At 38.8% G+C, this 144,179-nt stretch overlaps 2 protein-coding genes across 2 annotated transcripts; one reads left to right on the top strand and one right to left on the bottom strand.

The window, feature by feature from the left end:
- Nucleotides 1–6,033: 6,033 nt before the first annotated feature.
- Nucleotides 6,034–35,068, top strand: ENO4 (enolase 4). The gene is made up of 14 exons (XM_065894858.1): nt 6,034–6,198; nt 9,623–9,751; nt 10,453–10,643; nt 12,635–12,780; nt 14,468–14,637; nt 14,733–14,864; nt 16,216–16,269; nt 19,353–19,409; nt 21,834–22,001; nt 29,302–29,427; nt 30,773–30,968; nt 32,483–32,550; nt 33,063–33,180; nt 34,938–35,068. The coding sequence occupies exons 1-14, from the start codon at nt 6,034–6,036 to the stop codon at nt 35,066–35,068; spliced, it is 1,851 nt and encodes a 616-aa protein (XP_065750930.1).
- Nucleotides 35,069–39,306: 4,238 nt separating this feature from the next.
- On the bottom strand, nt 39,307–124,801 carry SHTN1 (shootin 1). Its single transcript, XM_065894242.1, has 16 exons — nt 124,754–124,801; nt 114,923–114,983; nt 107,516–107,610; nt 100,791–100,959; nt 98,663–98,760; nt 96,615–96,696; nt 92,991–93,085; nt 82,712–82,858; nt 80,210–80,363; nt 78,313–78,412; nt 73,804–73,886; nt 67,053–67,162; nt 63,870–63,923; nt 58,591–58,711; nt 54,075–54,267; nt 39,307–39,529 (listed from the first exon to the last, which is right to left on the bottom strand). Exons 3-16 carry the CDS (start codon nt 107,600–107,602, stop codon nt 39,307–39,309), a joined length of 1,716 nt encoding a protein of 571 aa, XP_065750314.1. The 5' UTR covers nt 107,603–107,610; nt 114,923–114,983; nt 124,754–124,801.
- Between the last annotated feature and the right edge of the window lie 19,378 nt (nt 124,802–144,179).

Genomic DNA, 144,179 nt, shown 5'->3' with positions numbered 1-144,179 from the left:
GGATTCCCCTTATCATTTAATTCAATTCCATCTGAATTCCTGTACAAAGCTAAATGAAGGTTTTCAGACAAATACCGCCAAACTGCTAGAAAATGCTACATTTTCCTTCTCCTTAATTTACTTGGTAATAACGACATCATTAATAATGACTGTGCCTATGTGTTGGGCACAGCGGGAAGAAGTTCACATGGATTTTTAAATTTAATTCATAGTGGGCTTCCCTGGTGGCGCAGTGGTTGAGAGTCCGCCTGCCGATGCAGGGGACGCAGGTTCGTACCCCGGTTCGGAAAGATCCCACATGCCGTGGAGCGGCTGGGCCCGTGAGCCGTGGCCGCTGAGCCTGTGCGTCCGGAGCCTGTGCTCCGCAACGGGAGAGGCCACAACAGTGAGAGGCCCGCGTGCCGCAAAAAAAAAAAAAAAAAAAAAAAAAAATTAATTCATAGCAATCCTATGGAATTGAAAATACTAGTCAATGGGGAAATGGGCTCAGAGAGGTTAAGTAACTTGTACAAGGTCACACAGCTGGAAACTGGAAGAGCCAGGACTTGAACCCATGGGGTGTGATTCCAAGACCCAGTACTTCTAGGCTTTCTTGGCAGGTAGCATCCATTATCAAACCATTCCTGGGTGAAGCCGTAGTCATTCTCTTTATGACATGATCCATGAAGAAATCTTTTAGGGCAGTGGTTCTCAACCTTGGCTGCTCATTAATATCACATATTCAAAAAATACCCATGCTTGGGTCCCACCCCCCGAGATTCCATTTGAATAGGCCTGGGGTAGGGTCCAGGCATCAGCATTTTTCAATAATACTACAGCAGTGAATAAAATAGGTAAACCTTCTCTTTGTGGTGCTTAAATTCTAATGTGCTTAGATTCTAGTAGAACCCAGTAGAATCCCCAGGTGATTCTAATGTACAGCCCTGACTGAGAATCAAAGATCAAGAGATTAACACAATTTACCAGGCTCCTCTCTCTAAGCTCTCAACGTGAGCAACTCAACTGGCTTCTTAGAGAGGATGGGCAAGAGTCTAGCAAAAGCTGACGTGAGGCAGCAGAATCTGACTGAGTTCTAAACTTGGGAGGCAAAGGAGCACAGTGGGAAATGCGTGGGCATTGGAGTCAGCCAGACCTGGGTTCAAATTCCATCTCTACTATTTATTAACGGTGCAACCTTGGGCCAGTCACTTACCTTTTGTGACTGTTCTGCAGATTCAGTGGGATGATACAAGGAAAGACCCAGGCATATAAAAGGGCTCCATCAAGGGTAGTTACTGCTGTGGGTTTTTGTTGTTGTTAGTACCACAGTGGAAATGACTATTGACGGGGGGCATTAGTAATGAAAAACTCAAATTAGGAAAAACATTTTTAATTAGTCAAATCATTCCTACTTTTATTACCTAGCATTTAATTTACAGCTATTTATGTTGCAATTAGCTTGGCAATCATATTTCTCATTCATGACAACTGCGTGAGGAAGGGTAACTATTACTCCCATTTTTTAGATGAGGAAAAGGCAACATTTCCATCTATTCTGTCTCCAGTTTCTATGATTCTATGATTAAAGGCACCTGCAATCACGTTCATTAGTTCCCTATGAAAAATGATACTCAACACAGATGGCAAATGCAGAAAAGAATTAACAAGCACTTGATAGCAACCCCAAAATAACATCTAAATAATCACTTCTGAACATTAAAGTCATGGCGAACAAGTTCCAATTTATATAAAGGTGTTGGAAAGGATTAAGGAAAAATGAACAAATACGTTTTTATTTATCCTCGTTCATTTAGGAAATGTCTGACATAGCTTAGAAGTTCTTTTTGAAATGCAGACTGAAAAATGGTTAATTTCCTCTACGAAGGATCTTCAATTAGCAGATAGGAATAGACTAACATGTCCTGATATTTTATCTTGAATCAGAGCTACAAAGTAGGAGAGATCTGAGATGGAGAGCCAGTTCAGGGCTTCTCAGTCAAGGTCCCTGAGAAGCCCATAGACGCGGGCAAGTGGCCTACAATTCCGAACATACACCAAACACACCCAGGACACTGAAGAATGGCTTGCCTTAAATGTATTTTTGTCACATGTACAGAATTCCCATGAATGAAATACAAATGCCTCTAGAGGGACCACTGAATTCAGTCACTATATATAACAGCTATTACATGGGCTGCGGTGGAGGAGGGCGGTGTCTCAACCTTTTGTTGTTGTCTAAAAGGAGTCTTCATATTGAAAAAGGCTGGGAAAACTTTTTCCTAACACTGATCTAGTCCAACCCTCTCATTTTATCCACGAGGTCCCAGAAGATCTTGGGGACAGCTGGGACTCCAATCTAAGTTTTCTAATTCCCAGACAAATGGTCCTTGTCCCACACCATACATCCCTTCCCCCGCGGCAACCCCATTCTCTTTCTAAAGGAGGAGAGTATAGCCCTACCCTCTCTCCCTGGATATGTTCCAGAATTTTCTATATCTCCTGAGCCTTTCCTTCCCTTCATTTCCCTCCCCTCATCAGCTCCCAGTTTACACCTTTAGGGTGAGTAGCATTCAGTCCCTTTCAAGCTCTGACACTCTGTAAGTACCCGTGGACAGTTAGTCTCAATATGAAATGGAAATATAGTCACCAATGTACTGAAACAAGGAGTGTGTTAAGTATATAAAATATGCATACGCATAAATGTATTTTACATCCCAAGCCCTAGTACTTCTAATATCTATGGAAAAGAAGAAAATTGGAATATTCATGAATAATAATTTTACTTACTCTGGATCTGTCAACACCAGTAGGCCATTAAACCCCTAGCACATCAACTTTTCAAAATGCTTTCCCGTCTATTATTATTTCAGTTTATTGTCCCAATGGTTCACTAGGATGTAAGTGCTACCGAAGTGCCAATAGAACTTAAGTGCCACAAAGAGAAGAGATGTTATCCATTTTATTCACTGCTTTTCCCCCAGGGCCTAGAACAGTGCCTGACACATGGTAAGCATTCAATAAATATTGGTTGATTGAGTGAATGACAGAAGTAAACAGGGAGGGTAGGTTTATTTATTTATTTAGCCTTCATTAAGTTTTATTTTTATTTGAGAAGATGGAATGATCCATAAGGGCAGAACTGAGTTCCTAAAAATCTCTTTTCAGTCTTCAATTCTCCTATAACATTTGACTTAGTATTCTTCCCTCAAATATTATTTCCCTCAAATATTTTTAATGTAATTCTTCAAAGTTATATAAGTAATACACTCATTTCAGGAAAATCAGATACCACTAATATATAAAAAGAAGAAAATAAAAGATTCCATCACCTAAGGATGACACAATTAACATGCAAATGTATATCCTTTTAGACTTTATTCCATGCATGTGTACACACACAGACACACACATCTGAGAAAGTCCCCAAACTCTCTGCCCTAGATTCCGGGCTGTGGATTTTTTTCTTTTTTCTCTAAGTCCTTTTTGTTTGTCTCCCTGTGTCCTAAATAAATTTGTTCCCCAATATTTAGGTCCTGAATTTAAGAGGACTGGTTTCCCTTTTCCCTCCAGAGGATTCATCTAGTCTTATTCAACTTTAAATTCTTTGTGGATGTCTTATATCTGTGTCTTCAGTCCTCCCGTTCCTCTGGGATACCTCAAGCCTCACACATCTACAACCAAATGTACCATATTTCCTCCATCAAAACCAGATCACTCTCTCACTTACTGCATTTCTGTTAACTGAGACAGAATTCTAGGAGTTATCCTCTATAGAGTCATATTTGGTTCCCCGACCCCACATCCAATCACTCAAAGTGATTTTCATCCTTCCATCCTGTCTCGTCCTTCTCTTCCCATTGCTACCATCACTGTTTAGGCTCTTACATCTATATTATCTTCTACCTGAGTCTCCTGCTTTTTGCATAACCAAACACTCACCAAGCCTACCTACTGCTGCCAGTTAGCCTCCTCCAACACTCAGGAGGCTTCCATCTTGCCTATCCTATATTCAGAAGTTCGGGGGTGCTCCCCACTCTTACAGAATGGTATTCCAGTTCCTTCACAATCTCACCTCAGACTACTTTTCCATCCTTATTTCTCATTGTTCCTGAAAATAAAGGCTTTGCTCAAACCAGCCCGGGGTACTCATTATTCACAAAACATCCGACTGTGAGTTAAGTGTTTATTATGTGTAAAGTCCATCCATTCATTCAACAAACATTTACGGAATATCTATTCTGTCAGGTAATGTACTGATGCTGGGGACGCGACGGTGAACAAGACAGATCAAGTCCCTGTCCTTAAGGAATTTAGAGGTCAGTGGGTTACAGAGGGGAGGCTGAGACATGATGGTCCCAGCCCAGGATGTGTAATTTTCCATTAAAGCATCAAATGAATCAAGACATCCTTAAACGCTGAATTTTGTGGCTGCAGCTGCAAATGGGAAAGGAGTTCAGAAGGAAGGAAAGGCTGGCCACAGTGTGAGCTGGAGTGTGGAGCGTGGCTTCTTTGAAGATATGGGAGTCAACAGGCATTAAAGGATGGAAAGGATGGACGTGTGAGAGAAGGGGGTGCCTTCCATCTAAAGGGATATGAGGAAAGTCACGTGGTGGGATGGAAACAGCACCAACAGCGCTGACTTATTCTGAATAAACGTTCATTCCACACCTATTCAGCAGAGTACAAGCTCTGTCCCTGCAGCGAGGGAGAGGATGACTCAGACTCGGCTCCTATCATGGAGGGATTTCCATCTAGCAAGGATAAGGTAGATCCATGATGATCCATCACACCCCAGAAAGTTCCATTGTTCCGTTAGAGAACTGGAAAAAACACCGAGGGAGTTCAGAAGCAGGTGCACGTCTGGGTTCTTAGAGCACTACTTACAGAATCGCATTATTTGTATGCATCTGCCTGCCTCTATCGAAAATAACTATCTTGTTTCAAAGTGTTTTCTCACTCACTTTCTCATTTTACTCTGACTTGTGAAGTAGGCAGAGTAGTTAAGATTGTTTTCCGGATGAGCAAAAGTGCAACATGAACGTTTTAAATGGTCTGCCTTAGGTCACCAACACCACCAGGCAAGAGTGGAACAAGAACCACCCTGTCCATCTCAGCCCTTTCCTGCAGCAGAAGTATCTAGAACAGAGGGTGCGCATTAAGAAGTTGTATAATTGCACGAGACACCTAGCAAGTGTAATAAAGCCAAACAGGCAGTTTGGATTTAAAAGGGCAGGACGCAGGCGGCCTCTGAAGGTTCTGAAGAGAGAACAGGACCCAATGACAGTCCTCCATTCCTGCTTCTCCTCCTCAAGTCTGTCTGTAACACCCCACCCTAGGCCTGTCCTTAAGATTCATCCCAAATTTTTTCTGCCCACACTGTTTTTTTCCCTCTACGGAAAAATTTCACCCCACTAGTCCCACTCATCTCCCAGGGGAGGGCGCGTGGCCGTTCTCTCCTGGACCTCGCAGTACGCCCAGCCAGCACACCGCTCTGCTCAGGGCTGGTAAGTATCTGCGGAATCACTGAATTCCTGGGTCCTCCACAGCTTAGTAAGGGTACCCAGAGTTCTTACAACCTTCCCCCCGAGAGTGGGCCGGCACAGGCCGCCGCCCGGAGGAGCTCCCCGACCGCGAGGGGGTGGCTGGGGAAAGCCCGATGGCCTGAGTCCCAGGGCCACCGGGAACCGGCGCCACCTGAGGTTCGAGTCCCCAGCTGGAAGCCGGGGCTAACCCTCTCACGCCTCCGCAAAAAGCGCTTCACGAGAGCGTTAACTATTCTTCCATCTGAAAACCTTCGGGGAAGGAGTGGAAAACGACGCCGGGACGGAGCCGGTCTCAAGAGTCAATGAACCCAACCCCGTGGGCCAAACCTTCAGGGAGACGGAGGGAGGGGGAGGAGGACGAAGTAGCCATTCGCTACTCCGGCTGAGGGAAGAACGTGAGGCTGGAAACATCGCGAGATCTGGAGTCGGGATCTCGCTGCGTTGCCTAGCGACTGGGAGGACGCTCGCGGGCCCCCCAGCTAACCCCCGCTGTAGGCTTAAATCTCCTACCATGGGGGAAGAAGGCGGCGGCCGCAGCTGTGGGACCACTAGGGAACTGCAGAAGCTGAAGCAGCAGGCGATGGAGTACTACCGGGAGAACGACGTTCCGCGCAGGCTGGAAGAGCTGCTCAACTCCACCTTCTACCTCCAGCCTGCCGATGTCTACGGGCACCTGGTAGGGACCTGGGACAAGAACCCTCTCCTCTCCAGCCCCTCTCCCCACGCCCCGCGCTGCGGCAACGCCGTGCGCCTGCGCCACAGAGTCGCGCACGCGCGCCGCCGCCGCGGGGTAGGGGACTGTAGTTGCGCGGAGCCGCGACCCTGAAGGGAAGAAGCAGGGCGGAAGTCTGGGTGAAGGAATCTCGAGAAAGTGGTGGACTGGAAGCTGCTAGAGGAATGAGGACTCTAGGCGACAGCTCAGGACCTGGCAGGCATCCTCGCTACCTCTGGGCGGGCCTGCCACGGTTGCCAGTTGACTTTTTAATCACAGACCTTAATACCTCGTAGCTCAGTTTACCAACCTTCAGCGGCCTCCTTTTGACCACGGGACGAACACCTTGGTATTCGCTACAGCTTAGCCTCAGCCTACCCCGGGGCCTCATACTCAGCAGGCTCCCATCGTTGCCAAGTTTCAGTCGATTTCAAATGTCCGCTCCTTGACTTGTGCGCCCTTCCCGTCCTGGATGCCCGTCCCACCTGACCAGCTCGCACCTAGACTTAAAATTTAGATCAGAGTCTTGCCCACTTTGCCCAGGACTAATCGTCCTTCAGCGTCCTTGTAGCGTCCCCTGCATGTACTGAAATCCTCCCTGGGCAGCTTGTGAGCTCCTGTGGAGAGCGGCGGCCTTTTCATATACCCCTCCTAAGCCCTGTGCCCAGCGCACCATCTGGCACACATCTTAGCCTTAAGCAGTGGGGGGTTGAAACAAAGGCAAGCGTTTTCTCATTTCCAGATCCATAAGTACTAACCAACACCCACCTTCTGGAAGGCATCATGGTTGGGACTGGTAGGAATTTGCACTATGGTGAGGCAATATGCCAACACCAAGCAGAGTATTTAAATGCTGTGAAGAAGCATGATGTGTTTACAGGGTTCAAAACCACATCTTGTAGATGCAGTTAATATAGGGGATGTTCCACGAATGTTTATTTTTCTCGGTCCTGGCCTATACATCAAACTGGGGGAGGGGTGAGGGGGGAGGTGTTTATGGATGCACCTTGTGCTATGTGCTTTATGTGATATCACTTTATCCTTAGGACCACGGTGAGGTAAACATTATGATTCCTGTTTTACAAATGAAGAACTGTGGCCCAGTGAATTTAAATGATTTTCCCAAGGGACACAGTGAATGACAGTGAGAAATCAAACCCGGTCTGTTTCCCTAGTACTTAGTAGAGTGCATGGTACATAGTGGACAGTCAAGAACTATTTGTGGGATGAATGAGTGAATGCAACCCCCAATTCCATTATCTTTCCACTGTCTCTTGCTAGAGGAATTCTTGAAAGTTAACGACTTCCTCATTTTACAAAGACACCAAGCCCTTGTCTCACCGCTACTTAGTGCAAAAGGTAAGACTGGGAACTTGGACTCTTGTCCCCAGTGGAATGCTCTTCCCAGCCTATTAGGTAGCCAGGTCTTTGGTTTGCACAGCTCTCTGGGAGTTTATACCTCAGTTAGGGACAAAAGCCACCGATACATAAGATAACTGGAGTAACAGGGTGATATAGGATTGTGTGCTAGACTGAGGAATAGATCACTGTGTGCCTGTTATAGGAATTCAGGGGTGGGGAAGATCCCTGTGGGCTGTAGCATCTGAGAGTTTTGGCTTGGGCTTTGAAGGATGTTCAGGAATTGGATTGGCATAAAGGCAACCTCCTTTTCGTCTTCCCAGTCACTGCCCTGGTTTTGGCCATCCTTATTCTCACCTAGTCTCCCCCTCTATCAAGTCCATCCCCAACAGTGCTGCCAGAGCAATGTTCCTAATCCCAAATCTGACCATCATTCTTTTGCTCAGAAACTTCCTGTGGTTCCCCCTTGCATGCTGAGTAAGATCAAACACGTTCCAGTGTGTGACTCACAGTACTCGCCCGGCTACCTCGGTAACAGGCTCAACTCCCCTGCCCCTCCCCCACCGCTCCTCCGCACAGGCGCACTGACTTCCCCCTACAGCGTGAAGTTTCCCAATTCCCTCCCCTTCACTTATCCTATTCCCTCTACCTGAAGTACCTGCCTTCAGTTTCTCCCTCTTGTCTGCCTGTTGAAATACTACACAACCTCCAGTGTCCAGCTCAAATGCCATTTCTTCTATGCTTCTCTTACATATCAGAGGAATTCAGGGATGGGAAAGATCCCTGTGGGCAACAGCAATATTACTATCGCATAAAACTTATAATTGAGAGTTTAATGACGTAGTGTATACAAATGTGCCCAAGGTTTGTGTCTGACATTTATGAATTTATACAAGATTTAATTTATGGAATCCTAAATATGCCAGGCATTGTGGTATGTGATACAGTGATAAACAAGAAAAAGTCACTCCTTCAAGGTACATCCTAAGCATTTTTTAAAAGTTAGTTCCATTCTCCTCCTTACACAATATGTGGTACATTGTAGGTGCTCATTGCTTGTTGAATTGAACTCACAAAGTATAAGCTAGATCGTATTTTTCTTCTCCCGATTCTATCTAACTTCATTTAGGTACTTACTCTGTAATATACAAACCATCATCCTTCAAATGCTTGGACAGCTTGAAAATTGGCTTTTGCTTTAGTTCTGCTGGCCACCACCTTGGTGATGGCACACTGCTGATGGGCATTAATGACCTGTTATGTAGGTTGAGGTCACTGGATTTTGAAGTGAAAGATAAGAGGCCTGGTCTGCTAAATGAAAATGAAGAGTGAATACTGTCTGGTGATAAAGGGGGTGAGGAGGGTGGGCCTTCACTCGTTCCTCTTCCTTCTCTCCCAGCTTCCGCCCCTCTGCGTAGGGACACCGTACTGAATCCTTTTACTCAGGCTCCTTGAGTGGACTTTCTCCCTCAGCTTCATTCTCTTTCTTCCGTCTCTTTCTTGGATCACTTCCAAATGACTTCTGCTCTTCCACATCAATGAAACTGCTGTTACTAAGGTTCCAACAATCCTCTCTGAACATGTAGTTCTACGCATGATCTGATGGTAAGTGAAATACAGCCTCTGCATAAGTCTTCACCATTAAAATATCCGGTGCCTTGTTGGGAGGAATGAAAATAGACCCACTTAAGGTTTTTTAGGTTTGAATGCATCACAGTATTCTAGAGACCAATTGACTTCGGTATTTGGACAGAAGGATAGGTTAGGGCCCACTAAAGAGTGACACGAGACCTTTAAATAAAGACATGTTTGCGAGTTTCTGCTGAGAGTTCAAAAAGCAAACTGCCCCACGTACCAGAGGCTAAATCCAAATCTCTGAACGTTCCCGCAGAGCTGCTAGACTAATTCCAGAACGAGGAGGGCATTCAAGGAGAGGTTTAGTAGAAACTAGAGTAAATGTGAATGACCTTTTAAAGATAAATTAGATGTGGTATTGTGATTTTTGTGTTTTTTTTTGTGTGTGTTGAAGGCAAACTGCTTTTCTAAACTTGCAAAGCCTCCCACCATATGCAAAGTCGTGGGGAAAAATGTGCTGGATGGACTGGGGCTTCCAACACTACAAGTGGAAATATTCTGCACCGTTCAAAATTTTCCCAAGGTAGGAGGCAGCTTAAATGTGTTCTTCACTATGTCCTGGCTCCACTGCATTTATGAGCATGTATTGTCTAAATTATGGAAAATTAACGTTTTGAAATTCAGTGTGTGTGAAATACACACACCATTTGTAGGTAATTATGAAAACAAAGCATGAATCATACAGTCTTCCATGATGGTTTATTAGGTTACGTGGACTACTGGTACAGACATGACTTGCTAACCTGAAGATGATCCAAGATGGAGAAAGGAAATGGGGCAAAAATAGTTTAAAAAACTCTGACATTATTAATGTCATGAGTTCTATAAATCTGCAGATAGGGTTATAGATTCATGTATTTATATATAGATTTATAGATATACAGACTGATCTACAGAAAGAAAATTTCATTTTCATAAATGAAAATAATTATGATTAAATTTGTCTCCTTTTGGCTATTTTTTAGAGAGGTAGTGATAAAAATGAAGTTCAATGTAGGGTTTTTAGAAGGGTATTTTAACAAGTTAATAATTTTAAACGTTCCTTCAAGTTGGGTTCCATCGTGTTTCAATAGCTATAAAAATATCTCAAAGAAAATTATAGATTCTCATTTTCTCTTGGAAATTGGTGATAAAATATCATGTACCTTAAAAGCTAGATACATTCAATTTCCTATTTCCTGTGAAAGGTAGGGAAAATGTAGAACACGTTTATATTGTTTTCAGAATATATGTTCTGTGGTGATCTCAACTCACTTCAAAGTCCATGAGAACGCTTTACCCGAGCTAGTTGAAGCAGAGGAATTAGAAAGGTCAGATGCCGTCAGCACTGCGGTGCGGTGGGTCAACGAAACCATCACCGAGGAGCTTCAGGGCTTAGCTCCTTCCAACCAGGCTGAGGTGGATCAGGTGCTCAGGTAAATTTCGCACTTTGAAATGTAAGTGTCCAGTATAACTATGTACCTCTTTCTCTTTCCATTTCACCTGCCAGTGAAATGGGTCTGTCATATCTATAGGGTACAATCAGGAAGTCAATTAAGAAGCATATGCTAAAGCAGCAAAATTTAGCATAAAATGTTGTTTTTCTTCTGAAAACCCTGTTATTAAAATTTTACTTTGTAAGGCTACATAAGGCCTTTGGGCCTCTTTTATGCATAGAGCTTTCCTAGGATTCAGTGAAAAGTTTCTCAGGAAAAGGGTTAAGAATCCGGACGTCCTCCTTTCCCCCTCCCCACCTCCTCACATGCCCCCCTCGTCCATGAGCCTCTCTTGTCCTTTTATATAGCCCAGTGGGGATGCTTATATTCTGACCTCCAGACACAACCAAGTCCTCCAGGTTTTGCCCATAGGTTGACTCTAAAATCTGAAAACCAAGGAACTGTTTACTAGGGCTATGTGAGCACTGTTCAATGCCTAACCAAGTGTGGGTTAGCATTACTTTTCCTTTTGTGGGGGTCCAACGCCACAACCCTCTTGGCCAAAGAAGGTCAACTGGATTCTCTTTCTCTGAGCTTCAACACTTGCTTAATTGTGCATAACTTCACATTTTAGTTTGCCTCGGAGTTGGATCATGACCTTATAAAAAACTTGTTTGAATAGTTTTTGGTTGAAACAAAGTTACAGTTTTTGAATGCTATTCCACTTAGTACTTTGTGTGTGTGTGTGTTATTTGCTTTTTTTTTTTAGGCAATCTTTGTTTTTTTAATTTTTGAATTTTATTTATTTTTTTATATAGCAGGTTCTTATTAGTTATCTGTTTTATACATATTAGTGTATACATGTCAATCCCAATCGCCCAATTCATCACACCACCCGCCCCCGCTACTTTCCCCCCTTGGTGTCCATACATTTGTTCTCTACATCTGTGTCTCTAGTTCTGCCCTGCAAACCGGTTCATCTGTACCATTTTTCCAGGGTGTTATTTGCTATTAACACATCCTTCTTTTTTCCCAAGCTCTCAGTCATACCTTCTATTCTGTTACATTCCTTTTTTTCCTGGAGTTTTCCCTCCCAAATCTCCCATCTTGACTGGTTCCTCTTTAGGCCTACTAAAGAGATGCCATAAGACATCCCTTCATTGTTCTCCTGTTTCCTGGATCCCATATCATCCTCTTTCTTAAATTACTGGATTCCAACCTTTAAAAGTAAGATGAGAAAAGGGTATTTGGGATGTAAATTTTTTGAGTTCTTACATGTGTGGAAATGTCAGTACTTTCCCTTTGTGGTTTACAGTTTAGCTGAGTATAGAGTTCTCATTTGAAATCAATTTCTCTCAGCACTTTAAAGGCACTGCCCCATTGGCATCTGATGCAAATCTGATTCCCATGTCTTTTTTTTTTTTTTGGCTTGTTATTGTTGTTTTCTCTGTGGAAGCTTTTAGCCTCTTTTTATTCCGGGGAGCTTATATTTTACGTAGATGCACCTAAGCTGGATTTCCCAACAGTTTTCTTAACTGTTCATTTTAAGCACCCACCTCAAAAAAAAAAAAAAAGAAAGAAAGAAAGAAAAGGAAGTCCTGCACATAGTGCTATATATTTCACTATCTATTCTTGCCTCATTTTTAGTCTGATGGTCATTTATTCAAAAAGAAAGTCCAGTAGCCCTTAATCAAATTATATCTTCAAATTTTACGTTAAAAAATAACAAACAGGGCTCAGATAATTTTAAAAATGAGCACCTAAAATCTTTAAACATTTATTTCCAGGCCAAAATGATTTGCAGTTCTTGAACATAGTTTTATAACAGCATCATTTTTCAGCCTTGGAAATTGAAGCTGATTTGTTCTTAAGTAGCTTAAAAAGCAGAGTTAACTACTGAAACATTTTGGGGTCAGCACTAAAACATGACCAAAATTACTAGTGATATTTCTCAAAATCTCACTGTAAAGTTGTACTGTCTTACCATTAAGGACATTCTTTGAAAGTAAAGTACAAGAAGATAAGGAGAGAAAAGAATTGGAAAAGAGCCTGGAAGACTCCACAGTGCCTACACCTTCACCTCTAACACCACCACTGCCTCCTCCACCTCCAGCCAAAAAAAAAGGACAAAAGCAAGGTCGGTGGCTTATCATCCTGCAGAACCATTAGTAACAAATGTGCAGGAAGAAAGGCTGAAACTTGGACTGCCCTTCCAAGTTCAAATCTCTCTGCTGCAGACCTAGGTTGGAGTCCCACCAGGTACCATCCATCCTCCACGCCACTTCCTTGCTTAAAGCTACTGTGTGAGGTGGGCACGGTTTTCCCCCACCCCACCCTCCATTTTTATTTGTAAGATAAAAATATTTCTTACCCAGAGGTGAACACTTAGTAAACAGAGTGCACTGAACAGTGGCAATGCCCAAGGCAGGGAAGGGGAGGGTGGCATGGAGACCTTTAACTGCTCCTCAAAATTCCCATTAGCTCCTCAGAAATCCACTCCATATTTTAAAGATTAATGATATCCTTTGATATGGATAACCAAAATTTCCTCAGTCATAGGTAATATATTAATGAAACTTATCTTTGGAAGACCTTGCTATTTTAAGACAAATAATCTTAAAGTTATCGTGGCCCTTTGTTCCATGCCTTCCAACATATGGCTAACCTCAGCTCCTCCAGTATGTTAATTCTGGAGCTGCTGCTAGAGCTGTTGTAACAGTGATTTGTGTGTCTGTCCAACTACAACATACTCCTGGAGGACATGAGTCATGCCTCATTCAATTTAGCACTGCCAGCGCCTAGCACAATGCCGGGAACAAACTAAATGCCAGGTAAGTGTGGGTTCCATTAAGTAAGAAAGAACAAGAAGCACGGACCAAAGAGATCGTGAAGCCAAGGTCTCTTATTTCATAGATTTAGATACTGAGGCCCAGAGAGGGGAGGAGAGTTGCCCAAGGCAGAAGAATCCTGTTAGACCAATCTTCTCCTGGAGGGGGGGGATGACCACTACTGAATCATAGGTAGAGACTGCCAATAGGTGTTCATTTGGTGGTTTCTTTTGTCTGATAGAACTCGGAACGTAAGAAGGGAAGAAGTAGGAGGGGACAGTAATTTGCTAAACATTTAATATGTGCTGGGTGCTCACACATCTTATTCCACTTGTTTTACCTACCTGACTCAGGTCAGTAGCTGTGGGGAAGGAGAGGACAGGAGGAAAACTAGAGATTTATTATGGACATTGTGGTACCTGATCAGACAGGGTGGCTGAGAATATGTGAGAGTGAAAGATGGGTGAGGATTCTGGGTGGATGGTTAGATCTGGAAGGAAGTCCTCATAGAAAAGGGCGTCCGTTTGGGGTGGGCAAGCAAGATACGTAGTTAGATACTCACATGAGATGTTCAACACGAAGCTGGGTATGCAAGAGCGATGGTGGAACATAGGAAAACAAAGGGTTTGGAATTCAAAGACCGTCCAAATCCTCTCTGTATTCACTTTCTGTTAGGTATTGGGCAAGTCTTTGAACCTAAGCCCCCGTTTAGGTGAGATAACAATATCTGCCCCACATGACTGCTGAAGGATTTAATACTGAATGTTCTAAAATTTCTTACGCAAAATCCATGGCTAAGGATTATTTGAGCATTAGGGTCAGACAGAAACTTCTCAGGGGTTGAAGTGGTGAATATTTTCTTGCCAGCCTCAGCTTTCAACCCTTCTTTATGCTGGGCCTTCACATCTATAAGTAAAGCATTAAAAAATATATATATAGTTTTATCATAGTCACACTTTCTAGAAAGCAATCTTTTATCAATACTTTTTTCTTCAGGGAGGAAGGATACTCTTACAGAAAAACCAATTATACCCCCAGAACCTGTTGAACCCATACTCTGTGGCAGCATGGCCATAGGAGCTGTGTCACTGGCTGTTGCCAAAACCAGTGCCGTGCTGGGCAGTAATCCTCTATACTTAAATATTGCGCTGCTGAAGCACCACCAGGTGAGTACCCATTACATTTCTCTACAAGGACCCATGAGTATCTCGAGATGGATGAACCACGTTTCTCATTTCCCCTTGCTTTCCCCCTTTGTCAGGATCAGCCGGCAAAGCTAACGATACCTCTCCTGATGGTATCTCTGGTCAGCTGTGGGAAGTCATCACCTGGCAAGCTGAATTTAATGAAAGAAGTGATTTGTATACCCCATCCTGGATTAACAGCTAAACAAGTACCTTACATTATCTCAAACTACCTTTTCTTAAAAAAAAAAAAACCTTCATCATCAATGAGTTTTTAGTGTATGTTCCTAAGGCTTATGACACCAAGGGAAAAGGAATTAAATATAAAATGAGAAAAAAAATTTAGTAAATTAGGGAAGTGGGACGAAAACAAGACCTCAAATGCAAGAGAACCAAATTTAGACCACCTTGGATCTCCAGCTCATCACAACAGTGACTCATGCTCGTGTCTCACAGAGAAGCCACGGGCGAGTGACTCTGCAGGCCTTGATAGTGCTGGAAGGATATTCTTTGGGGCCACTGAGCTTTTTTAATTTACTAGTCTATGCACTATGGCTGCGACAAGAGGAAGGTGGCACTTTCATAGCAGCCCTTCTGTTAAGTAGGAACTGCAGGGCCTAGCAGATTGCCCGGCACGTAAGAGAGGTTTAGTGCATGTTTATGGAATATGGAATGAAGGAATCCTAAGTGGCATCTCTACTACTCAGAGGTTTGTTAGTGTCTCATTGTTCTTCAGTGGCATGAATGAGTCAATACGCCTTTTTAAATCTTCATGAATTATTCTACCAATTAGGCATTGGGGAGAACTAAACATTCGTGTCCTGTAGTGGATGTTTACAGGAAAAGTACGGGAAGCTCCATCCCCTCTGGTAGTCTATTGACTGATATTTTATCGAAGCTAGTGACAATCATTTGTTTAAATCTCAAGATAATTTCTTTATGATAAAGAATCCTTTTTTAAGGAGAATAGTCATTACCCACTTCTATCAATTTTGGAAGACTAGGATTTATATCTGGCTCACCATCTGTCGGATCACGTTCAGATCCTGGCGCCAGGATCTTTCCTTCAGTTAATATCTGCTGTTTGGGTACCAGAGCATTTGGCCTGCCATTCTTCATCTGTCTCCATATGCAGATCCCACCATCATCAGAATACATTTTTCTACTTTCTAAGTGACAGTGGATTTATACTAATTCAAACACTATCATGCAGAATCCCTTGATGACCTGTGACATATATGGCAAGAAGGTTGGTCAGGAGAACATGAAAGAGAATGAAGTTAACTTGATCCAACCAACCGAACCAATCAGTTCTGAACAATGAAGAGAGGATAATGAGGAAGAAAAACCTCTCATTCATTTTCAACCAAATAAAGATTGAGGGTTGAAGATTAACATTTGATCTTCTGATTTTGTAGGCCATAAGTAATTCACTAACCAGGATGCATTATCAGGGACCCTACAGATTTTCTAAGTTAGAAATAGCCATGTGTGGTATATGTTTTTATGTTTAAAATTCTAGACTGCAGTTGTGGGAGATCATGGTTATTCTGCTTACAGGGTGTGGACATGCTTCTGGAAATTCAGAAACACATCAACCAAGCAATTGAAATGGTATGTAAAGAGAATCTATGGAATCTAATAACTGATGCTTATCTACCTTCTAGTAACCAAATTATAGTTCATTATGCAACAAAAATCAATATTGTTGTTACAAATATGAAAACATATTTTCTTTGGGTTCCCCATATGAGCCAAGTTTATACATTCCCTCATTGGCTATGGGTCCAGTTTCTAATGGAACTTAACAATCTTCTTTTGATTTCTGAGGCAGCTGGCCCTACGCTAAGATCATCCCTTTGGATTTGCAAAGAAAGAAAGGATCTGGCCCCTAGGATTAGTGAGAGGCAGTTTGGTGTAATGGTTAAGGCACAGTCACTTGTGCCTGCTTAGAATCCTGGTGTTGGGCAAACAAGCACCCTTGGCTGAGCAGCCCTTGAGGGGGAAAGTCACAGAGGCAGTATGAGGGGCAACTGTATGAGTCAGTGGGTTGTTCCCATCATATTCTAACTGGAGTAATGCACAATGATGTGGCAGGGCTGAGGGACCCAATCCTTGTCTTTTATTTTAGAATAATACTGTATTTATAGAGAAGTTGCAGAGACAGTGCAGAGAGTTCCCAACTACCCCTCACCCAGTTTCCCCCAAGGTTAACAGGATACATTACCATAGAGTATTCGTCAAAACTAAGAAATCAACGTGCTACGTTACTAATAACTAAACTCCAGACTTTATTTGAATTTCACTGGTTTTTCCACTAATGTCCTTCCTCTGTTCCAGGATCCAATCCAGGACCCAATATTTATTTAGTGTGAGGCTTTTAAGCTACATGATTAGGAAGCACTAGCTCCTTCCCCAGCAGGATGGGGGCTGAGATATAATCTCAGTACGACATAAAGGAACTTTGGCTCCAGTGCTATCTTGCCAGCACAGAATAGGTGATGGGGGAGGGTGGTGGGGGCCCAAGCCCTACAGTTGATCAGAATTGCCTTAAGCACCAGCCTGGAGCCAGTTGCCGGGGTGCTTTTCAGGAGGACAACTGTTTTATGAGTGACCAGCCTGCAGAAACTCAGACTTGAAAAAGTTAACCCTGAGCTTGTATTCTGCTTTGCCCCTTGTGCCAATTATATAACCTCTCTGCCTCAGCCTTGTCGTCTATAAAATGGGTGTGATACATTGTGAGGAGTAAACGAGCCGAATATATGCAATGTGCTCAGAGCAGGAGCAGACACAGCAGTGAACAGTACGCAGTGGTGGTGGTTATCAGAGCAGGTGGAAGAAGTCCAGCTTAGAATATTAGGGAATTCAGGATCTCTGAGCTCTCTGCAATCATCCTGACTTCCAGATTTTTAATTATACAATTTTAAATATACAATTGATTTTTAATTATACAAGCAGCTCATGAATGTTGCTGTGAAAATTCAAACACTGGTAGAGTTAGTCCTCCCTCCACCCCGTACTAACTCCCCCTCCCTCGACCCCACAGCCACTACTACCCTCAGTTCCAGTCCCATCTCTAGAGGGACTCTAGACCACTGTTAAAAATTTAGTGTGGTCTTCTAGCCTTCCTTTTGTATTTATACACGAAGACACACAGATACCACACATACAAATATATAGTGTTTTGTGTTTAAAATCATATAAAATTCTGCACAAATTACTCTACAGCTTGCTTTATTTCTTTGCCCTTTTTATTTGTGTTCATCTTTTACTGATACCTAGGAATTCTTTCTACAGTAAAGGCTTCAATCCTTTCAGCAAGTTATACATATTTTCCTCTATCATGTTGCCTATCTTTTAACTGTATTTTATGCAGTCATAGGGATTTTTTTCTTTTCAAATTTTGACATAGTAAAATGTATCAACATGTTCTATTAAGGCAGTGGTTCTTAATGGGGAATGATCTTGCCCAAGGGACGATGCCCAGAGACGTTCTGGGTTGTCCCAGTTTGGAGGGTGGGGCTCTCCTGGCATCTAGAAAGCTGAGATCAGGGATGCTGCTACACATTCCTACAATGTATGAGGCAGCCCTCCATAGCAAAGGATTATCCAGACCAAGTGTCAAGAGTGCCAAGGCTGAAAAGCTCTGCTTTAAGTCTTTTGCTCTTTGCTCAGCTCTGGGCCCAGAGGGTTCAGCAGTCCCACATACCCCTGAGGTATCAGTTTCTCCTGAGTCCCCTTGCCTGACTCTTCTAAAAGAGCAAAGGATGTCCCCTTGCTCTGCACTCGACATCACACCCGCTTCCTCCCTGGTTGTTACCTGCATCGCACGTGTCTGCCTCACTAGACCGTGGCTCCCAAGGCAGTACCTATGCATCTCGTTCACCACTGTATCTCTCCCGCCTGGCACATCAGTTTGCTTCCTATGTTATTTTTACCAGGGACAGAAACTTTAGCTGACTCCATAGTGAAAAGATGCAGGATAACTTCTGTATTTGCATATACTGGAGTGTGTGTGTGAACCATGTTGCTTCTTGACAAACATGCCCCAGCTTACACAGCCAATGAACGCCGGGCATTAAAGTGCATCCTTTAACAGGTTAAATCCTTGTTACAGCATGCCATCAATACCCCAAACTATGGAAGCTTCTCTTTGGTAAGTATCTTTGATTTTAATGTCAGATGACATTATACACACCAGATTCACCAGATTTAATAACCATGGGCTGCTTCCAAAAGTCAAACCCATCCTGCCAGAGAAAGTGTTTGTACTGTGAGAATATTTAAAACAATATGTTGGGCCTTTAAAAGCAAATGCCACAGTGTGGTTAATTCCTTAAGGACAAGAAGGGGACTTCTCCTCCTGTAAAAAGAGTTCTTGCACACAGCAGGAGTCAGGACATGATGAGTGAATAATTACTTATATAAGTAGAAATGCAGGAACATGTATATCCATACCTCATACATGTGATCGGAGGCAGAATGTAAGGATGAACTAAAGGGAACATGTGCCTGATTTTGAGAAACAGTTTGAGGTTTATGAAATTAAAGAGTGGCTGGCATCATCCCTGTGTGTGTGTGTGTGTGAGACTGGCTCAACCCCAGAGCAGTGGGCAGGCCAGAGGACCTGAAGCTCTGCTTGCTGCCACAGACGTGTCTGAAAATCCCGAATGACATGTCGTTATCTTGTCTCGCAGTCCCCTCCTCCAAAACCAGAGACAAAAAAAGGTCATAATGGAGGCAAAAGAGGTCAAGTAAGTAAATGTATTTGTTTACCATGCTTCTGTATGACAGTTCATTTCTATATTCCCTGCCCCTTTCCCTCTCCCAGTCATTTTGCTCCAGGACTGGCCTAACACAAATGGAAATCACATGGTGATACTGCTTCAAGGGGACTAAACCAGGCAACCCCCAGAGCTGGAATATCATTCTGCCCCCACCTCTCTGGCAACAGGCTGCCAGGCCATCACTGCTTGCAGTTGTCTGGCCAAGTGAAAGCTCGGAGGGCTTGGAGAGGCTCTTACGACTAATAGGATTACGTGGGAAACCCTCTAGGTGAAGAGCTGGGGAAGATGAATCTCTCTGAATACTAGCTCAAAGGCATATAGGATGTTTTGGCTTTTAATTTTAATACTACCAAAGAAAAAAAGAAAAGGCACAAAAAGATAGCAATTCCTTCATCTGGTCCCCCAAAAGCACTGAGGCACCATTTCAGATGAACCATTGCCAGAGCTCAGATTTTGCCAGGAGGGTCAGGCAAACAAGCCTGGTGAAAATGGGCTGCAGAGCCTCAGCCAGCTGCACTTGATCAGTCCATCAGGTTGGTGACTGTGGGCGCTCTGATAGATACACCTATTATATGCCTGACTTTCAGCAATATAGTTAGAACAACCAACAAGAACCCCGAAGATAATGCAAATGGATGAGGGTTGCTCACATGTGTGATATTTGCTCTGATAACCCTGCAATCACTACCTGGATGTCAGGGACTTCAGGGTCCGTTGAAGTCATCAGCAAGAAGGACTAGTAAAGGAAGGAGAGGACTTGGTGGAGATAAAAAGTTAAGTTCCTCCTTAAACTTGGGAGAGAGAAGAGAAATGTGTGAACAGATACAGCAGTAAGTAAAATCCTTGACAGGTGTGTATACTAGAATTGGACCTTGCAAGAGAGGCAGGGGCTGGTGAACAAGTAGCAAATCTCAGCTCTGTTCCCTTCATTCCAGCAGGTTGTCTGACGTATTCTGAGAAACTGAGACCAAGATCAGCCCTTCATGAGATCAGCTTTACTACTCCCCCGCCTCCCCACCATTAGAAACAGGATAGATGATAGATTCTAGAGAGGCAAGCCATACCAGAATTAGAGGCATGGACTACTAGAGGCTCAACTACCTGGATTAAAATCTGTTCCAAGTACTCAACTCTCTCTTAAATAGGGATAATAATGGTACCTGCTTCATGGGATTGATGTAAGGAGTAAATGTATTTACTTTATGTAAAGTGTTTAGAATGGTACCTGGCATTTAGTAAGCACCAAATAAGTGCTTTCATAGTTTTGAAGACTCCGTAATGAAACTCCTTAACTGACACACAAAAATTTCCCCAACTATTCCTTTGCCAAATAAAAGGTTCTTCTCACTGACATTAAAAATGTTGGATGGTTCTTATAATTAACTAGTACTATCATCAGTAAAAATAGGATATTTATACCTACTTTCATGTTTGCTCTTGAGACTGGTACACACACACACACACACACACACACACACACACCTTAGTGATACTGCTTCAACTTACGTTAAAATTGCATAGTGATGGGCTTCCCTGGTGGCGCAGTGGTTGAGAGTCCGCCTGCCGATGCAGGGGACACGGGTTCGTGCCCCGGTCTGGGAGGATCCCACGTGCCGCGGAGCGGCTGGGCCCGTGGGCCATGGCCGCTGAGCCTGCGCGTCCGGAGCCTGTCCTCCGCAGCGGGAGAGGCCACAGCAGTGAGAGGCCCGCGTAACGCATAAAAAAAAAAAAAAAAAAAAAAAAAAAAAAAATTGCATAGTGACAATTTATGATGAGGGCACGTCAAGGCTGACCTTGCAATCGAAGCCTATGGCTGCCTTTCCCCTGAGTTCATTTGGGTCCTGAAATCTTCTTCCACTGCAATGCATCCTCAGTGCTACATCGTTTTAGCTGAAGTCTTCAATCCCTTTTAAAATAAAACCTTTTCCTGAAGGAGAGTTAAATTTTTAAGTTTTAACACTTATAATCTTCTAAAGGAAAATGGAACATAGGAAAGAGCAGATTTGGAGGAAGAAGGCAGTTAGGGACAGGCAGGACAGACATTTACAGGGACAGCCTGTAGAGTCACCAACCTGGTGGTTATGGCTCAGGTGAGCCCGTGTACAATGATAGAGCCAATAAAGAGATAATAACATGGGCAACTAAAGAGAGCAAAGTGTATTCCTAGGTCAAACTTGAAAACCGTGGGAGTAAGAACATTATTCCCAGGTACTGCAGGACAATCATCTGCCCGAAAATATGCAGAGATGAGTGGGAACTAGAGGCAGGATTAATCGAGCATCAGAGGACCCCGTGTTTGGAGAGCTGTGTCTGTTACGAATTGCCAGCCACTGGAAGCCCCAAGAACCTTAATGTGCTCTATTTACGTGCATGATTTTCTTGATCCTGAAGCAGCAGATCACTGGCAAGATGTCCCATCTTGGCTGTTTAACCATTAATTATGACACCATAGAGCAGCCACTGCTCCTAATACAAGGAATCTGTGCGAACCTGGGGCTAGAAATGGGAACGAATCTCCATCTAGCCATCAACTGTGCCGCACATGAACTGATGGACTATGTAAGTTTCCACGCCAGAACATTTACTGTTTGTTGCAGTCTCATTGTTTTTAAATTAGAACTCAAAAGAAGAGCCTATCTGTATGTATTTCCAAAGAAATCCTATATTTTAAGCTAGTATCATGGGAGGGGTCCAAATATACTGGAGTTGAGAGAGGCAAGTTACCTAATGACCAGACAATAACATAACCATATAACTTTAAAAATTAACAGAAATGTCACCATAATGATATATAGAAATTCTGTAATAAAAAGGTCTAAAATGGATTGCTTACATTGAAATCATGAGAACTATTAAAAATAATTTTAAAAGGTGGTATGTTCTGCAGAGTACATTCATTTGGTTGGTGAATGCTGAATTGGTCAAGCATAAAAAGTGGGTCAGTTGTAACTATGACTTGATAAGCCCTTCTAGACATGTGGTTCTTCGAGTTTCTGCTGGTGATTCACTTTTTTTTTTTGAATTTTTGAATGTTATTTATTTTTTTATACAGCAGGTTCTTATCAGTTACCTATTTTGTATATATTAGTGTATACATGTCAATCCCAATCTCCTAATTCATCACACCACCACCACCCACCACTTTCCCCCCTTGGTGTCCATGCGTTTCTTCTCTACATCTGTGTCTCTATTTCCGCCTTGCAGACTGGTTCATCTGTACCATTTTTCTAGATTCCACATATATGTGTTAATATACAATATTTGTTTTTCTCTTTCTGACTTACTTCACTCAGTATAACAGTCTCTGGGTCCATCCACATCTCTACAAATGACCCAATTTCGTTGCTTTTTATGGCTGAGTAATATTCCATTGTATATATTTACCACATCTTCTTTATCCATTCATCTGTCAATGGGCATTTAGGTTGCTTCCGTGACCTGGCTATTGTAAATAGTGCTGAAGTGAACATTGGGGTGCATGTGTCTTTTTGAATTATGGTTTTCTCTGGGTATATGCCCAGTAGTGGGATTGCTGGATCATATGGTAATTCTATTTTTAGTTTTTTAAGGAACCTCCATACTGTTCTCTATAGTGGCTGTACCAATTTACATTCCCACCAACAGTGCAAGAGGGTTCCCTTTTCTCCACACCCTCTCCAGCATTTGTTGTTTGTACATTTTCTGATGATGCCCATTCTAACTGGTGTGAGGTGATACCTCAGTGTAGTTTTCATTTGCATTTCTCTAATAATTAGTGATGTTGAGCAGCTTTTCATGTGCTTCTTGGCCATCTGTATATCTTCTTTGGAGAAATGTCTATTTAGGTCTTCTGCCCATTTTTGGATTGGGTTGTTTGTTTTTTTAATATTGAGCTGCATGAGGTGTTTATATATTTTGGAGATTAATCCTTTGTCTGTTGATTTGTTTGCAAATAGTTTCTCCCATTCTGAGGGTTGTCTTTTCGTCATGTTTGTAGTTTACTTTGCTTTGCAAAAGCTTTGAAGTTTCATTAGGTCCCATTTGTTTATTTTTGTTTTTATTTCCATTACTCTAGGAGGTGGATCAAAGAAGATCTTGCTGGGCTTCCCTGGTGGCGCAGTGGTTGAGAGTTCGCCTGCTGATGCAGGGGACACGGGTTTGTGCCCCGGTCCGGGAAGATCCCACATGTCGCGGAGCGTCTGGGCCCGTGAGCCATGGCCACTGAGCCTGCGCATCCGGAGCCTGTGCTCTGCAATGGGAGGGGCCACAACAGTGAGAGACCCGCGTTAAAAAAAAAAAAAAAAAAGAAGATCTTGCTGTGATTTATGTCAAAGGGTGTTCTTCCTATGTTTTCCTCTGAGAGTTTTATAGTGTCCAGCCTTACATTTAGGTCTCGAATCCATTTTGAGTTTATTGTTGTGTATGGTGTTAAGGAGTGTTTTAATTTCATTCTTTTGCATGTAGCTTTCCAGTTTCCCCAGCACCATTTATTGAAGAGACTGTCTTTTCTCAATTGTATATCCTTTCCTCCTTTGTCATCGATTAGTTGACCATAGGTGCATGGGTTTATCTCTGGGCTTTCTATCCTCTTCTATTGATCTCTATTTCTGTTTTTGTGCCAGTACCATGCTGTCTTGATTACTGTAGCTTTGTTGTATAGTCTGAAGTCAGGGAGTCTGATTCCTCCAGCTCTAATTTTTTTCCCTCAAGACTGCTTCGGCTATTCAGGGTCTTTTGTGTCTCCATACAGATTTTAAGACTTTTTTGTTCTAATTCTGTAAAAAATGACATTGGTAATTTGATAGGGATTGCATTGAATCTGTAGATTGCTTTGGGTAGTATAGTCATTTTCACAATATTGATTCTTCCAATCCAAGAACATGGTATATCTCTCCATCTGTTTGTTTGTATCATCTTTAATTTCTTTCATCAGTGTCTTATAGTTTTCTGCATACAGGTCTTTTGTTTCCCTAGGAAGGTTTATTCCTAGGTATTTTATTCTTTTTGTTGCAATGGAAAATGGGAGTGTTTCCTTAATTTCTCTTTCAGATTTTTCATCAGTGTATAAGAATGCAAGAGATTTCTGTGCATTAATTTTGTATCCTGCAACTTTACCAAATTCATTGATTAGCTCTAGTAGTTTTCTGGTGGCCTCTTTACGATTCTCTATGTATAGTATCATGTCATCTGCAAACAGTGACAGTTTTACTTCTTCTTTTCCAATTTGTATTCCTTTTATTTCTTTTTCTTCTCTGATTGCCGTGGCTAGGACTTCCAAAGCTATGTTGAATAATAGGGGTGAGAGTGGACATCCTTGTCTCGTTCCTAATCTTAGAAGAAATGCTTTCAGTTTTTCACCATTGAGAATGATGTTTGCTGTGGGTTTGTCATACATGGCCTTTATTATGTTGAGGTAGGATCCCTCTATGCCCACTTTCTGGAGAGTTTTTATCATAAATGGGTATTGAATTTTGTCAAAAGCTTTTTCTGCATCTATTGAGATGATCATATGGTTTTTATTCTTCAATTTGTTAATATGGTATATCACATTGATTGATTTGCGTATATTGAAGAATCCTTGCATCCCTGGGATAAATTCCACTTGATCATGATGTATGATCCTTTTAATGTGTTGTTGGATTCTTTTTGCTAGTATTTTATTGAGGATTTTTGCATCTATATTCATCAGTGATATTGATCTGTAATTTCCTTTTGTTGTACTATCTTTGTCTGGTTTTGGTATCAGGGTGATGGTGACCTCAGAGAATGAGTTTGAGAGTGTTCCTTCCTCTGCAATTTTTGGGAAGAGTTTGAGAAGGATGGGTGTTAGTTCTTCTCTAAATGTTTGATAGAATTCACCTGTGAAGCCATCTGGTCCTGGACTTTTGTTTGTTGCAAGATTTTAAATCACAGTTTCAATTTCATTACTTGTGATTGGTCTGTTCATATTTTCTATTTCTTCCTGGTTCAGTCTTGGAAGGTTATACCTTTCTAAGAATTCATCCATTTCTTCCAGGTTGTCCATTTTATTGGCATAGAGTTGCTTGCAGTAGTCTCTTAGGATGCTTTGTATTTCTGCGGTGTCTGTTGTAACTTCTCCTTTTTCACTTCTAATTTTATTGATTTGAGTCCTCTCCCTCTTTTTTCTTGATGAGTCTGGCTAATGGTTTATCAATTTTGTGTATCTTCTTAAAGAACCAGCTTTTAGTTTTATTGATCTTTGCTATTGTTTTCTTTGTTTCTATTTCATTTATTTCTGCTCTGATCTTTATGATTTCTTTCCTTCTGTTAACTTTGGGTTTTGTTTGTTCTTCTTTCTCTATTTCCTTTAGGTGTAAGGTTAGATGGTTTATTTTAGATTTTTCTTGTTTCTTGAGGTAGGCTTGTATTGCTATAAACTTCCCTTTTAGAAGTGCTTTTGCTGCATCCCATAGGTTTTGGATCATTGTGTCTTTGTTGTCATTTGTCTCTAGGTATTTTTTGATTTCCTATTTGATTTCTTCAGTGATCTCTTGGTTATTTAGTAACGTACTGTTTAGCCTCCATGTGTTTTTGTTTTTTACATTTTTTCCCCTGTAACTGATTTCTAATCTCATAGCATTGTGGTCAGAAAAAATGCTTGATATGATTTTAGTTTTCTTAAATTTACTGAGGCTTGATTTGTGACCCAAGATGTGATCTATCCTGGAGAATGTTCTGTGTGCACTTGAGAAGAAAGTGTTATCCGCTTTTTTTGGATGGAATGTCCTAAAAATATCAATGAAATCTATCTGGTCTATTGTGTCATTTAAAGCTTGTGTTTCCTTATTAATTTTCTGTTTGGATTATCTGTCCATTGGTGTAAGTAAGGTGTTAAAGTCCCCCACAATTATTGTGTTTCTGTCGATTTCCTCTTTTATAGCTGTTAGCAGTTGCCTTATGTATTGAGGTGCTCCTATGTTGGGTGCATCTATATTTATAATTGTTATATCTTCTTCTTGGATTGATCCCTTGATCATTATGTAGTGTCCTTCCTTGTCTCTTGTAACATTCTTTAAAGTCTATTTTATCTGATATGAGTATTGCTACTCCAGTTTTCTTTTGATTTCCATTTGCATGGAATATCTTTTTCCATCCCCTCACTTTCAGTCTGTATGTGTCCCTAGGTCTGAAGTGGGTCTCCTGTAGGCAGCATATATATAGGTCTTGTTGTTTTTTTTTTTGCGGTACATGGGCCTCTCACTGTTGCGGCTTCTCCCGTTGTGGAGCACAGGCTCAGTGTCCATGGCTCACGGGCCCAGCCTCTCCATGGCATGTGGGTCCCCCCGGACCGGGGCATGAACCCGCATCCCCCGCATCAGCAGGCGGACCCTCAACCACTGCATCACCAGGGAAGCCCTGGGTTTTGTTTTTGTATCCATTCAGCAAGCCTGTGTCTTTTGGTTGGAGCATTTAATCCATTCATGTTTAAGGTAATTATCAATATGTATGTTCCTATTACCATTTTCTTAAGTGTAATGGGTTTGTTTTCGTAGGTCCTTTTCTTCTCTTGTGTTTCCCACTTAGAGAAGTTCCTTTAGTATTTAGTGTAGAGCTGGTTTGGTGGTGCTGAATTCTCTTAGCTTTTGCTTGTCTGTAAAGCTTTTGATGTCTCCATTGAATCTGAATGAGATGCTTGCCAGGTAGAGTAATCTTGGTTGTAGGTTCTTCCCTTTCATCACTTTAAATATGTCATGCCACTCCCTTCTGGCTTGTAGAGTGTCTGCTGAGAAATCAGCTGTTAACCTGATGGGAGTTCCCTTGTATGTTATTTGTCATTTTTCTTTTGCTGCTTTCAGTAATTTTTCTTTGTCTTTAATTTTTGCCAATTTGATTACTATGTGTCTCAGCATGTTTCTCCTTGGGTTTATCCTGCCTGGGACTCTCTGTGCTTCCTGGACTTGGGTGGCTATTTCCTTTCCCATGTTAGGGAAGTTTTCAACTATAATCTCTTCAAATATTTTCTCAGGTCTTTTCTCTCTCTTCTCCTTCTGGGACCCCTATAACGCGAATGGTGTTTAATGTTGTCCCAGAGGTCTCTTAGGGTGTCTTCATTTCTTTTCATTCTTTTTTCTTTATTCTGTTCCGCAGCAGTGAATTCCACCATTCTGTCTTCCAGGTCACTTATCCGTTCTTCTGCCTCAGTTATTCTGCTATTGATTCCTTCTAGTGTATTTTTCATTTCAGTTATTGTAGTGTTCATCTCTGTTTGTTCTTTATTTCTTTTAGGTCTTTGTTAAACATTTCTTTCATCCTCTCGATCTTTGCCTCCATTCTTTTTCTGAGATCCTGGATCATCTTCACTATCATTATTCTGAATTCTTTTTCTGGAAGGTTGCCTATGTCCACTTCATTTAATTGTTTTTCTGGGGTTTTATCTTGTTCTTTCTTCTGGTACATAGCCCTCTGCCTTTTCATCTTGTCTGTGTTTCTGTGAATGTGGTTTTTGTTCCACAGGCTGCAGGATTGTAGTTCTTCTTGCTTCTGCTGTCTGCCCTCTCTCACTTTTTAAATATAAAAGTATTTCTAAGTTATTGAAGTTTTTGGAGAATAATTAATAATAGTAATTAATGTCAAATTCAGGGCACATGACCAAATACGATTCCACTTTGTGATTCTTTTAACTTCAAAGGAAATCTTGAATAGTATATAAGAAACCTAAGTTTCAGCTGACGTCTAAAACTTACTTTCCTAAAGAAGCTAAGCGCATAAAGGAATATTTAATGTAATTTCGTATTCATCACATAATCATTGGTTCCTAGGCATACCAGTAAGGGAAATAATTGCATGTTTTCATCAGCAACGTATACCAAGAACTATGAAAATACTGACTGCTAGTGTTAACTAGAATGGGTATTTATTGCTTATATTCAGTAAAATGCTTTAGCTTGATATCAGATAATTCTTACAGTGTTAGTTCAAAATCATTATCATTTCCTCTCTGACAAGATAGGATTGCATACGTTTTGCAGTATAGAAGCTGAGAGTTCTTGCTGCTATATTTTATGTGAAAAGAAGTATAGAATCTTTTCAATGATGGGCTTATTAGGAGCCTGCTTAATTCCAATGGAATCCATTCTATTAGCAGCAGCAGGAAGGCATTAATAAACCAAAGAGCCATTCTGGTCCATCCTACCTCCCTCCCAGTACCTAAATATCCCAGGTGCCATCCCTGGGCACAGACTTGGACTGGACATAAGGGTGCTGTGTTTACAGAGACTACACTAGATCCTCCAGCTTCGTTTACTCCTATGCTTAATGACTTGGGGGTGTTCTAGACTTCAAATGAATGGGTTGCACTAGAACTCCACTTTCAAAACAATATTGTTACTACTAGACTTGCATGCTTGCCTTCATGTAAGTCTCTTTACATATCATATTGTTAGTATCTCAAAAGCTTAGCCCTGCTTTCAAATTTTAGAATATTTACAGTAAACAAGCTATTCATTCACTGTGAGCTGAACGACGGTAGTTCTAGTGAGTAGGCAGGTCTGCATTGCTATTCTGTTTATGAATTTATGTTATTGCCCATCTATCCAAGCAGTATCTGGCACCACGTTATAAAACTTAAGTAAGAAATTACTCCCCTCCTACTCTTTACTCGTTTTTTTGTGCGGAAGGTTTCATCTGAAGTCAGTGGGAAGAGATCTATGGGGCATCCAGAGGAATGCTGACTTGATTTTTCCCAGGTTGACATTTAAAAGATATTTAAAGTAAAATGCATAGATTTCTCAGGTGAATGTGGCCTGGAAATAATGTTTGCAGTCTTTTATATGAAATGAATGAAAATGAATTTGAATCACATCTTTAATGTTTGCAGAATTCCTCATTTATCCTTTCATATCTTCCTTATACTTATCAGAGTAAAGGAAAGTATGAAGTGATGACGGGAACCTACAAAAATGCAGCTGAGATGGTTGACCTGTATGTGGAGCTGATCAACAAGTTCCCTTCAATTATTGCCTTAATTGATCCTTTCAGGAAGGAGGTAACAGGATTCAACTTGAATTTTATAATAAAACAGAATAAAATATTTCTTTTGGATCTGTAGATTTGAAATGTGTTGTAATTTGGGCTGGGGCTGAGTTGCTTTATTTTGGCATTTTTGAGAAAAGGCACTTACTAAGCAAATGAAGAGCAGAAACGCATAGGAGTGTGCCTGTCTATGGAATGAAACAAGTATCTCCCAGCACTTCAGGGATACCTGGGTATTTACAAGCTGCCTAAATGATGGCAGGCGAGCCCAATGTGCTAGCGGGTGCTTCAACAGGTTAATCACATATAATTTCCAAGTGCTCGTGGAAACAGGACTTCAACTAGGCCAAATGTTTTTTAAACCTAAATCCAGTTACTATGCATGCATAGAAGTTACAAAGCCATATTTTTAAAAGATGTGAGATATTGTTTCTGATTTACTCACACTAATGCACCTAATGCATTTTTTCACACTAATGCAGGGTTGTTTATGTGCCATAGAACTCTCTCTTCCTAACCCACTTAAACTTCAAAACTTGCATTCTTGATTTTATGAATTTGAGAACCATTAGATATAGTAAGCAGGTACCCTCTTTGAGACAACTCACCTATTTAAATTTGAGGGACAAAGAGAGTGCTGGATCTTACTGGAGCCCCAGTCTCTCTCAGTCCCATCTTTCCTTTCACAGACTGTGCTACACCCCAGCACTTGTGGAAGATGCTGAGCCTAGTTCTTTAATCTTGCCAGACCTATCTTCTGCTTCTTGTCCCAAGGCTCTGGCCACAGCTCTTTTTAATGCGATAAGATGTACCTGCATGGTCTGTTCTAATGGGACAGGTTGAAATCTGGTACAATGGCTGGGAAGACTGTATATTACTATTTAAATAATGAGCATTTCATTTGGTGGTCTCACCAATAAAAAATAAGGGTGTTGGGAATGAGGGTCTACATCCCCGCAGGCTCATTTCCTTCAGTTGCCTTTCTACCAGAAATAACACTAAAATCTCCTAACCAGCCAGTCTTCAGCAGCATCATGGATAACACAGTGGGTAGGAAGAGCCTGTGCTTGAAGGACATCAGAATTAATGTGGAGAATAGCATTTAATGTGTATTAACATTTTATTCACTAGATCTTCAAGCTCAAATTTAATCACTCTAAGTTTCTGTTCCATGAAGCTTGTTAATTTGTGTGGCTGTGGTATGGGCAACATGAAGCCACAGATGCAAACAAACCAAGCCCCCCACCCGTTTTGTGTGTCTCAGAAAGGTGTATAACTGATTATGTGCTGTATGATTCCTGTCATTTTGTGATGATGTCCCATACATTGTAATGATCAGTTCTTAAATATTTACCCAGGACTCTGAACAGTGGGACAGCACCTACAATGCTCTTGGTTCCAAGTGTTACATAATTGCAGGCACCGCATCCAAAAGCATCTCTAAACTTCTAGAGGATGGGAACGTCGGCATCCTCAGATGCAGCGGGCTGATCGTAAAACACACAAATCAAACTACGATGTCCGACTTGGTGGAAATGACCAATCTTATTGACAGTGAGTAAAAGTATAGCTCTGAAAGGCTCATAATGAACTTAAATATGCAGTATATCAGTTAATAAAAAGCATGGAATAAATCTTGGAAGAAAAAAACACCCCAACCATTTGTGAGTGATTCGGTACTGGAAAACAAAATGCAGCTTACTACTGATTCACTTCATAATGTTCCAGTAACAGCCCTGCCCGGGGGCCCTCCCCTTCAGGGAGGGCTACTGCAAACAGGTGGCTGAGGCCACAGCCCTCTCAGCTTCACAAGACACCACAGTGATTTTTTTTCAATCACTAGCCCACAATGGCTTTTTTTCAACTCCTCAAAAGTTTCAATCTTTTTACAGCCTTGAGGTCTTTGAACATGCTGTTCCTTCGGCCTAGAATGCTTTGCCCTGTACCATTTAGTTGGCTAACTATTCCTTCAGGTCTTTTTGCCTTAAATGAAACCTCTTCAGGTCTACATGCCTTCCCTGACTTCCCCCACCCCTCACTGGTTGCTCTGAACCTTTCTTATCCTATATTTTCAATTGTAGTACTGTTCGCAATTACTTGTAGGCTATTTCATGTCTGGTATCCTCCACTAGCTGTAAATTCCCAGGAGTTCATGGGAGTTTTGTTCACTTATGCACAGGGCCTGAAACATGCATATCGTGAGTGGGTCTCAGGAACTAGGCAGCAGGCTGGTCTCAGACCTGGAGCAGGACTCAGAGCGAGCCTGGCAGCCAGGGGCCTGGGCTGGTGCCAGAGGATGGAATGAAATGCCTGTAGTCCCTTAGCATGCAGGCTGCCCTGGTCTACGGCCCAGGCAGGGTGGTGTGCACGTGGTGGATGGAATGCCCCAAGGCCTGGTCTTTCCTCCTGGGCCTACCTCTCAGCAGCCATTCTGTCATCCACTCCAGATAGCTGCTGTAACGCCTGCCTGTAAGACACAACTCTGTCACCATAGGAAGAACTTTGGCTTTGCAGTCTTGTAAGACTGTGCAAATTTTAAGGGGTTTTGAGATCTTCAAGTGATTGATTAAATACTATCAACACTGCTTTCCTAATAAGTCAATATTCAGAATGACAGATTCCTTTGAATAAAATTTTACATGAATTGTGAAATCCATTATTTAGGCATATGATGGCCTTGCACTTACTGTATATTTTGACTCAAAGATGCACACTGAACATGATTGACCTTGAATTGTGTCTTACAGCTTAGAAATGCATCAGTCTAATTTGAGCATTTTTCCTCTACAGCGGTAATAATGGTGCCTCTTACAATTTATGGTATGTTAAATTTGATGAAACATGGCATTCATTTAGTATTTATCATCTAAACTACTGCAAAGGGGTAAACAAATAAAATCAGGGTAATAAAAATGCAAACGTTTGGGTTAGAATTCTCAGGTGGTCAAAAAATTGACTCTTCGCAGTTTTAAATCTCTGGCAAATTTTAAATTTTGATCCCAGAGGCTCATATATTTGATGATTGTTTCCATATGATCTAAAACTGAAAAGAATTCCTCTGCTCATAGGTAAGAAGCACATCGCTGTCTTTGGAAGTGCAGAAGGAGAGTCGTCTGATGACAGCCTTGTCGATTTGGTAAGTGCTGAAAACCGGTCAATTGCAGAATTGCCAAAACACTGCTTTTATCCTGAATTGGTATTTCAGAGAAAGGCGGTCTGTGGCAGAGAAAGTCATGTAACCTTTTATGAAACAGACTTGCTTCCTCCCAGACAGCTAATCTTTGAACTTTTAAAAAGAAGAAAAATTGAAGTCCTGGTAAAATGATGAGCACACTTAAATGACTGGGGTGTGCACTTGCAATCTTACCTCCTATAATGAAGCAAGCAAGGCCAGAATGCTCTTAGATAAAAATCAGCGTGCTTACATGACTAGTAGAGCATCTGATGTACAGTCACACTATCTCTTTACCTTTGACACTTTCAGCTTACAAGCAGGCCACTTTACTCATGTAACAAAATGAGAAATTAATTTAATGAGAGTAAAAACAAAACAGCACACAGGGGCAGCATCCTTTCTCCCTAAAGAACTGTTTGTAGTTTAGCAAAATATGACTCCATTTAAAATAAGCTGTTCCCTCACCTCTTTAGGCCGTTGGACTTGGTGTCCGGTTTATCAAGTTGGGAGGTCTTTCTCGTGGCGAACGGGTGACTAAGTACAATCGCCTCTTTACTATAGAGGAAGAACTTGTCCAGAATGGAACACTGGGTATGTGCTGCTTTCTTGCTTAGTTTCACTTAGCCATGAATAAGAGAACAAAGATTGGGAGATGGGGGAATAGAAGTCTCTCGGCAGGAGGGCAGGGAAATCCAAAGACTATAAATAAGTGCTGACAAAACTAGGATGGCATTTGCCACGTGTATTGTTTTCTTAATGGATTATCTATTTACCTGAATGTTTAAAACCCTAGCCCTAATCTTGATGAATAGGCTGTGTGATGCTTTTCAATAGACTTAATTGATTGGAATTTCCAAGCCTACCTTTTGTTATGGTCCAAATTATACTTAAGGTTTTTCTGCACAGCCCAGGAAAGTTAAAGGTGGATGTTTTCCTGGTGGTTCTTGGCAACAACTCGTTTTACTCAAGTAGATAGCATGTTAATTTAATGTACCTTGGAAAGGCTATGGTCTCAAGAGAGATGAACCAATCATTTACGACATCAAACTTTGTAAATCTGCATGGGTAGAAGCATCTTATGTACTGGGTAATTGGAGAGCAACACCCCAAATATACATTTTTACTCTATATATTACTGACTGTGGTAGCCAAAACAAAGCATGCAAAGACATTTAAAGAGACCAATAGTTGTCTTTGAAATTCTAAAACTATTTTGTATTTTAAAATAGAATTGATATACTGCAAAAAAGTATGTTAATTAAGCAGTGCTGACATACTTGTATACCATAAATGAAACTATTAAATGAGATAGATGTATTATAGAATGTATTGTAGAACATACCAATTATTGAATATGGAAGCAAGGAAGTACTATTTTGTGACTAATAGGAATTTCTTTAAAAGCGACCAAGAGAAATAGTAATTATTGTCACGTTTAACATAGGTAATGACCTTGTTTTCTAGAAAACAAAGATATAATTGGGAGACTATTTCTAAGTCATGCAAGGGCAGTCAAAAGTTACTTTGTATTGTTTAGTGTGTAACAGTCAAAAGTTACTTTGTATTGTTTAGTGTGTAACATGAAGGCTTGTTTTTTCAAATAGGTAAAATTATACTGTTCCTACATATCAGTCTGATTTTTTGTCATCCTGACTTGTGGAAGCTTTAGGTTCCTTCAGTGACCTATCACATTTCCAGCCAGACTTCACCACAAGGGAAACAGCTGCTTCAGGGCATCAAAAAGGACTCTAGTGACTGGAGGCCCAGACCCTCCCTGGTGACAGTGCCAGCCCCTGAGCATTCCGGAATGGATTAACAGATTAATGAGGATTTCGCTGACATTGGCAGTGGTCAATAAATATGAAGGGGACCAAACAACTGGAAAACCAAATCACTGCACTGAGAGATTGAGTAGGAAATCTTGTCAAAAGCTCAGTCATTAAAACACTCTCCCTGCCCAGAAACACGTGGAACCTGACTGGAATAGTCTTGAGTCTTCAGTGGTTTACCTTGGAATAGTTAGTTGGCAATGGCCTGTCTCACGCAGAGTACCAGCCTTTCCTCTAGTTCATCTTCCTCTTATCCTTCGCTGCTCAGCCTCTGCCCAAAGTCTGCTGTAAACAAAATGTTCCAGAATGTTGTCTAAGGGTACACTGCAAACTCAACAAGTGTATTGCAGTTAATGTATAGACGACATGCCCACTTTAAGGTGGTTCTAGAATCCTTCCTAATGGTGATGTGACACCTCTGGACAGTTCTAAAGATGATCTCCTTTAAATCATGTAACAAAGAACGTCAAAACTGGCACCACTGGATTAGACAGTAAAATTTATTGTTGTTTTTAATAGGTTTCAATGAAGAACACACATTTTTCTACTTGAATGAGGAAGCCGAAAAGGCTGCCATGGCTGGTGAGCTTCCTGAGCCCCCGGAGCCCATCTTCGCCACAGAAGTTGTGGAGGAATCAGCCAAAACATGAGTGTCTTCCAGACGGGCTACACACGCCCCAGCTGACAGCCACACCACTGTGTTATTAGACTGGGAGATCTCAAGTGTGTCTTCATTTTGGTTTTGCTCTAAAACTTCACTAACTCGTGTGCTTTTTCTTCTTTTAATTTCACTATTTGGTGAAATACAGAGATAGTATTTTGCCTGGAATTATACCTGTGAACCTTGTCTTCTGGCCATCACATTTCTATGGGGATCTTGTTTGTCTACGAGCTCTCCTGTCCATTTTGGGGGGTCATGACCTAGTAAAAGAGTACAATATTTTTGCCACCAACTCCACACTCAGTTCAAATACCTCATACTTTACAAGTCAGAACATTTCTGAAAAAAATCTTTCACACTAGGAGCTCTCTCTGCCAGGAAGGTGTACATCTTCTGTTTCACGGATTTTTTAAGAGTGAATAGCTTCCTCTCACTTTCCTACCCTTAATTTCCTTTTCTCTGATTCCCATCTCTTTCTAAATTTTAGTTGTTCATCTATCATTTATATCTTTGGGGGTCTCCTCAGATCCTTTTTGGAACAAGAATGAGCGTGAGTAAACACATCAATGAATGAATATTCTTAAAGCAATTAAATGCCCAATCATTTTTACTACAGCATCTAATAGGTGATTAAAAATGATGCAACATACAGATTGGCTGAATTGTCTCTTCTGAAAGCCAGTATCGGGGTTATAGCAGAGGATGACCAGAAATAAACATATTCAAACACATACCTATAGATATAATATCATCCAACTGCTTTATATGATTTAGATTCTCTGTTCAAACTGTTACCTTTTGTTTTTCCCCCCAATTATATAAATTGCTATGTACTGACCTGTGGGAGAGTTGGCCAAGTTTAGATTTCTGATATATTCCATAAGTTTTTACTAAGCATATTGAGGACCTCTCCTTTTGAAGAGTACTAAGAGGGGAAGGTAATGGCCTTATGGCAGAGCCAAGGCCTTATTCTAAAAGCAGTGATTTAAAATAGGTTCAGTGGCAGATTCTCTCAGAGCACAGGGCAGGAGAACTGGTTGGTATCGCTCTAAGTTGGGAGAACTGTGTCACAGTTTGTTGTTGCTACTGCCTTTCCCGATGCTTAGCAATAAACAGTGGCTTAGTGTTCAGATAGCCTCTGCACATGTACACGTACACACACACACACACACACACACAGAGATGAAACATGGGAGATCATATGAGAGTATGCCCTGGAAATGTGACAAAAATTATAATGAAATGAATGAAACTAGAGAAAAAAGGTACAACCAAGTTAATAACTGAATAACTACATTAAATTAACCAAAGAGGTGATTTATTACCTCAACCAAGTCAACACTTTAATTTCAGCGCTGAGCACAGCCTATTCACCGTTTCCTTGCTTGAGGATTGGGGTCACCAATGGATGTGTAGCATTTCAAGTTTTTGAAAGTGATAAGCACTGTTTCTATTTATATATTTTTTCTCTCTCTCTCTACATATATGTTAAAGGATATATAATAGATATAAAACATATATATATGGAATCACATGTAAAGAGATGAAAGAAACTCATCACACCCTATATTAAAAAATGGCAGTGGGACTGGGAAATGTTAGTGCTCCGAAGAAACTTCAAACCAAATCCAATCCTTAAGTAAGGGCTGCCTGATGATCTTCCTAAGGTCAGCGATGATAAGAGACGGTTATCCATTCTCCACAACTTATTGCCATATAAACTGAACCTGTTCCACGATGAAAGTGATTAAACATGTACAGTGTGCGTTTATAAAAATCATCCGAACTTTGTTTTTAAGATTCTGTGATGCAGACTATACACTATACCTTACAACCTAAAAATGGTCTGAAAGATTAACAATAATCTCTACCTGTACTACTCCATTTCTAACAAACATTTACTGTTAACAAAACAGGCGAGGAAGGAGGGATTCCTGGCGAGTAGCCAGAGCCAAAACACGCATCTTGTTTTCCTCAACAGGCCAGTCAAGGCGGGTGGTTACAACCCTGCTAATTCCCTCCACAGGACTGATCAACGGCTGAAACCACTGTAGGTGAGGCGTTTATGTGAGACTATCTCAGATACAAAAGGATGCTAGAATTAATTTTAGCAAATTAAATTTTTTTTTTTTTTTTTGCGGTACGCGGGCCTCTCACCGCTGTGGCGCACAGGCTCCGGACGCGCAGGCTCAGTGGCCATGGCTCACGGGCCCAGCCGCTCCGTGGCACGTGGGATCTTCCCGGACCGGGGCACAAACCCATGTCCGCTGCATCGGCAGGCGGACTCTCAACCACTGTGCCACCAGGGAAGCCCAGCAAATTAATTTTAAATGCTTTGTGATGTTGGTGAAGAAATAAGCAGCTCAGAAAAGGCAAGAACACTTTCAAAATATTGTACCAGTGACTAAATGTTGCCTGGTCCAGCTAACACATTTAACAAATGGTTAACTCCTTACCCTGGAAAGGGTGTGTGATTAAATATGAAATGACAAGTGTACATATTTTTATATTCCTAAATATGTGTAAGACACATGCCAGCAGACTGATAACAGACACAGGAATGCAGAAAGCAGGAAGAAACAAAGAACAGAATTCCTCAAAATAAACCATTTTGTGATTAAAAATTACTAAAGTTATAAAGTCTTACACAATTTTCATATTAAAGAATGTCAAGTTTGGGGAACTAAACCAAAAATGTCAATAACCACAATTGACCTTTAATAGGAAACTGTTGGTGCTTTTTAATAAGTGTGGTGAGGAGAGTTCAAATCACAGCATAACAGAACCTGTTTAAGTGAATTAATGCAGTTTGTAGTTAGTGTATCATATAGCAGTATTATTCAATTGGGGAAATCACAGTTGAAAACCATTACATTTTAATTCCCTATGAGTAAACTGATAAGTAACTGTAAAATCATCACTGGAAAAACATGGAAACAATCAAGCATAACGAGCCTACAGAAAGATAATTATCTCCAAATTTAGGAAATACATTTACCTGCCTATTCACCTTTTCAAGCCTATGTTTAGCATACGTGCAGAAATAAAATACAACTACTGCAATTATTACTATCATTTTCTTTTGCCCTTAGGTGAGAAACACCTGACAGCTTCATGCTGAGCTATGCTAACAAAACGAAACCTTTCACTTTCTTTAATAGTAAAATTACCATTACTGAATCACTGTCATAAAAAATGCACTCAAGTACATTACCACTTATTTTAAACAAACACCAGTTTTGAAACAATCAACTTTGAAAAGCTGCATAAGTGTTTTTTTTTAATCCCTGATTACATTTGTATTACTCACTGTGGTAGACTGAAACATTGTATTTTTAGAGACTACCACCTAATTTCTTTAAAGAGAACAACAGACCTGTGTAATGCAGAACAGCAGTGAAGCAAGACAATTGTATGCCTGTCACCCATCTTCACTGTACATAAGAACTGTGATAAAATATGGTCCTTGTGCCACATGAGTCCATGAGAAAACAATTCACTCACAGCACAGAGCACGTGGTTTATCAAGATAGTACTCTATTCAATTCAGGGTTTGGACTTTCACCTCAGTTCTGCCTTCTGGCCACTAGAGCCTTCCCCCCAAAGTCCTTGGGAGGCTGTGGACACAATCAATAGTATGTGTTTTGCATCCCCCAGTGAATAATGTGTGTAATTAACACTGGGTATGGGACTACTAGTTTGACATCAGCTCCTGAGTTTTAAGCTTATCTCAGTATATCCTAGAAAGCAATTTGTATGCCACAGTGCCTAACCATTTCCATGCTACTGAAGTTTCTCCATCAAAAAAGGATCAGACCCAAAACAGAAGCTTCTTTGGGGGCTTTTAAAATCACCTTAAGCTAGTCACTTCTGTTTATCCAATTACACACAAGTGCTGCAAACTTTCATCATTACATTTGATTTGTGGTATGCACATTACCTAAAAAGATAACATGAATTTTTTGTAAACTTCTAAAAGAAGTCACACTTAATACAGTAATTAGAAAAAAATCTTATCCCTATAAAGATTTTAAAAACTACAAAGAATGTGTACTTTGCTAAATAGCTTACTTATAAGTGAACTTACAAAAGTGACATCAAAAAAGAACCTATACTCTGAATACAGTGACAAGAACAGAATGTCTATAGCCCTTGCCAATACACCAAAACTAAATCATGTGCTTGTTGAAAAGGACTTCTGAACATATCCGCCTTCTGGTTTATGGATCAGCAGTTGGAGCTGTCTGTATCTCTTATTTTTTCAACACTGTCTTCTTTGTCTTCTGGTTTAATTTCACCTTCATCATCCTTGTGTTGAGCTGGATCTTTTTCAGCAACCTGGTCTTTGGTTTGGGGTTCATATGTGGAAACAGGATCTAAAACTACAACTGGTTCAGCTTGTTTTTCACTGCCAATGTATTGTCTCCTGCATCCAGTGTTACTGGGAGGCCTAGGGGATGAACAGTTAAACAAAAAAATTAAAAGCAGAGAGAGAAATCATTTATCTTTCAGATTCCTGGATTCAGATGAGCAAAAACCCCAAAACGTTCTAAGTCTAATCAACATGCAAAAAGTGGTCTTTGAGGTGCCAGCCATTACAAAAAAAAAAAGCTATTAGATTACATATTAGGAGCACAAGGCCAGAAGACGGAAAAAGAGCAATTAACTGCATAAATGTTAAAAAGCCAAATGCACCTACCTGCTTAATTGCATGCTCTTCTCACAGAAGCACAAAGCTCACAGATACTCTGTGCACACCTCCCCACTGCCTGCCGCCCCCAGACTCCTGTCCCACCCCACTTAGCTGGAAGGAGCCAGTTAACCCCTCCCTTGTGTGCTGGGGTACATGTGATTGCAGATTAGTTCTAAGACTGCAACAAGGAGGGAAATAAACCACTCCCATCCCTGATGGGCAGCTGAGAGATATGCCAGCTGCTGCCATTACTGGCAAGAACAACTCTGGTCAGACCTGTGGAGGGATGAGGGAAGGAACAAAAGCAGATGGGAGAATCCAGAGAAGAAGTTGAAATACTAAGTTACCATACACTTTTTCTAAAAAAGGAGAATCATGTTTGAGAAATTTCTTATTGAATTTCAAATGCAGTTTCTTTTTCCACTGAGGTTCCCTTTCTTCTCTTCTAAGAAGCTACTGCTTCTCAAGCTAAATGGGCAACAATTTCCTTGTGGAAACAGATGTCCTGAAACACTCTTCTCTTTTCACGTGTCAGGAAATTAGGCTGTGGGCACCTAGTCCTCTCAGAAGTCAGGTCAGAAGCCATCATCTGAAGGTATTGGACTGCTGACCTGATGCCTGGAGGTTGAAGGGTGTGTAGTAGGCAGGGCAGAGGCTACTCAGACTTATCTGGTCTTCTTGGCAAATGCTGGGATACTAACCATGACCCAGCACGCCCCTGCCCCACTTCCACCTCTGGATGTCAGGATGTGTATTGGTGAACTGTTGGCCAGGGTCTGCCCATTGCTCTACCAGCCCCTCACCAGGACTTGATTTCTACTATTCCCTGACCCCTAGCTCAGATCTGCTGGTTAGACACTCTCTTACCACCTAATACTTCTCCCTTGCTGGAGTTACCACAGTTATAATACTGGCAACCAGTTGTTTAATGTCTCTCTCTTCAAATAAAATGTAAACATCCATGAGGTGGACTGTTCAGCTTTGTTCACAGATCTATGCCAGCACCCAGTGCAGATCCATTTGTGGAGTAAACAAATGAGCAAATACTAATGAACTACTGTGTGTGAAAGGCTCAGAATGAATGTGCAGAAACCAAGGCTTTGGTGTGAGTAGGTCTGAAGGTCTCTCTTATACAACAGAAGTAACAGAACAAATTATCAACTATTGAGACAAAGTGGCCTGCACGATCCAGCCACAGGTACCAAAACTCAAACCCAGTGACCTCAGTTTTATCACCTGGTACTATGAAATCTGTCCAAATGTCTGAAAACCACTCCATAGGGCTATCCAGTTCTACTGTGTGACTTGATCACCATTCATAAGTGACTAGCACATAACTGTCTTCTTTGGAGGTCATAAAAGCAAAGAGATGACCTGAGAGGAAAGCTATACTGTAGTGAGGACAGATTCCTTTATTTTTGCCTGGATTTGTCAACACCCTTGTCATTAGAAAACACCATGACACTGCCCATCTACCTTGGCCCATCCACTTCTCAAGATATCTGTTACTGTGCGTTGGGAATCAATATGGGATGTAGTTGGTATCTGGCTTGACTTTCTCTGACCCAGGCAACACCTGGCAGGCTGAGTCCATTAGGGTATGGTCAGAGAAGCAAAACCCCCATGAATGGCATAAAGGCTTCATTATAGGCATTAGACCTCAGGCAATGGAGAGAGAGAGTTAGCTAGGCAGTCTACGTGAGTCTGTTGCCTCTGTGTATTATGCTGGGCCTGAAACCAGCAGGTCTTGCAGCTGAAAAGGAACTTGGGTGAAAAGTGGCAAGAAGCTGAGGACAAACCAGAGCTGCATCTGTCTTTCACAGTCACCAATCCCGATGATGCAGATGAGCTGCAGGATAAACTGGAGCCCTTCCACATGGAATTTGCACATGCACCTGGCCTAAGATTTGGGGAAGCTGGAAGGGAGATGTGGGGAGCTGGAGAAACTGTGGGCCAGCTGTGCCACATGCCAACTAGGTGACAACGCGCATGAATTGTAAAAGAGCCTGCCCTACGCAGACTTTTGGGAGCATTAAAAAAAAAAAGACTATTATGTCACTCCCACTTTCTAAATCTCGTGCAAATTTCTCCTATAGACAACCCTAACCTGGAAACAAATGGGAAAGGGAATTCTCGGAAATGAAGTTCCAAGTTCTGGCCTAGCTAAAGTTGTTACAGTCAAGGCCACACAAAGTCTGCTGGTCAAGTCCCCAGTGCGGTTCCACTACCCTGGGTCTAAGCCTCATTGTATAGAAGCCAGCAGTCTGCTCTACGCATGCAAAGGAAGTATCCATCTCATTCTAGGTGAACAACTTCCATCAACCCATACTGACCTTCATCACTTTTGTAGAACTACCATGGAAGTTCTCATGCCCATGTGTGTCTGCAGATGAAGGGGTGGTAAACACATCCTAAAACGCTTTCTTCATCAGCTGGAGGCTGAAAACTTCCAGGGAGCTCTCAGGGCTCCATAACAGCAACAAATGATGTTGACTGAACTGAAAACTCAGAAACTTTGTATTGCCAGGCTGAAACTGTCCTGGAATTGTCTCAGTCCAGAGAACTGCTCTTTCCTGAAGCAGGCTTCTTAATAATAGATTAATCTATTATTAAGTCACCTGTACACTCCAATTTGAGAACACCTTTATTATCACTGAACTTGGCACAGTGGAAAATTATGTGTTGAGAATCAGAGTAACTACTTTCTTGAAGATAATGACCACTGACTTGGAATCCCAATGGCTTAAGGCTAAAAGGGACTGTGGCAATCATCTAGTCCAACAGGTCCTTTTACAGATGAGGAAAATGAGGTTTGGAGAGAGGGAAAGCCTGACCTTAAAATTATACAGCTTATCAGTGGCAGAGCCAGGACAAGAATCAGAAGCTCCTCTCTTCCTGTTCCTGATTTTTCCACACCATCACACAGCTATTTACCAAAGGCATCTTCCAAAAACACGATAATGATGCCACAGGCTAATTCTGGCATGTTTACTGATTCTTTCTGAATCCCTGTTTTCAGCTTCGTCTTTCAGAACTATAAATATAAAATCCATCCCTTCAAGCTACCCGTTTTTTTTTTTTTTTTTCTTTGTGACTTAAAGCTAGCTCTTCCTTGATTTGACATCATTAAGTCCATTCCTGGTTCCCATGGGGAGCTGCCCAGGGCTCCTTCTGGAATGAAGGGCCTTCCTCCTAGGCTTCATTTCTAACTCCATTCCCATCTCATGGGAAGAGCCAGAAAGCACCATCAGTGATGTTGCCAAGAACCCAGGCTCTTGCTCTAGGCAGCCACAGTGGCAGGTTCTACAAGGTTAAATCTGAAGCTTCTCCCCCAAGGTGAAAATCCCAGCTGCTCAAATGCAACAATCCAATGGGAATTGCCGTATACTATTGTTCCGTTCAATTTTTCTTCTTTAATTCTTCATCTAAGAGCAATGACCACAAATAAGGAATTAAAATTCAGTATTCATAAAACGTACGGCAGACCTTCTCCTGTATGCTGCAAAATCTCCAAGCAAAACTTAAATTTTATAGGTGACATAAAGACTAAAATCATGGAATGTTCAGTCTGAGAGGGATTACTGACATGAACTAGTCCAGCCTTTTCATTTGTCAGGTGAAGACACCAAACAAGAGTGAGTTACATGATTTGTCCAAGGGCACACAATTTGTTAACAGCAGATACAGGATTAAAATTGTGGACTCTTGACTTCCTGTCCAGTACTTTTTTTTCTTACCACAACATACTGCTAGTGATTTTTAACCCAATCAAATAGATATTTTCATGGGTCATTTTAAATCATTTGTTAAGTGCTATTTCAAGACAAAAAGAAAAACCCAAAAGCAAAATAAAAGCTAGGAGACAATATATCAATCTATACCACTCTGTGAAGCCTGATGCCCAAGTACAACTTGGTTGCTCTTTTACAAAGCAGTTACTTCTCCCCCACCTGCAAGAGGGCCAGAGGTAGGGCTGGGGCAGATGAGGCCACTTGCTGACTCCAACTGGTACTGGTACCAGAAGAATCAGAACAGCTGCAAACGGTATTGCCAAAGTTGAACTTTATAATAAAGGGACTCAGTGACTTATCAGACTGTGTTACAGGAGATGAAATTGCAGCATTCTAATTTTTAAAAAGCACATCATGGTTTGCATTCAATGAAATTCCTTTCAAAATCGACTTTCCACATTCCAATTATATTCAGCAACATTTGAGCTAACATTTCAGCTGCAATTCAAATTAACTAATGCCCAAAAGAGTCCTAATAGACATGGTTCTGAGCTCAACTGAATACAATCAAAGCTCATGAAATGAAGGGGGAAAATGCTTATTTCATGCAAATTCTGCATATCACTCAAGCTTAATTCTACTGATAATATAAAGGTGGGACATTTTGAACATTACAGTGAATGAAACTTTTAAGCAGTGAGAGTTATTTTATAAAATGCTACCTCTGAAAAGCTGACTGCCAAACAGTGTAAAAATGGTTTGAGGCATAAATGTCAAGTTCATTTCTATTTCACTTCTGAGGTAACTATCTTTCAAATCGCAACAGCTGGACTATTTAACACAATCTGGTGAATCAAAGTATAGTTCTTCTCTGGTCTCCCAGTGGGACGCCTGCATTAGTCTGTGGCAGCCATCCAACAGATGACGCACAGCCGGATGGTCTGAACTCTGTTTCATTTACAATAAAAATGGATAAAGCTACAATCATATTTACCACCTTCAAGGACAGAAAACGGCAAGATTTAAATTTGTCTTTATAAAGTAGTTTCCTGGGAAAACTCCAAAGAGGAAGTCAGTTTTATATCCTCCCTTGTGTAAAAATAAGAAGTCTTACTTTTTTTTTTCCTCCCAAGCCCTTTATACAGTTACTACAGCAGTGAACAGCAGTGGCATTACAACAGAGGTAGTTTTTATTGTTTCTCTCAGACATCCTATTTTTCAGGATATTTTAACACACTTATCCAAAACTTACCAAAATAAAATTTCAAACATAAGATGAAACTTTCTATATTATTGCTAATTCTAATACTTTTAAATATAATGAAGGTAGAAAAAACGAAGCTAATTTCTTTTGGCTTTGTGTACTTTTTGAAACTGCGTTTTAGTGCAAAGAATAAATTAGTTTGCCAATTTGGGTCAGTTTCTATTTGAGGGAAAAATAGATATCATTTAAATTATGAAAAATAATATTGTTAAACAACAGAATACCGCCATGGTTGAAAATCTGACATCAGCTTCTAGATGCTGATCTGCCATAAGATTAACAAGAATTCCTTTTTAACAGAGGTAACAATGGCTGGGCAAAGACCTCTGTGTCCACACTGAGCCATAGTTTCTTTGGTGGAAAAACTGCAGCACAGCCATCTCAGTGCACAGGTTATATCTCAGACCACAGTGCACGTTACGAAGCCTTGTCCCAGTTCTTTTATTCTTCTAGCGTAAGCTGGACTGTGCACATTTACAGATTCCAAAATACACTGGCCCAGGGAGGCTCAGGAAACTGGACCATTCTCGCCAGCAAAATCAATGATAAAGCATGAGCTACGACTGATTTTAGCACAGGCAAAGATTCTTAAATGTGTATGATACTTTTTTTGGCTACTTTTTAAGCTTTTTGTAATTTTGTACAACTTTCAGTCACCATGGAAAATCCACTGAGATCTCAGCTATGAAATGTGAATATTATTTAAAAGAGATATTTTAAGGAACATAAAGGCTTCCACAAGAAACACCATATATAAATAACACTGGCTCCTCAAGAAAGCTGCCGTGCACAGAATGTTTGCATTTTCATTCTTAATTTTCAGAGCAATGTTTTTTAAATTTTAAAAGATTTTTCTTTAAATTTACTATATTATATACTTTAAACTCTCTTTTAAGACAGGAAGTCATGAAGCATTCAGTGTGTTACTTTTCATAGTTATATGACAAAATATACTTTAAACGAAAAGCATTTATCAGGTTTCAGAAGTTAAGTCAATTTATCCTCAGATCTGAAATTGCATTTAAGTTTTAGCCAGACTTCTATTTGAATAAATTTTAAGTCTCCACTCCTCCACTATATAAAAATAAAAGGAAACACAAATACTGCAGAGACTACTGAAAGATGTTTTAAAAAAATGACAAAAGCACCAAAAGCAATATGGTTCTCCATGGAGAAATGATATATTTTATGCTAAGTCTCTTAAAATCATAGGTGTTTGCAACTGGAGGCAAATGTTAGAAGGCAATTAATTCTTTGAGAGAATTGACAATTACTCAGCAGCATTTTAACAATTATTTTGAGATTTACTCAACAGAATTTTAACACTAGGTGTAATATAGCCTCAACAATTAATCTGGAAGAAGCTGCTGTCTGTAAGGTAACTCAGAACACCTGTAAGACAAAACTGACAGGCGGATCTTCTGGACAGCCCACAGGGAAACTCCTTTGGAGGGGGGAGGAAAAAGAGACTGAGTAAGGAGATCTCAACTTCCCGAACATCCAGTTGTTCTGCTAATTTTGTTGTTAAAACTTAATTGTCCATGTACAGGAACACATGGAGAACCTTTGTAGTAGTGCTTTGCTGAGCAGAGCTGTTTCCTGCAGTGTCCGTACACAATTCAGCCGTACTAAGATTACAGTTGAGAGCAGAGCAAATCCTTTAATTGTATAAGAGCATCAGATTAAGCAGTAACTTCCATGCAGTTCATTTGCTAGCTAGTAGTCTCTTCTCAGAAACGAATGTTTGCTAAGTACAGGGAAGGTGCCCTCCTTTCTCGCACCATGCATGCAAATACACATATGCACACATACACAATAGGAGAGAAAAGAGGAGAGGAGGAGGGGAGGAAATGGTAGAGTTGAGAGTAACAGGAAGAAAACCTATTCTTTCCACCACAAGCACTAAAAACTTCTCTATTTTCCATTTGAACAAAATGTTGACCCAAATCCCTCTAAAGTAGTTAAGAATCTCAATTTCTATTTGGTAACATATTTCAAAAGCTCAGATTCTCCAGCTGCAATGCAAAAGAGCAATACTTTTCAATTTCATTTACAAAAATTAATCTTACAAGAATTAATCTGTGCGGGGCCACAGGTCACACGTATTTAGAGACACCACAGACCTAGAAATTAAATGTAAATTAAAATAAAAATGGCTGCACTGGAAACGGTCATTTTTCTACTGAAATTGAAGTCCTGTAATTGCTACATAGGTTTTTGTTTTTTAAATTCTTCTAGGGCACAATGTGACCCGTTTTGACCTCCCAAACAAAAAAGGCAAGCTAGCCGCCTGTCTGATGGCTGAAAAGGAAATTTTAAAGAGCTTGATAAAGCTTAGAGTTTTGGGGAGCTCTGGGGTTGAAGAAGGGCATGATGAATTAGAGAAGTATTAACTGGAAGGGTCTCTGGCAATTGTGGCTTAAAAGCATCTTTGAGAATGACCAAGAGATGAGGACACAGCTATGAAATCACTGCAAATCACACCAGTTACAATGGAAACTGGGTTCTCCCCTTTGAAGCCAGGTTCTAGAGATGTAACTAGGTGAAATGACAAATCATCCTTGAGGTTGACTCCCTTGTTTAACTGTAACTGTCAGGCGGATATTCACCCTTCTGAAAGTAATTAATAGAAAAAGTGAGCACAGATGAATAAAGCTCAATACAGACAAGTAAGGCCACTTCTAGATGAGACTGTTCAGAGACAAAAAAGCAAGACTGTGAGAACACAAGATACTCTTGGGTCTCTGCCTGATTGTGATGTAGAACTCTTGTAAGATCTGCTTGTCTCTTTCTCCATACTGCAGGCCCATTTGTCCTGCCTTTCTTTAAAATAGAGATGTTCTAAAATATGATGACAATGGGCACTACACCACAAACTCAAAGGAGCTAACCAGTAATTGACCAAAGGCGGAGCTGACTCACAGAGGTGCAGCATAAAGTGGATGCAACGGTGAAATTTATTTGGGGCTGTAGAATGTATGTTTTAAAACAACTGTATTCACAGTGATTCATCTTTATATTGTCATATTATCATTTAGTAAAACACCTTTCTAATCCAGTGATTCAAGTCAGATATTTTCAAGGTATGTGACTTCTGGGAATGAACTAATCCTCAGCATGTTTGAAATGTAAATAAATAAAAAATGTGTACATGAAACTTATGCCAAAGATTAAAGGAGCTTAGGCTGGTATTCTAATATGGTAATTTCCAAAAGTTTATTTGTGAAGCATGCCCCTTTATTGGCCATTTGACATGAAAAACACTAAAACAATTTCTTTCCAAATCTCTTTTAAGTCTTCTTGCTAATTCAGATTGGCTCTCCTTTTCAGAATTCTTTGCTTTACTGGGTAACATTTTCTTCCCTTGGCAAAAGATATATTAATTGCTTAGTTTAGCCTTAGGAAGAGGAAAGAAAAAGGAAGAGATGACACTATCTGTGAGTATGTAGGGTCAGAGGAGCAGGATGTGAATAGGGCAAATGGAGCAATTTAACTACAGAATCACTGCTTCCTGCAGAAGAAACCTTACAGTCATTTTCTTCCCTTCCATTCCTACAGCTCTTAATACACTCAACGCAGTATGCTATAGCTCAAAAGCGTGGGCTCTGAAGTTAGAATGAAGAAGGTTCAAATGAAATCTGACCCAATTATCGATTAGGAACAGAATTTTGGGCAAATTGTTTATGTCACTAAACCTCAGAACTTTTGGAAGAATTAAAACAACACATAAAAGTACTGGCTTCATAAATGTTAGTGAAACGATAGTAACAACAACAAAACATCACCAAAGCAAATTCCAAATTGGAAACTGGCTCGTTACTCACAGCCTCCATCTATAATCAACATAGACATCCTGCTTATAGCGATATAAGCACATTTCCTCTCAGATGAACGCTATTATAATATGGATATATATTAATATATACTGATAAAGAGTAACAGAAAATTTAAAAAATAAAGAGGCGAAACATATACAATGGAAGGTTGTAGGCTTTTACCCCCAAATGTTTTCCTAATTCACTTCACTTACATCACTCGAGATCATCAGATCTCTCCATTCTGTGGATAACAGAGCTAACGTGTCTCAGGTACCTCACACAGGATTAAAATGGAAGACAACTCTACCCATAGCTAGGAATTATACTTGCATTTTCTTACTTATTGCTCAACTTACGTTTGCTTCTGAAATACTGACTTCCTAGTTACCCTTTAAATCAACGCCCCAGAATGTGTAAATTTGGAACCTGTCAACCTAACTGGAGTTCAAGAAGCAAGCTTTGGCTTGACTGTATTGCATGGTACTTTTCTGTACACACGGCTGGGAGACATGTCATGGGTCTGTGTCACATTTTAAAAAATGCATCTGCAATGGTGGCAAACTGATGGCTATTTCCAAAAACTGAATGAACTAGCAAAAGCCAAAGTCATTTGGAAACATATGTTGAACATATAGTAGTGGTTAAAATGGGCCATATCATTTTTTGACCAAGATAAAAACTGACACTAATTCTCTTACACAACCCGCCAAGTGGCTCTAAAGCACTCTTTACTTCTCACCCACTTTTTCCACCCCAGAATAAATGGATAGGAAAGACTGTCCAATTTATTTCCTCTGTGGTCAGGTATCTCTAATCCAAATAGGTCTAAAAGCATTTGGAGCAACAGTGACAGGGTTGGAATGAGTATCCTGACCCCTAAGAATATAACCCTGAAGGATAACAATCATTTCAGTCTGGATTTGTAAGTTCCTAAGATGTAGTTTGAAAATTAAAATTTTTCAAAAAATTATTTTATATTTCTAGGTTTGTGTTTTACTGTAAATCTATATTGAGAGACACGTTGGGGGTAAAAACTATGTGCTTAACTCTTGTTCTTTATCTTAACTGTGAACATCTTTACCAAGCAACCACATCTGGGAGGAATTATTGGGATTCTAGAGCTGAAAGAGACTCTGGAGAGTGCCTCATCTACTTCCCTCAATTTTAGATAAGAAAAACAGTACAACAAAAAGTGAAAAAACAAAAACAAAACACAGAGGTTACATAATTTTCCCAAGGAAACCTGGCACAGTCAATAAGCCAGGTGTTCAGTACCTAAGCTTTCAACTCTAACTTTTGTCCTTGATAATCCAGTAATGCCCCAGCATTATAATTTTATATTAAGATAGAAAAGGAATTTATTGAAATATTTTTCATAAATTATTTAATTTATGTGACAACCCTACAAGGTAGGTATCATTACCCTCATCTTCCACGTGATTAAATAACTTGCCCGAGGTCATAAAGATAATAAATAGCAAACCCAAGATCCGAACCCGAGGTCTCACTGTGGAGCTGGAGTTCTGGAAATAATTCAGTGCTGCTCGCCACCCTGTGCATATGTGGAAAGACACTGATTTAGAAAACGGATCATGCTGTGTTTCCTTGTTACTCCTCGTCCAGTCTACAGGCTTTTACTGGTGAAAATACAAATCATTCTTGGCTTTTTTGACCCTGTGCAACACTCAGTTAGCCTATTTCCAGGTACTGTAGCTGTCTGAAAGTAATGGAATCGTTATCTTTTAAAAATTCTATAATTTGGAATTTTCCCTATTTTACATTGACCATCCCAGCCATTGATTAGCTTGAATCAATGAGTCTTACTCTATTTTAACACTGTCAGAATATTTTGGATCAGAAGGGAAGAGCATGAAAGCAAAAATAAGGCTTATACTCTCCATTCGCTTGGCCAGCTCTTTACCTCTCATGGCATAAAGGGAGATTATGAGCATAATTCCTGTTTGAGTAATAACTAATCGGAATTAATGAAATTCAAATTCACTGTTAGATTTAAGATATTATTACTAGATAGTATGTATTCACTAGAAATAACTGAGGACACAAATATTTCTAAAGCTATTATTGAAAGATAAATAGAAACAATTAGGCTTCTCCAAGTCCTGATTATCTTTTTCTTTCTTTTTCTTCTTTTTGCTTAAAAAAAAACCCTGCTTGCTCAGACTGGTGACAAGAATGTTAATTTTAATTAATCCTTGCAAGTAAGTATTAAAGGTGTCTCTTGCTGTCTCATAAGTTCCTAAGAAAGAAATCCATATATCTCTCTGGCTCTACAATTTACCAGATAGAAGTTACTCAGTAATTTGGAACATACACATACGTTGATTTTAGGAATTAAAAGGAAAATAAACTTTCTGGGAATAGCCTGATGCTATTTAATTTTCTGGGTAAGTGAAGATCTTATGCAGAAAACATCTTTGCTTCTTCCTTCACTTTAAAAGTTTTCTTAGTAGGTTAGCAAACTTTCCTGTTCACCTGAGGCAGTGAGCACAGCCAAATCTTTCTTTTACAACTGGGTATTCTGTTGTCTCTGATAACTTTATCTTGTATAGGTTCAAAGATGCAGAAGATATGCAAAACTGAATGTAAATGACTCCTAGGCATTTAAAAAATGTTTAAAAACCCAAATAAGCAACCAAATAAACCAAAATATCTAATATTTATGTACACATATATGTGTATATGTGTGACTGCTGAATAATGGGGGAATGCTGGTTAACTGAGTATTCTAATTAATTGATATTCTGCTGTTTTATTGATACTAAAAATGTATTTATTCATTCATTCATGTATTCAACAAGTATTTCCTGAGAGCCTACCATAAGGCAGGAGTTTTTCCAGGTGTTTGAGATACACCAGTGACAAAAAAATGTCCTACCCTCATGGAGTTTACATTCTAGGAGGGGAAGAGAGAAAATAAGCATATATATAATAAAGTATGTAATACGTTAGAAGATAACTGTTATGGGGGAAAATGGAGTAGGGTCAGGGAGAATCAGCGTTTAAGGGAGTTGAGTTACAATTTTAAATAGGGTGGTCAGGGTAGGTAGGCCTCATTGAAAAGATGACATCTGAGCAAAGAAATGATAGAGGTGAGATAGTGCAGCTACTTGGGGAAGGGCATCTGAGGCAAAGGGGATAGCAAAAGCAAAGAGCTGGGGTGGAATGATTCTAGGCCAGAGAGGCCAAAGCGGAGGGTGGAAGGGAGCGTAAGAGTGGCAGGGACTCTGTGTGTGTGTGTGTGTGTGTGTGTGTGTGTGTGTGTGTGTGTGTGTGTGTGTGTGTTCGCAATAATGTAATGTATTAGAGCCTACTGTGATTGATATCCTCCCTTGACCTTGATTCCCTGTCAAGAGCCGATAATACCACTCACCTGAAAAACACTACGGTGGTGTCGTCACAGATCAAAATAAGGGTGCCATTACCAGAGAGCAAAGGCACTTTTTAAAAGCAAAGGAAACATTTGCACTTCAAAGTGACAAATCAGGTCTATGAGGTAAGACAATGTGGTTGCCTCTACCTTATGGCTAGTATAACAGAATGAACCTGCTAGCCAAAGCCAGCCAGAAACAGCCTGAAAATAACCCTTCTCATTCCTGGTAGCTAAACCTCTTTCAGGGAATCCTGAGAAATCCCATGAGTTTTTACTTTTAAAGCTTACATATGACTACATTAAGTTCTTTTACTCAGTAAAAAGCTAGGTTTAAACATAAATGAATGAAGCACGTCTGGGAAGTGAATAATTACCATGTACATACACAAGACACTTGGATTCATTTGGATAGTCTAATTGTACTTAAGAAACACGTTTTTCAGAAAGGCACTCTTCTTTGGTAAATGACTGTCAATATGAAAATGCATGGCGTTAGTTATTTCAGCTAAAGCATGTCAAGAACTGAATAATCAAGCATTAGATTACAAAGTTTAAAAGTTAATACAGCAGCACAGAGTATTTGTATTAGTGCTTTAAGTAGATAAATTAAATCGAAACGTGTCTCTTAAACAGTCATTGAACAAGCAAGATGAGAAATAAATTGAGCTTCACATAGGCCTTTATGGCATCTAACAACTGTGTCTGTCAACAAATGGATCCTTTTCACTGTCAATTCAGCACACATTTTGCAGACCTTGGGCCTACAATTATTTCATTTCCTTTCTTGGAAATGTAATTTCCACTTACTTTTGGAGAATAAAAGGCAGACAAAAGAAGGAAGGAGTTGCAGTATTTTCTGATTAAGATTATCTGTGTAAAATGGTAAAGGAAGAAAAAATCTATACACACACACTGAAGCATTTCTCAGAAACTAAGTTGTCTCAGCCAAATTGCTTTTGTGTCTGGATACTGGTTCAAATGTAGCCAGACTGTTGGTGTCAAATTAGGTGCTAAACAAATTTAATAGGACAGACGAAGAATGAATATAGATCATCTTTCTGTTAGAACTGTTCAAATGACTCCAGTCAAAAGAAAGAAAACACATGACTGCAGGAGAAAATGTACTTTTTAAACACAATGAAATTAGACAAACCTGTAAATCAGCAAAGAAGGTCATTCATTCCAAAAGAGGGGGATAAAGTTAATAGTACCAATAAGAGAAACGCAAGACTGGAAGAAAATACCAGCTGGCAAAAACAGATCTAAACTGAATCGCAACTTCATTTGTCCAGGCTTCACCTTTTAAACTAAGACAGGTACAGCTACAGAAAAGGGTTCTTTCTCCCCTGATAGAATGGGAAATCAAAGGTTTAATTAACCATGATTACAATATTTGCTGATCTGATTTGTCTCACCTCTTCCTTTTCTTTATGTGACAAACCAGCTGACATCCTGGCAAGAGAACTAAAGCAAAACTAGACTAATTTCAAAAAGAGCCTGCCATTGTTATAAAACAAACTGATCCTCCACCAGATCTGTCTGAAACACATTCAATAGCAGGATTAATTCTTTGTCAATCAAAGTGCCACTTTCAAGCCATACATAGGTAACTCTTTACATAGCGTGTTTTCAGTCTCAGAATAGAGCAATATTAAGGCACATCTTTAATTGAGAATTAGAAAATAAGGCTGTAAAAACATACCCTTCAAAGTAAGTTTGAAGATCTAGTATCTTCTTTGGCTGCTCATGAACCATTAAGAGGGATGATCTAAGTATTTAATCTTGAAAGAATGATTAAGTGTCTTCTGATGCTGAATAAGGATCATCCAAGTCAATTCTTTGTGTAGAAGAAGAATCTGATTTTACCAAACCAGCTTAGGGATGGAATTCTCTTTATACATGTCTGCTTTGCATCAGAATAAGACCTCTAAGCTAGGAGCCTGGAATCAAAAGTTGGCTCATCAAACAGAGGAAGAAGAGTATTTATTGGCTAACCAAATCGAAATCTCTATCTAAGGAGAAACAAAGCAAAGTAACACACAAATTAGTCATCACAGATTCTTCTACACACTACTTAGTAAAGAGCATCATTACTTACTGAAATGTAACCTTGGAACTTGTGCATCCTTCCAATTTACACGACCCTTCACCTGGCTCAGGTGTTGGGGGGGACGGGCTGTTGAATTCTGCCTCCAGAGTTTTCTTGTTCAAGGCTGTTTTTGTTACACTGGATACAGAACCCAACACTGGCATGGATTTGGACTCTGAGGTGGCTAATATTCCAGTTGGACCTTAAAACCAAACACATACCTCAAGTTTAATAATTCTGTTCGATGCTTATTAATATGGTACTGAAAAACAGATGAGCTGAAAATCCCTCAGGAAGTGAAAAGGCCAAGTTTTGTTAAAATTTCAAGAGCATGCTGGAAAATGCTCCTATTAGAAATCTGCTCTGCTTTGGTGGTACTACTGCTTTTCAGGACCATGCTGAGAAATTGTGTACAGACCTTTAACAAACTCTAAAACCCCAGGCCATGGTTTCCTCAACTGACCAGAGTCCTTTAGTAATACTGGAACTGTAAAGTCTTTACTTCTCACAGAGCATGGCTTTCTGACAGCTCTACTTGAATCATTTGGCCTCTCAAGAGTTAATTCTTTCCAAAACTCAGCTCTGATTTTAAACAGAAAATGGAATGATGTCAAAAAGCTCTTTTTAAAAGGCTCATGAAGGCTTCCTGAGCCTTAAATAGCTTTTATGAACATTTTCATTTTAATGTGATTGAGAAGTAAGTGGGTTTATTTCCTATTAAAATACAGACACAGGATTATAAAAATTAAGTGGCAAAGAGTTTGGCTGTTTACCTTTTGGACTTTTCTGCTCTTTGGGTAGGATCAGAAAACTATAATAGGGCTTGTTACTACAATTATTGGCATATCAGTCTAAAACTTCTATGCATTGAAGCTAAGCTCCATCATTACTTTTTTTCTATCTTCAGTTAGGAAGATACTATCCTAGACAGTTTTTTCAAAGCAAGATTCTAGTATGTCTTTCTTGAAACTTCAGAAGGAATCCTTTTAAAACGAAGCAATTTATGAAATGTCATGAATATACAAATAAAATTAGAACTTCTAAAAAAATAAGCTACAGAACAACCCTGAAAGGTGCGGCTAAGAAAAAAGCAAAACTTGGGCTTCCCTGGTGGCACAGTGGTTGAGGGTCCGCCTGCCGATGCAGGGGACACGGGTTCGTGCCCCGGTCCGGGAAGATCCCGCATGCCGCGGAGCGGCTGGGTCCGTGAGCCATGGCCGCTGAGCCTGCGCGTCCGGAGCCTGTGCTCCGGGGCGGGAGGGGTCCCGGCAGTGAGAGGCCCACATACCGCAAAAAAAAAAAAAAAAAAAAAGAAAAAGAAAAAAGAAAAACTTGGGACTCTCTATATCCTTAAGAAATGTCAGATCATCTAAAATGGAAAGGACTGGTGGGTACAATCCAAAATGCTAGCTAATCCTTGATTATTTATATTAGGCTTTGGAATTTTATTCTTACATTTGTATATGAATGTGTCTGATGCAGTATAACAAACATATGAACTCCAAAAATGATGTTATAATTTGAAAAACCTATCTAAGAGGGGCTGGGAAATTGTGCAGCCATTCTGTTACTGCAGCTCCTCTAGACTTACTCCACGTGGGAGACACAGATCCTCCCTGGTCTGGTAGAAAGCCTCAGCTCACAAAGCATCAGTGTCTGCCTTTCTCATTTATTTCTTCGGTACCGTCTGAGCAGACAAATTTGTGACATTATAGAATATTCTGGTTCAAAAGGCCTTTCCCTCCTGCCTGTGACAAGCCTCACGCTGCATGGGGATGTGGGGGTAAAGAGAAAAGGGCAGAAAGATCAAGAAAGTTCATTCCTCAAAGTATAAATATGAAGCTGAACGTAAGATGTGCTTCAGAGCAGCTCTGCTCAGCCCTTGGGTAACTGCTGACTGCAATACTATAGATAGCTTTAAACAATCTGTCCTTGTAGAAAAGCAAGATCTGTTTCTGAATACACACCAACGCCTGCTGCTGTTCTGCAACTGAAGCCAATTCTAAAGGAGGGAGAGTGGGTGAGCTGAGCCAGAGCTGTTATTTTTCTTACATACAAAAAGAAATAAAGAAAAATGCCTAATGTTTAAGATGATGATGATGATGAACACTATTATTATTGCATCCTATTTAAGCAGTCCAATGTTTTCCAAGAGGCACTTGCTGCTCTTAGAAATGTCAGTTTTGTAGCCCACAGTCTAGGTAAATCAAGGAAATACCAGTTAGCCCCGTAAGAAAAATTCTAAAGAAAAAGGTGTTTCTGTGGCCCCTGAGGGAGATACTAACTTGGGATATGAGTTCTGCCAACCTCAGGCTGCCTCTGCCTCACTTATGATGCTTCCTTTCTCCACTTTGTAACCTCACCTTTAGCCTTTCCATAACCCTTTGTGTGCAGGAGAAAAAAATCTCAAGAGATTCAAATGCACCTGAGGAACAAACCTATCAAACTTCTCTCTGTAATTTGCTCCCACTATGCAGTTGTGCTACTTTAGCATCTTATTTGCCCCCCTGGAATTTTCATTTTCTCATTCCATGACCTTTATAAAAAGATTACATAGTAAATACCTCTGCCAGTTTGATGCTTGCAAAACATTTGAACCATGTAAAAAAAATAAGTTATTTCTTTTACTAGATGATAGAGTTTGTAAGTTTGTGTCCTCTCTACCCCCCACACATACCCTTTTTTTTGGGGGGGGGGCTTTGGCTACTAGGGAGCTCAAAAGAAAATTTCTGCTCACTTACAAGTCACTCCCTTCAGTATGTTTCCTCTCCATCCTGCCAATTACACAGTTCTTATTTCTCTATCCAAGTATTAATGATTCTATTGAATATGTATCTCTTATTCTAACTTCCCTCAAGTGATACCTTGAATATTTGTATACTGGTGGAATATAATCAGTAAAATGAAAGAGTCTCACCATGTCCATAAAATGTGTTCCTACCTTTCTCCACACTTTGAAATACTCAAATCTTCATATTGACTAAAATAAAAATGTTTCCTCGTTTCTCCCATGGAAAACTAACTCTGAAATAGTGAGTGCTGCAAGTTTGACCAAGTGAGTGAAGAAAGAATGTTTCTGGAGGAACAAAAAGGTCGGTGGCAAAATACAAAATGTAAATGACAGAGCACAAAAATGGCATTCGCAAAGTTCTAAAAATTAATGAAAACTACATGAATACTTTCAGGATGAAATGCTGGAAAAGTCACAGCACTAACTCACAAGTGAATAACAATTCATTATGGAGGCTGGTAAATTCTTGTAAAGCGAACATAAGGGGGAAAAAAGTCTCTTATGGCATCCCTTAGTTTTCCTGAGAGTTGGTTATTTGGGCGTGGGGTGGTGGTAATTCTTACAGGATACTAACAGCAGAATTTCTAGAACAAACTGAATGGCTAATTTTTTTTTTTTAAAGAAGGGCACAAAGTCTTCATCTTTTTATAAAAACGGTTTGGCTGGTATTATGCTGCTTCTGGTTCAAGGAACCAATTTACTCCATTGAGTAAATCCCTACATGAAAGCTAGAGCTTGATTATCAAAAACCCAAATCCTTAATATTCTAGCAATTTAAACTTGATAGACATGACAACAATGCAAAGTTAAACTGTTACAATAGACTAATTGGAGTTGATTGAACAGAGTCTAAAAGATTCAGTACATTAGCTGTGGTTGCTATTAATTTTAGTTTAGGGTAGTTATCCAAAAGCAGCCTCCTGGCAACAAGGGGAAAACCTCATAAAGGTTTCTGCTAATTCCCATGATCAAGCTGATGGAAAAAAATCTGAAGACATACAAAGTGAGTTCTGAAACACACTTTGAAGTCTAATACACGCGTATCATGATACCAATGCAAACTGTGATCTCAAGATGCTCAGATGGTCATTTACAGTTGATGACAGAGCTGGACTTTCTCATTCACTTGATTCACAGGCAGGGACAATAAACTAAATGGATATGAAAAATAAAGACGATTTCTTTGCATTTGTAACTGATTTGTAATTACGACTATTATTACTAACTATTGTGCTCTTTGTGCCAGGCACAGTGCTAAGCACGTTTTATATATTGACTTAATCCTTAGAATAATCCTATGAGGTGGTGCTTTTATTATCCTCATTTTATAGATGAAGAAATTGAGGCACAGAGAGGTTGAGTAATTTGCTTAAAGGGCAAGCAGTAAACTGCAAAGCTAGGATTCAAACTCATGCCTTCTGGTTCCGGAGCCTTTACTCAATGCTACATTGTTGCCAAAGTCCATCCCGGATGTCTTTACCAAAGGGCATCTTGCATTAAGCAAACAAGATCCATAAAAGCCTGATTCCCTACAAATAAATAAACATACCAATAAATAAAAATACATTAAGCACTCTTATGAGATACCCATTAAGTACCTTTGCCATCCAATACTTCTCATTCACATAAAAAAATTTAATAATTTTAAAAAGATCATTTTATGTTAAGGAGACACTGAAAGGAAGATGCTTCAGAGAGGAAGAGTAGAACCGTGGAAAATTCAAACCAGCTTACTACTGCTATCTGCTTCTGTTGTCAACTTTCTGCGACGCAAAATCCTTTCTAACTCAGTTTCACTGTTTTCAATGTGAAGGGATTTTAAGCTTCTTGAACTAGTGGATTTGTTAAGTGTCCCCTAAAGTGAAAACAAAACAAAAACAAAAACAAAAAGGTTAATGTCTTAATACAATACACAAAAGAATATAAAAGTCAAACCACCAAAACATTACCAGAATTTGAATGGAATTAGGAACTAAAATGAATTTGCTATATATGTATTTTTAATGTGCATATCTTTAACATACAGTGTTGGATCATTTAAGAAGATGCTACTGATGATGTAAGATGTTAGCTTTCGTAGCAAAAGAACAGCACAAGAATACCTCTTGATGGGCTAACTATATGAAATTCAGTGGTGGGAAGGTACTTTGCACATTGATGATTAAGATTCTGATGTGTGTTGGTCGACCACGCGGAGAAGAAAACAGATATACTGAACTCACCTTAGAAGGTTATCTTGACATGGCAGCCATGAGTTACTGACCCAAATCCTTGCGGCACTAAAAAATGTGGCCGATTCTTCAGAGAGAATGACCCTGGCCGCACACCTGGTGACAAGGCGTGCTGCCGAAGGAAGCACGCACGTAACGCTCTCCGGCGGCCTAACCCAGGAGGTGCTACGCTGAGCACACCTCGCTTCTCTGTGAAAGAGCAAAGGCTACAGTCTACAGGGAGGCAAGGAAGGGCCGGCGCCGTAATCCCACACTCCTGAACAGAGGAGGCAGTGAATGAATGGATTACTCAGCACCCGGAAGACACTGAAGGAAACAAGAGATGCCATAAAGCTGTGCTCCTGCTGAAAGGCGTACTGACTTTCAAGAGGACAGAGGAAGACCCAGGCAGTGCTCCCCTGCCCTGGCTCCTCTTGGAAGTATGTTATGGAGGGAGAGCTACGGTTTTCTATCTCCATTACCAGCCAAGTGTTTGTACAGAACACTGGGTGACACACTTCTTCGTAGATTTAAGGGGTAAAGATTTAGCACCCCACCATTACAAGTGGTCCATTTTCTTTTCTAAGAAATGCCCACTATTTCTTTGAAAGAGCTCTCCTCAGCTGTGCCGCAGGCTTAGGGGGGAATAAAAAACCCAGCTGAACCACAATCTTTTGATCAGAGAAAATCAGAACCTCAAGTCAGGTATAACTTGCCAGACTTCAGGCCAGAGTCGGAAGGCAGGCTTTGTCCACCCAGGCTAACAAGTAGGCCAGCCTTTGTCACTTCAGCTCACTATGGGCTTGCCTGAACGCTGCTCCCTGCCCCTGCCAACTCCCTGAACGATTCTAAGAATCCTACTAGCTAAAATGGTAACTCATATTTCTTCTTTAACCTATAAAACAAAAAAAGTAGCTTGTAAAATTAGGTAGTTACAAATCTCACATGATATAGGTTATTATGTTGGTTCGGTTAGAAAGGTGTTTTTCTCCCTAACTGCACAAAGTTATAGAAAAGCAGTCTGTTGCTGGGAAAACTGACTAACAAGATTAGGAGATTATATTCCTCTGCTGTCAGCTAGCTAACCAAAACTGATGTGTAAAATTCTTAAGGCTCATATTTTAATCAGGCATCTGATACTTTCCCCCTGGAAGAACCTCTTTCTACTTTGGATTTATTGCAAAAATTCATAAAATACATTAAAGGAAAATCATATTACATGTAACACTATAATAGCTTATTTTATAATTTAAAAAATTAGATGATTTCTTTATTTAACAGTTAACAATGCAGATCTGTACCCACTCATCAAAGAGTTATATAGTAAGGTAGGATTAACACTGATAAGGTAATGAAAACAGAACTAAAACCAATTCAGATAAAATTTTTTAATGTATTAGAAAAACTATTCCCAAATCATTTGTGTTTATAATTTTTAAAAAGTTCTATCATTTGTAAACAGAAAAATTTATGGCCCTTACTAAAATCACTCAAACTACCAGACTGTTTGAACATCAAGGACATTCTGTGTGATTTTCCCAATGGCTAGAGTTAACTCAAGAAAAAGATATGTGTCTGTGTATGTACATGTACATACACATATACCTTCCAAGGATATCTTTTATTGAAGAATTTACCTTTCACAAGAGTCTCTATTTTTGTTTGGATAACCGCATTACTTCCCCAAACTCCTGACTGTGGTGAGCTATCCTCTCATCGCACCTGATACTGAAGGAATTCATTTTCCAAGTTCTAATCCTTGAATTCCCAATTTTTTTCTCTATTCACTGACCAAGGCGGTTGGCTAGGTTAGTATAGGAGCAAACTGTAAATATGGAGGCAATTATGGAGGAAAGGTTTCTGCATGGATCTCAACCAACGTGATAAAGGAGCTCAGCTAATGAAGTACCAAGACTGTCTTAATTATCTACTTATATTATAATCATAAAATTAGAGAAATCACAAATCACCACGTGGTACATACAATTCCTTCACTTCACAGAAAGGAGAATCCTATAAATCAGTGATCCTCAGCGTTTTGGGCCAGGTCCCACAGTAAGTCAGTGATAGGGCTGGACCTTGAACTTAACTTTTCTAATTTCTATTTCTACTCCAAACCGCTTTCATCATTTAACAGTCTTAATCCCCATGTTAGATAAATGTTCATAATACCAACAACTCTAATTGTCAGGGAACAAAATTAACTATTCAACAATTCCTGGGTAATTTGAAAAACTGAAGATGTTCAAAAAAGACCTAAAAGTGAATTTTTAAAAAGTTGTTCTTGTCTCTTTGATTTAGAGGCAACTGAACTTGAGAAGAGACTTTCTGATTAATTTCTGTTGATTTATTCTTTGGAAATGCCCATTTCCACTTAGAGTGGCTTTTAAATGGCTGGTGTGGCTCAAGAGGTTTGCGAAACCTAAAAAAAAAGAAACCCTTGTGTGACTATGAGAAATAGCTATATATTTTTTATCCACAAAATACACAACTTAAAAAATTAAGTGTAAATAGACTTGGAAGAGTAAGTTCAGTCAACATTGAGACTTTAAAAATTGGCTCGAAAAGTGTACAACTCAAAAGACAGTGAGGTTTTCCAACTCCCCCAAACACGAGATGTGTTTTCTACCCATGTGCTAAGTTTCAGCAGTAGGCTTACAACTCTGGTCACTTTCATTGCAGTAAAAACACCCCCAGACTGAGTTCATTCCTGGTTTCTGTTTTGCAGTAGAACTGAACACAGAGCTTCTTGGTTTCTTGGCATCTCTGGGTACAGGTGCTCACTTTCCACTTCAGTACACAATCTGTAGACTTTTTATGTTCTTTTCATGTTTGTTTCTCACATGCCACAACTGTGAGGTTCGTGTCATGTACTTTGCTGGGTACTAAATTCTGATAATACTAATAGTCTGAACTCCAGCAAGAAGCACCAATAGAGCCCCATCTGATAGGGGCTTCCTTTCTCTCCTAAAAGAAGTATGGTTTCTTGGCCCCAAGTGACTGGGAGTTACAAGTGATCCATCATCCCTCAAAGGAAACGTCTGTGGTAGTAGTGGAAAGTTGCCATTTGGCAAAGAAGAGTAGGGGAGAGCATTGTGAGTTCCACTTTAAAAAAATTTAATGCAAAGAATAACATCTATTAGTGATACACATTAATGCCATGTAAGGTAGAGAAATCTAATGATAAATCCAGGACAAAAGAGGATGAGGGCAATTTGAAGAAAAGAAAGATGTTTTGACAGTTTTTATAATTTGTAAGTTATTCCACAAAAATCTGTTCACAAATTTCTCTCCTTGAAGTGGCACAAAACTATAGTGAGTATGGTTGTATAGTGAACATGATCTTTAAAAGCAACGCTGTGATTTTCAGTAAACTTGCTACCAACCAGCATTATCAGCAAGTGGGGTAACTTGGGTAATCAAGTATCATATGTATCTCATGTAGATGTCTGATTTTTCAAATAAACCTGATTTAAAAAACAAACAGGGAAGTTTACTCTTTCACTGAGGATCAGAACTATGACCCTAGAACCTCCAAATGCCCCTGGGGGCATTTTCATGAACAAAAATTAGCACTACAATGTAGAGACAACAAAAAGGACTGTCATAGGGCATTCTCCTTAACACAACACTGGATAACAAAATTTTCTCACCAAAGAATCCATTAGATAATAACCACATACTTTTTCCATGGTTTTAATACTTTATTCTGTAGGTAGACCACTACTGTTAGCCAGTGCTACATACTTCTCTTTAGTATTAATTCCACTCACCTAAAAACTATAGCAAACTAATTAAGCCATTCCGAGTTAAGTCTACTGTTTCATGCTTGATGAAAATAATTTTGTTTACCACAATTATGTGGATGTCTGCATGCAATGCATAATTAGCACAGTAACAACGAACATGGGAATATTAGCTCTACCTCCGCCCCCATGTTTGTTGACTTACTGTGCATAATAACTGGTATTGAGACTGTAACAAGATCTGAGAATAAAGCTCTTAGTATCCAAAACATTTTCTAAGTGAGGCATTTGTCTCCGACAGAAACTGTCGGACAGGGCAGTACTCATTTATTTTGTTGGCAAAAGCTCATACTTTGGAAAGAAGAAATATGACTAGAGATGGGCATTAAGCATGTTCTCTAACGGATGTGAATTACTTTTAGAAAATGAAATTCGTAACCTAAAGAAAGGAACTCCTATTATCCAAATTTATCATGACTTTTCAAAACTGTGAGAAAAGCAGACTATGACTCTGATGCTAAAATATTTGGGGAGAATCTCTGATTTATATTTAGGTGCCAAGAATTCCACTTTCATGCCCCGAAGTTAAGCACTATCCATGTGAGAGACTACTATACAATATACTATTATCTACTATATTTATCGTAGATTTACTTATAAATAAATCTACTATAATCTATGTATAGATTTACTTATAACACTATTTACTATATTTATATTGATAATATATCTACTATATAAGCATGTACTGATCCTCACATCTGGCCAGACACTTTATCTTCAAGTTGTAATACAAGTATTGGAGAACAAGAACAGGAAACAATGATTTGGGGGAAAGTGTACCCATCCTTTTAGAATAGAAACAGCAGAGTATTGACACATTATTAACACACCCAATGGAGGAGTCCACAGCACAATCAAGCAAACTATCGAAAGTAATGAGGCTTACCGTAAATGGAAATAAAATATATCAAAACCAATTATGCATAACAGTAGATTTTTAAAATATTCTTCCATTTTCCCATTAACTAAATAATAAACTGAGATCTATTCTTACCAGTATTCCTTTTAGTTCATTCACTGCACTTTCAGAGCCTTTTGAAGATTCTGGCTACAATTGTAAAAAAGAAGAAAAATGACTGAGTAATTCAGTTTTAAGATACCCAACAAAGACTTTTACATGGCAAAGTGTTGGTGGCTTATATTGACTACATTTTTTAAATCAGGTCTATGTCTTACGGTTAGGGAAAAATATTAGACATGCTAATGCTCCCAAGGAGCAGTTAAATAGAAAATTAGAGGTAAGAGCCAAGCTACCATCTTCTACACATCATTTTGTTACCTACTATCATCATATGTAGAAAAGATCTGGTAAACATTAAATTTCAAAGATTTAATTCCAAATTATTGAGAACATTTTACAATAAACTCTTCTTCACTCTCATTGCTGGACTTGAGGCAGCAAATGAGGACTAGGAAGGCAGGAGTGCAGAGCAGAAAGCAAGCAACAGGGTAGAGCACCTCTCAGCTCCGTCAGCTCCAGGCCAAGGCCAGTTTACAGAGGACTGGCGCGTCTAGTTTCATGAATTTCACAGCCGGGATCACAGGAGAATGTTAGCATCACCAGCTATCAGAGTAGTAAAAGACCTCAGAGGGCGTGCAGTCCAAGTACTTCATCTTACTTATGACGAAAGTTACACTTTGAGGAATTCTGTATTTGAGTCAGGTGTCTCGATTACAAGCCCAGTTCTCATCTGGCTACACCACGAACAAAATAATTTGAAATGAAATTCTGGGTAATACCTGCCTGCCCCATAATACCACAGTCTCTGTGGACCCCTCAATGAAAAGATGGCTGGAAAAAAACCCTCTGATCTTCCCTGTACCACTTCCTTTCACAAAGGAGATGAAGAGAAAACCTACAAGACACAGTGAAAGGAATCACTCAGGCCTCTCATTCCTAGAAAAGAGGCAAGGCTAATCTTTCATCAAGAGATGGGAGGTGATTAATGGCAACCTATAATTCTTTCCTCTCAAAAGATAATAAAAGAATAAGATCCTATTCCAATTTTTAAAAACGTACAGTTAGAAAAAGTGAGAGAGGTTTGCTGCTCATGTACAAATTAAACTAAGGTGTTCAACTTTCATAGCCTCCGTTTTCTGTGAAATACACATGCCATCAGTGGCAGTCACAAGTGCCAGTCAAAAGCTCTAAGACACTAATTTTAACCACACCAGCACCACCACCAACATCAAGGAATTTAGTGATATGCAGTTAAATTAGTACTCTCAAGGCAGGCTTGACTTCTGTAGGTAAGCTGTCCGGTGACATGTTACGACTTCTGAACAAACACCCTGCCTAAAGGCATACTCAAAAGTGCTGCTATGCCACTCAAGATGCCCTCTGACTGCACAAGCCTTTTCAAAGCCTGGACTGCATACTCTCATAACTGGTGACATTTCAGGAAAGTACTGATGGTACTGGGGGAAGAAGTCTGCACTGAGGCATGCAGTGACCATTTGTTTTAAAGGTTACTGACCAGGTCATTCACCACTATATCTACACAGTTTTAATGATTAAGAGCAAAAAAAAACCAAAACAAAACAGTTGTCCACTGATCCTTGTTCAGCTGTCCTCCAGATTTTGAACTGACATTAAATAATGTGTAACTGTTGAAAGAGTCACGGGAAGAAAGAAAAAGGACAAAGTGATATAATGAAAATGAAAGTACATACAGAACACTGATTGCTTACGATTTAAGAAGTTTTCAACATTTTTCTTTCTAAACTAATTTTGTTTCTTTTACAACACTGCATTTTTCTCTAGTAATAATTTGGTTTTGCTATTCTTTCCAAACTAGTTGTGACATGAAAGCCATAAAAATGTATTCTTTTCTAAGGTTCTACTTAGACCCTTCATTTTAAAGTGGTTTCACATTTTACTCCATTTGACCCTAACAACAACTGTGTGAGCCAGAGAGGGTATCTTATGGAGAAGAAGCCCGGGAAGCTGGGTGATAGTGCAAGGACCCGACTCCAACAACAGTGCTCTTCACTCACTCATCAGACACTGGCACTGAAAGAGCTGTGCCCAACTATCTACACGCTCAGCTTCTGGTCCAGTTCTACATTCTGCCCATTTGCTTTCAGAGCTCTAGCACAAGACTGAATTACTCTCCACAGCTGGCCGAAGCTTCCACTTCCCTAGATGTGAATCTTCTCTTGGCGTGGAATGCTCGTTCCCTCTTCCCAACCCCCTTTCCCTGGACAGCCCACACCACGGCCATTCCTGCCTTGTCCAGTTATCTTGTCTGCCTGTGACAAAGTGGCAACTTTAAAAGCCCAGGTGAATTTCTAGTGAACAGTCATGACACTCGGGGACACTGAAGTAGCTGCAGAAGGGCATCCTTGAGAGTAAGAAAGGACCATAAAGTTTGGTTTAAAGGAAGAGGAAAAAGAAAGAGAAGCAATCTGCTGCTACCTTATTAGAGTGAGGAAAGAAAAAGCATTTTTCAAGAAAAATGTCAAAAACTCTACTATTGAGTCTATTTAAATGGGACAGATATACAAGGGGAAGGAAAAGCTCTGAACTAGACACTAGGTACTTCCACAGACCCTGGAGCTCACTGTGGTCTAGCTTAGAAGACAGCTGATGATACAGATACACAAGTTTCTCCTTGAAGTGACCGGGAATAGGTCTGTGGAATTAATGGAAACAATCTTATAAACCTCACTATTTTTCAAAAGTTGTCTTAGGTCTCCTACGGTATATGATGTGATCCCCACACTCAGATTCCCCTCCCCCACGCACTAAAACAGAAGCCTCGGGAAGGCAAGGATCTTTGTGTCTTGTTTACTGCTTTATTCCCAGTGCCTAAAACAGTACCTGGCACATAGTAGATACTCAATAAATACTTGTTGAATTACACACAAGCACCAGGAATTGATGAAAATAAAGGGCGTGCTAATTGTTACTTGTTTGGTATAACAGTTCATATCAATGTCCCTCTCAAGGAGACGGCAGCACCCTGCAACCACAGGACTTACTTTCTGTAGTGACCTAGGTTTCCTATGGGTCAGAGTCCTTCTGAAAAGTGCTTATATGAAGCAAAGGCTTTTACGGCACATTAGCCTTAACCCAAGATTTGACAGTCAATTCTGATGTAGCTTTCATCAGATTTCAAAATTTTACATCAAAAAAAAGAAACATCGGGGAAAAAAGCATTTAGTCATTCCATACCTTTGCCTTGGGTCTAGCTGTCTGATTAACTGGTCTGAGATGAACTCCCTTTTTAATTCTGTCCATCATCTCTTCAACTGCTTGCCTCTTCAGGTCTGTGACTTCTTCAGCTATTCAAAGAACACACACATAAATCATCTTATGTTACAAGAAAACTACTTCCTATTTCTGGTGACTTAGAAAGACTGCACTATGTAATTAACCACAGTCATTTTTCAGACAGAGTCACAAAACACCAATAATTTACTAAGGTTAACAGCTCCCAGGTAGCAATATTTTTTAATAAAAATCTTTTAAGAGTTATAAAATTTAAGGTCTAATTTGTAGCCTGGAAATCAGTATTGGCTCATCTATGTTAAACAAAGTACATTTTGTTCCGTTTGTCAGCATAATAATAGACCTGAATTTCTCCAGGTCTTTAAAAACCTAATTTTGTACCTAACTCCAAATAACCATTCACTTTTGTCTCAAAGATGTTTTTGTAACTTATAGTACAACCTATGTCAAAGAAATCCAACCAAAGCAGGAATAACTATCAAAAAGCCCATTTGAAAATAAAAGATCAAAGAGATTTTTTTACCTGTTGGAAGAAATCCACAGTCAAAAGATGAGCAGCAAATAGATAAAATCTATTTTTAAATTGCCATCTTTTGTTTAGGAATCATATGGGAAGGAAACATTTAACCAAACCTTTTTCAAGTCTTTTAAAATTGTCAATGTTAAAAGAAAACATACATCCAGAAATGACTGCAGTTAAGTAATTAAATTTGATAAAAAATTTCAACTGTCTGTTGTTTAATCTTTACACTCTTTGGCTGCAAAAACAATAAAGCTGTTGAAATATGTATCAACTAGATGAATGCAACTGAGGTGAGCTGAGACCTGTTGGTCAGAAGAGTGAAATTTGTCTCTTGCACAACAGCTTAACCAAAAGCACCAAATCATTCTGGAACATTTATCACCATTAATGCAGCTCTAGATCTTGTGTTTACCTCCAGCTAACTCACTGTATCCAATACATTCAAGTTTAAATATCTCATAAAGACCCTCCAACGGACTCCACATTGTGGGGCAGGCATATGGTAGGCACTCAGCAAGCATCTACCTACTGACTGACTTGTTAAAGTTCGAGCTTTAAATGGCTATCAATAGTTTTACTATTTGAGCAGAAATAATTAAACCTCAAAAGAATGGCTTCTAAATGGAGGCAATCACAACTATATCCCCCAGCTAATTCACAGTCATGTCAGGCTTTGCGCTAAGGAGGCCGAAATCATGGCTTCTTTTACTGCTATATGGCAGACTTCACTCTAATCCTGGGTAGCTATTCCTCTTATACACGCTGAGGGGAGCAACTTAGAGAATCCAGAGGTTCCATTATCCTCCACTCTGCAACATCACAGTGATGGGATCACTGCTATATTCATCATATAACCTAGGTTTTCTAATACAATCCTGATTTCAAATAGTGCTGTCATTCTCAGAAGCCACTGAAATGCTGGGAATTCAAATTTCTCAATATCCAAACAGCATTTTTCAGTTCCAGAAGTCAAAAGAGTATCTTTTGTGAGGCAACATGGGAGACATGGCAAGGTCAGAACTCATCTACCAAGGAGACAAGGTCAGAACTCATCTACCAATAAACGAAAAGACAACAAAACTGTGGGTTGATCAGCTATGTGCCCTTAAGCAGTATTTTCTAAGGCAACCTCTGTTGATGGCTCAGAAACATGTTCAACAAGGGGACAGACAAGAAAATTACTATGAACAGAGATTCATTCATTCATTCATTCACCGACTCCCTTATTCAATATCTGAATACCTATTATGCACTACATGGTACTTTTGCTGACCGTTTTCAAAATCAGAGGAAATAAGACACAGATCTGTCATTCAAGCACCTGGTATGGGTATGGAATTTATTCCAGGGAATTTAAAAAAATCTTTAAAACACATTCGATTTTCAGAAAGGCTGCCATTTTGAGTAAGACTTGGGAAGAGCTGCATGGCAACAGGAACACCGCCTACAAACAGATTAGCACTCTGTAAGGAACGACTAAAACTCAATTAAATGCACAAAACAAAAACTAATTAAGGCAGACAGATGGAGAATTATGGTCAACACCATTCAAGTCTGCTGCAGCATCTAACATAACAGGAATTTAAAGTAGTTTCTTATTTTTGCTTGCCAGAATCATAGTGATAATTCAGAGAAGTGCCACTATCTGTATTGTGTACAGATTATAAACCAGGCTCATAAAATTTTCTCAGTCTTTTTCAAACGTAAAGGATTAATTGGTCTTAAGGAAAAGAAATCACTCTTATCAGATTCCCTACTCAGGCACAACACAAGGGCAATGGCTAGGTTAACTACACAAGCTTTCTCTCTCACCGACTCTGTTTTTGAACTAGCAAAATGCAATCTATACGAACTTCTGAACTATTAAGCAGTTCTAATAAATCTGCAAGAATCACCTACAGAGAGCTCATGGTATGTTTTGTAATTCTTTTCTGCAATCACGCAGTTGGTAACTGTCTCACAAAAGCATGTAATCAGGGGGACAATAGAAATATGCAGGATACTGGAGATTAAAGAAGAGGGACAAAGGAAGACAAGGGGTCTAATGTTACTGAACTGCCACAGGAAAATAAAATCAAATGTTCTTTGAGTTAGTGCTTCCAGGTCAGTCTTGGATCAGAAAGCTACATGTAATTAATTGAGGCTTAAATTTTAAGACCCACTTGAAAAATAAGTTAGTTCCTCAAAAAAAAAAAAAGGACCCACAGACAAAACCATCACCTTATTGCTCAATAAAACTTTTTGGTATTACCTAGAGGAAACTAAAATGAATTTTTAAATGTCACAGGTTTACTTTTCTCTTTCAATAACACTTTTAAAAAGGCATTAAAGAAAATCTTATGGCACCGTGATGCACAAAATTTCTAAAGAACATATCATAGTTGAATAAGTTTGGATTTGACCTACAGTCATAAAGTTAAGAAAATTTCCTTAACTACAATGATCACAAGAGCCTGCTGAATGAGGACTTCTGCCCTTCAGGGTGACTGGTACCATGCCTTTTTTTTTTTTTTCTTTTAGGTAACATTTTGAATATTTTCTATGTCATGGGCACTACTCTAAATGCTTTACATGTTGTGAGACTCATAATTCTCAAAACAACTCTATGAAATAGGAACTATTATTCCCATTCTACAGATTAGCAAACTGAGGTAAGAAAATATCAACAAATTAATGACCTAAATATATGATAAAACAGCAGGCATACCTCTCAAATCTCAGAACTTGTCCAATAAATGCATTCATATCAAAATTAGAGTTATTAACTGCAAAGTATGTAATGATTTCTTGTGTCTAGATCTTAAAACTACTTCTAAAATATTTCACAGACCTTCCCTACAATCAAGCTTTTTAAGTCATAACCCAACAATAAAAGTTTCTCCATTCATAAGCTCTGAAAAACATACCAACTGTATAGCAAAAGCCATCATACGATGCTAATATAAGAAAACACTGTGATAGCAAGACTGGTTCCCACGTTATAAATGCAAACTCCAAAGTGTCTCAGATGACCCCAATATTGATGCTCTACATTCGTTCATCATGTCTATAATCACTGTTGATCCACTCAACAACTATTTTTTAGTGTGAATGATTAACAAAACACTATAAACTACCTTGCCAGACAGAGCAAAGTATGGCTATGGTACCTATCATTTAAGGCAGTATGATTTTAGGGTGGCCCCAGTTTAAAAATCTCCTGATCAACTTCTGTGTCTGTAACTACTTAGATTCCCAAAGTAACAATTCAATAGCTCAAGGATGAGGGGGAAAATGCTGCCACATTTCATGAATTGTAAATGAAATATCATTTTCATAAGGAAAACTGCATGGTTTCTAATACTGGGAGTTAATAAGTTCTAGAACACATCTTTTTAAATTTAAGGGTGCTGTTGAGGTTGATAAGCTAATAATGTAATTTACTGAGAAGGGGAATTTATTTTATTCTGACTGCCTTCTTGACCCTCTAAGACTTAACCAGTTTTCCCAAAACAAGACTGAAACAAACAAAATTTTAATCTTAATTACAGTGTCAGGGGAGGCTTAACAGCCAGTAACCCAAGAGCAGGGCTGCCCTGCAAATCACCAAAGGCAGGACTTCGAAATCCTGCAATGCCTTGGCAAAGCAGAATTTGCCTTTTAGCTGCATTACAAGGGGCTGTAGGAGGCAGGGGCAGAAAGTCAGTTCATACAGATGATAAAGTCAAACAGCTTTCGTTTGTAATGGTGCTGCAAGGTTCTTGCTAAGAAGAAAAGACCAAGTCTAAACTTTGATTCATTCAATATGCATGAAAGCTGTGGGAGGCTGCAGAGAGAAGTAAACCCTCACAGAGCCTGCAATCTGTTCGGGGGAGAGATGTGGAAATAACCCCAACACCAGAGCAGAGGCTGGCGGGGTGGGACATTAAATCCTCACAGTAACAAAATTTGAAGTAAACTGCTACAGCAACACACATTAATGAGCCATTCATTCTGGATTATTAATACTCATAAATAAAGGAAGAGGAGGAAGAGACTGGGAACACACCAGACAATATGCTGAAACCTGAATGGGAGACATGGAATCAGAACAGTACCTTGCTAGAGGACGGGCAGGAGGGCAATTCTGGAATGAGGAAAGACAGGAACAAATGCACAGGAGGCTTAGACGTTAGGGGCCAGCCATAAGGTGAAACAGATGTAATGAGAAATGAGGCTAGAGTAAAGGCAGAGAACCATCTCTAAGCAGACAGGGTTTGAGATTCTATTCTGAGGCAGGGAGAAGCACAGAAATGGGATAAGATGTAGGACAACATAATGAGACCTGGCATCTGAGAACACGGCACTGCAGAGGTATGAAAATGGCTGGGGCGGGGCAAGGAGACCCGGAGGCAGGAAAAGGGGGCCAAGAAGTTTGCACCCATTTGGGCTTGAACCAGGCTAACCTACCATGCTCCATAAGTAAAACAGGTTGAACAAACACTGCTGAGTTTAATTTGGGTTCTATGGTCCTCAGGCATAAAGGCCCAAGATCTGGGGCCAGCATTTCAAGCTTCTGCTCTCAGTGTGGGTCCACATCAAACTGCCCACAGCTCTGTGCACTGACTCTGCACCTACCGACCTGGGGCCTCTGCTCAGCAGGAAACCTCTTCTCTCTCCATCCCCATATCTTCCTATTATCCTCCGCTTCTCCCTCTCCAAAGAATCACAGAGTCCTGTGAATTTTACCTCCCTAAACAGCTCCTGAATTTATCCATTTCTTTCTCTCTCTACTACTACCACCCGCATCTCAGTCCCATCAACATTCACCTGAATGAGTGCAACAGTCTTCCCTCATCCACTCTCATTCCTGTACAGTCTGTTCTCTGTTCTCTCACTGCAGCCAGTGTAATTTTTTACAAAGGACAAATCTCATCATGTTACACTCCTACTTAAACTTCTACTGCCCTTAGGATAAATATCAGAATCTTGACCACCGCCTCTAGAATCTGGCTCCTGTCTACCTAGTAGACTTCCTCTCTTGCACCCCATGTTCTAGTAATATCAACTTTCTTTCAGTTTCCTCATATGTCAAGCTCCTTCCCCACTCTGGACCTTTGAATTGTTGCCCCTCTATGTGATCTATTTTACCATATATACCCTGACCTTCTAAATCCACAACTACTCAGCTTAAATATCACTTGCTGACATCAGTAGTCCACCTCCATAATCTCTTAGATCAGTACTGATAATCACTCCTCCACAGTACTGATCAAAAAAATGTATTTAAATAATTATATATTACACTGGTAATTATGTGTTTACTTCCTATCTGCCCCACTCAAATGTGACTTTATGTCTTATATCTCCAGTACAAAGCACTGGAGAGAACACAGAAAGTGCTTGACAAAGTCTCAGTTCATTGCTATCAACTCTAAAAAGCCTTTCCCCAGGACTTCCCTGGTGGCGCGGTGGTTAAGAGCCCACCTGCCAGTGCAGGGTTCACGGGTTCAATCCCTCATCCGGGAAGATCCCATATGCCGAGGAGCAACTAAGCCCATGCGCCACAACTGCTGAGCCTGTGCTCTAGAGCCCAGGAGCTGCAATTACTGAGCCCACGTGCTGCAACTACTGAGCCCACGTGCTGCAACTACTGAGCCCACGTGCCACAACTACTGAAGCCCGAGCACCTAGAGCCCGTGCTTCGCAACAGAAGTCATTGCAATGAGAAGCTTGTGTACCACAACGAAGAGTAGCCCCTGCTCGCCTCAACTAGAGAAAGCCTGCGCACAGCAACGAAGACCCAACACAGCCAAAAATTCATTAATTAACTAATTAAAAAAAATAAACGTAAGGAGTGGTGATTGTATAGCACAGAAAATACAGCCTATATATATATCTTTAAGACCTTTCCCCAAATCCTCATTTGGAATTACTTCCTCTCTTTCTTTTACACCCCAAAGTACCTCACCCCTTAATGAAAACACATTTCCCAGCATCCCTCGCATTACAGTATGTGTGTGAATGTTTACCCGCTCTAGACAGTAAGCTACGTGAAGACAATGACTATTCTTTGGTTCATTCTTCTAGCTGTTAAGTTCACATTTCTCCCCAACAATCTGTTCATAGTCAAAGAGCTAACAAGTATGTCTACTGTTGAAAAATTGTACACCACCAACAAAAAGTTAACCAAAAGGGTGGGGTGAGAATTACCTGTTTCTGGTTGAGCTGCCTTTTCTTTCTTAGCACCACTACCACTGGGGTGGGATCGCTTCCGGATCATGGACATGAGGGATCTTTAGGAGAAAGAAAAAGATCAACAGGATTAGTGGATGCCTTATGATCCAAGAAATAAAATGTATAGATTCTAAGTAATCAGTTAAAATCCAACTCTTCTCTAAGTGCATGAATATATAACTAGAATTTAAGTAGCCTACTTTCCACTTTAATAAACTGTTAAATTTTTAAGAAAGAGAAAGATGTCTCATCCCTTTACTGTGTAAAAACCAAACTAGTTACTAGGAGAAGGGGGCTGCTAACATTATTACTAATTTTATGCAGAGACATCTGCAAAGTAAAATAGATAGAGAAAACCTTTCAATATCCATATTTAAAATTCAGAAACAGCTATCTATGTAATACATTTGAGGGAGAGGGAAGGACAAAAGAATTAGGGGATGCTTTCGTAAATATCTATTTGCGAAATATGGGCATAAAAACATCTGAATCTGCACAACACAGACCAGATACTTCAGGGATAACATATATTCAGACCACTGTCTCTCTGGTCCATGTTTCAAAAATCTGTGTAAAATCCAAATCATGATAAATTTGACATGAAAATTTAAAACCTCCATATATTAAAAGACATCATAAAGAATAAAAAGAAACTCTACAAATCAATGAGAAAAAGCACACATCCAACAGAAAAAAAGGACAAAACCAAGAAACCCCATAAAAAAGGATGTCCAAATTTCCAACACACAAACAAACAGGTTCTTGACTTCTTTAGTTATTAGGAAATCACAAATAAAAGCCACATTGAGGTTTTACTACACACTCATCAAATAGGCAAGAAATTTTAAGTCTGATAATATCAAGTGTTGGTAGGTTTGTGGAGTAACAGGAATTCTCAAACTGAAGATGTATAAATTGATAGCACCACTTTAGAAAACTGTTCAGCATGAAGATAGACATATCCTATGAGCCAGTGATTCAACTTCCATATATATTACAGAAATACAAGCACTTGTGCACCAGGAAGCATGTACAGGAATGTTCATGTAGAATTTCCATAACTTCCCTGAACTGGGAATGACTCAAATGTCTATCAGTATTACAATGGATAAACACATTTTGGGACATTCATAAAGTGGGTTACGTATCAATGAGTATGAATGAACTTTGGCTACATAAAATAATATGGATGAATCTTACAAAATAATATAAAGTGAAAAGAAAAAGACACAAAGGAATACACTACAATTCCAATTATATAAAGTCATAAATGGACCGTATATGTATTTACAGTAGTTTAGGGATATGTATATAGGCAAAAAAACCCTTTTCTTTAAGAAAAGGATAAAAGGATAGGACTTGAGGGTACTAGCTTTGTTCTGTTTCTTGATTTTGATGGTGATTACGTGGATACTCATTTTATATTATTTTAAACTGTACGTAAGTTTGTGTACAATTCTACATATATATTATCGCCCCCACCAAAAAAAAAAATGAATCAAGAACTCTGAAATTCTTTCAACTACATTATAAATGTCCTCAGTGTAGTAAACTGGATTTGACAAAATACAGTCCTGAGGAAGACAAACTGGGAAGAGAGGCATAATGCTGCCTCCAGAAAAAGGGGCAACTGGATACACAGTACTATTTGCTCTGAGGACAGAACAACTTGATGTTCCTTAACCACTATCATTTTTAGGTTTTTTTTTCACTTCTTACTTCTATCTTTGGTTATATTATTAATCCCCTCCCTAATTGCCTTTTCTTAAAATTCTCACACATACTGAACAATCTCCCACAAAGCATAGCATAAAGAAAGTGCTACATCTTACTTTACCCTGTGAAGTTTCCAGGACTTACCAACTGGGAAACAATCGGTCACTGAGCTTTTAACTTCATCTAGTTTGTCTTCTTTGGGCTCATAGTGGCCCAAAATGTAATTAAATTATTTTCACAAAACTTCTAATTTGCACAGAACTTTAAAACAAGTACATTTTAATCCATAAGGTGAGGGAATTAAATGATGCAAACTTTATTTTTTCCATTCTGTCAAGTGAAGACAGAATATTCAATGTCTACTTGTTAACATTCCATAGAAGGGTGGGGTTTGGGGAGGGCTCTCACTAATCAGAGGCCTCTCCTCATTCTGTAATGATCCCATCTCTGGTTCTGAGGGGAAGTTTTGAGAATGTGTATTATTGTACACAAAGATTACAAAGCAAGAAGTTATTTGTACTGCTCAGAACAGTTGTATGTATTTACATAAATGAACTAAGAATATATGTCCAACACTGCAAACCACCTAAGTAGATAAGAGCAAGTGCTAGCTTTAAATGTTCTGAAGTATAAGTTGAAGACTGATACGGTGTCCACAGGAAAATCATCTGTAATATTAAAAAGAACTGTCAAGATGTTGCTTAGACTAAAGAGAAAGTATCAATAGATAGTGTGAGTTTCACAGGACAGATGAGAAGACCAGGACAAGACATCTGGGACCAATCATCCAAACCTCTGGCTAAAACTGCCCCAGGTGGAAAATATTCACCTTGAAATTCTTCAAGTGTTCTTCACACCCACTGTGAGGGTTAATTTATGAGTCAACTTGACTGGGTCATGGGGTACTCGGATAAATGGTCCAACATTATTCTGGGTATTTCTTTGAGGGTTCTGGATGAGATTAACATTTAAACTGGTAGCCTGAGTGACTGTCCTCCCTAATGTGGGATGGGCCTCCCTCAATCAGTTGAAGGCCTGAATACAACAAAAGGTGACCCTCCCCCAAGTAAAAGAAAATTCCTCCTGCCTGACTGCCTTGAAACTAGGATATCTGCTCTGTCCTGCTTTTGACTCAAACTGAAACACTGCCTCTTCCTGGCCTGGTGACCTTCAGACTGAAACAATGCCACAGGCTCTCCTTGGTCTCCAGCTCGCTGACTCACCCTGAAGATCCTGGGACTTGTCAGCCTCCATAGTCATGTGAACCAGTTCTTGAGAATACATTCTCTTTTTATGTATATGATGTGTATGTACACATGTACACACACACACGCACGCGCACGCACACACACACACGCACACACACACATCCTATTGGTTCTGTTTCTCTGGAGAACCCTAATACACTAATATACCCTACCCTTTCCCCATGAGCCACACCTGGCCAGGACCTGTCCTTTCACTCCATTACTACAAAATGACCAAGATAATGCCTTTTTCCTCTCTTAACTCTCTCCCATCTGTCCTCTAAGTCAAATGAGCAGGAAGAGGAGGGGAAAGCAATAAAGCCACTTAAAGAAGCCACAGGCTCTAGTCTTTTTCTTCCACTTCCACTTCTATCCATGATCTACTTCAGGGTAAAACAAACAGCTCAAGAACAAAGTTGGAAAACCCTGATTAGTGGATTCAAAGTCCATTGAAACTCAATACAAATGCAAATATATGTTTTTGACAAGAAAGTACTCCTTATCAGAAAATAAAAATCTCTTTCTACTGAGAAATTATATTTTATACTACTTAAATTCATCTTAAAATAAAAATCATTCATGTTATTCAATGAAAAATTTCTTTAACGGGCCTTATAAGAGTTCATGCTTTAGATATACATAGTCTGAGTCCTACTTTCATTTCTCAATGTGACTGCAGGATGCTTTTTGAGAAAATATTCTATTTAGGTTATACTTTACTTTTAATTCTAAGGGCTCTCAAGGTTTCAGAGACTAAAAATTAAAGGCCAACAGCAAGATTATAATCATTTTTTAATAGTTATCCCTCCTCACAGACAGAAGTGACCTTTCTTATCAAGCTCAAAATTCTAGACCTTAGAAAAAAATCAAAGTGATGAATTTCCTATTACAAATGTCAAATTCAGAATATCTCTTACAGATTTAGCTACTCAGGACAGAAAGAATTTAAAATACCTGAAATTCTTTCAGTTGACTCTTGGATCGATCACGTGTAAAAATTATTTTGCCTTACCTACTTCAGTGGCTTAAAGTAGATCTGTTAGGTTTCCGTTAGTTCAGTACTTTTATTTTTTAAATAACTGAACAAAGCATAGCTTTTCAAATTCAAGTTAGTGAGAGAAAAACATGAAAACGTTCTGGAGAAGCTCAAAATTCCTTGATCTTCCAGTTAAAGGAAATCCTAATGATATGGACTGAAGTTTTAAAACTGAAGTATCAAAAAAATTTTTTTAGATGTCTAGCTCCTTGGTTTGGAACATCCACATGAAATCTAAACATCTACAACAGAAGAATACTGTAGGCCACAAGATGTCTTTATATGTTACAAGAAAGGAATGATATACTGGCCTTCAGAAAATTCTCTGAAACACCTGCTGCTATCTTTCATACTTTTTACCACCACGCCCCTCAAAATGATGCATCTAAGCCCGTATTGCTTAAAAAGGGTACCAACAGCATAAACTTCAGTTTCTCTGACAAGGACTAACATTTGATGCAAAGGAGTCTTCCTGGACATGCTTACCGGATAGGATTTGGAGGGGGAGGAGGAAGCGGTGGTGGAGGAGGAGGTGGGGGAGGTACCGAATTCTCAGACTGGTTCACCCGTTTCTGGAGTTCATCGACTGCACAGAGAGCAAGCATTCAGAAAAGAGCTGAAATAAGCAACTTAACACCTTATATACATGTAAAGGAAAAAACAACCACTCTCAAAATCAAGTTCTTTTATAAAAGCAAAGTTAGAAATTTCAGTATGAAACTGCAGAACCCTTTAAACTTTTTATCATCAGTAAGAGAGACCTTATATATGTTACCAAAAATTTACCATCTTTTTGCTATATATACAAACTATGGAAAAGAAAAAATAAATCAAGACAATGGCTGGATGGGTGGGAAGTAAGGATTGAGAGTAGGCTGAAGAAATATTTGTTAACAATAGAATTTACTACTCAAACACTAAGAAATTGTTAATACTTGACTTTTAAAGTATACAGACCAAGAATTAATTTTAAAGATGACATTTAGTAATGAATTTTAATAGCATACTTTCCTCCTCCACTTAATCTCCTTCAAAAACTGCAAATCCTAGAGTTCTGGATTTTAACCAGACTCAGACTCTCAAGTGTTTAACTCAGAAACTTTTTGCTCTTTGGAAGAGCATTCTGGAAATATAATTTATTCATTCAAGCCATTAATGAAACAAGTTCTTACTAAGCTCCAACAATGTGAAAGAGCCTATGCTCAGTGCTGCTCATGACACAGTTCCTGACTTCAAGAAACTCAATTTGAATTTATATCACAGATGTGAATGCCTCCAATCGGGCTCTAATGGGCTACAGGTACCGCACTCAAGAATAGCTCTCCCTCTGCGCAGTCACTCTACTTTCCATGACTGACTACCCTAATGATTTGTGCATTTGTTTTTACCGTCAACACTTAAATAAGCAGTGGGGGCCAGGCTCCCTGACACCAAGAATCCTCTAGTTATTTCATATGCATGTGTCTGTTTCTCTAAAGGGAGTTTGAGATCCTCATGGACAAAAGGCATGGTTTCTTTTCTTCTACATTTTTTATAGCACCCTAGGATACTGGGTATGGCTGGGTACACACACAGCAGACAATAACAAAAAAGAATGGACTACTTCTTAATTTTAGATCAATTTCAAAAAATAAATTGTAATTCACTTTCATTGTGGATTAGAAAGCATTGAATATTTTTTAAAGGAAAAAGCCTACTTGGTTTTTCTGTACAGATTTCAAAATTCTAGTATAAAATTAACCAAAAATATGTGAAGTGAATATTGAAGCTGTTATAAAGGGAACAACCTGCCCCCTTAAATTACCTACTTTCCAACAGAAACTTATTACTTATCCCTGAGTAGTAATCCAACTCACACATTCTTGTTAAGCCTTCTAGAACTGAATGAATAAATCGTTTAAGTAACTCCTGGTGTTTTAAAAGTTTTTCCATTTAATATATATATTGTTGCCCATTTTATCGTTAGGTGTGATACTGAAAGTATTATTTCATGTGCATAATTAGACATTGAAAATGAAGGTAGTATAAACCTAAAAAGTTTAATTCTTTTTAAAAATGCACCCTAAAATGAATAAAATAAGTATTTAACGAACACTCATCTCTGAAGCCCTGAGAAATGCTGAAGTTTTGGTCTCCCCACATTAATGATATCTCCGTCTCTTAATTCTGTATGTGATGCTCATAAAGGCTGTGAGTCCAAAACAGAAGTCTAAATATTTGTGAATCACATGATTACAGCGACCATTCTAATGAATTACAATAGTCAGAAATGAAGAAATTTAAAACAAATCTTGGTATTTTTCTATAGCATTTAGTAAATGTACTGGTCATGAGAGATTCACATAGTAATAATAAGACATAATAGGCTACTCAGTGCTTTTACCGGAATGCTTTAAATTTCTAGCTTTCTCCTCAGAATTCTGATATTTCAGTTCCAATTCTTTTTTATCTTCTTCTAGAAGCTCCAGTTGCTGTTTGAGGTTGTGCATCTCTTTGCGGAGAGTTTCATTTTGTAGCTGCTCTTCTAATTTTTTGACCTATAAGTTATAAACAGACTTTTATGTGGTGACAGTTTTTCCTCTGTCAAGGAAAATAAGGGGAAAAATAAATGTTTCCCTTTTACTTTGCACTTCATAGCAAAGAGATTACAATTCATCTGAAAAACTACACAAATCCTAGGATACAGATAATACTTAAGATCACTAGCAGCAATGTAATTCAGTATAAATTTATTGAAGACTTATGTCCCAGATAATTTTTAAATGTGAGTAGAAAAAGTAAAATATTCATTTAATTTAAGTAACAAATTCATTTAAAACAGATTAACGCCTTTGTGCCCATTTTCAAAAGAAAAGCTCAGGTAATATTAAAAATTTGGTGGGACAACTTGGTAACAAATATCAAAAACCTTAAAAAAATATAAGGAAGAAAAGACCCTTGATTCAGTAATACTACTTTTAGAATTTGTGAAATAGTAAGACAAGTGTTCAAATACATTAACTAGAATGTTCTTTGTAACAGGGAAAACTTGGAAATAACCTAAATGTCCACCAATATTACTGATTTAATAAATTATAGTTATGTTCGTTAAATGAAATACTATGCAACCATTTAAAAATCACATAACCTCACTATACACTGACATGGAAATATATATTACCAAATGAAAAAAATCAGGTTATAGAGCCATATGTTTGGCATGATTCCGTTTAACCTATATTCATAAAACTACACATTTATATAAAGTTTGGATATGTACCAAAATATGGGATTTTTAACTAATCTTAATTTTCTGCTTTAGCTTTTTCTGTATTTTAAAATTTTGTTTTATTTTAATCATAAAAACAACACAGCTGTGTTTTAAAGATTGCTGAATCTGCAAGGGAACTTACAGACAGGTAAGAAATGTTTTCAACCACATACCTGAAAGATTATCCAGAATAATTGTATAGTATAGTATAATACGTTTAGAAGTACTGACTGCTATAAGTTCATTTGTAACTTTTACCTAATCTTCAGTACCTTTCCCACTACCCCAACAAGGAACATACACAACAATTTAGTCCCATCCTCAATACAATTTACTGGGCTCTTGCATGCATTATTTACTACATGAGTTAACTACAGTAGTAGAACTTTTCAGAACCAGAATTTCTAACATAAGCTAAATAAAAATAAACCTTCTTTCATTCCCTTCATTTGAAAAGGTAATTCCTGGGCTTTCCTGGTGGCGCAGTGGTTGAGAGTCCGCCTGCCGATGCAGGGGACGTGGGTTCGTGCCCCGGTCCGGGAAGATCCCACATGCCACAGAGGGGCTGGGCCTGTGAGCCATGGCCACTGAGCCTGTGCATCTGGAGCCTGTGCTCCGCAACGGGAGAGGCCACAACAGTGAGAGGCCCGCGTACCGCAAAAAAAAAAAAAAGGTAATTCCTGCATATGGGGACAAAAAAAATTCTTTCCCTTCCATCCTACTCCCCAGGCCTCTTTCCCAGGGGCAAGCACAGTTACCACGTATTCATCTAGAGGTTCTCTACATATACGCCAACATTTCTTATGGAAGAAAAAAAAATTAACTCTACCTCACAACCAACTTGGTAAAAACTCCAGGAACTTCCAAGGATTAAATGTCAATATTGTTGCTGAAAGAGACTTCGACAGGTGGTAACAAATGGCAGCTAACAGCCTTTCCTTCACAAACTAGGTACACTGTAAGTAGTATAAACACTGATGTAATTTTTCTCAAGTGGTTTCTTTAATTTGAAAGGCTTTGTTCCACCTCTTCACCTCTCCTCCTCTCTGCCTCTCTTTCTCACCCACCACGGTGACTATCCTTTCTGCCTAGCACATACAGGTAGGCTGTGTCAGCTGGAATAGCACTACTCATACAAATTGAAATAACCACTTAAGTCTTTAAACATAGATCTGTGCAAGTTTACAAAATCACAAATTTTCCCTAAGCAAATAATTACTACTAACATGGACTTTTCCTCCCTCTTTGAATAAAACCTATGCCCTCCAACAAGCTCTTTGAGACCACTACACAATACACTCTCCTAGTGCGTGTAGTCTCCCAAAACACAATCAACTCAACTTGGAAATGTGGATTTCCAAACTGCATTATCCAAGCTCTTTTTGAGTTTTATCTCTTTCCCTCGCTTCTTCTGACCCTTTGGACAGTTTAAAGATCATTATAAAGCCTACAGCAGTACATAAATTTTAGTTGGATACTATAAATTAAATTCATTTGGTAGTTATTTTTTCTAAAAGGTGAAAAGACTGGAAAGACTTAGTCACTTAGGCAAAACATGGAACTATGAGCTACTGGACTGACTCTTCTCAATCTAAGTATGTGTGTGTATTAAAACTCCAGGAGAAAATCTGGTACCTTTTGTTGATGCTCAATTCTCTCTTCTTCAAGGAGCTGTATGAGTTTTGCATTTTCATCTAAAGCTTTCAAAAGCTGCTGGTCAGGAGCAGAGTTCTGTAGCAGAAGGTGGCTTTGTCTCTTTAGCTTGTTTTGTTCAATAAACATCTGCAAAAGTTAATTATAAAAATGTATATACCAATCATTCTCACACATCTCCTCAACTGAAACTGGAACAAAAGGAAAAGTATGTGGAGTTTTTATTAAAAAGTTAAAGGCAATTTCTGAATTATAGTATAATGATTTTAGAAGTAATGATTGCTATGATTTCATTCATAACTTTTATATAATCTTTAGAACCTTTACCCTTGCCTCAGCACAGTATATATACAAGAGTTTAGTCCTACACTGCAGTTTTTAATAATTTATTATTGCTTTAAAGTACATTAATACTAACAGTAGCAGCTAATATTTATCAAGAACTTATGCCAAGTACTCTACTAAATATTTTATACACATTATTTTAATCCTTATATCAATCCTGTGAGTCGAATGTATCTGCAATGAAAAGCTAAAATGCACTAAACACTATGGGATAGATACAGTGGCAATCATTTTACATACATTTTATCATCTAATCCTTAGAACACCACCGTCAAGTAGACACTATTATTACCCCATTTTTACTAATAAGGTAACTGAGGCTCCGAGGGGTTAAGCAGCTTTCTCAAAGACACAGTGAGTAGCAAAATCAGGATTTAAACCCAGATCTGTCTGATTTATAAGCTCACGCTCTTAACCATCTGGCTAATCTCCATCCTCTGCTATCTACTAGACCTAAGATTCTGTCTTAAATTAGTTTTTCCCCAGTGACGAAAGTAGTTAACAGTAAGAGGGTAAAGAGGACAAGGAACAAGGTATATTAATATTTACTGAGCATTTTATAAAACAATTTACATATATTATTAACTTAATCTTGACAACTTTACATGATTGAAGGCAACATTCTTTTCTATTCACCCATTATTTCTTTTCCTTAATACCCTACACAAGTCAGCCAGTGAGTGATTCCAAGCATGAAATGTTTTTCAAATTCTGATATCAGGCTTATCTTACAGTAGAGCAACAACATTTTCAAGTGAAATTTACATTCTTCCTCCATCTAACACCTCATTTCTCTGTAAGAATAGGTATAGATAGAGCGTGAATGAATGTGTGCGCACGCACAAGTGCCAGGCTGGAGAAAAGTGAGACGGGAGGTGTCCACAGGCTAGGGAAGAGTAATCAGTATTACATCATAGTATCTTAAGCTTGAGATCAATGGTTTAATTGAAATGACTTATTTCAGGTTACTATTATTTTAAAAAATTATTTTTAATACATTTTTCCCTCTTAAAACTTAACTGGTTGGGGTCCCTTGCTGGTATCTTAGAAAATATCTCAGAGTCAACATGAAAGGCCAGCAAAAAGCAGCTGACGTAAGTGACATTCTCTGGCTCCCCAACAAGTGAGGCCTTTTGCCAAGAGAGCTCAGAGGCCAGGAGCAAACAGAGAGGAAGCAGTCAGCGAGGTTGACCAGGACAGAGGTGGGAGCTCAGCACTAAGACAATGCAGGGCACAGGTGACCATCAATGCCAAGGGTGCTTTATTACTCTCCCTGCACTGCTTCTCTGTACTCTGGTTCTCTCTTGGGAAAAGGGATAGATCTCCTTTTCTGTGTAACACTAGGAACACTTGCTTAACTTTACATGATTATAAATTATCTCAACTCTGTTATTCTGGAGAGAAAAGAATAAAGATATGTCTTAGGGGTGCTAACAACATGAATTTCTTTTGCAAAACCCTGTAACAATCCCTAAATTACAATATAAGATGAAAAGAATGTACAGAAAAGAGATTCCTTTCAATAATAATGGTAACTTGAAAAATATTAGTCACTAGACTACCTTTTACAGACTTTAAGATACTAAAATAAAACACTAAATAATGCTTTTTCTAAGTTGTATTTAAAGAAAATTCAGTTACCAAACACTAATGAATTTGGTTTTTAGCTACAGTAAGAACTTGTTGGTTAGAGTTATTAAGTTGGTCCCTTACCAGACAAATAACATCATTGGTATCAGAATTTCAGAGAAATTCTCCTAAATCTTTTCAAAGAATGAGAAGAAAATGTTGTGTTATTAATAATTCATTTTTTCCAAAATGACATTAAAATATCATCATCTGAGTTGTCTGAAAACAACACGAATTACATAATAGTTTCACAGTATATTGGGACTACATGTTGAAAAAGGTATCCACACCATTAAACAGAGAAAAGAAAAACTACACTAAATAGCAAAAACTATATACTCAAAAAGTACAGGGAAGTCATCAAAAATTGAAATTATGTTGAGGAAATACAAAAACTTAACATAGCTAGGCAGACAACTCGTTGTTTCTTCCTTGTGGGGGATCATGTTTTTGATTTCAGGGTTTTTTTTTTTTTTTATTCATTTATTTATGGCTGCACTGGGTCTTGGTTGCTGCCCGCAGGCTTTCTCTAGCTGTGGCAAGTGGGGGCTACTCTTCGTTGTGGTGCGCAGGCATCTCATTGTGGAGGCTTCTTGTTGCAGAACACAGGCTCTAGGCATGGAGGCTTCGTTAGTTGTGGCACATGGGCTCAGTAGTTGTGACATGTGGGCTCAGTAGTTGTGGCACGTGGGCTTAGTTGCTCCACAGCATGTGGGATCTTCCGGACCAGGGCTCAAACCTCTGTCCCCTGCATTGGCAGGCGGATTCTTAACCACTGCACCACCAGGGAAGTACTGGTTTTGGTTTTTAATTGGACAAGTGTGAACAGAATTAGGAAGAAATGTTCAATTTTTAATTTACACATTTGAGAATTGTTTGTATGTTTACAAGGTATATATCTTCCTTTTGTAACTAAAAAGGTAAACTAAATTAACTTCAAAAATTGATTTCTGAGCAGAAGCAAGAAGAAATGCAATCCTGCAGCCTGTGAAACTAAAACCACATTCACAGAAACACAGACAAGATGAAAAGGCAGAGGGCTATGTACCAGATGAAGGAACAAGATAAAACCCCTGAAAAACAACTAAATGAAGTAGAGATAGGCAACCTTCCAGAAAAAGAATTCAGAATAATGATAGTGAAGATGATCCAGGACCTCAGAAAAAGAATGAAGGCAAAGATCAAGAAGATGCAAGAAATGTGTAACAAAGACCTAGAATTAAAGAACAAACAAACAGAGATGAGCAATACAATAACTGAAATGAAAACTACACTAGAAGGAATCAACAGCCGAATAACTGAGGCAGAAGAGCAGATAAGTGACCTGGAAGACAGAATGGTGGAATTCACTGCTGCGGAACAGAATAAAGAAAAAAGAATGAAGAAATGAAGACAGCCTAAGAGACCGCTGGGACAACATTAAACGCCATTCGCATTATAGGGGTCCCAGAAGGAGAAGAGAGAAAGAGAAAGGACCAGAGAAAATATTTGAAGAGATTATAGTTGAAAACTTCCCTAACATGGGAAAGGAAATAGCCACTCAAGTCCAGGAAGCTCAGCGAGTCCCATACAGGATAAACCCAAGGAGACACACGCCAAGACACATAGTAATCAAATTAGCAAAAATTAAAGACAAAGAAAAATTATTGAAAGCAGCAAGGGAAAAACGACAAATAACATACAAGGGAACTCCCATAAGGTTAACAGCTGATTTCTCAGCAGACACTCTACAAGCCAGAAGGGAGTGGCATGACATGTTTAGAGTGTAGGGAAGAACCTACAACCAAGATTACTCTACCTGGCAAGCATCTCATTCAGATTCAATGGAGAAATCAAAAGCTTTACAGACAAGCAAAAGCTAAGAGAATTCAGCACCACCAAACCAGCTCTACAACAAATGCTAAAGGAACTTCTCTAAGTGGGAAACACAAGAGAAGAAAAGGACCTACAAAAACAAACTGAAACCAATTAAGAAAATGGTGATAGGAACATACATATAAATAATTACCTTAAACTTGTATGGATTAAATTTTCCAACCAAAAGACACAGGCTTGCTGAATGTATACAAAACCAAGACCCATCTATATGCTGTCTACAAGAGACCCACTTCAGACCTAGGGACACATACAGACTGAAAGTGAGGGGATGGAAAAAGATATTCCATGCAAATGGAAATCAAAAGAAAGCTGGAGTAGCAATACTCATATCAGATAAAATAGACTTTAAAGAATGTTACAAGAGACAAGGAAGGACACTACATAATGATCAAGGGATCAATCCAAGAAGAAGATATAACAATTATAAATATAGATGCACCCAACATAGGAGCACCTCAATACATAAGGCAACTGCTAACAGCTATAAAAGAGGAAATCGACAGTGAACAAATAATAGTGGGGGGGACTTTAACACCTCACTTACACCAATGGACAGATCATCCAAAATGAAAATAAACAAGGAAACAGAAGCTTTAAATGACACAACAGACCAAATAGATTTCACTGATATTTATAGGACATTCCATCCAAAAACAACAGATTACACTTTCTTCTCAAGTGCACACAGAACACTCTCCAGGATAGATCACATCTTGGGTCACAAATCAAGCCTCAGTAAATTTAAGAAAACTTAAATCATATCAAGCATATTTTTTGACCACAACGCTTTGAGATTAGAAATGAATTACAGGGAAAAAAACGTAAAAAACACAAACACATGGAGGCTAAACAATACGTTACTAAATAACCAAGAGATCACTGAAGAAATCAAAGAGGAATTCAAAAAGTACCTAGACACAAATGACAATGAAAACACGACGATCCAAAACCTATGGGATGCAGCAAAAGCAGTTCTAAGAGGTAATTTTATAGCTATACAAGCCTACCTCAAGAAACAACAAAAATCTCTAATAAACAATCTAACCTTACACCTAAAGGAACTAGAGAAAGAAGAACAAACAAAACCTAAAGTTAGCAGAAAGAAAGAAATCAAAAAGATCAGAGCAGAAATAAATGGAATAGAAACAAAGAAAACAATACCAAAGATCAATAAAACTAAAAGCTGGTTCTTTGAAAAGATAAACAAAATTGATAACCCATTAGCCAGACTCATCAAGAAAAAGAGGAAGAGGACTCAAATCAATAAAATTAGAAATGAAAAAGGAGAAGTTACAACAGACACCGCAGAAATACAAAGCATCCTAAGAGACTACTACAAGCAACTCTATGCCAATAAAATGGACAAAGTGGAAGAAATGGACGAATTCTTAGAAAGGTATAAACTTCCAAGACTGAACCAGGAAGAAACAGAAAATATGAACAGACCAATTACAAGTAATGAAATTGAAACTGTGACTAAAAATCTTGCAACAAACAAAAGTCCAGGACCAGAGGGCTTCACAGATGAATTCTATCAAAGATTTAGAGAAGAGATAACATCCATCCTTCTCAAACTCTTACAAAAAATTGCAGAGAGGGCTTCCCTGGTGACGCAGTGGTTGAAAGTCCGCCTGCCGATGCAGGGGATACGGGATTGTGCACAGGTCCAGGAAGATCCCACGTGCTGTGGAGTGGCTGGGCCTGTGAGCCATGGCCACTGAGCCTGCGCGTCCAGAGCCTGTGCTCCGCAATGGGAGAGGCCACGACAGTGAGAGGCCCGCGTACTGCAAAAAAAAAAAAAAAAAAAAAATTGCAGAGGAAGGAACACTCCCAAACACGTTCTATGAGTCATCATCCTGATAACAAAACTAGACAGAGATACTACAAAAAAAAATTAAAGACCAATAACACTCATGAATATAGATGCAAAAATCCTCAACAAAATACTAGCAAACAGAATCCAACAACACATTAAAAGGATCATACACCATGATCAAGTGGGATTTATCCCAGGGATGCAAGGATTCTTCAATATATGCAAATCGATCAATGTGATACACCATATTAACAAACTGAAGGATAAAAACCATATGATCATCTCAATAGATGCAGAAAAAGCTTTCGACAAAATTCAACGCCCATTTATGATAAAAACTCTCCAGAAAGTGGGCATAGAGGGAACCTACCTCAACATAATAAAGGTCATATACGACAAACCCACAGCAAACATCATTCTCAATGGTGAAAAACTGAAAGCATTTCCTCTAAGATCAGGAACGAGACAAGGATGTCCATTCTCACCACTATTATTCAACATAGCTTTGGAAGTCCTAGCCATGGCAATCAGAGAAGAAAAAGAAATAAAAGGAATACAAATTGGAAAAGAAGAAGTAAAACTGTCACTGTTTGCAGATGACGTGATGCTATACATAGAGAATCCTAAACAGGCCACCAGAAAACTACAAGAGCTAATCAGTGAATTTGGTAAAGTTGCAGGATACAAAAATAATGCACAGAAATCTCTTGCATTCCTATACACTAATGATGAAAAATCTGAAAGAGAAATTAAGGAAACACTCCCATTTACCACTGCAACAAAAAGAATAAAATACCTAGGAATAAACCTACCTAGGGAGACAAAAGACCTATATGCAGAAAACTGTAAGACACTGATGAAAGAAATTAAAGATGGTACAAACAGATGGAGAGATCTACCATGTTCTTGGGTTGGAAGAATCAATATTGTGAAAACGACTATACTACCCAAAGCAATCTACAGATTCAATGCAATCCCTATCAAATTACCAGTGGCATTTTTTACAGAACTAGAACAAAAAATCTTAAAATTTGTATGGAGACACAAAAGACTCCGAATAGCCAAAGCAGTCTTGAGGGAAAAAAATGGAGCTGGAGGAATCAAGACTTCCTGACTTCAGACTATACTACAAAGCTACAGTAATCAAGACAGTATGGTACTGGCACAAAAACAGAAATATAGATCAATGGAACAAGATAGAAAGCCCAGAGATAAACCCATGCACCTATGGTCAACTAATCTATGACAAAGGAGGCAAGGACAGACAATGGAGAAAAGACAGTCTCTTCAATAAGTGGTGCTGGGAAAACTGGACAGCTACATGTAAAAGAATGAAATTAGGACACTCCCTAACACTATACACAAAAATAAACTCAAAATGGATTAAAGACCTAAATGTAAGACCAGACACTATAAAACTCTTAGAGGGAAACATAGGAAGAACACTCTTTGCCATAAATCACAGCAAGATCTTTTTTGACCCACCTCCTAGAGTAATGGAAATAAAAACAAAAATAAACAAATGGGACCTAATGAAACTTCAAACCTTTTGCACAGCAAAGGAAACCATAAAGAAGATGAAAAGACAACCCTCAGAATGGGAGAAACTATTTGCAAATGAATCAACAGACAATGGATTAATCTCCAAAATATATAAATAGCTCATGCAGCTCAATATTAAAAAAACAAACAACCCAATCCAAGAATAGGCAGAAGACCTAAATAGACATTTCTCCAAAGAAGATATACAGATGGCCAAGAAGCACATGAAAAGCTGCTCAACACCACTCATTATTAGAGAAATGCAAATCAAAACTACAGTGAGGTATCACCTCACACCAGTTAGAATGGGCATCATCAGAAAATGTACAAACAACAAATGCTGGAGAGTGTGTGGAGAAAAGGGAACCCTCCTGCACTGTTGGTGGGAATGTAAACTGATACAGCCACTATGGAGAACAGTATGTAGGTTCCTTAAAAAACTAAAAATAAAATTACCATATGATCCAGCAATCCCACTACTGGGCATATACCCTGAGAAAACCGTAATTCAAAAAGACACATGCACCCCAATGTTCATTGCAGCACTATTTACAATAGCCAGGTCATGGAAGCAACCTAAATGCCCATCAGCAGAGGAGTGGATAAAGAAGATGTGGTACATATATACAATGGAATATTACTCGGCCATAAAAAGGAACAAAATTGGGTCATTTGTTGAGACGGATGTATCTAGAGACTGTCATACAGAATGAAGTAAGTCAGAAAGAGAAAAACAAATATCGTATATTAACGCATGTATGTGGAACCTAGAGAAATGGTACAGATGAACTGGTTTGCAGGGAAGAAGCTGAGACACAGATGTACAGAACAAACGTATGGACACTAAGGGGGGAAAGCGGTGGGGGGGGAGGGGGTGGTGGTGGGATGAACTGGGAGATTGGGATTGACATGTACACACTTATGTGTATAAAACTGATGACTAATAAGAACCTGCTGTATAAAAAAATAAATAAAATTAAAAAATTTAAAAAAAGAAAAGCACTGTCAAATACTCAAAGTTTGGCAAAATGAAAATAGGAAAAAAAAATTGATTTCTACAGCTCTACACTGTACACTCCAACAGGGCAAGGATCATATTTGCTTTCTTCACCATTATATTCCCACTATCTACACACTGCCTGGCTTACCAGATGTTTGCTGAATGGACTAAAGAACAAAATGCAAAAGTGGTACTTCTCTGGTTAAGCTAAGTCGTGTAGTTATCTGTTGAAAACCTGAGAATCTGTAAACCGTGAAAAGGGAAGATATACTAGTTCTTATCTAGCTTTATCTTTTCTTCTCACTACTGTGTAGATCAAACCTAGATATTGTACAATCATTGAGCACTGTTGCAAATACTTATGCTACCAGTAATGTAAGTGCCACCACTCTTGCTTTCCCTCCTCAAACTTCTCTCTCCTCATTCTGGGTTAACATGTCAGTATTATTGTTTCCACCAATCACTACCAAGTAGATGGCAGACTGAATCATTTATTCTTTTTTTTTTTTCCTGGCCACGGCCATTCTACAAACAAGAAATGGAAAACTGAAAATGTCTCTCAAAATAAGACCCTAGCATTCAGGTCAAAATCAGCCAACATTTTCAGTTTTGCAATGGAGGCATCTTCACATTATCTCTAGTCTCCCTCCCCTCAACCATTTATTTAGTTCCTTTTTTTTTTTTTTGCTGTACGCAGGCCTCTCACTGTTGCGGCCTCTCCCGTTGCGGAGCGCAGGCTCGGCGGCCATGGCTCACGGGCCCAGCCGCTCCGCGGCACGTGGGATATTCCCGGACCGGGGCACGAACCCGTGTCCCCTGCATCGGCAGGCGGACTCTCAACCACTGCGCCACCAGGGAAGCCCAAGTTCCATTATTTATGTATGCTGCAGCTTTTTCCAAAGGGCTCTTACACACTTCAATTTTTTTTTCTTCCTTCCAGGAAATAAGAGAACAATACTTACTCACCTTTCATTAAACTCTCTGAGTAAAATGAATCGTAATATTTGAAATCAGATCCTCTCGGCCTAAATCTTTTGTATAATTCATTGCTAGCACAGCTACATTCAAGTACAGAAAAACTCCTGCACAAAACCATAATCTGATCTTCAAATGTCATTCCCATAACCCCATGCTTTGTCTTCCTTCTACACCTTGGATACGTCCACCTAAGAATGTTTTATATTTCCTTAGCTACTTTCCTTGAACCTACAGTATGCACACAGATTCAAAATATTTACACATGATGGAAATCTCATGCAGATCAGCTCCATATCATGAGCTGTTACAGTTCAGCCAACTGGTGCCTCATCATTTCCCTGGAAACCAGTCCCAGAGCCATGGAATACCCAATAACCACATGGCAACAAAGTTAAGGCCAGAACATGAGAAGCTCAAAGCTTATCTCTAACATGAGAGGCAAGTCATTACTCTGGTGAAAGGCTCAGATAATGGATGTGTAACATGACAATGTTCCACAGCAAGCAGAAGAATCAACTCACATAATGAGAGCACTGAATAGCAGCTGAAGAGAAATACTAATACCATGATATTGTTATTTCAGATGGTATACTGAGATGTAACCTAGATTCTTGAGGTCTTGAGGCTACTGGAAACATGCAAAAATCCTGTACTCAAGCTGGACCTTCCCTCACAAGTTATGGGATGGGTATCCCTAAATATAATTTCTTTCCCCGACATACCATTTTATAGTTTACAAAATTCTTTTGAAAAATTGTGCCATTTGATTTTAAAATCCACTTGGTTAGGTTAGTAACATCACCCATTTTATAGATGGTGAAAGTGAAGCCCAAAGAGGCTAAGGGACTGCTAATAACTGCTAGTAACATACAGCTACTAACTGAATGACATGGCCAAAATTTAAACCCAGATCTTCTGACACGAAGTTCAATGAATTTGATACTCTTCCATAGCTCCCTAAATCAGGTGATCCGTAATTCAAAGTGACTGCTTATTCAACCTCAAAAAATATTTTTATGTGTCATCTGCAAAGTTCTTTAAAATAAAATACGAAGTCTCTACAAGATATTTACCTCTTGTGCAAACGACTCTGCTTTCTTTCGAAGGTCCTTCTCCAGTTCCAAGTTCACTTGCATTTCCTCATACTCTTCTACTGCTAGCATGGACACTTGAGAAGACAAGGAAAAGAAAATGGCCAACACGCCACACAGATTATCAGGAATACGGATGAAAAATGGTGACGAAAGATTCCTTATTCAGGCATATAAGCACCCACATTCATTGCTGGTTGGAGTATAAATTGGTAAGACCTTTTTAGAGGGCAACTTGGCAATATGAATCTAAAATCTAAAACTATTCATACCCTTTGACTCAACAATTCCACTTTTAGGAATGTATTTATTCTTCTAAAAGAGTAAATCATGAACATATACAGAGATTTAATTGCAAGGGTGCTCTGTGCATCATTGCTGAAAACAGTGAAATAATCTAGATGGTCTAACACTGAAGGATCAGTTAAGTAAAGTATGCTGTGTACAAGAAATATTCTGTCATCAAAATTACATTGTAGAGGCATATTTACTGAATGGAAAGACATTCATGATATGTTTTTAAAATAAGTTCATTTTTGTTTTTTAAAAGCCACATACAAAACACGTTAACAAGGATTTCACTGAAGAGGAAACACGTGAAAGGCCAATTACCATCTGCATTAGTAACCAAGGAAAAGGAAAGTAAAACCATAGCTACCTTTTTATACTCACCAAAGAGGCAATTGGCAAAAATTTTAAAGTATAGCTATATCAAGCTGGGAGAGAATACAGAACAATGGAAACAAATACACTGTTAACAGGAGTATAAACTTATAGATCTACTTTAAAAATAATTTGGCATTATGTAGTGAAGTTGAAGATAAAATTTTACCTTTGGCATATATCTTAGTGAAACTCTTGGATATGTGCACCAGAAGACATGTATAAGAATTTTCATAACAGCATGACTTGGAATAGCAAAAATAACTGGAAAAAACTCAAACATTCACCAAATGGATACTGGATAAATGAATTTTGGTATAGACATTGAATGAAATATTATACAGCAGTGAAAATAAACATACCACAGCAATACCCTTCAACATGATGAACCGGACAAACACAAAAAGCAGCAGAAGGACATATGCAAAATGATATCATTTATATAAAGTTCAAAAACATGCAAAATTAACCAATATGCTGTTTAGGGATATATATATATCTGACAAAACTATAAATAAAAGCAATGATAAAAGTCCAAGGAAGGAACACAAGTAGAGACTGATGTTCAGGGGCTTGTAAAGCACCAATGGGCACAAAAGGTATTTCTTTTGTTGGTATTTTATTTATACTCCATATACATTATAAGCATATTTAATAAACAACTCAATGTACATATATAGGTTTTCTGATTGAAATATAGTCGATGCACAATATCATATGTTATAGGTGTACAATATAGTGATTCACAATTTTTAAAGGTTATGCTCCATTTACAGTTACTATAAAATATGGACTACATTTCCTGTGTTGTACAATATACCCTTGTAGCTTATTTTATACATAATAGCTTGTACCTCTTAGTCCCCTACCCATAAGTTGCCCCTCCCCCCTTTCCTCTCCTGGAAGAATAAACACTAAAATGTTAATAGTGCTTATCTCTGGACTGTAAGGGTTGAGTTTTTTTTTTTTACTTTTCCCGTATAAATCTATACTTTCCACCAAAAAATATGTTATTTGAATAAAAAGAAAAAATGTAGATATGTAAGTTATTTCAAAGTGTTCTGCATGTTTATAAAGAAGAGAAACAGCCTTAGATCCATATGGGCCCAGAGTCAGAGCTTTGAATTAAAGAATCATTGTGGACAGAAATCTTCAAAGGGACGATACTGTCAAATAGGAGCAACATGAATTCTTTCCTACTTTTTGATATTCTGTGACCTATTCTGTTAAATAATGATGTAGACGGGACAGAGGGAGTGATGACACCATTACCAACTAGGAACCACATAGGTGGACAGCACACTAGTCTCTCCACTGGCTTCCAGCAAGGCACTTTCAATCCTGAGCTGAGTTATGTCAATAAAAACCTTTAAAAAGGCTCTCTTAATGGCAGCTTTCACAAACTGTTCCTCCAGGGCACTTCAGTCCTAACTGATTAAGGACTGGTTTGCTGCGTAATGACATAGAATTTCAAACTCTGTACTCGGTCAATCTACTGCCTCCTCAGAGGAAAGACTAATAGTCTTACTCAAGTAAAGCAATGAAGTGGTGGTTTGTAATGTGAATTACAGGTCCCTGAGAGCTAAACGATTTTCAAACCTATCTAAAAAAAAAAAAGAAATTTCACAAAGAAAACAAAGAAGATTATGACTATCTGAAGCCCTGGGCAAGATAATTAACTTTCTATTCTATGTCCAAAACACTATAATAAAAAGTGAATTTTCATATGACCTGGCCCTCTTGGATTCTGAGAGAAATTCGTTTGGTCCTAGTCATGTATTTATTTATATAATCTCTCTCTGCCTAGATAAGGGTCTCCCTGAAGGCAAGGTCCATGATATTAACCTCTGCAGAGCCCTCTGTTTCTAGCACAGTGCATCACGACTGAAAATTCTTCTACACCATTTCTATCTTCTTAAATGCATAAAAGGCAGAGGAAATGTTACAACCTAGTGCATCTCCCACAGTTAGCTACAAGGTCCTTTATTTACTAAAAAAAAAATCTCAATTCATGAATGACACAAAGATGGAGAACTGCCACCAATAACAATAGGGAAGGCCCTGGGTCTGAAAGGCTTCCTTTTAGTGTTTAGTGAAAGACAGTGGGCTGAGGGAAAAAAGGAGAACAAAAAGCATAGTAAGTCCCCTCCTTTAAGAATTATGTTTGCAGAACTGCACTTTGCTCCTTTGCCCTAAACCAGGGGACATAAGAAATGGTCCCATGAGACTTGATGCTGTGTTTTATGACAAGTATGACGGAATCAAATTACACAGAATTTTCTCTAGAAGTAGCCTCTGGAGAAAGTTCCTTCTCACCATGAGACCAGGTCTGCTTCTCCTGACCAACAGGTAAATTTTTATGTGATTCATAAAAATGATCATGAATCTCTCATCACTCTGGCTCCTAGAGAGCTCAGAGCCAGACTTCAGGCACACAGGCAGGAAATGTGCAAGAACTCAGAGTAAGTAATAAGCACTTTGTACATTAACATATATTCTCACTTTCCCTTTGTCCCATTTTCCATAGCCTCTTAATTTAAAATTTTTTCGTATAATGTTGCATGTATTTATGTAGATATCCTAATCTCTTCTTGATCGAGGAGAAGTTTACCAATTAACCTACCAGATATATAAACACTGAGGGGATAGCCAATATGGCCACGGTCCCAAGATATATGTAGAACAAAAGAGTATTTAGGTTTGAAGTTTCAAAATGAGTGGGTCATGAATTCCTCAAGCAAAAGCACTTTTAAATGTCCCCAGACTCTCAGGTAGGTGGAAAAAGAGCAGGAATGAGAGAGTCTCATTGCTAGAAGTCAGGAAAACACAATATAGAAGATTTTTGCTACAAGGATCTTTAGACACCAGTATGAAACAACACAAAATATATATAAACAAAATAAATTACATATATATTTGAGGGAAAAGACTGGAAATACATACCTCTATTGCATTTTTCTAAGACTTTTCTCTGTTCAAGAACTTCCGAATTTAAAACATCTTTTTCTTGTTTAACTTTATTTACCTAAAAATGTGATATTTTGAGGGGAGAAAACATCCAAAATTGTAAAACATGATATATGATGATGTGTGATACTTAAATTGCTGTTCAACTTTCAACACGATGTTACATTAAAGCAGTAATTGGCTTCACTGTGCTAGGCTTCTATCAAAATGTTTTTAAAGCCTCAAAGTAACTAATTTAGGATGTACATCTGGAACTTCTTTACATATTCCAAATAGTACTGGCATTGGTCCCTAAATATGGCAGTGTTCTAGCCGTCCAGTGTAAATGATTGACATTTTTAATGCAAAAATCCAATTAGACTGCACCCGGAAAATACTTGAATCATTTAATCAGAGAGCCAATATTCAATTTTGGTATTCATTTTAAACTCTGATGACATTTGGCTTAAGTAAAACATACATAAATTTTTAAAATAAAAAAGACTTTGAACTTTGACTTTTGGCTTAAACAAAATACATATGAAAATCTCCCCCCACACAAAACTTAAATTTCTGAAATAATTTTTGGCATCTATCAATAGGAAAAAAGAATATCATAGTATAGTTTTAAAAAAAAGAATGTAAAGTTACATGTACCAAGTGGATAAATCTCAAAAGCTTTATGTTGAATTAAAAAAGCAGGTTTATATAGTTTAAAACACTCAAAATACTAGGTATTGTAGTAAAAATGTAAATATATGCATTGAAATGATAAAAAGTTCAGAATAACGGTTGTTTAAGGAAACAGTGCAGGGAGTGAGGAGAATGCAGTTAGGGAGAGATGCACACGGGTTTCAATACTATGCTAATGTTTTATGTATTAAACTACATAGTAGGCATATGGAGGTTCGTTATTTTGTTTTTTACACTTTTCAGATGTGTGAAATAGTCATAATAAAAATGACTTCTGAAATGGCTTCCAATAACACCTCTAAGTGGGAGGGGAGAGAATCATCAATAAATAATTTTAATTGAGGATTGGAATGCATCAAAATGTCTTTCTTTCTCTCCTATGGTTATACTCAAGAAACAAGCTACAGTAATGGTTCCTGAAAGGGACCCTGAATCCAACAGCATTTCCATATGGTCTGTGAACTGGTTTCCTTTAGTATAAGCTATATCGTTGTTTTTGGTTTAAATTAGTAACCAGTATACAGTTCAATGCTTCTAGAATGTCATCATCCTTCTTCCCACTCACACTTACTGCCACAATAAGTAAAAGCAACTGGGGCTGGGAGGTTGGTGGTCACGGCTTTCCAACCTTTTTCACATTATGGCCTTAAGAATATGTGTATGGGAACTGGGGTAACTGAAAGAGGCTGCTCACTGAAGGGGTCAATACCCTGGCATACCTGTAAGCCATTTGAAGGATATCAAGGTGCTATACACATCAGTTGGGAAGCCTTGGGCTTCAGACTCTGAGAACCACTGATATAAGTTAAACCGAGACTGCAAAGGCAGATCCTTGAAGCCTCATGCAAAGAAGGCTAATTATGTGCTCCTGCTGTTAAAGACAATTCAAAAGGAAAAATAAAAAGATTCTCCAAATACCCACTTGAACCCATTCTACCATCTATCATATATGCCTGTGTTGGAGGTACAGAGGGGCATAGCCTTTCCCAGCTGAGTCAGCCCTCCATCAGAGAAGAAAAATCATTCTTCACCAGCAGCAACAAAGTGTATGACTTAAATGCAGATATCACTGTCACAAATCTGCCTCACAGTGAAACACACGGGACAATAGGAAACACTTCAATGCTATTTTACTATTTTATTTCTTGAGCTAGACAGTGGGTACATGAATGTTCATGATCTTATTTTCTATACCTTTTTGTATGTCTGAAATAGTGGGGACAAGAGAAGATTAAAATTGGTACACGGTTCTCATGTCAGAAATTAGCTTCCAACAGCAAGTTTTTGACTTAGCCTGTCCCCAAACACCTTAAAAGACTAAAGGTCTTGCGTTTCGGGCCTAAGATACATACTTCTTCAATTACTTCTACAAGTTTGCTCTTGAGATTTTCCAATTCAATGGCTAATATCTTCTTTTCCTCCTGAACAGATACAATTTGATCTCGAAGTTCTGCATTTTTAAAGAAAAAAATAAGAAAAAGAAAAGCCTTATTTTTAAAAGAAGAAACCAATCTTGTCAGAAGAATTGAAAATGCCAATCCATGTGCAGCTTATGGTCAAAGTTATTCCGCAATTAAAAGGAAAATGAAGTAGCAAAAGACAATGGAAATATCACTTCTCCCCCCCCCCCGCCCCACCAAATATAGCTATGTTTCTAAAATTTTGTATCAGGCACGCTCACTATGTTAAATATACTAGATCATGTTTTCTCTGCAATTTATCAAACCTGTATTCTAGGAAACTATCTGGCATTTTAGAAGTAGAATTTTTTTAAGCTTTCAGCAAAACAAATTAAGGCACTGTACTAATTTATTTTTTAATGGCCATGGGCTTTTGTCACAATGCAATACAAACAAACTGGGCAGCTAATAATTTGGAGATTTTGATTTAAAGAAAAAAATCCTGACTTGCTGCCAATTTACAGCCCTTAAACATTATTTGAACTGACTCAAAATAAAACCTATTTGAAAAAGGGTTAATTCTAATAATTTTCTCTCCAGGGTGTTGGTGTTTTGTTTCTTAATTTACTTCATATTTCATATTATTGAGATTTAATGAAAACTGTATTACTAGAGTGAAAATACTAGCAACTGTAAGTGCAAAAACTTCTGGTGTTAGATTAAAGTTACTTCTACCACTCAAATGTTAAAAAAAAAACATGGATTAGCACAGAGTATTACATTTATACCCAGGCCCACACACTTTTGCCACTTAGCTTTTAAGTGCTTTTAATTTCTTACCCTTCCAAAGATAGTTAGAAACCTGCTATGTGGTTATTTATTTATAAGTTAAATCAAACTTTTTACATGAACCCAGCTTAATTGAAGGGTTCTCAGAGGCTTTTATTTATTTATTTATTTTTGCGGTATACGGGGCTCTCACTGTTGTGGCCTCTCCCGTTACGGAGCACAGGCTCCAGACACGCAGGCTCAGCGGCCATGGCTCATGGGCCTAGCCACTCCACGGCATGTGGGATCTTCCCAGACCGGGGCACGAACCCGTGTCCCCTGCATCGGCAGGCGGACGGACTCTCAACCACTGCGCCACCAGGGAAGCCCCATCAGAGACTTACTTTAAAACCACTTTCTTCACTGGCTGGCTAATCTTAAAAAAGAACAAGAGACCATACCATTCAAGACCTAACAGAAGGGAGAAATACAAACAAAAAGAAAGCCTTTAAACTTCTTCTCCCTTCCTACCAACATAAATATGATTTTGTCTTAAGTTAGGGGGTAGAAAGTCAGGTTAAGATGGCTTTCTTTTTACTTTCTTCTTTATACTTCTTGCTGAAGTTTTATCTACCAAACAAGCAAACAAGTATTGCTCCTGACAGGTACAGTAAGTTAAAATGCTCCAATAGTTACTGAGCCCCAAACTGTTTTCCTACATCCTTAACAATATATAGGTGTGTGTGTGTGTATTTATTTATTAATAAAGTTAATGTGTATTTAATAGATGTATCATGTGATCTTGCCTTACAGCACTACTTGGGGACCACCGCAGTTGCTTAATACTACATACTGCTTTTAGCTCATTGCCTGAATCATATGGGAAGTCCTTGGAGGGCAGAGACTAAGCAATTTGGGGAGGTATCTTCCCCAAATATTCCAACAGAGAACCAAACTAACAGGAGGTGTCTGCTAAATATACTTTTATTCATTCTTACTTTCATTTAACAAAAATATCTTAATACACAGTCCTATCCTTTAGAAGTTTATAGGCAAACTGACTGCTTCTGTCAAGACAATGCTTTCAAAAGTGCCTAATCCCAAACAAGAAAGTACTCATAAAGCTATACATCCATCATGATTCTCAACCAGGCCACCCCCTGTGACAAACAGTCAGAATTTTTTCCAAAGTAGGAACCAGGCATCAATATTTTTTGAAATTATCATGTAATTCCAATGTGCAACCAGGGTTCAGAAGCATTATCCTAACAGGAGTCAAAAACATGCTCAATAATTAAGCCAGGGATCCTACCCTTGATTTGCTTCTGACACTGTACTGAGACACAAGTCTCGGCAGCACCCTCAGGGTCCATGGTTGAATCTTCATCATCAATGTTGATCTCTTCAGTTATTACATCTGGCCCCAGCTTGGCCATGTATAACATGCTGATTCTTTTCAATGCTTTATTTTCTTTATTTAACTAAGGCAAATATAAAGACAGTTATTTTAACAGCAGTCAAATGAGTGTTTTGCCACCTAGAGGGGTGGGATAGGGAGGGTGGGAGGGAGATGTTAAGAGGGAAGAGATATATGTATACGTATAGCTGATTCACTTTGTTATAAAGCAGAAACTAACACACCATTGTAAAGCAATTATACTCCAATAAAGATGTTACAAAAAAATGAGTGTCTTGGATTTTTAAACAATAGACAAATTAAGTGTATTTTTGTCTTGCACATTCATCAACATTCACGGCATGAAGTAACAATTAGAAGAGTCATTAAATAAGGTTTTTTATACTTTTTAATATTAAATTTATTACTTTAAGTAAAACCTATGCCTTATAGCCAGCAGCATGTGAAAATGCTAGTTATAACTGATAAATACAAGAAGAATTAAGATGAAACACCAGTATAGATTAAATAAAATTTCAATTTATTCACAGTCATTAAAAGTCTTAATTTAAGACACTTTCTTTCAAGCAAATATTTTGTTTGATGCTGTGCTGTGAACATCTTTGAAATGTTTGTTTGCCTGGAACTCTCTGTTTTCTGGACACTGACACTCCTCTTCACTGTTCCAAATGATTTCTATGGGAACAGCCAAGTTCTCCCAAAGCACAACCTACCACTTTGGCCATAGCTATAATAATTAGTCCAGGAATTAGGCACATAATCCAAGCTTGGTCAATTAGATCCTTTCTCTAGAAATTTGGAGACTGGAACAGAGAGATGAATTCCTTTCCATGTGTCTGGATATACAGTAGCTACTGGCAACCACATTACACTACTGAATTGAGGAATAGAGAAAGGCAGTCGACAGCAAAGCCAAAATGGAGCCAATGTGTAGGAGAAACAGAGAAAAGCAACAGACACAGGGTTTGCCACAGGGCTCCAGTCCATTCCTAAAATGCTCCTAGCTCATGGATTCTATGGGATTCTCCAATATCCCTCTGAACAAATTCCTACTTTTCTTTCCTTTTCTTGCTTAAATTAGTTCAAAATGTGTTTCTATCTGTACATAGAGTTCTAATAATACACGCTAGAAGAAAGTTCAAGATACGTTTCTATTATCTCTATCTAATTCACTGCAGATAAAGGAATCCTAACTCATTAATGTATTTGTTATCCCCTGATGTAAAAATGAGTTGGTTATCAATTATTGTTACCTTCTTCAGCTCCTGTGTTTATGTGCACATAAATGTTAGTACAAGGCACACACGAAGACTAAAGTTGATCCAAAGTCCACAGAAGGAAAATACGGTTTTGCTTATGTGTTCTCTTCACAAGACTAAAATATAAAAGGTCTTCTCTTATTTGAGTATAAAGTATTTCATATATTGATTTCTCTAGTATAAAATATAAGATACAGAAATGTGTTTGCATTTACTAAGGGCCGTTGGCCATTAAGACAAGTTCTTAATTTAATAACTGACACTGGAAATAAACACAGACAGAAACAATTCACTGGAAAGCTAAATGCCCTTCACTGCTGTAAACCTTATGCCAGAATAAGATGTTTAGTATCGTATTTGTCTGGCTTTGGTCCTTCATTTGTGATCATGATTAGGATCCTTCAGGGTTTCTCTCAGGGAAAGTCCAGTCCATTTCAATTTGGGAGATCTGATTCTTACCCCAATAATATGGAAACTAAATATACCCCGAGTAGCGTGGTCTGGAACACAAGAGCATTCCCTGACCTCTCTGGGGAATCAGGAAGAATCACTTAGAAATGGCTATGAACCATTCCACAGATTCTTTCCTGGGAAGGCTGGCGAGATCTATTCAAGGAATCAGACACAGACCTTTATTCCCAGTTCTCCATATTATATTAGAGGATCAGGGATAAGATATAAGACCCATGATTTCCCAATCCCTCTTCCCTCAGATGGAAAATTCAAGTAAACATTGTTTGTGTGTTCTTTGAACCATGAATGCTAGAGCATGGCAGTAGACGCTCAAGGACCATCGTCAATTCTCAAATGATGACATCTTTTCTGAATGCAAGGAGAAAAGAACAATTTAAGAAAAACTCAAGTGAAAAAACTCAAGACTTAGTTTGTAATTCTGCCTCCTAATATTTAAACTAATGGTTCACAGCCCTGCACATTACCATCTGTAGAGTTTTTTAAAAAAAAAAACTCCCAACATGCAGGCCCTCACCAGACCAAAATCTCTGGCAGTAGAGCCGAGCATAGCACTTTTTCAGGGCTTCCCAGGTGATTCTAATGTACACCAATACTACAGATAATTGACATAGAGGAATGCAGTACTTGAGTATGCATTTCTATAAAATTAGTATAGCAGAGTTAAGAACTCAGCTCTGCAATCAAATTGTCTCTGCCTCTAGAATAATCTGATCTTTCAGTGTCAGTTTTCTCATCAGCTAACTAAGGATAAAAATAGTCTCTATCCCATAATATGAAGATTAAATGAGATATATATATATATAAAGCATTTAATATAGTGACTGACATACAGTAAAAATTCAGCAAATATTAGCTATTAGTAACAAAAGAGGTTTAGTCTGTGTGTCTAATTTTCCTCTGGAAGTCATTTATCAGCTAGTTTTCTTCAACCAAGGTATTCATCTATACAAAGTTTCTTCCCCCAGGATTCTCATGAAAAACTGAAAATACTAATTTTTGCCATCTGGTGCTCCCCAGGCCACCATCGAAGTAATATTTAATAACCTAACAGTTAACAGTTCTGCCCTCAAAAGAGTTTTAATGCCTCTATCAAGCCAGGCACCAAAGTCTACCAGCTACTATTTGGCTGTAATACAATTACTCTATTCAACAAAGTTACTTATCTCAAGAAAAAAGCCAAACAAAATTGCAAACGTCTTCTCTAAAACAACATTTTCACATTCTTAAAGAAGAAATATAAGACTTATACACATTAAATCTTATAACCATACTAAGTGGAAATTTTTGAGAACTATGAATTCACAAATTTGGGCTGAGAAATTTCACTGCAGTTATTATTCATCAAGTTATATAGGTCAATGGCATGCTACTTGGGTTTTAGAATCCTTATTAGTTACAAGGCAAAAATAAATCTTTTGTAACCCTACAGTAACAGAATCTTATACTATATTCAATTTTAAATAGGGTTTTTATATTGAGCACAGTTTAATGAATATTTAAAGATACAAAATAAGCAAGTTAAACAGACTTGGATCATACGATTTAAATAACTGGTCTATAATTATCAGTTTAACTTTCACATTTTAGCAAAGGAAAGCATCCACACTTGCTTTTAAGGAAATAATGTAGTCAAATTGTATTTCTGACCCACCTCCTAGAGAAATGGAAATAAAAACAAAAATAAACAAATGGGACCTAATGAAACTTAAAAGCTTTTGCACAGCAAAGGAAACCATAAACAAGACAAAAAGACAACCCTCAGAATGGGAGAAAATATTTGCAAATGAAGCAACTGACAAAGGATTCATCTCCAAAATATACACGCAGCTCATACAGCTCAACATCAAAAAAAAACAACCCAATCCAAAAATGGGCAGAAGATCTAAACAGACATTTCCCCAAAGAAGATATACAGGTTGCCAACACACACATGAAAGAATGCTCAACATCACTAATCATTAGAGAAATGCAAATCAAAACTACAATGAGGTATCACCTCACACCGGTCAGAATAGCCATCATTTAAAAACCTACAAACAATAAATCCTGGAGAAGGTGTGGAGAAAAGGGAACCCTCTTGCACTGTTGGTGGGAATGTAAATTGATACAGCCACTATGGAGAACAGTATGGAGGTTCCTTAAAAAACTGAAAACAGAACTACCATATGACCCAGCAATCCCACTACTGGGCATATACCCTGAGAAAACCATAATTCAAAAAGAGTCATGTACCACAATGTTCATCGCAGCACTGTTTACAATAGCCAGGATATGGAAGCAACCTAAGCATCCATCGACAGATTCATGGATAAAGAAGATGTGGCACATATATACAATGGAATATTACTCAGCCATAAAAAGAAACGAAATTGAGTTATTTGTAGTGAGGTGGATGGACCTAGAGTCTGTCATACAAAGTGAAGTCAGAAAGAGAAAAACAAATACCATATGCTAATACATATATATGGACTCGAAAAAAAAAAAAAAAGGTTCTCATGAACTTAGGGGCAGGATAGGAATAAAGACGCAGACACAGAGAATGGACTTGACAAGGGGAGGGGGAAGGGTGAGCTGGGACGAAATGAGAGAGTAGCATTAACATATATACAGTACCGTATGTAAAATAGATAGTGGGAATAGTGGGAAGCAGCTGCATAGCACAGGGAGATCAGCTCCTGCTTTGTGACCACCTAGAGGGGTGGGATAGGTAGGGTGGGAGGGAGATGCAAGAGGGAGGGGATATATGTATACATATAGCTGATTCACTTTGTTATACAGCAGAAACTAACACAACATTGTAAAGCAATTGTACTCCAATAAAGATGTTATAAGAAATTGTATCATAAGAAACATTCCATTTGTCATTAATTTGAGAGCAAACACTTTAGAAAAATAAGAATTTACAGAAACTCTGCTGCTTAGAAAATGAAAACTGCTTCCAAAAATGACAATTAATACTTAAATCAGGATGTGCTACTTTCATTTATTGATCACACATATAATGAAGTTTCCAAACTTTGCATTCAAAGCTGTAGTATCTTCCACATCCAATGAGCACATCTACAGCATTTAATTGAATAGGGTATTTTTGGTTTGTTTTTTATCCTAAAGTTCCTGAGTTCACACTGTATCCTCAAAAACAAACCGTAAGTCCATTTCCAAAAGAGCTTCTTAAAGAATAGAAGACAAACTATAAGTTAAGGATCCTATTGTCAATACTAAATTGTAAAAATGACCCTAGAGATTAGTAACACACTGGTTCATAAGCAGGGATGAATATAACAGTCTCCTGGCAGCTTTTTCAACATTCACATGTCTGGGCCATACTCCCAGAATCAGTGGGTCTGGGGTATTCTTAAGAAATCAACCCTGGTCTACCCTGACAATTATGACATGATAATTGCAGGTTAGAGAGGTGAATTCTCTTGCTCAAAATCAACTGTTAAATAAAAAAGGGGGGAATAGCAATAAAATAATTTTTTAAGGGGACCAATGATTAAAGTCATCATAAAGAAAGTCCGTCCCATTCTCACTTTAGTCCTAATTCTAGTTCATCCTGTCATTTAAGATGAGATAATGGCAGTCCAGGGAACAGAACTAACTTGGCCAAAGTCACATATGTCCAAAATTATACAATTAGGAATAAAACCTGTACATACTGCCTCCCAAACCACTGTTTTCCATAAACTGCCAGTCCTGAGAGGTAGCCAGTGCTCTCACTTTGGATGTCCTATTGCAACAGGGATACTTGTTAATAACAAGAGAAAAATACAGAAACTATCCTTAGCCACTACAAGATTCAGAACAACTAGTATGCTCTGAATACATTTTTTCTACTTGGTCCAAAAGTAAAGGAAATGAAAAGAGAATTCCAACAGTATTATCAACCAGTGAACTCTAGTGATATAGAGAATAGAAATGATATGAGAGCACCCATGTTATCGTTGCTTTTAAAGCAATGGCCTCTATTGCTATATATTCTCAGACAAATAACAGAAAAGAAGCTATATACACATACTTATATTCTTAGTTAGGTTCTGCCTGCATATCTTATGAATTCTAATGTAGTGCTGTTATGCAAACAATTAAGCAAATACCTCTAGCAAGCACACTGCTAATGCATACAAATTAAACTGACTGACTTACTGATCTACAGAATTTCAGTTGCATCCAAAGGAATACTCTGGATGTAGGTGATGGGGGAGAGGGGAAAGAAACAAAACCAGCAACACTAATGAAATTTGGCTGAAAATTGCTGTAATCCATTTTCTGATGAAGTGGTTCAGATGCATTTTACCCAACTCAAAATACATAAGACAGAGATTAAAAACATTCTATAATAATAATGTACTTCTGATGAGACAGAATATAGAAAATTACACACTTGGTAAATTCATCAGCTAGAAGCAATCAGTGGAGCACTGGAGGTCACCCTTAGCAGGCCCTCACTTTGCTTTCAAAAATAATCACCTGAACTCTAAGGTCTGAGGCTGACTTTTTCATCTGATTCAAACAGGAAACACTCACTGCTCTTTCATGTCACTCTAGGTTAGTTTCAAACTTGGTTAGCATTTTAACCAAATGCACAGACATTTGGAAAGTTGAGTTCAACAGATCACTCTGGGACCATTTTCACAGGCAAAAACCACAAATGCTGAAATACACACACACAAATACTTTTTTTTTTTTAACAATCAAAATAATCTTTGCATTAAGACAGATATTTACATAATCATATTCCAGGATTCTGAGACCTCTGATGAGGATCAGGAGAGCAGACAACTGATTAGAGAACTAGAAAAGCAGAAAAGGACAGAGGCCACTGTTTGGAAAAGCAAGTTGAAATTTAAAAGCTCAGGTAGAATTCCTTTATTTGAAATGTCTCACCTTTGTTGCCAAAGCTTCAGCACTTTCTCGACAAGTCTTCTCTATTTCAAGATGGTTCTGCATAAAATTCACTTCCTCTATAACCATGTGAGAAACTAGGAATGAGGGGGAAAAAGTCTCAGCATTCAGAGATTAGTCAGCTATTCCAGAAGCCCACACATCTTGTCCCATGATTAAGAATACTGCAATTCTTTAGCTAGCCAGATCTTTAGCTATCATGAAAAAAAAAGCGTTTAAGACGCTGCCCTGATTAAATATTAGCTAATATTTGAATGTAGAAAGAGAAACGAAGACAACGAAGAACTTTTATCGCTATTACACACATTTTGAGAAAGCTATTGAGGATTTTTTAAGTGTCTCTTTTCTATGTAGCTGTATACATAACCACAGACATGTCTGCTAATTTAAACAAAAGAACCTCTCTTACATTAAAAGGGGCAAACATGATTTCCTTTTCCTAGCAGGATGTAACCCATGCGCCTACCAAGGAAAATTAGCTAAAGAGAAATGTTTAAAAATAAATCTTACGTTGATCTCCTATGTGGAATAACAACATGGCAGCTTAACTAAGTTAAGTATTTCAATAGTAGTCTTTATTACTGACAAAGTATTTAAGAAACTCCAGGGCAAAAAAGTATAGCAACGAGATTTATGTACTACATGATGATGAAAGTAGATGCTAATGAATTGCTTCTTACATCACAGACTGTCAGGAAGATCAAAAGAAACATAAAATTTTACTTGATATTTAACCAATGTTTCAAAAATAGCAATTTTCAGACTTTTTGTTAGCTGGTTTATATAAAAGAGATTCAAAAGTACAAAATAATTTAGAACTTGAATTATACTCTGCCAAGATCAAGTAAGAAAAATGCCAACTCCTTTCACCCATATTTCTAGTTAAAAGAAAATGCTCAGAATTTCAAACTTAACCCTAGACATGTATACTTACTGACATTTGTTTGGCTTAAAAAAGAAAAATGAAGGGCACCCAAATGTGAAACCCAACAAAGTTAGGCAAAAAGCACTGGGCTCACATAACACAAAGAGAGATTACTTTTGCTTCATTTAAGCTTAATTAACCTGCAATTATGATTAAACTCAGGGGAAAAAATTTCTCTCCAAATTAAATACAAAAACGTATTACTTCCTAAGTCTGTCCGAAGTTCTTATTACGTTAATATTCAAATTCATAAAGCAGCACTAAATGGCCAGAAACATCTCTAACCTTGACATTTTTTCAGGGGTAATAATAATCTGCAGCAAATGCAGGCCAACCAAAAACCACTTAACTAATTAGTAGTTGCAGTCACCGAGAAAAACATGAATCAACACTGTTATTACAAGTGGCACATTTGAGTGGCATCTAATTATGACTTGATGAGCACGATACTTGCATTATCAACATTACTACTGCATCCCATTGGGGCCTAAAAGCTGCTGATGGCATTGACTTCGAGAAACTCCCACTCAATGGTACAGCAGCACCCAGCAATCGCCTTGGCAGGGGCCCCCTCACTAAATGACACGTTAAGCGTAATTACTGGTAGACATTGTAAATAAACAGGATTGGAAGTGAAAATTGTACCAAGTGCATAAGACACAATCTGACACATTGGAAGTGGCAGCCTTAATTGAGAGTTTCTTTGACTGCTCAAGATCATTTCAACTGCATTTCTCAGAGGACAGTGATTATAACTGTGGAGACAGACGGCATAATGGTATCAGCACTGCTGACAGAGCAGTGAATTAAATTGTATCTGCTGTTGTGTGAAAGCCTTGATGAGAGGTACAGATGCCTTAGTGGTCTTATCATTATAACACAATGGTCATGTTGTCATCAACCTTTCTGGCTCCAATTGAAAAGAAATGATTGTGTGTTGAAGCTCTCCCCACCCCCGCTCCACACCACCCCCCTTTTCCTCTTCTATCTCTTGTTCTGAATAGAACCAATTTTCAGAGAGCTATGAAATCACGCAATAGGTCCTAAAATGCAGCTGCTTGGCATACAAACGGGTCCCCATTAAACTGGAATCACACACAATATGTGTTTATGCCAGAAGAACAAATAGAAGCTGAACACAGGCCAAGTTTATTCATACACACAAAGCCCATGTAGCTCTTCATCAATATAATTGCCTTTTATATTGTAGTTTAAATAATAGGCTCTATTATTTCCTTAAAATCCTAATATTCCTGGCATTTTATCACTATGTTTACAAGGTAGGTTCTTCAAAAATGTGAAGGAAAGAGAAAAGAAACCTATACGATTTTTACAACATCAAATACTACTTCGAATTTTAGCCTTAACTACTTGACATCTTCTAGCACAATCTGGTATTTCCACTATCATAACAAAAACATAAACATTCTGCATTTTTCATAGGAATTTGACTTTTTATTCAATAATATTCTTGCTCATGGAAGAGTAAGAAAAATCATTCCACAGTAGTAAGGTTCAGGCCTAGCAAAGAAAGGAAAAAACCACACACACACATTTTCTAAACATTTTGTAAAAAGTTGCCTTCTAATTTAACTTGATAAAGTTAGCTAGGTAGCACTAGCCCACATTTTCTCCAGTTCTGATATGGTATACTCCATCAGGTAGGGTTTTTATTTCTTCCTGTAAGAGGGAACAGTGGAAATTTTAAATTTGCTTTAATTTTCAGTTTAAAAAATTATCCCAATGCTAAACTGACAGCACAGAAACCTACTTATAAACTTTCTATATCCAAAAGGAACGTATTTCAAAGGGCATGCATTTATATCTTCGAAAAGGATGACCCAATTTCCAAAACCAAAAGTCAGGTCACCTGACACAAAACAGAAATCTTTTTTTTTTTTTTTTTTTTGGCCACATCACGCGGCATGTGGGACCTTAGTTCCCCGACCAGGGATCAAACCTGTGCCCCCTTCAGTGGGAAGAGTGGAGTCTTAACCACTGGACCGCCAAGGAAGTCCCAGGAATTTTTTTAATATAAAAATTTATTTACACCCTTCAAAGGAAAAACATTTTAAAAAACTTTAATTGTTCATTTAATGATTTGCCTATGGCCCTGAATTCGGGCTTGACTCATAATATCCACAATCCATGACCTCTGTACCTGAAACACCTATAATCTGGATGACATAAAGGTTTAAAAAGAAAACAGATGAACTTTAAATAAAGTGCCCCTATTACTGCAGTTATGTTTTAAAAATCCTTGTACTTTAGAAATACATACTGAAATCTTTACAGATAAAATGATATGGTGACTGAAGTTAGTTTCAAAAACTCCGAGGTCAGTGACAGTAAGTATATGGATGCATAGAAGAAGACAACTTCTTTTTTTTTTTTTTTGGGTATGCGGGCCTCTCACTGTTGTGGTGTCTCCCATTGCAGTGTACAGGCTCCGGACACGCAGGCTCAGCGGCCATGGCTCACAGGCCCAGCCGCTCCGCAGCATGTGGGATCTTCCCAGACCGGGGCACGAACCCGTGTACCCCTGCATCGGCAGGCAGACTTTCAACCACTGCACCACCAGGGAAGCCCAAGAAGACAACTTCTGAAGCTATGTGATGGGTACATGGGGGTTCATTATACTTTTTCTCACTTTGTACAAGCTTGACACTTTCCATAATAAAAGTTTTTCTTAATGACTCTGGGAACTCAGAAGTATACCCTAAAGGAGTATCAATTATTGCTTCTATCAGTCTAGTTGAATTAGCAAAGTCTATCTCTCCTGTTCTATGACCCCAAAACATTGTTACATACTTGCCATCATAGAATACATCACACTGTAGGGGAACTGGGGTTCTTTTAACTTGTTTTGTCTTCTACTAACTGAGCATCAGCAGAGACTTTCTTCACTCATGGCTGACTCTCTTGCACCTAGCACAATGCTATGTACAAAGCAGTTATTCATACTTGTGTTTGTCTGATGACTGAAAAAATGTCTCAGGCCTAAGTTCACGTGTGAATACCTTTTTACAGGAATGTTCTCTGTAGTACAGAACTGCTTAGGAAACAACCACTATCATTGTTTATCAGGCCAACTATGTTTCTGTCGTGTGCTAAACCCCTTTACGTGTGTCCACTCGTAAATCCTCACAACCATCTTAGGAAGTAGGTATTATTATAGCAATTTTGTATTTGAGAACACTGAGGCCCAGAGAAGTTAAGGAACATATCCCAGATTACAGAGTTCTAACTGGTAAAGGCCACCTAAAGCTATTTCTAGATGACTTCAATTTTCTATGTTCTTTTCTAATTCCTCATATTTAAAAATGACATCACCAATGATGCTGCTTCTTGAGCAAAACTCCTCTCCATCCAGCCAACTCTCAGCAATATTTACATGCAGGATATCTCTAAAGTATACGTGGCAAACATACCATAAGTTCTCGTGCAATATCAGATTACTTAGAAAGGTTTTCATGTAGTGAGATAACAGCCATGAAAGCTAGCAGGTATGCAGGAAAATTGGTAGGCACTAAAACAGAGCAGGGGATCTAGTGTTGTGGCCTAAAAGACATGAAAGAACTTTACTTACTTTCACTTTCACAGAAATCTGTCTTTCTGGGCAACATGGCTTTACTATGCAGTCAATGGTGTACTCCGTCCAGAAAGACAGGAGAAAGGCTCGGGAAGAGCTGGCAGAGGGCCAAGAATCACACGGAAATATGGGCAAAACCAGCTACGAAAAGTATGCCAAGCTAGGAAGAGTTGATCCCAACAGCCTAACAAAGCTCTTCCTGACCCTCATTCGGCTGCTCTTCCTACACCTGGAGAACCAGAACTAGAACTAGGTAAACATTACAGGAAGGCAGATTTCAACTTAGTACCAAAAGAAACCTTCCCCTGGAGCTGTCCAAATGTGGAGACTGGTGTTCAGAAACTAATTCATGAATGGTAAATGAAACAAACTCATAATACTGAAGGGCAGTCAAGCCCTGGATGGTGCAGTAAATGAGATGGTGGTAGCAGCAACTAGTTTTTTTTTTGTTTTTTTGCAGTACACGGGCCCCTCACTGTTGTGGCCTCTCCCGTTGCGGAGCACAGGCTCCGGACGCGCAGGCTCAGCGGCCATGGCTCACGGGCCCAGCCGCTCTGCGGCATGTGGGATCTTCCCAGACAGGGGCACGAACCCACGTCCCCTGCATCGGCAGGTGGACTCTCAATGACTGCGCCACCAGGGAAGCCCGCAACTAGTATTTATTGAGCACTTATTATAGTGCCAAGCACTGTGTTCAGCACTTTTTTTTTTTTTTTTTTTTTTTTTTTTTGCAGTACATGGGCCTCTCACTGTTGTGGTCTCTCCCTTTGTGGAGCACAGGCTCAGTGGCCATGGCTCACGGGCCCAGCCGCTCCGCGGCATGTGGGATCTTCCTGGACCGGGGCACGAACCCATGTCCCCTGCATCGGCAGGCGGACTCCCAACCACTGCGCCACCAGGGAAGCCCTGTGTTCAGCACTTTTTACATGGATTATCTCATTTAATCCTCGAACAGCCTATAAGGTAGGGTCATCTATTCCATTTTTACTAATGAAGGAATTGCTCAGGGCTATAGGGATTCACACCAAATGGTGCTTTTTACTGGTGAAAACTGCCTCATTCCCTTCCAAATCTGAAATTCTACTCTATGTTCTAAAGTCGTGAACCATTTAACTCAATTTTTAAACAAATATTTAAAGTTTTCTTAGTCTCCATTTTCTGTTCTTTTGAGACTGAGTGAAGAGTTAATACTCTGTTTTCCTGCCATCTAAACTTAAATTAGGTTGATGTAGTAAAGGTAAAAACTGAATGAAAACAACAATAAAGATGATTTCTTTCAAGCTTTGAGTTGCTCATAAGGAAAAATGTAAATTTTTAAAACTATCAAAGGTATTTAGAGGAAGAGAAATGGAAAAGAGAAATGGTAGATGAAAGCAAAGTTCACATGTTACTCTAAAGGTAGACTGATTTGGTAGGAAGTTGCTTCCACTTCTGCATAATGCAAGAGGTAAAATCCCTACTACCTACCTGGACCAAAACATTTTATAATTCCAACCATAAGAATTCGAACTATTCCCACTGCACAGAGTATGCCAATCCAATATAAATAACTAATTCAAACACATTAACTGGTAACTATGTCAATGGTATAACTCTTGAAGCTGTAACCCAGTGTCAGTTCAAGTGTAAGAATGTCCCATTAATCCTGCATTAGGGAAGGAGAAGGTCCTAAACAGCTACAATCCACACATTCACAGATAAAAAAGTTCTGTCATAGCATATTGGCCACCAAAGATAGGTTTTATCAACAATATTCCCTTTTGGTTTTCCTCGTTACAGCCAGATACCTGAAATAAACTGGCTATTGAAATTTCACTATAAAGCTGCATTTTTATAGCTGCTTTACCTTCAGCAAGAATAAAATGCTTTGCGGTGTAGTTACCAAGTCAACGCTTTATGATATAATCAAACAACCTGACTAACACGGCATCTGCAGAAGGATGGACAAAGGCCCTGCTTCTAAGGGGGAGGGTCACTCTCCCTGCTAAGGTCTGGCCCTTTCCCGTGACTTATTTCCTTCTGATCCTTCTGAGTGTGATCAGATATGTTCTATTTTAGGGGATGAAGTAATAACAGATTTACATCACATAAAAAATAACATAGCAAAAATTAAGAAGATTATTAAAGCTTTTGTGGGAATATAACTTTCCTTGGTGAGAGGGCTATTTCAACCATTCAAACTCCTAAAAATGTATAGTTCTGTAAACCTAGAATTCCTTTTCCATAAATTAACCTAAGGAACTAACCAGACCACTGTAAAAATGTATGTATAAGAATACTTGTCATGGCATTATTGATAATTACTAAAAACCAGAAATAATCCATCTATCACTGAAGAATTGTTTAAATAAATTACGGTACTATCATATAATAGAATACTATGGGCAACACTAAAAACTGATATACATATCTCTACTGACATGCAAAGATGACTATAATATACTGTTTACTGAAAAGAGTAGGCTATAAAACTGAATGCAAAGCATGACTGTATTTTTTGTTGATACATATATTTCACAGATAAAAGATCAGGAAAGGAAGACTATAAAATACTAATGTTGGCTTTTCTCAAAGAGTGAAGATAACAAATTTGCTCTCTTTTAACTGTTCTGTATAGTAAAATTTTTTATAACAAGCACAAACTGTGTTTTATATATATATATAAATAACATACTTATGAAACAATAATGCTCAATCCATTTCTTTAAAAATCACAGTAATGCCAGAGCACTTTTTGGGCAAATAGGAAGACAATTCTTCCTTTCTTGGATGCCCAATGCATCAGCAACTAAACACAGGGTACATGTCTACCCACATAATCCCAAAGCACAGTTGTATGTGTTAGAACAATTCCACTGAAATGCTTACATACTTTTCTGAAATTCCTCCAGTTTTTTAACCGCTTCATCTCGTTCTTGCCTAATTTTGTCACACTGAAATGAGAAAAAAACAGAAATGTTAACTTTATATCATAAGTTTGGAAAGACAAGAAAGAGCAAACATAAACAATTTTATGAAAACAAAAAATAAAAATCTTAAAAAAGCATTAATGATATATCCAGAAAAGACAAAAACTCTAATTCAAAAAGATACATGCACCCCCAGTGTTCATAACAGCACTATGTACAATAGCTAAGACATGGAAGCAACCTAAGTGTCCATCAACAGATGAATGGATATAGAAGATATGTGATATGTATACCATGGAATATCATTCAGCCATAAAAAAGAAATAGTGCCATTTGCAGCAATATGGATGGACCTAGGGATTCCTATACCAAGTGAAGTAAGTCAGACAGAGTTAAATATATGATATCACTTATATGTGGAATCTAAAAAATAATACAAATGAACTTATTTACAAAACAGAAACAGACACACAGACATAGAAAACAAACTTACGGTTACCAAAAGGGAGAGGGCGGAGATAAATTAGGAGTACGGGATTAACAGATACATATCACTATATATAAAATAGATAAACAACAAGGATTTACTGTATAGCGCAGGGAACTATATTCAACATCTTGTAATAACCTAATGGAAAAGAATACACACACACATACAACAGAATCACTCTGCTCTACACATAAAATTAACACAATATTGTAAATCAACTATAGTTCAATAAAAAAGAAGAAAAATAGAATAATTTTAAAAAGAAAAAAAATATACGAAGGGAAAAAAAGGCATGAATGGCCACACGGTATTTGTTACTGCTCACCAGCATGATATTTGTAACACTTGTATCTGGCCAATTTTCTCAGACGTTCTAAGATAATGAGTCACCTTCCAGGCTCATTATCTCTTCAGTAACAGACCAATTTAACATCCTTGAGTTAAAATGTATTCATTCTTTAAGAGAATATTTGTGCCTCTTTTTAAGTAGGTATTTTGCTGACACAGTAAAAACCCCACTCATCCGCAGGTCAGATTCCTGAAACTGCGCAGTTTCAATTATCCAGAACCCTGGGGGCACACTGGAAGTGACCACTGCCTGGAGGCAAACTGCTGCCCAACTTCCCATGCACTCTCTCACTCAAGAAAAAACCATCCATGTATCCTTAGAATTCTGAATAGAAAAAGGTAGCAAATTAAAAGGAGGGAAGGCAAAAATAACTTATTAAAGCATGAGGATCTTTTAGGGTATCAGGTACAGAAACAAGTATCTAAACTGGCTCTGTAGACATTAATGAATTTTTTAAAAACCTAACATTCATTATGAGCACTGAATTCAATTCACCCCGATTTTCACAAAATAGGAAGTAAAACACATTTTAGGAAGATTTTCATCAAAAATATCTAAAACTTTAAAAAGTGATTTTAGCTATTAGAATGATAATTAAAATTTTAATTGTGTGGGAGTACTATTATACTAAGAGGACCATATGAACAAAGTTATATTTTAATACTACCATGTCAGAAAAACACATCTGGGATATGTTTTTTGGGATTTCACACCTTTGGATATTTTTATTTTCAAATGTCAATGGCTAAAAAATTATGATGCCACTGATAATTGGGAAAACCCAAATTAAAATAGTAAGTGATATTCTCATCTAATAGACTGGCAAAAACTGGAAAAGTCTGGGATCAGATGTAGGATACTCTCACATACTGCAGATGAAATGTCAACTAGCATAACTACTTTTGGAAATAAACTAACAAAATTGGAATTGTACATACCCTATGACTCAGCAATTCTACTTCTAGATTCTAGAATCTCTAGCAATGTGTACAAAATGATCTATACAAACATGTTCTGCATTTATAATAACAATAAATCATGGTATATCCATATAATACACTATAAATGAAAATGAATAAACTGAAGTTAAATGTATGGTTTCTCAGAAACCATAATGTTGAGTAAAAGGAATTATAGAATATATATCAAATGATACCTTAAGCACACAAAAACACTTTATTTATATTGTATCTGTATATTTCCCAATACATATGGTATATATAAAAACATAAAAACATGAACTAGAAGGATACACACAAAATACGTAACAGTAGCTGCCTCTTAAAAGATAGGGAGGGGAAGGGGTCTAGGGCTGGGTGACACAAAGGACCTTCAATTTTATCTGTAGCATCCTTTTTTCTTTTTAAATTTCAAAAAAAAATAAGCTAATTCTGTGAGGTGTGTATTTGTTATATTATTCTCCGCCCTTTTCTATGCTTTTAAAATATTTTTAAAATAAAAAAATTAAGAAAGCAGTTCAGTTTTGTACGTCAGTCTCTCAGGAACTGAAACTTTCTAAAAGCTTTAGTTTTAAAAACCTATCTCTGTTCATTTGGGTAAATCCATTCTGGCTAGAGTACATGAAACGAGTACACGGTGTTAAACTAGCAAAGCTATTTACTAAATACTGACCTACACCCTCCACAAGAGGGGTCAGGCAGGACCATTTTCTAAAGGAAAAGCCATATCCTTTCACTGAAGTTTTCTTGTGTCAATTTAACTTCTGTAAAAAGGTAATTCTGTCTAATACAGTTTCTAGTCCCAACTTCACATGTAAATTGTATTTATTGTCTTTTGGTGTTTAAAATTCTAAACACTCTATAGAGTCCTGGATTCTCAAATACGTTTATGAGATCCTTCCCCCACCAGATAGTGTAACACCTAACTTCATGAGCGTGCTAGCCAGCTGTTTCAGGAACGCTCCTCTCATTTTCTAGAATGTGGTACCTGTTCCCCTTGTACTTCCCCACCACCCTGCCAGTCTGCCCACCCATGGCCCATGCTCTTCGCTCGTAAGGCCCAGGTAGACATGCTTTGGTTAATAACAGGTCTCAACATCACAGTCTTATCCCAACATTCAAGTAACAAGTTTCTACAGTCCAGCTATGTGCTTTCACACTAACTCTATAGTCATCACCAGCAGATTCAGAAGCAGTCTCCCAACACCAGCTGTGTTCTATCAGAGGTCTTCATGTTGCTGTGCTTTCTATTTTCTGCAACCATATTATGATAGAACTGGCAGCCACAGAATTTACCATCTGCTATGGATACTGAAAGGGGTGTGTATTGTGGGGGGCGGGGATTTACACATGCTGCAAAAGCAACTTATTTATTCCAACCAGAGCTGAGCAAAATATGAAGGACGTACACGTTTACTAAGCAGAAATCCAAACATCTACTTATTTCCTCATTTTAGATGAACCCAGAAAAATATCTTGTAACCTTTCTCTCCATCTACCAAGAGAGAGAAAGTAGCAAAGATTCCGGGCCTTTTTGGAAGAACGTTGTATCTTTACGTCCCACAGAAGCCCCTCACCCATCCTACCCCTTCCTCTCTCCTGCTCACGCAGCTGCATCATTTGTAGAAACTGCTTCTTTTTGTGTGAGAATTGCTCGTGAAGACTCTGCAATAGCAACAGATGTTCTTGGGCCCACGTCCCTTAATTACGATGCTCAACGATTCTCTGTAGCTCAAGGCTGGAGTAGAACCCAGCAGCACGAGTGCTGGCTGGTTTAAGCAAGTTGGATCACATTACATCAATTCTAGAGTCTCTATTTTGGCTCTTCATGAAGTGGTGAATTGGCAGGACGTTAGCCTTGCTGCTTTTGAAAGCTCTTCATATTAGAAGCCCTGGCTGTTTTCCAGAACTCTTCCTTGAGGCTCATCCAGGCAGATACCTGGCTTCTGAAACTAAACCAGCATCTCAAAGCACTGGCAGACTGATTTGTGAAGGAAAGTCTTTCCAGTGTGTATTGGTATTCCCCTATCCCTGACCGAAATGGGCAGCTCTGTTCTTTCTGCCTCGCATATCATCCAACTGCTGTTTGTACTAAAATGTCTGCTTAATGGGGCTCAGCAGAAGCACAGATAACTGTAGGTACTAAGATATCTTTATATTTTGCTGTGTGTATATTTTATGCAAGAAAACCCCCAATATTCTGAATTGTGTCTAACTTCCACTAACATAAACATTCATTTTTATCTCCATGACACACAAATGCAACAAAGAGTTGCCAGCCTACAGAAAGGCCAGTGTGGGGCCCAAGAAGTACACACATGCACTGCATACACAGGACAGCAACAGAGTAGGCAATCTACACAAAGACAACTACCATACAGTTGACTGAATTAGACTTCTAAGCAGGCATCTACTGTAATCACTGAATGCCTTTATTTCCTTCCTCCAAGTATTGAACAAATTATTCATACAGGTTCTATGTTAAGCAGAGAAAATACAGTGGGGAACATAATAGGCAATGTGCTCTCACAAAAGTTATGATCAACCAAGAAAGATCAACAGTGAAACAAGCAATTTATAAGAACACTTGCCATAATGAGAGAAGTACTGCACTACAGGAACATACAGCAGAGGCTACAACATTAAGTCTGAAAAGGTCTCAACTCCACACCATTTTTTACTTATTTGTCTTGAACTTCATTCCTTTTATGTCCAGTTACAATATTTAAAAGTTTAAACAGGCAAAGCATCAGAATTGTCCATATTTACCTGTTTTAGAATATTTGGTGATGCAGTTCGAGGACCATCAAATCATTTTTAGTAAAAATCAACAATTCTATTGTTCTACCTATGTAAGTTTGGCTAGAACTCAGCTGTGCTTATCCTTAAAGAACACAATAAATTAAATCATTCCCACTAGGATGGAATTCTTTTCACTCCCTTTCTCTTTTGGTAGTGTTCTTTCTTCCAATTCAAAGTTCTTTCCCTCCAATTTTCACAGGCAATAAAGTAGTAACTGTCCCCTAAAGCTGTCTTACAGCATTCTCCAAATTCTAGGTATTGTGTGTTAGATGGAAACACATGTCATCAGAACAGAGATCCTTGCTCTTTGTTTCTGGATAGATTGCTGTTAATAAGAGACTCATTTTCACTTTCAAACTGCTAAGTAATTACTTTTTCTCTGGCACAACCACTTGCCACTCTGCTCTAAAGAAACTGCATGTATGTGAATGTATTATGCATGAACAGTTAGCATAATGGATGCATATCTTGCTCTTTAAAGTGGCTTCTTTACTGATTTTTTTTAAATAAAATACTTCGGGACCTTCACCTCTGAAATTTACAAAAGATGAAGAAATTTTAACAATAGACAACTGAGCCAAGATGCAAACAGTATCATCTATCTTGCTTCTTGAAACCTAAGTCTTGGAAAGTGTCTGTCTCATTCCCTTTTCATTCATTGTTCCTGGCAAGCTGACAGAACCGCCTGATGCAGTGTTACAGTAGCTCACCCAAACGACTTCTAATCAGCCACTTAAACATTTATTCATTTCAAAACTCGATCTCGGAACATAGAATTAAACATAAATACTTACTGTTCAAAGGCAGACATTCTTCTATTCTACAGATTTCCTTCTTTTTATGCACACTCCACACTGCCCCCACCACTCTGAGAAATGTGAAAGCTATTCCATTAAAAGCTCAAAAAAGCTTTGCCCCCACCATATAGGAAAAAAACCACAAACAGCTATGACAAAGATCCTGAATGAGTCATAAGAGAATGCCCTTCAATTGTAGAAGCATGACTAACATATTTAAATATGATGATTGCTTCACAAGCAGAGTAAAACTTCATTTGGTTGACTTCAAAATATACAAGTCCTCTATTTTTCTTTACCCCAAAAATAATTTGGAAGGGTTGTTGACTTCAATGTGATAGGCCTTCTCACTTTTTAACATACTGTTGATAATGCTATTTAGAAACTGGGCAAAAAATAAGTAGCACCCTTTCCATAATCTCCACCTATCTTGATGTCTAAAAAAAACAAAACTGAAGCTTTTACAGTTTAATCCAACCCAGATATCTTACATGTACCCTATATAATATTTTGATAATGAATTTTGGTTGGTAAAATGTGGTAAGTGCATAAGAAATATACAGATGTTTCATTACAAAGAGGCGACAATTCTGCTTGTGAGAGAAAGAAAAAAAGTAAGCCACATTTAATCCAAGCATTAAGAGATAAGAGTTAGTCACACGGAATTGAGTAGGAACCTTGTCTTTTTGTTCTTTTCCCATCCCACCCCTAAACTCTAAGCATTCACTTATATGTACAATTTATCACAGTTATTTGTCAATTTGCCTGCGTCCCTCATTAGAGTAGTTTTATTCTAGAGTGGGACCTTCGTATATTTTTCTTTATATCCCAGTACTCAGAAGGCATTCAGCAAAGTTTTCCTTATCAACTCAGATCCTGATTCCATCCTCAAAGACACTGATAAAAACCACAAAATGATCAGCATTATATTGTTCTTAAAAAGGGAGAACTGCAAAGGAAAAGATCATTAAAACACTGGCCCACCCTCCCAAATCTCCTACTCTTACCCTCGGAATGCATTATGTCAGAATCTATACACATGTGCACGCACGCACACACACAAACACACAGAGGCACACGCACGCTGAGAATTTTTCTGATGTAAGACTGATTTGATATTTAACTTTCAGTTTTTAAATACAAACCAATAGATGATGAAGACAAATGATCCAGAAAAGTACTGAGTCTGATAATTTGTTGTGGAAAACTCATGGGCTAACAATAAAAAATTAAGAATAAAACCAAGACCTTTGGGGAAAAAGTCAATTAGATCCCCTAGGTTTACCTGCTTCAAACTTAGTATTTTTGGTTAGAATACCCTGTCTGAATCTAGACTCTGTTAAGCCCTGAGGTCCTGTTTTCTGTGAACTAGAGCTGGCACAGGGTTGTTTGGAGCATCAGATAAGGGAGATAAGGGAATGTACATGACCCACAGTAGCTTCTTAAAAAAACAGTCTCTTAAGCAACCACCTGTTCTGAGGAAATTCATGTCCTACCACTTGTCTCAACAGAGAAGATTCTAAACAGGGCATAAAAAGATCTACCCAAAGGAATCACACCCACTGTCTCTTCCCATTGATAAGGTTCATGACCTGACAACAAAGATGTTTAGACTTAATGTGGACACACAGAAGGAAAAAACTTGCCATTTATTTTTCTGGTCGCTTACACTTCTGCAAAATTTCCCCACATCAAATTAACTATGGCAAAAGACTCTTACTTTAGATTCCTATCCTTGACTGATTTAACTGAACTCGTTTGGGGTCACGAGGTACGAATGGCCATGAATATTTGCTGATGGGGACTGGACAAAGCTCACACAGCCAGGCACAGAGAGTGCTTTGCCAGAGAAAATGGTGTTCTCCATTTACCACCTCCAGAACTAAAGCTGCTTTTACTCATTCTGTGCTGTATTAAAAAGGCTTTTATTATAGGCTTCCCTCCTTTGTAATACAGCCCCCATTTCGGGGAAAAATCTGCAGTAATAAGCCTACTAGTCTTTTAACACAAGATAAACAGAGTGCGGTAAACTTAAAACCATCCTATTTTGTTTTACCCTACCACACAGCATTCCATATTGCTTTCATTTCTTTTCTTCCCATTTCTGTTAATAGTTATTTTTAAAGAATAAGTACAGAAGCACATCAATACAGATGTTACAAAAGTATCAGGACATACTCTGTGTAGAGAAACATGTAAACAGGTAATGGGCTAAGGTAATTTTTAATCCTTGTTTTGCCAAATGCATCTTACCTACAATTCACTTGTATAACAGATGGTTCACATAAAAACTCACTGCAGGAAGTGGCTCGCAGTTAAACAACCATCATCATCACTAATAACGGGTGTTTATAAAACATCTACTATCTTTAGGGCAATGCTAGGTCTACAAGTAAGCAAGGATTAAAGAAGGATAAGAGAAAACAAAAAATTTACTCTTTTTCCTCTTATGTTATTCACATTCTTCTATATCCTTCTTTCTTCATCAAATGAAGACACTTGTTTGCTTTCCCTCCTCCTATCTTCCAGGTTAAACCAAGGAGTTCTCCTGAATTAACCCTTCCAACTTGTTTTGCTCTTCCCCCCTTGGACCAGGAACATATATGGAAGAGACTCAATTGACTGATAACGTCTTGGCTCCTTCTCCTAGAGCTGGAAGATGGCTGGGTATCTTACGGAAGAAGGCTCAAGCTATCTGGCATAAGCTTCACCCATTAGCTTTGCTTTAAAATTATGGGACAACAGGGACCCAAGATCTAAGCATATACTCCCCACCTGCTGGCATCCTCGGGACATCTGTGATTTTGTGTGGTTATGTTAGAATGAGAAATCTTGTCAAACTGTTTTCTGTGACCTCCTTACCATATTAGAGACGCATGTACCAGCCACCTTCTATCACAGATATTCTCATCACCCCACCCCCACCATTCCCTGAATTGCCTAGTGAAAGTAAGGGAAGATACTTAAAATTTCAAATATAAATAAATTTTTAAATAAAAATTTTATTTCAAAAATAAACCAAAGATTTATTTACAAATGAGCAAAGGAGCATGAAACGTGGGTGAAAAATAACAATCTAAAAATCTATTATAATGTGCTTTGAACTAGAGGACTTACCATTAATACCACCACACCAACATCTATATAGGTAGCAAATTAATACGAGTAAAAAAGTTAAATATGATTTTTAAGAGTTCAATAAATATCCACAAACGTGCCACAAGTTTTACAAATATTTAGCTCACTGCCAATTTTCATTACAGCTCTTACTCTGAAATTTTAAAGACAAGGTTGCATAATGATGTGTACCTTCTTTCATAACCACGAAGGACCTGTCTTATTAATTTTCCACCATGGATGTTATGCTTTGAAATATCTGGTCTATCAAACAAATTTCTAAAAATAGAAATTTTAAATTTTTAAAATAAGTTTCATTTATATCTAAATAACAATAATGGACAGTTCCCCCTCTCTCTCCTTTTCATTTTCTACTCAGTCCCTCTACTTTCTTTAGCCTTCCCTTCTGTATGTCCCTTCCCTAAATTTTTAGGGAAAAAAAGATATATATTAAAAAAACACTCATGGTGGCACAGTGGTTGAGAGTCCGCCTGCTGATGCTAGGTGACACGGGTTCGTGCCCCGGCCTGGGAGGATCCCACATGCCGTGGAGCGGCTGGGCCCGTAAGCCATGGCCGCTGAGCCTGCGCGTCCGTCCGGAGTCTGTGCTCCGCAACAGGAGAGGCCACAGCAGTGAGAGGCCCACGTACAGCAAAACCAAACAAAACAAAACAGAACACTCATGAATCTTAAATGGATATGTCCAGAGACATAAAGGTAAGGAGAATTTAATTATTTAACCGTTAAAAAATAAAACTGCCAGAGCCCAGGAAAATATTCACCACGCTTCACCATCTTCACATTGGGTGTTTTTCAACTTCCAATAGATTATTCATATACTTAGAGGAAGCAAACATACAAAGGGTTTAGGGAAGCATCTGAGCTAAACACCAATGACTAATTCCAAAGAGCTCTCTCCAGATCTAATATGTCTCAACCCAAAAGGTAAATGTCTCAGGCCTTCAATTCCATCACTAGAATCCCAAATCTGACTGCTGGAAAAAGTACAATTCTTGGGGGCTTGAGTTGCTTGGCTTGGTGCCTTGCTGCACATTTAGCCGTGTAGTTAATCTCCCAGAGCAGCACCCACTGTGGCATGCCTGCTATTCTTTACCATCTGGAGCCTGGAGTTGATATTAGCCTGAACCACACATGCAGGAGAAAAGAAATTTTAAAAACCACTCTCATTCACATTTAACTGAAATTGGTGGCAGAACAATGCACCATGCTGTCTAGGCTTTTACACAAGTAAGAGAGGAAAGAAAGGGTAAAGTACAAACCTTCTCCTTTGTCTTCTGGTTCTCTGCTCTGAGGTCTTCATATTCACCTATTGCTAAAAGAAAAAAAGGAAAGCAATGTTATAATGCTATCAAAAGTTTACTATGGGAAAACCTGGGAACCCAACTAACCCCTATTGTCTATTTACAAGGTTCTGGGTGGGGTGGAGAAGAGGCCACAGAAGAAGGGCTCCTGCTTTTAAGAATAAGGAAGAAGAAGAGACCAGAGCAGATGTGAGCCCACGGAGCCGAATTTCAGTTCTCCTGGGTTATTAGGAAGACCTATGAGTCATAAGTGCCTATGACAAGACACTTCTCATCTTTGATGTTCAGCTCTTGTGACAGGTTGGTGTCCCTGAAGTTCCTTCCAGCAAGATTAGTCTGTGGTGCTGTAATCACAGGTTTATTTAAGATTAGCCTCCAGAAAATAAACTCAATGTCACATATCTTCTTTATCCACAGGGGAAAGTTTCTGCTATGAGCATTCAGCTAAGAACAACTATTTTCAGGCACTGCAAGATCATCAACCGCCAAGCCATGACCAGATCCCAGCCAGATTCATTTCACTAAATTAGAAAAATATGTGAATTATCTGGAACTATTTCCAGCTATGTGGGAAAAGCAGCAGTTTTCTACTTAAAATCCTCCACTGCCAGAAAAGCAAGCTGAACTCCCACATTCATCTCTTAGCCAAAGCACCATTTTTAGATAGCCTCACAGTTGAGAATGTGCCATTTAGAGTGTATGGTGGGAAGACAGAGACTGATTTAGGACTAATGATGGAGCAGAATGTCTAAGGTGGACCCAGCAGAACCACTGCCCACTCCCAGACCAGCATTTTGACTGGCACCAGAGAGCCAAACAATAATCAAGTTTGGATTTTTATACTTTTACTTTAAAAAATTTTCATTGGGATTTATCTACTAAGTTTTTCTTTAAAAAAAAAAAAAAAAGACAAACAGAGCTTCCTATTTCTATGAAGAACCTGAAGATATCAATTAAAAATATGAAACCAGTGGTTTCAAGAACATTCCATATAATCTGGTCATTAATTCCAAAGTGTATGATTCTAACCACTGGAGCAGAGAATACCACCAGAACGATTCAGATGGTAAAGTATATGCTGTTCCTTTCAACAGGGATCTGAAGGGTTTAGGATAGTTACTATGATGACCAGACCGAAATCTTAAAATCCAATTCAAATAAACAAATATTTATGAGACTATATCATCAATGGCCCGAAGTTTTATCAGCACTTCATAACCATCTAAATAAGAATTAATGGACATTTTATTGAAGCCACACTCAAAAAAGAATCTTTTTTTGAAAAAAATTTTCTAATCTTTGAAAATTAGGTAGCCCATAAAATAGCTAAATGTATACATGTAAAGATACAGCCCTTTTAAAAATCATTACAGTTTCAACAGAAAAGATTTGATTGATCACAGAATGAAGCCCTCTGCACACCAGCTCCTTATCAGCCTCCATCAGACAAACCCCAACCAATGAGTATGAAATAAATTGTCCTCGGTTCTGAAAATTCAATAAAATGTCCCTCCCCCTCCTTTTTCTAACAAAAAGAAACATGAACTAAGAGATTCTAAAAATACGCACTTACATCATTAGGTAGTCTATGGTCATGGTCCCAAATCTTATTACTACATCTAATATTGTTTCAAAACATAAATACTTTATTGAGAGACTTTGCTTTCGTTTACTTGACATTTAGAAGTATCTTTAGATAAAGTTGAAAAATCAGAATTGATTTACCACTCTATTCCTGATGACCTACTTTACAGACATACAGAAAAAAAAAAGACAGTAAGAAATTTTTTTTTCCTATTTAAAGCACCATATAACGGCTATGAAGGCCTTTTTAAAAATACCGACACTGTTCTTCCATTATAATGCCAACAGAATCCAGGCGAAACACTATAGACTCCCAATTACTGGGTCTTTATGAAAAGCATTAATTATGAATCTTTACCTATCATATCTTAATGGAAACAACAGAAAGTATGCTTTCCGTGACTGTAAGCAACTTAAAAAAAAAAAAATGAAGCCAAGTACAGGGAAAGGAGAGGAAAAGTATGGGAAGAATTCAACCATTTGGTAGTGGGAAGGGGCAGTTGGGGAATTGGGCATAAACGAAAAATATTTACTTATATTTTTATTTCTTTGAATTTAAAAAAACCAAATTACTGCCCTAAACAATATTCACATATATCATAGTGAAAACATGTGTAACCGCATCTTTAGCAAAACTGGTAAAAACTATAATGACCTATGTTATTCAGCTTCTTCTCTTTTGGCAATGCCAAAGGGTCACAGAGAAAGCCTTATCATTTTACAGCTGGCTCACAGCTTCAAAAATTTTTAACATAAGCTGTGAAACTCAAGTGATTTAATGAGAGAGATCCTCCAAATTTTGAATTAATAAAAAAAGAAGAAATGATTTTGACCAATTCTCTGTCATGCGAAAGACATCTGCAGCTTGGGACGACTTCATCCCTTGCATTTACAGATACAGCATAGTTCACTATACTGTAAAGTCACACAGCACAGCAATTTAAAAGTGCAGCCCAAGCACTTAACTTAGTCAGGTACCTTGGGCAAACTGGTTACTCTCTGCATCTCAGATTCCTCATCTGGAAAATAGGAATAATAACTGTACATCTCTCATAGTGTTCTTATTAAGAGTAGGTGAGCTAACATGCAACAAGAGTGCTTAGGCATATTAAATGCTGAACGCATGTTAAACAAAGGTTATCATTACTGATACAGCAAGAGATCAGGCTGCTCCCTAATGCCTTCGGTCTCAGGCTTACTTCGGTGATACATGACCTGAAAGATGGCAGAGCAGAAAATCTCTGAAATCCTAAGTACTACTACCTTCCACCAAAGAAAAGGAGGAGAGAGGGGGTTAAAGATCAACTGTAGTTTGTTGTAGTAAAAAAAGAAGGTGGCAAAGAAGTGGAAGCATGTCTGAAGCTGTACTTTTCAATCCTGGCTGCACATTAGAATCACCAGGGGAGCTTTTAAATCCTACAGCTCTCTAGCCTCCTCTCCACTCACCCCCAACCCAAGATTCTCATTTAACTAGGTGGACCTTGGACATCCGTATTTAAGAGGTAAGCACCCCACGTGATTTTAATGTGCAGCCAAAGAGGGGACTCACTACACAGGAGTATAGAATGGAAGAAAAAGGAAAATGTGGAGAAAACAAGGAGAATATCAGGCAAAGCATGTGCTTCAAGAATCATGCTGGTTCTATATTCTAACCCACTAAGGCCAAGAAAGAGAATTTTCTTTACAAGCTGCAAACCATGACACAGCCATCCCAGGAAGCAGCTGAGTAGACTTAGTTGTTTGAGAAACATGACAACTAAAGTTCAGAATTACAGGCCAATAACACCTCTGGCTAGGGTGAGCAACAATCAACTTGCCTGGGCCTTTTGCAGTTTCAGCATCTTAGAGTCCAGTGCCCCTGAAAACCTCTCAGACCCAGGAAGCTTAACCACCCTATCCTAGCATTAGCTCCAGATCAGTATTTCCAACCAACACTGTCTAGACTTGGACTGTCAAATATGGTAGCCACTAGCCACATGTGGCTACTTACATTTACATTAATTAAAATTAAATAAAATTTAAAATTCAGCTCTTCACCTGCTCTCACCACATTTCAAGTGCTCAATAGCTACGTGTGGCTAGTGGCCACAGAGCACTTCCATCGCAGCTGAAAGTTCTACTGAACAGTACAGTTCTGGACATCTCTGTCCACATACCTTACAAGTACCTCAAACTCAACATGTTAGAAGGTGAACTCATCAATTCCATTTCACCCAAACCTCTTACTTCCTGTATACAGGACCATCATCTACCTAGTTCTCAAGCTAGTACCTCAGGATCACCCTTGATTCCCCACTTTCCCCCACCACCAAAGGATCATCAACTGCTCAGATCTCAAAATGTCTCTCCAATCTGCCCTTCCTCTATCGCCAGTATCTCTGCCCTATTTCTGACCCTCAATAATAGCAAAACCCTCTCATCTAGCTTCTAGCTTCCCTCTACGCCAAGTTCATTCTTTACAAGGTAGATACTCGTTAGCACTGTAACAAAGAAACCTGCTTATTTCATTCTCGTGTTTAAAAACCACCAAAGATGTTAGCTTCACCACCTGGGAACCCCACTCTCCTCTCCTCTCCCCAATCAGAGACCACACTCACTCCATCATACCCAAAGTCCCAATGCTTCCCTAAACCCTCTAAGACCTTTCATACCCAAGTGTCTTTACAAATATTTTCCCTTCTGCCTGCAAGGTCTTTCCTTCCGCATCTTCCCTACCTCCTCCTTTTCAATGCAGTTCAACTGTCATTTCTTCTAAGAAACTCTCCCCATATAATGGGGGCAAAAATCAGCATTTATATTTCTAATATACTACCAAAGTATACTGTTCATAGATCTCTACTGGAGCATCTACATGCAACATTATAAGTTGTCTGAACACAGGTCTGTTTTCTTGTCTTTTCTCCCACTCAATTCCTTGCTATATACCTTACACTCAGCAGAATACAAAGCACAGAGTCTATGCCTATGTTGAATGAAATGAGTGGTTCATATAACTCTGTGATGTAGAGCAATTAAGCCAAATATTAACATCTCCCCTTTAAAAGTGAAGACACAAATGCATAGAAAGGTCAAATCCCACAGTAAGGAATGGTGGAAGCAGAACCAGTCTACTGATCCTAAAGGTCAACCATGTACAAAACATTTATGAGCGCTACTGTGTGCAGTGTGCTAAAGCACTAGACCAGAAATAACCCTCTAGGTTGAAGACTATGTCTTTATGCATCCAGATGCCCTCTTCTAGCACAATGCCTGACATATTGTAGGCACTTGATAAATGTGTGTTAAATTCAGGAAGGAGGAAGAATGGATCTAGGTCTTCACATGAACAAATCATGAAAGAGCACATACTTTCCTCCCCATATTAAAAGGGCCTCTTAAATCATATGTTACAAGATACTTAATAAAAATGAAGCTTTAAATAGCCATCAAATGTAACCAGAAAAACACTGCCTCATGAGATCTTCTAATGTATATTCTCATCCACTGAGTTTACATCTTTGAGGCTCATGGAGCCTTGAAACATCTCTTACTAATGGGGTATGAAGACATAAGTCATAACAGATAATGTTCAATTAGGACATTATTCACTTCTGCACACATCCCAGTAGGTTCTGCTCTTAAAGCCAGGATAGAAAGAGAAGTTGTTTATACCTCAGTTGTTAATTAAAGCATTAGAAAAGCCAGGGAAACACTGCTGGAAAACCTGATCAAAAAACAAAGGTGAGAGATTTCATATCTAAAAAGAAATTATAGCAAACCTGAAATTCACTCTTCACCTGACAGAACACACAGTACAGTGTTAATGATTTAATGATGCTTAAGAAGTAATCTCAACAAACTATATTAATGACTTCAAGTTAACCACCAGAAAGGAAGGAAACTGAGAACTTTAAAATATGTATATAAGTCTGGTTTCTGGTCTGGCATGTAAGGAGCTTGTAAGCCGACACTCCGGTCCTCACAACAACAAAAAAAGCTGAACACACTGAAAATCAACAACTCTTCTTGGATCCATGAGAGAACTGAAGTCACAGGGCAAATCACTACTCCAAAAATTAGAGATACACTCAGACAGATAAAGAGGATCACAACTTACTGGAGCAGAAGCCAAGGTGCAGAGACACCCTCATGTGCCAAGATAGGAAAAAAAATCTAAACTGTAACTAACAAATTGCTAGAGGCTCAGTTCCAACAAGTTTGAGAGTTAAAAACTCTAGGCGTGGGCCGATCTTAAGAAGCCCCAACACTTTTTTGAGTTTTAACTCCAGGAGTACTACCAGGTCCTCACAGTGAATACTGAGAAAATTTCCCTACTGTTTCTGGCAGGGGAGGGGAAAAGTAGCCATCACGAAATATGCCCAGAGCATTCTGTTCTTTATAACAAGACCTTCCCTCAAGAGAAATTATTTTATTAGAGCCTAACAGATTAAAGGGAAGGTAAAAACCAACTCCAGCACCTGTAGCCTTCTTGTCTCACAGACAGGGAAAACTGGAACTGAGAAGCACTTGTGAAAGTCACAGCTCTGGGGCACAGGCTCACTTAAAAACAGAGACCCTATCACAGGACTATTCCCTTCCCCCATACCCTACCACTACATGAATGTTTATAGCAGTTTTATTCTTAACTGCCAAAACTTGGAAGCAACTGTGATGTTCACCAACAAGTGAATGGATAAACTAACAACGGTACATCTATACAATGGAGTATTATTCAGTGATAAAGAGAAACAAATGAGCTGTCAAGCACAAAAGACATGCAGGAAGCCCAAATGCATATTGCTACATGCAAGAAGCCAATCTAAAAATGCTATACTCTGTACAATTATAACTATATAACATTATGGAAAAAGCAAGACTACGGAGCCAGTAAAAAGATCACTAGTTGCCAGGAGTTCCAGGGTAAGGTGAGAGGGATGAACAGGTAGAACACAGGAAATTTTTGGAGCAGTGAAATTATTCTGTTTGATAATGTAATGATGGGTACATGTCATACATCTGTCAAAACCCATGGAATGTACAACATAAAGAATAAACCCTGGGGCTTCCCTGGTGGCTCAGTGGTTGAGAATCTGCCTACTGATGCAGGGGACACGGGTTCGTGCCCTGGTTCAGGAAGATCCCACATGCCGCGGAGCGGCTGGGCCCGTGAGCCATGGCCGCTGAGCCTGCGCGTCCGGAGCCTGTGCTCCGCAACAGGAGAGGCCACAGCAGTGAGAGGCCCGCGTACAGCAAAAAAAAAGAATAAACCCTAATGCAAACTACGGACTTTAGTTAATAATAATGTATCAATATTGGCTCATCAATTCTAAGACCTGTACCACACTAATGCAAGATGATAATAATAAGGGAAAACGGGGGCAGGGAGGGGGAAGATGAGGGAATTCTCTGTACCTTCTGCTCAATTTTTCTGTAATCTAAAACTGCTCCTCGAAGCCGTATTTAAAACAAATATATATATATATATATACACACACACATCTGTGTATGTATATGTACATACATATATGTTGAGATATACATATATATATATCATCTCAATCTCAGAATCATACCCTGATTTGTGCCATAAAGGATTTGAGATAGAATCAAGTAACTAAAAGGATCCTAATATATTACTGTTCACTGAACCAAACAAAAAATTCAGAACTCGTGTTTTAATGTTTACAATGCTTAGATACAGCAATAAAAAATCAATGAAATAAAATGCTTAGCTAACATGGGAAGCAGAGAAAAAAGCAGTGTTCCTTCTACATTTTAAAGCAAAGCTTGGCTGTGTTAATAGCTCTACAGAATAAAATCTACAGCACAACAAAGTTTAAAATATACATACTTTTTGGATCTAACGATTCCACTTCTCAGAATTTTTCCTACAGCTGCACTTACAGAGATATATGTGTACAAAGGATGTAAGCAGCATTACTGTTTTGAATAAATTTTGGTTTTATAAACTTTAGATTCACGGCTGGGCCCGTGAGCCATGGCCGCTGAACCTGTGCGTCTGGAGCCTGTGCTCCGCCAACAGGAGAGGCCACAACAGTGAAAGGCCCGTGTACCGCAAAAAAAAAAAAAAAAGTCCTTAACTTGATAACTTTGAGGAGCACTGATCAGATATTTTGTAAAATGTTCCCCAATCTGGGATGTTTTCCTCATGATGAGACTGGGGCTATAGGTTTTTAGGGGAGGACTACAGAGGTAAACTGCCATTTTCACCATCTCACATCAAAGGTACATACTATCAACACGACTTAAATCACTATTGAAGTTGACCTAGATCACCTAACTGAGATAATGTCTGTCAGGTTTCTCCACTGAGCTCCTCTCCACATGAGTTCATACTGATGTCTCCAACTCTTCTCTATTGCCAGAAGCATTATTTTTAATAAAAAAAAACTAGAAATACAGAAGTTTGTTTTCCAGAGGACATTAACTACACGGCGGGAGATCCATACAGGGAACATTATGCAATCAATTTTTAAAGGTGTAACTCTATATGTAGTGGTATGAATTCTATAATATATATTAACTGACAAATATGTATGTACATACAAACACAATTTCCAGAAGGAAATACAACAAAAGGTTAACAGTAGATAACGTTGAGAAATGGGGTTAGAACATGCATTATCAACGGGTCATCCTCAAAGAGGAAAAAAATATTAGATATGACAATGGCCTGTAGCTCTCCAAAGGATCACAGTACACAAAAAGATGCAGAGTGTATCAGTGGTATTAAAATCTCATGGGGAGGGGAAGTGATTAGGGGAAAAAATGTCTAAAAAGACTCCTTTGGAGAGTATAATGAAATAAAGATTGAGAAATAATGAGTTAGAAGGAACAGGTAATTGTACTTTTTACTCCATATGCTTTTTTCTTCTGTGAGCATATGTTTATTTTTTAATTTAATTTTTAAAAAAACAAAAGACTGATCTACCTAACAGCAGTGTTAGGTGAATAGTGAAATTCTGACTAGAAGTTGTAGTTCCTCAGGCCATGCTGAATGTCCATCTCACAGAGGGTCACCCCAACTGGGGCCTCTTTGGCAGTGGCTCACCAACTTTAGGAAAATGCATTTTTAATACTCTGGTTTACAAAAATCATATGGCCCACAATGCCTAAAATACTTATCTCTGCCATTTACAGAAAAAGTCTGCTGACCCCTGATCTCCACTATATTAGCTTACATTTTTTTTGGTATGTTCATACAGTGGAATACTACTCAGCAATGCAAACAAATGAACTACAACTACATGGGACAATACTGATAAATCTCACACACATAATGAGTGAAAGAGGACAGAAGCAAATAACACACACTGTATGATTCCATTTATGTACATTTCAGAAACTTGAAAAACTTATCTTTGGTGGCACTGGATATCTTTGGGAAGAGGAAGGTGATAGTGATTGGAGGGGTTATGAAGGGGCTTCTGGAAATGTTCTGATTTCAAGCGTTGTTAGAAACATACTTGCTTTTTAAAAATAATTCACTGAGATGTTCATTTGTATTCTGTGCAGTTTTCTCAATCCATGTAATACTTTGTTCTAAAAGCAAAAAATTTTAAATACAAATCTTACAAAAATGTAACCAGATGAAGAAATATAAATTTACCAGCCTTTTCAGAGGTAACTAAGTAAGTACATATGTACCCTGGTTGTTCAGATACAGTTAGTCCCTGGACCACACCTGGAAAATAGTGGTGTAAAGCCAGGTTTGCACCTGACACCAAGGCAACCATTTAGTCCCAAACGGCTTTCTACTGACTGACTTTGTATGGACCCGAGATTGACAATGCTTCAGCTTTTCCAGATAAATAGGGTCATTGTGGTAGACAACAGTTTCAGACCCTTTTGTCAAAATAATGCTCTAGCTACTTCCTAACCTGGAAGCCAAGGGAACACTGGAAGCCTTTTTTAATTACTAACTCTGTTCTAAGAATAAACTTGACTAAATTTCCATGTGAACCTTAAGCACTAGCTCAATAATCTTGGAGAAAATGATACCAACTCTCAAGATGAAAGAAGATTACCTTGCTTTAAAACCAATTATCTTACCATTTTAAATAGTGTCAGTCCAAGAATAGCCCATAACTTTTATTTGTTTGTTGTTGTTGTTTTGGTCTTACATTAGAACATCCTTTTTGCTAAGTGGCAATCATTCTCTTCAAAACTTCCTCAACAAGATCCAAATGCCATGGCATTATGATGACAGTTTAGTGGACATCTGCTGTTTGTGTCTTTCTAGCCCACATCCCCCCTTCTGGTAGTGGCACACCAGTCTTTTTTGGACTACTCCAATCCACTGGTCTTTGTGGAGGCTGCCAATCAAGGTGCCCTGCCCTTCCCTGGCCAAAGGACTTTAAACACATGACCCAAATGAGGCTAGTTAGACACTCTACCACCATCTCTAAACTAGGAACTCTTCAGCAGCAGGGACAAGGTTTTTTCCATCTCTATATCTCTGAGGCCTAGCACAGTGCCTGGCTATGAATATTCAATGCATGTGGGCTGAATGAAATACAAAGAAAATCATGTACCTTAAACAAATGCTGAGCTAAGTCTATCATTTCACAACAGAATTCTGAACATTGTATTATGTTTTGTAAGGAAAATGTCCACTTTAGTAAGCTAGGACATATGCATTGGAAATAGTATCGCCAAGTTGCCATTTCTCAGTGCATTAAAGATGTCAATCAGTCCAATAAAATAAAGCCACAAAAAAGACAAAAGGAGAATTACCTCATTACCTCAACATCTGCTTGAACATAAGCAATTGCACACTGGCTAATTTTTTTTAAAGGGACATAATATAACTTTCTAGAAAGACATAATATAGCTAATTATACCATTCACTAGAAGGGAACATACAATGTTTTGAAGTAATTCAGAAGTGGGTGTGATTTATAAGACATAGAGCTTAGGGAATGTTAAGTATAAATTAGAGATTGTTCATATTATGACAGACTCCGTCATTACATTTCACAACTTTTGTCAAAAGCAACCTTATTCACCACACCACTAAAGACTTCACATTAGGGAAGGCTGCTGTCAGCTTTGCCATTTAGAGTTGATGGCAACCTTCTTTCTGAACACCCTCCTGGGGAATGGGTTCAAATTTTAGACTTAAAATACACCAGGGAAGAAACGATATGATGAAACCTAAATGGCCAACAAACATGTAAAAAGATTCCAAACCTCACTAATTACCAGGTCAAACAAATTTTTTAAAGGTACCATTTTTGTTCATCAGATTGGCAAAAATTAAGCAACCTGTCAGGCTGTCAAATTAGTAAAGACTGCTGTTGGTCACTGTTGACCAATGCATGGGAAAATGGACACTTCTGGGGGGAATGTGAACTGGTACAGCCATCTGGGGAGGGGGGCACTTTTGCAATGCCTAGCAAAACTTTATACGTATATGCCCTCTAAGCCAACAATTCCATTCCTAAGAATCTATCCTAGAAAAAAAAATTTTAATTGTACAAACTGATTTGTATGATTATTTGATTAATGACTGTCTACTAGACAATAAACTTGCCTGTCTGGTTCACCATCTCTTCCCCCAGTGCCCAGCACATGGGCATCACATATGACAGGTACCTAGTATTTGTCAAAGGAGTAAATGAATAGGCTTACTCAGCCTAAAAAAAGAAAAGCAGAGTATTTAATCGATAATGGCTCTTCTTGTTCACATTAAATAGTAGTGGAATTATTCACAATGTTAACAGGATGTAAAAAGTACTGTCTACTTTTAAAAATAAATCACACACACCGGCTTACAAAATTGATCATAATATTGGTAAGAGCCCAAACACCTAGTTGCCAGGTTTTCCACCTCAAATCCCTAGCCTCCCAGTTAGTTCCGTAGGTTAAACAGCAATTAAATACTCTTGAAATAAGTCACTTGCTATCACAGTCTATGATCCACTGACAAATGCCCCAAGTTTGAAATGTATAAAAATTACACCATGGGCTGATAAAAACCCCAACACCTGTGTAACCAGACTCAATATCCTAAAAAAAAAATATATGCTTTAAGAAACACAAATTTCAAAGTCTAACTGTTCTATTGCCTTTGACATCCTCAAAATTGAGGAAATATATCCTCTAAAAATACTAATGCAGGGATTTGTTTGTTTTCCAACATAACTGGAGGACCAGAAACTTAAGAATCGTCCGTTTTTCTCAAGTTTCAAATCCAACACAGAGATAGAGATGTGTTCCAAAATCCAATATAAATAACTTGTGGATTATCTGCACTGTTAAATTATCCTTGAAATTATATACATAATGAAAAAAAGTGAAATTAAAAATTTTAACATTATTTGAAAACTGACCATCCATCAAAAGATCTGGTATCCACTGACAGATATTACCAATAATGAAAGCTCCAACAGTCTAGAATATGAATTAAGAGTCTTTATGTTGGGTGAGGGGAGTAGTGTTATCAGGAATAAAATACTAATAAAATCCAGCCCTTCACTAAAACATTTGAGAAATTCCAGATAAAGGCATGTTGCCCACCCACTAGATCACTGATTCTTGTGACTTTATGACCTTAGACTAATCTAGGATGGGCGTTGACAGTACGTGAGAAGGCAAAAGCCATTAATATTTATCCAGCACTTTCTAGATGCTAGATACCACAGAGGAATGTGTTCTGTCCATTTTCAAGAGGTTAAATATTGATAATTTCCCCAAGGTCACACAGTTACTAAACAGTCATGTTGAGATTTGTTTCCAGGAGTGTGGACTCCAGAGGGATCAAAATACCCTTATGAATGGTATGTCTGTGGTCTCAAGGAGCAACAGGTCACAGTACTGGACAGACCTCATAAAATCATCTGGTTTAGCTCTTGCGCCTAGTCAGGTCAGGCTTGATTAACCATAAGACCCACGGAAGGGAAGAGACTCTTCCAAGTTCACAGAGTTGGTGAGTAAAGTCAAGAGAAGTGAAAGAGCTTGGATTAAACACCAGGATTAGCCACAGAGCGGGGCCCCTTCCACTATACGGCCATGTAAGCAAGTTATTCAGGAAAACATGTTCCTACACATTTTTACTTCCTAAATCTGCATGGTTCCTCTTTCTTAACCCATATTCTCAGGGCCACCTTTGGTCAGGGTAATAATAATTTTAAATTTAAAAAGTGTTAGGTTCACATATGATCTTAATTTGGCTTTGTTCAGAAGTGTGGTTAAGTGATGAAAATCACTGACTACAACAGTTCTTTATTAAGAGATAAAAACAGTTCTTTATCTAGTTACCAGGCAATGCAGAAATGCATGTACACGGCTTTCCTGCGAACCAGAGCCAAGTCCTAATTCAAGAAGCCCCGCACAGGCAGGGTGTTGCCCCACTGACAAATAAATTGCTAAAAATGGGAAGCGATAAAACACACCACGGCCTGCAAATCCTCGCTGCTAAGGAAAGAGGAACTAGGCCAAACAGGAATGAAAAGCTCAGAAAGGCTGTCATGCAGCGCCCCAGGCGCCAACGTGCAAGGGGGGGCCGAGGCCAGGGAGCGAGGCCAGCAGAGCTGCCTAAACCGCCGCCTCTCCAAAATAACCAGCCCCACTCGCTTCCCCCGCGTGTACGGTGGTACCGTGGGACCTCGTCCCCGCCAAATCCTTGGCCCTTCTCCTCAACCCCCATGGCCGGCTAAAGCGACCAACGGGTAGCGCTTCCCGCCCTGCCGGGCACGACACTCCCAGGCACAAGCAAAGCACGTTACCCTCTGCCCCGAGCTCGCCAAAGCGCGCGGGGCGCGGAGAATGCTTTTCCACGGGTGACGGAGCTACTGGCGGTGACTACGACGGCCGCAACACCTCCCGCCGAGCTTCCACCACCGCAAAGCCAGCGCCCTGGAGCCGTCCCCGCCCATGGGCCGCGGCTGCCCGTACCTGGCGGCCACACGCCCGCCTACCTTGCTCCTTCAGACTGGAGATGAGCTGCAGCTGCTTCTCCTCGTCCGAGCTGTTCATTTTGGCAGGTGGGGCCGGGAATAAAAGGAAAGGAGGGAGAGGCGAGGGGTACAGTGGGGGGAGGGGGAAGAAAAAGCAAGATGCCGGTGGCTTGCGGCTTCACTACCCGGAAGTTGGATTTGCTCCCGCTCCTCCTCCTCCTGGCGCGGAGCGCGCGGGTGAGATCATCCCCACGCACCTACTCAGCGGCCTTGGCTGCTTCACCTGCAGGCAGGCGGAGGGGCGGGGACAGGCCGGTAGCCCGGGGGCAGGAGATGGGGACGTAGGAGGCACCCACGGTGGCACCTGGGCCCGCAACCCGTGCCTAGCCTGCGGCCGCCGCTGTCCCTCGCCTTCCTCCGCGGAGGCCGGCGCCGCAGGATGCGCAGGGGGAAGGCGTGGGGGGCTGCGTGAGTTCGCTGTGGCTATCTCCTGCACCCTCTTCTCCCTCTCCACCCCGCCGCGGACACCCGGACGCGCGTTCCGGAGAAAACCTGCCCTGGGTCTGCAGCGTCTACGAGAACCCCACTTGGAACGCTGTCAAGAGCCTCTCCCCACAAGCGAGATGTAATTAGCAACAAACACCCAGGATTCTTCCCCAGTTCTCGTACAGTGGACTCTGGGGGCGGTGTGGGAAAACCTAGGTGCCCTCAGGGCCGGGCTCTGTGTTAGTATGTTTTGCACCTTGATAAGCATACAGATACTGAAACAGGCCAGTCTGGTAAGTTCCAAGGAGGGCGTGGTAGTCAGCTGGCTTCCTCCAGCAACACCAGTTTGAGAAATGGTCAAAACTGGGCCCTGCAGCACGTGGATCGCCAGGCCTCGCGGATCATCTGGTTTGCGGTGGAAAGATCTTCTCTTCAGGGTAGAGGCCACTGCAGTCCAAATACCTCAGGTCACACATCTGCCTGGCAGCAGAGCCTGGTGAAGTGAAGCCCAGCATTTGTCCATCTTCACTGCCTTCTAGGCTGTTTAAGCCCAGGTCTGGGTTAGAGCCTGACCAGAAAAGGGGCGGCAGACCTTCCAGATTTCAAAATGGTTCTCCCCAACCCCCAGTTGCCAGTCAGTCTTTGGTCAAGTCTCCTGACCTCTTTGAACTTCATCTAAAAAATGGGAATAATACTAATACCTACTCTCCCGGAAAAGCTGTTAAGTGCTGAACAAGGAAAGAAAGATACACAAAACACCATATCCAGAATCTGACATATAATAGATGTTCTTTTTTAAAAAAAAATTAGGGTTACAGCTCTGTGAAAAAGGGGTTGTGGATGCTAATTGTAAGCTAAAATGGACAGAGTTCTTTTACACTAATCATTAAGCATACAAAATAAATCCAAACTGAATTAGGCTTACTGCACATCTTGTTTTTTCTCACTGCCTCAAAGGTCTTAGTGTGGGTACTACATGAGCACAGTGCTTCTGCTCATTCCTCACTTGCTATTTTATGTAAATGCCCAACTCCATTTACTGAGTAGGTCTCCATGATGAATGGGGAAGAGGAGCTAGAATATAGGTAAGTGCTGCAACTAGTATCTGTCTAATATTCCTACTAAATTCTAATTCAAAACGAACTGAAAAACAAGGTAGCACTGCTTTCTCGTCTCCTAAAAAGGCAATATAACATTTTAGCATGAGTGAGTTAGTGGTAGAGTGATCGAAAAAGGGAGCATAGTGTTTTTAAATAGAGTGAATTAAAATTTTGAAACTTTAAAAATAATTTTGGTATGGGGTCTTTTTTTTTTTCTTTATAAGTTTATTTTACTTATTTATATTTGGCCGTGTTGGGTCTTCATTGCTGCGCACGGGCTTTCTCTAGTTGCGGCGAGCAGGGGCTGCTCTTCATTGAGATGCGTGGGCTTCTCTTGCCATGGCCTCTCTTGTTGCAGAGCAGGGGCTCTAGGTGCACGGGCTTCATTAGTTGTGGCATGCGGGCTCAGTAGTTGTGGCTCGCAGGCTCTAGAGCACAGGGTCAGTAGTTGTGGCACACGGGCTTAGTTGCTCCGCGGCATGTGGGATCTTCCCGGACCAGGGATTGAACCAGTGTCCCCTGCATTGGCAGGAGGATTCTTAACCACTGCACCACCAGGGAAGCCCTGGGGTCTTATTATTCAGTCCTTTCCCTAGTTTTTCTTAAGATAGTTTAAGACAGTTGCAGATCCAGCTGCCAAGAAAACTAATCAAATGGCCTTTGCCTTAAGATTACCTGAGATGGTATCTTAATCCTCAGAGTTTAAAGAAGGCCCAGGAAACATGAGAAATTCAGACTCAACTACATGAAAATATGAATGATATGTGCTGCCACCAGGTATTTTGTATAAAGAGAAATCATTTCCAGAAAAAAAAAAAAATCAAGAGATTTGAGTAACAAATCATGGCCATCTAGCTTTCATACTGCAGCCAGGAAACCTGTTATACCTGATCAGTCACTCTGACTGCTGGATAATGCCAGAGTCCTCCTCCAAACCTAAATAATCAAATATTTTCTCCTATGAAACCAAATACCAGCAGAGTGCCTGTTAAATATTTGGGTTAGTTCACAAGGTTCCACTTTTTAAATGGTCGATTTAATTGTCTACTCCCATTATACAGTAACTTAGATATCACTTTTGGAGTTTAAGAATGAGTTAATCAATTATCAAATCTATAATCAAATTGAGTGCTTTGGTCCCACACGGAATCTGCAGCCCCTTGAAATTAATCCTGTTTACCTTCCTTGAAATTGAAATAGCCTCCTGAAATACAGTATGGTGTTATCTTGAGGGCATGGGATGAATTAGGATGGCTATTAGAGTCAATTATAGGGATTCAGATCTCCCATTACACCATGGTTTATTTATATGATATGAATATTAATGGAAAGGATAGAAGTGATAATAATTAGTTTTTGTTCTATTTAATAATGCACATAGGGATTTATGTTGCAGGCATCACAATGGATTCATTAACCTCCATATAACATGTAATTAAAAACCCTTAAAACGTGTCTATACATATGCATATATGGACAGAGATAGGGGAAGGAGAGACTTTTTAAAAATGAGTTGAAAGGATATGTACCAAACTCAGGATAATGGCTGCTTCTAGGGGTAGAAAGTAGAGGAAGAGGCCCAAGGGGTGAGGAGTGGAGTGGGAGAGAGCAGTGATCAAAGGATTTTCTCTTTAATGTTTGTTTGTGTTTCCAGGAATTTAATGTAAAATCACATTACTGATGTAGTCTTTTGAGGTATATAGACAAATAAGACTGAAATACAATAGGAAATGAAGGTTCATTTCCTCTAATCCACTAATTCCATATTAGGGAATCTACCCTAAAAGGCTTTACTATAATGTTAATTATGATATAAAAATGATAACATTGGAACATTACTTAACAATAAAAAAGAAAGTTTTGATACATGCTACACCATGGATAAACTTTGAAAACATTATGCTAAGTGAAAAAGCCAGTCAGAAAACACTAGACACTGTATGACTCCATTTATGTAAAATGTCCAGAACAGGCAAATCCGCAGAGAGAGAAAGTTAATCAGTGGCTGTCTAGGGCTGTGGGTGTTGGGGGAATGGTAAGTAACTGCTAGAAGGTATGGGGTTTCTTGCTGGGATGGTAAACTTTTTCTAAAATTGATTGTGGTGATGGTTGAACAACTCCATGAACATATTCAAAACCATTAGATTGTATACTTTAAGTGTATACTTTGCATGGGAAAATTTTGTGATATGTGAACTATATCTCAAAAATCTGTTATAAAAAATAGGTTTTCAGGGCTTCCCTGGTGGCGCAGTGGTTGAGAGTCCGCCTGCCGATGGAGGGGACGCGGGTTCATGCCCTGGTCCGGGAGGATCCCACATGCCGCGGAGCGGCTGGGCCCGTGAGCCATGGCCGCTGAGCCCGCGCGTCCGGAGCCTGTGCTCGGCAACAGGAGAGGCCGCAACGGTGAGAGGCCCATGTACCGCAAAAAAAAAAAAAAAAAAAAAAAAAAGGTTTTCAGAGGAAGAAAACTTTTACCTTAAAAAACTACTTACATAACTCTATTAAATTTATGTTTCTTGTATAAACATTTTTCCTTTTTCAAATCTTTGTATATATATACATTCTACTTTTTACTAAACTTTATTTCATATATACTTTATCTTGTACCAATATAATCTACATATTTACTCAATGCCGCTCCATTGTATCAATGAATATTTAGCTATTCTCAAATTCTTAGACATTTGAGCTGTTACTAGTATTTGTCTCTTTATAAATAGTGCAGCAGAAATACAAGGACCACTCCTAGGCATATCATAGTCAAACTGTTAAAAACTAAATATAACAATCAGGTCTTAAAAGCAGCCAAAGAAACATGCATATTAATTACATGCAGTAGAACAACAATAAAAGTGATGGCAGACTTCTTATTTAATGTTGTAATCATTAAAGGATTACAACAAAATTCAACACTCAACAATATAAAAAGACACAAATAGGTGAAAGTAATAAAACAATGAAAAAATATTCCATGCAAATAGTAACCAAAAGAGAACTTGGGTGGTTATACTAATTTCAGACAAACAGACCATAAGTCAAAAACTGTTACAAAAGACAAAGGAGGACATTATATATTCACAAAAGTGTCAGTTCATCAAGAATATATAACAATTATAAACACATATACAGCAAACAAACAACTCCCAAAATATATGAAGGAAACATTGACAGAATTGAAGGGAGAAACAGATAGTTCAACAATAATACTTGGAGACTACAATACCTCACTTTCAATAATCGATACAAAATTTTGATAGAAGATTAATAAGGATAGAGAGGGCTTAAACAACACTATACACAAAATAGATATAACAGACATGTATAGAAGACTCCAAACTATAGAGCACAATTCACATTCTTCTCAAGTGCACGTGGAATATTCTCCAGGATAGATACTATGTTATGCCAAGAATTTAGTCTCAATAAACTTTAAAAGATTAAAATCATACAAATCATACAAAGTATCTTCTTCAACCATAATGGCATATTAGCAATCAGTAATAGAAGGAAATCTGGAAAATTCACAAATATATAGATATTAAACAACACCCTCTTCAATAACCAAAGGTTCAAAGAAGAAATCACAAGGGAAATCAGAACAGAGAGGATTAAAAACAAAAATATAACACCCCAAAACTTCTGGGGTGCAGTGAAGGCAGTGCTCACAGGGAAATTTATAAGCTGCAAATGGCTAACTTTACACCTTGAGAAAATAGGAAAAGAAGAGTAAAATAAACCCAAAGTTAGCAGAAAGAAAGAAATAATGAAGATTAGAATGGAGATAAGTACAATAACACACAATAGAAAGACAATAGAATCAATGAAATCAAAAGTTATTTCTTTGAAAATATCAACAAAATTGACAAATCTTTAGCTAAACTAATAAAGAGAGATGATGAAAATAAAATCAGAAATGAAAGTGGAGACATTACCAACATTACAAAAATAAAAAGGATTATAAGAAAATAATATGAATAATTATACACCAATAAATTAGAAAACATAGATGAAATGGACAAATTTCTAGAAACACACAAATGATGTAGACTGAAGAAGAAACAGAAAATCTCAATAGACTCATAACAAGTAAAGAGACTGAATCAGTGATCAAAAACCTTCCAATGATGTCCAGGACCAGATGCCTTCACTGGTGAATTCTACCAAATATTTAAAGAACAATTAACACCAATTCTTCTAAACTCTTTCAAAAAATAGAAAACAAGGGAAAACTTCCGAACTCATTCTATGAAGTCAGCATTACTATGATATCAAAGCCAGATAAAGACATCAAAAGAAAAGAAAATTATAGAC

The sequence above is a fragment of the Phocoena phocoena genome, chromosome 16, assembly GCF_963924675.1.
Source record: "Phocoena phocoena chromosome 16, mPhoPho1.1, whole genome shotgun sequence".
Taxonomy (NCBI): Eukaryota; Metazoa; Chordata; class Mammalia; order Artiodactyla; family Phocoenidae; genus Phocoena; species Phocoena phocoena.
This window is presented reverse-complemented; position numbering and strand designations above follow the sequence as displayed.

Bases quoted from the DNA above. Each gene is read 5' to 3' on its own strand.
- ENO4 (XM_065894858.1), top strand. From the start codon at position 6,034: ATGGGGGAAGAAGGCGGCGGCCGCAGCTGTGGGACCACTAGGGAACTG. The intron at 14,865-16,215 runs GTACCTTACATT...TTCTGCTTACAG, and splicing joins CTGGATTAACAGCTAAACAA to GGTGTGGACATGCTTCTGGA. The intron at 19,410-21,833 runs GTAAGTAAATGT...TTGATCCTGAAG, and splicing joins ATGGAGGCAAAAGAGGTCAA to CAGCAGATCACTGGCAAGAT.
- SHTN1 (XM_065894242.1), bottom strand. From the start codon at position 107,602: ATGGTTATAGAGGAAGTGAATTTTATGCAGAACCATCTTGAAATAGAG. The intron at 93,086-96,614 runs GTATGTATTTCC...TGTCTTCTCAAG, and splicing joins CTTAGAAAAATGCAATAGAG to TGTCCATGCTAGCAGTAGAA. The intron at 67,163-73,803 runs GTAATTCTCACC...TTCTTTGAATAG, and splicing joins GGCAGCTCAACCAGAAACAG to CTGAAGAAGTCACAGACCTG.